This window comes from Papio anubis, chromosome 14, assembly GCF_008728515.1.
Source record: "Papio anubis isolate 15944 chromosome 14, Panubis1.0, whole genome shotgun sequence".
Taxonomy (NCBI): Eukaryota; Metazoa; Chordata; class Mammalia; order Primates; family Cercopithecidae; genus Papio; species Papio anubis.
In genome coordinates, this window is record NC_044989.1 from 22,151,461 (window position 1) to 22,274,222 (window position 122,762).

Sequence of the window (122,762 nt, forward strand, 5' to 3'; positions counted from 1 at the left end):
ACTTTACATCTTATTTAGGAAAGGATTCCCACATTTTCTTTTTCTAAAAATATACTATAGATTATTTAAGTCAGGAATCAAGGGTATGATGCTGTCCTTGGTGCAAGAAGTTAAGAACCCATGCATCACCTCAGACCTCTCCACTGAATTTAGAGTTCTCTACAAGAAATTTGGGAAATATCCTATTATTTTTCCAGTTTGGTCTGATTTCCTCATAGAAATCATGGCTAAAATCTCCTTATGTTTTATACCCACTGAACTCCAAGGAGGCTACAAGGATAGCCTAGAATCTGAAAGGTAGCCTTTGCATTTTGACACCCCAAAGATTTGTCCATGAGCTGGGGCCATATGGGGATTCTGCAAGGCTCGAATTCTTGTCCCATCACCAAGACTAGTCCTGCAATTCCTGATGCCCATGTGGGAACTGATCCTATTTTCCTGTGGATTTTAGTGAAGGAGAGATGATCAAAGAAACTTGGCAATTGCTAGGACAGATTGAAACAGCTTTGAGCACACCAGAGTGTGTTGCCACTGCTTCTATATTATAATAAAAATGACAATATGTCCTACATTCTACATTGTAATATACACTCTACAGAGGGTATTTGCTGTTGGTGAAAGCTGCATAGATCATTCAACTTCAAACTGTTTATATTACTTCAAACTGACAACTTCATTTTCTGTAGGCATCAAAAAGAAAAAAAAAAAAACCCTTCAACCTCCTGATAAAAATGCAATTTTTACTTATAGGATCATTCATACCACCTCTGAAAAGATAGCCAAATGTGATATTAGTCACAAGACGTATCTTTTCCTATATTTCAAGTTATTGTTTCTGAATTCTGTGGCTCCATCTCTCCTTATTACAGGTGGAAGTCATAAACTGAAATGTGTTGTGCGTTCTGGTGGTGGTCACCAGATTGGCAGCGGTAGTCATTAAGAAGTCAAAAATCATCATGTAATATTCAAAGAAGCAACAATTTGATCATTGGCAAGTGGAAGTAAATTGTACGGTAAAGGGAGAAATAAGTGAGGATCTCAAATGTGTAAAGTCACATTTAATGTTAAGGGCATATGTGAATCCTGGTAGAGAGTGCCTGGACATGCAAGGGGAGGGATCATAGCTTGATGGCCACAAGATGTTTCCTGGAACCAGTGCTTCTGTCTTGGGTTTTATTAGGACACTCTGGTACATTATTCATGCAACAGGGAGGCCCTGTGATTTGAGTGCTCACTGTGGGTAGGGCAAGAGGTTGGAGGAGGAGGGTTACAATATGAATATTTTATTGCATTTAAATTATACCTCAAAGGTTATTTTTTAAGAAAAAAATAAATACTGCCAGGTAATAGAGTTTATATCTCACTGCAAACAGGAAGAGTAAATCTGGGGGGTTTGGTTCAAGATAGTGGGCTAGAAGTAGCCAATGTGCTCTGCTCTCATGTGGATGAATGGAGCTGGAGGCCATTTTCCTAAACGAACTAATGCAGGAACAGAAAACCAAATACTGTATATTCTCACTTATAAGCGGGAGCTAAACATTGAGTGCATATGCACACAAAGAAGGTAACAACAGACACCAGGATCTACTTGAGGGTAGAGAGGGGAAGAGGGTGAAGATAAAAAAAAAACTACCTATTGGATACCATAGATATTACCTGGGTGACAAAATAATTTGTACACCAAACTTCCATAACATGCAATTTATCTATATAACAAGCCTGCACATGTACCCCTGAAACTAAAACAAAAATTAAATAATAAATAAAAATAAAGAGTAAAGACTTAAAGTCAAAGATGGAGAAGGGACAGTAGATTAGAACAAAGGAAGAGTGAAATCCCAAGGTGAGGGTTGGTGTGGACAGTTCACTTTTCTGTGTTCTCTGTACCCCAGGTGAGCAGCCCAGCCATGTATAAAGGGACAGGTCCACATAGTCCAGCAGCACCATGAAGTGTACAAACAGTATCATCGAAGAATTTTTCAAACTAAATCAGGTTCACATCCCAGCTATGATGCTTCTTGGTTTTGTAATCATAGACAATTTTATTGTAAGCCTATTGAACCTCAATTTTCTCAATAGTGAAACTGATGCAGGGCAGGCAAGCCCCAAAATTAGGGCTTAGCCCAGGAGGGTTCTTGGCTTCACCTGGGAAAGAATTTAAATGTGAGCCGATGGTATTAGCAACTGTTATTGAAGGGGCAGTGTACAGCAGCAGCAGAACCCACAGGCAGTGTGCCCAGAGTAGCAGCTCAAGGGCAGTACTGTCATATTTATACCCTTTTAATTTCATACAAATTTAGGAAGGAGTTATTCATAAGTTTCTAGGAAAGGACTGGTAGCTTCTTGGTGTTGCCAAGGAAAGGGGCAGTAACTTCCAGATGTTGCCATGGCAATGCTAAATGGTCATGGTGCTGGTGGGCCTATCTTATGAATGCTGCTTTCCCTGCCTCTCCCTTGTTTCACCCAGTCTTCAGTCTGGTCTGCAGTTGAGTCTCACCTACATCAAAATGAGAATTATAACAGTCTAAGTTTGTTGTGAGGCTTATTCTAAGAAACACATGTAAATTACTTATATACTCAGTATCTGTAAGTACTAATTTTATCCTTATACTCAACCTATGGATGGCAGATAGAAGACCAGACTCAGAGGGTCAGAAACCCTGTGGCCAGGGTGAACATACCTAAGAAGCACAGAACTGAATAAGTAACTGCAAGGAGTCTCCGACCCCTGACCACCTTCTTGTTTCCTCAGATCTGCCCTATGATTGTAAGGCAATCAGAAACAAAGACATGATGATATTGGAAAACGGTGGGGTGGATGTGGGGGAGAAACATATCTTCTGTTACCAGTGCCTTAAAGCAGAAAAATGCCAACACATCATAGGACAATTAACGTTAAACTGAACTCAGATGTAAACACAATCAGACAAGGCATTCTGAAAATAACCATGTCTGTTGGGTGCCCAAACCAGGTGGATTCTTAGAACATACTGAGCAATATTTTGGATGTCTTGCTTGCTCTCTTGGGTTCTGCTCCCCAGTGTGCTGTATGTGGCATAAGTTACAAGGCCCAAGGCAGTAGTCTCCATGTTAACCCCTCTTGGGATGCTCTTAGAGTTACAACAAAAGTTCTGTCTTCCTTCCTCTATGTTTTCAGCATTAGTTATAACTGTTTACCTGATATCAGTTTAGTCTTCCTGAAGTAAACAGGAAGTCATTTTTTCTCCAATATATTCAACCATGATCAAAAAACAAGTCACACTTGTAGCTTCAGGTTCAACTAATGTCTTTTTTTTTTTTTTCAGAACATGGCTGCAAAGAAAAAAAAGGATATAATAAACTATAACTAATTTGAAACGTTTATAAATGTTGCTGAGGTTCCAAATACTTAGATTGTGTATCCTCAATTATCAGCAAACCATGGTGACTGTGGCAGACTAAAACAAAGCAATGGGAGAATTTTGTTTTTTGTTTTTGAAACTCAGAGACCCTACTTCTGAGTTTTTCCTGTGGTCCCAGGTACTCAGGATGCTGAGTTTCTTCTTGGATTCTGAAGAAACTTTGTAAATAAGGACACATTTATAAAGGTCCTTAGGAATGAAGCCCCTGGGTGTGATTCAGGAAGAAGCACAGACCAGCCCTGCTGTGAACATTGTCTTGTGGGAGGTTCTGAGCACTCTGTCCTCAGGAATGGTCAAATGCCTCTGCTGGGAGATACGAGGATAGAGTCAGAGACAGAAGAGCTGAAAACACAGGGCATTAAATAGCATTTACAGGTTTATAATCTCATTATAAATGTAATAGGAGAGGATTATAGGAAATTTTACTATAGAAAAATATAACAAAGAAAATAAAAGCCAGAAGTCAACATGGCACCCAACATTAAATATTAATATTCTCATCTGCTTTTTCTAAAAATACATATACATGCTTACATATGTACAGTAGTTTTTAAAGTATGATTATAATGTAAATATTTTGTACACTGCTGTTTCTCACTTCCATATACAATAGAAACTCTTCCAGTCTAGAACATTCAAAGTCAGTAACCGGCCAATTAATTTTAAAAGACTGTAAAGCAGAGTTACTTAAATAAACACTTATTGCTTAAACATTGTGTTTTCACTTAAGATACATAAATGTGCATTCATTAACTATGCTTATGATGCAAGGCCAATGCCTTTTGTATAATTTCTTTCGGTCTTTTGTTTTTGTTTTTGTTTTGAGGCAGGGTCTCACTGTGTCACCCAGGCTGGAGTACAGTGGCGCAGTCATAGCTCACTGCAACATCAAGCTCCTGGACTCAAGCGGTCCTCCCACCTCAGCATCCTGAGTACCTGGGACCACAGGTGCATACCACCAGGCTGGATATTTTCAAAACTTTTTTTTTCTGTAGAGACAGGATCTCTCTCTGTTTCCCATGCTGGTCTCAAGCTCCTGGACTCAAGGGATCCTCCTGCCCTGGCCTCCCAAACTGTTGGGATTACAGGCATAAGCCACCAAGCCCAGCCAGGCCTTTTTGTTGTGCTCAGGTTCTCTGATGAGAGTTCCACAAAGTTTCCTTCCAAAAGCCACATTTATGATACATGGTCTACAATTTCATTTTTTGATGTCTTTAAATGAGAGGGAGATTGCAAAGACTATGAAGAGGTCATCACAGCTCAGAATCCTAGAATTTTACAATCTTTTTCCTTACCTTTTTTGGTTGTCTTACCAGAGTTTGACAGCAATTATTTAGCACCTCAGCTTCCCAGAAAATCTGAAACTTTTTTGCAATTAATGACATATTGATTTCACTGATATTTATCCAGTATCAGTTCACTGAGCCATGCAATTACAGTGACAAGGGCAACCAGCCTCAACATATTTATTGAGTCATAGTAAGGACATTACAAAAAGTGGGAGCAGTATGCACCAGAACAGGGGAGAGGAGCCTGCAGTCCATGAGACAAGAGCCCCGTGGACGCTGCTCAGTAGGTTTACAGATAGAGCGTCCAACTTTTATTCTGGTGAGTTGGTTACATGAGGGCTGGTTTAGGCATAGTCTGCAATTTTCAGCTTCATCATGTTTCAGCATTGAAATTGATGCCAGACACTTGAACTAAATGTAAATGTTAAAGAGGTATTGGAAGAGACAAACCATTCCACACTTATATTAAAATTATCTCTGAGTGGTACAATTTGGTTTTAATGATATTGAAACTTAGTAGTATTCAGGTAGGAGACAGGATTTGACTCCAAAGGTGGGGCTTGGACACTGGACCAGATTGAGGACTAGCTAAACAGGGATGAGGGAGGAGGCAGTTTTCTAATCAGACACAACCATCAGTGTGCCATGTCAATTTATCATTGCCATGGCAACACCCGGGAGTTACCACCCCTTTCCATGACAATGGCCCAATGACCCAAAGGTTACTCACTACCCCTTCCCTAGAAATTTCTGTATAAACTACCCCTTAATCTGCATGTTATTAACAGTGGGTATGAATGTGACTGCTACTTTCTGCTTACGGGGTAGCCCTGCTCTGCCAGAGCAGTCACAAAACTGTAGTAACACTGCCTCTTCAATAAAGCTGTTTTCTTCCATCTCCAGCTCTCCCTTGAATTTTTTCCCGTAAAGTTGGGCTTAGTAGCGATGTTTAACTCACATGCAGGAATGTGTCTTTGTGGCAACAGAAGACTTTGTTTCCCCTTAAATGAAGCCATTTATTAACTCAAGCCAAAAAGCCCATCCTTCAGCTTCTACCACATTTTTGTATTAATAATCAATTTATATGGATGGATTTTGCATAAAAATTCAGCAAGAAATTGATGTCATCTTGGATAAAGTTGAGCTTAAGAGTTTGTTGTTTCTGTAAATGTTCCCTAATATTTCCATTTTTTACTGCCAACATATCTTCTCACAAGAGTCAGCAGTGTTCTAAGTAATTTGCCTGGCCAACGTGCTAACAAGTAATTAACAATGCATTCATTAGTAAGGCAGTTAATGCATCTAATGATCCTTAATCACAAAATGGAATGTTTGCTATGAATGTTTTATTCCACACCCTTTTCCACACATTATTTACTGTCAATTAGTTACTCTGGAGCAGTGATCATTATCTGAGGATAAAAAGGAATTGTACCAAAAAACTAAAAAAACTACATTATTGATAATCCTGCAATTCAATACATATATTTTTAAATTCTGTGTCTGGAACCTTATTCATATGATTCCTTTTCTCACAGTGCATGCTATTTCACCTAGGATATAAATGCCACGTGTTTTAATATGGACAAGCCCAGTTCTTGCATTCATCTATTTAAAACAGAACAGCTCTAGGGCACCTTAGCCTTAGGCTATGCTTCTGCTAACCATTAAAGAAGTCAAACTCTGTGATCGGGCTTCTTTGAAAGACTGCAGAACCTCTGCTTAGCTGGCACAGTTTAAAAATGTGTATGTGGTTAAAAACATATATATATATACACATACACACATATAATAGATATATATACATATAAAGTGCATAGTTATGCATATATGTACATATATGCTTTTAGATAACTTTTAAAATAAACTCCCTTCTTTGCTAGTCATCTTTGTAAATGACTCTACCATCTATAGAAGAACTCACGGAGGTATTCTAAATGCTTTGCTCTTTTATATGCCATATTTAATAAGTCATCATATTAGAATTTTACCTTAGACATGTCTCTGGCATCTCTATCCTGGGCTCCAACCCCAGTACTTTTGCTCTGGAACCACCATTTCTCATGAAGATGTGTTAACATATTCAAGTTCCCTTAAGGAAAACATTTCATTGCAGCCTCACCTCTCTCTTAACAATCTATATTTTTATCATCCCTATTTGATATTCTTTTCTGACTAACATAGGAATTAGAACAGTTGTGATTGGGGATGATGGTGAGAGTAGGGAAACAGCTCCTGAAACAGGAAGTCATGTCTCAAGCCCAGTTCTTCAAGGAAAGCTGATGTGATACGGCCAATGGAGTGCAAAAAGACAGATGGGAAACCAGGTCTATACATGTTCGTCTGTTTTTTAAGAAACTATAAATGAAGCAAGTTCTAGCTTCAGAAGATCCTATCTGGAGAGACTTAAAAGAGACCTCACCTGTCATTCAGTCTAACCATGAAGGCAATTGTACTTTTTTAGGGCTGAGTTGTTTTCCTCATCCTCAAATTTATCTGCTGAAATCTTAACCCCTAGCACTTCAGAATGTGACTATATTTGGAGATAGGTAGTGGCTTTAAAGAGAAGATCGGGTTAAAATGAAGCTATTGTGGTAGGCCGTAATCCAATCTGACTGACATCCTTATAAGAAGAGGAAATTAGGACATACAAAGAGCACACCAAGGAGGCACACTCACAGAAGAGAGACCATGTGAGGATACAGCAAGAAGGCAACCATCTGCAAGCCAAGGAGAGAGGCCAAAGAGGGCATCAAATCTGCCGACCCCTAGATCTCAAACTCCCAGCCTCCAGAACTGTAAGAAAATAAATTTCTGTTGTTTAAGCCTCCCAGTCTACAGTACTTTGTGATGACAGCCCTAGCAAACTAACACATATTTTCCCTTGCTCCTGGGAAGGAATGCTATTCTTTTGTATATTTCAGCACACTCGACGTTTTCAGGCAAAACAATATGGGAAAGAATAATTTTCAAACTGGAAAGCATTTAGGACTGTGTAAATCTCACAGGAAACCATGATAACAAGAGATTTGCAGCAATTAAACTTTAAAAAGCCTCACAAGATCTCCCAAATTGAATGTGCACATTTCAACGAAGCCAAATACTAACAAACATATCCCCTGAAGCAACACCACTAGAATAACACCTTCTCTCCTCCCTTATGATTCTAATTGTTTATTTGATAACCTCTTATCCCAACCATTCCCAATGTGGAATCTGATAGTGGTTGGGTTGAAACTCTAATGTACCATATTGAAGATGTGAATCTAAATGTAAAAAATAAATCCAATAGTTCAAAATGACTTATATCACTGACAAGTTTAACACAAAATTTAGTAAGACAGTATTCAGACAGAAAACATGTTTTTCCCCAAGCCATTTGTTCAAGATACGGAGCTCAACTCTGAATGCTATTTTCCTAAATACTTGACTAACGAATTGATTGTCCTCTGACCTTGTGTCATCGCCCTCATTGTCCTCTCATTCCTGCAACAACAGGTTCAGAGACAGAAATATGTCTTCCTGTGATGCCTATTCTGATCCCTGGCTCTGCATAGTATATAATTCAAGGTTCCCACCAGGCCTTAGTGGGCTGATAAGCCTTCAACAGAATGCACTGCACATCAATCTATAAGATTCATTGCTGACTAAAGCATCAAAGTTGGGCTACTCCTCTGTGGGCCTTTCTGATTTTTCCTTTTCAACTTTGAAATTAATTTTCAATTCCAGATAATATTTGAAGGCATTTAAACTAAAGGATTTTTGACTCCTTATGGCTATAGGTTTGCTTTATTTGAATGGTACTACAGTATATTATTTTTTAAATACATATTTATACCCATAAGTTTAAATGTTTATATGTGGATTAGGTGTCATCTCATTTGCCACCTTTTTCATGGTCCTCACTGCCCTCTGTCCTCTTCAGAAGGTATTTTCGAAATGACTCTCAAGGCATTTGAGTTTATGTGGCCCCTGAGAGAGATTTTGAGATCCTATATCCCCAATTCAATTGGAGGACCCAAAGATAAAAGTATTGTCTGTAAATACACAAATTCCAGTAAGCAAAGCAACTCCAAAATGATAATAAAACCTCAAGGGGCCTAGGGCAAGTGTCTTAGGTTTGCTCTACCACCTGGTCACCAAAAGCTGGGTGGTCTGCTAAACTTTGATTTATATTCTCTCAGTAGCAAACTGACTCCAGTGGGATTTCCACAAAGCCTCTTTCTAAAATGCAAATATGTACTCCACGAAGAGTCATAAATTAATTTATGAGATTGGGGATCTATACCATTTCCCAGGAGGAGGAATCTACATATCACCTTTTTCTAATACAGGTGAGAGAAATGCTGATTGAGAATCGAAGAGACCAGGAATAAAAATTTCATGGGAGGGATGACAGTGAACAAGAAGGTAGGAGTTAGAGTTCTTGAGTGCACAGGCAGGGAACCAGAGATAAATGATCTAATTCTATACTACACTGGCAGTTAAACCGTGTGTGTGGCAGATAAACCAAGCCTATAATCTAAACTTTCCTGTTCTATCTTAGGTTTAGGCACTTATGTCCTTTTAATATATATATATGTGTGTGTGTGTGAGTATATATATGTGTGTATATATGTACATATATTTTGCTGATTGAACGAATATATACATAAATCAATTTAATTTTTATGTCTGGGATTTTCCATATAAATGGATTAATATACCAGAAAATAACACTTGGTAAAATCAGATGCTTTTATTCAGAAAATATGCTCAACATGTTCTCAGCTAGAAAATAGGCAAAAACATTCTGACCTGCTTAGTATAATTGAGAGAATATAAGGGAGCTACTTTGCATTTTACAGACTTAGAGGATTTACAATTTTATTTTTGCCATCTTGGTTTGTGAAAAGCCAACTGAATAACATGCTAGAGACTGATTAATAAGAGAACATGGGACTAATCTCAAGGAGGCATTGGGTGAGATTATAGCACTTAAGCTACTGTATAACTGCAGAGTAACATTTTTAATAATCCTGAACAATACCTGTCTGTGACACCTTAAGATGAGCAAAATCAGCCTCTTTGTAGATCTCATTAAATAGGGAAATGGTGCTGCACATGCCCCAAACTACCAGTGACTAAATATTCAAAGAAGGGATGGAAGGCTATCTCTTCTGGAAGCTTCTGTGCTCCAACCTCATGTGGCAAGCAGATGTGCTGGCCCTGGCTACATGGCCACTGTTAGCTCTTTACTCCCTGAGATGGCACCTGTCCCCTGCCCCTGTGAACCGGGAAGCAGAACTCCAACCTTCTCACTTCCTGAGATGGCATCTATCCCCTGCCCCTGTGAACCAGGAAGTAGAACTCCAACCTTCAACAGTCCTCTCAGGGAATCCAGTCACACCAGTCATATTCTGAGTTCTGTATCAAAGATCCATGAAGTCCTGGGCAGGGCTCTGCTACATGATCTGTACTCTTGCCTCAGTATCAAACACCCAGGCTGTACATGTGCTGAGGGAAGTTTCTCTTTCCATTTCTCACACATTCTTGTTTCTAGCATCTAAATTGCTATCTGGTTCTTCTCTTCTCCAGTCTGGAATTTCCCTGAATTACTGGTTTTCCCCTTTGCTGTATGTGGAGCAGTTCATCTCTGTAAATTTTGACCAGCCCTCACAGGACTGAGTGAAAGTAACACCCTCCAAGTAGCCATCACCACTCTTCTTAGAAGCCTGTTTCATGACTGTTTTTCACTACTTGTGCCCCTCTTATTGGATATCACTGCCATTTCAAAATATTTATCAAAATGTGTTTGCAAATTCTCACAATGCTCTTCCTAAGAGGAACCAAGGTGAATAAACCAAAATATTTTAAAGTATAGGCATCCTACACAATGAGAGTAGATACAGCAACTGAGAGCAAGAAGCAGAGATGACCCCATAATTGAGTGAGATGCTCACATCAACATGCCTTATAGTCCCTGCAGAATTATGCATTTGGTTAAAAAATAGTGCAAGCTCAGGAACCATGGTCCTGGTTGGAACTGGAATACAGCAAACATGCCTATGGACTGGGATAAGAAGTAGAGCTAATATACATATATAAAAGTGAAAAAGAGGCAGGACTCATCCTGAGAACCATCAGCCCAGGACAATCAAAGAATTAAAGAGCCAGCTCTGCTCTAACACCCAGTGCTCCATAGAATGAAGAGGTCTCCATGCATCAAGATTTCCTACGATGTTTACTGTCAAAGCCCAGCTTCACTCTTCACTGCCATGAATGCCAGTCCTCAGCAGCAGAGAACTTCTGTTTGGCTCTTCTAGTTTTCAACTCTTCATAACCAAGCATTAACCACAGTCTCTGAACCATACTAACCAATGTCTTCAAAAGGGCAATTTCATATTCTCCCCATTTACTGATGAGAGCAGAGGAAATGCTACTCAGGGGAAGGAGGGAGATCCTTTAGCATCAGGACTGACTCCCAAAGGCTGCCACACATTTATTCCTGCAACCCCCTCACACAGTCACAGAGCCCTATAGCAATGGTGTTGCCATGGCAACCAAGAGGCAGCCAAGAGGAGAATGGATCTTATCACCCCATAAGTGGTGCTTCAAGTCTTCCATCTCATCACTCTTTCCATATGACAAACTGCGTCATTAAGAGACCCCAGATAGTCATTAATTACTAAGTGTGTCTCCTCTACTCTAAGTTTGGTCATACGAGTATCACCTAGAGGACACAGGAAAAGCAAGTTCCAGATGCATGGTGAAAAAAATAAAAATGAGATTAGGATGCTGGGGAGGATTCCAGGGAGAGAAGACCAAGGAGGGAGAATCCTGGAGGTCATCTTACTCAGTGACCTTATCACAACCCTCTGTGTGAGCATGGAGATGAAAAATCATGCAGTGTAACTTCTGATTGCCCTTTTCAAATTCCCAGAACAAGCACTATGAATCAGCAATGTCCCTTGGAGTGTGGGAGAAAGACTCCCAAGACTGCAGCTTAAGACTGGCCAAGGTCTCAGGAAATCTATTTATGCCCTGGGTCAGCGAAGGCAGGGTTGGAATGAGAAAACTGGGATAGCTAAGTCCTTTGGGGGCAAGTTATTTTAATAAGGAACCCATTTTGTAGAATTTAATAAATTCTAGGTTTTATCACATGCTTTTTTTCCTTTCTATTTTTTCCCTTACTGTTTTCATTAAAAAAAAAAAAAAAAAAAAAAAAAAGGTTTTTTTATTTTTAGAGGACAAATGGAAAAGTCTCTCTTTCCATGACTCAGCCAGAAAAGTTTGAAGGATTATGGTGTTTTACAAGGCCAGATGTGATGCATCAGGGATAGAAAGCTTGGTGAGGTGGGAGCTTGGGGAGGGATGCCTACTGCCTCACTTCCTTTCAGGTTAAGGAAAGAACGTATTTGGCATCCTAAGTGCATGACAAATTTGTATAACTTCACATACATGTAAGTGGTAGGGACAAGAGAAGATGTATAATAGTGAGACATAAAGTCAGCAAGGTAGGCAAAACCTGGTCATAAGCATTTTTATCTAGTTAAATAAAGGATTTAGATTCTGTTTTAAAAGTTGTGCATAGACACTGATCAGATCTAGGTTTGGCTAGATTATCCAGCAAGGCTAGGAAGGCAATTGCAGCTGGGAGTGGTATTCATGAGGTCCTTAAGGGAGAGAAAAAGACATGATGTTCTAGCAAAGAGTTTGCACAAATATGTTGTTGAGAACAGGATGGAATTTTCCCCTTGTAGGTGACAACAGAGCCATTTCTTCACTGTGAAAGATCAAGTTTCAAGTGCACCACAGGGAGAAGGGTGAATGAGACCCATTGGTGGTGGAGTCACAAGAATGAGCTGGTAGGGGCAGAAGAACCACAAATGAGGGAGAAATCTGCTCATTTCCTTCTTTCTTGCCCCAAAGCAAAGCAACAGAATCTGGTCCAAAGGGCTGGTACAGATGGTGGAATAGCACAGCATATGCTCTGCAAGTACTTCCAAGAACCACCTATATCTTGGCACTTAAATACTTCATAACAGAGAAAATGTGCTGATAATTTATATATTCAATATGTGTTCATGTGTGTACATGCCCAACATTCACACACACAGAGCCAATGCTCAGCAAACTCTGCATCACTAAAACTTAGCTTATGGGTCCTGCTTCCATTTCTTATGCTTTTCCTATTCCTAGTATCATCATACTCTCTTCTTTCGTCAGTCTTTAGCCCTGTTCTTGGGATTGTGTTCTTATATCAGTTTCTTACCCCTTCAGTAAACTCCAGGGTTCTTAGGGAGCCCAATTGCTAATCCCCATTATGTATAATAAAAAGCCCTTTCCTCTTCTCAGAATAATTTCATGCATAACTAAGTGTGGGAGGGAGACTCTTTTACTGACCTTGACCTCGTAGTATATAGTACGCTACTTAGTAATTTTAATACTTAGTTTCTGTATACCTAAAGCCAGGCATGGTCATGTGGAGGTACACTGGCATGTACACACTCCACCGATACCAAGATCTGTGAGTTAAAATAGACCGACAGAAATGCCTCCTTGTATTCTTGCTCTGCTTCCGTCTTTAGTGCCCAGTGGCTATGGTAAGTAGGACAGTGGCCGTCATTTCACCACAGCAAAGCAAACAAAGGAAGTGACACTAAGGATACCCTAGATGGGGATTGCCTGTCTTCAAGTCTTAGACTTCTGATTTGGATTACTCTCAGAGCCAGTGTTACTCAATGGACTTGAAAACAAATTCATTCTGTAGTTATTTTCAGGAGGAATCTGTATCCTATCTCCAATATCCATGTGACTCTAAGCAGGTCACCTCTTCTCCCTATAACCTTTTCTACAAAACATCCCCAACGTCATTGTCTGCTACAAATTTACACTTATTGTAATAAAGTAGACTAGGCAGTGAGTTCATAAACCTCTGAGTGTCTCCATCCTTTGTCAGCAAATTCTTGCCAGCACAACTGTATGCATGACAACTCCCAACTCCTCCTCACACACTGATGTATAACACAATACACAGATACCCAGACCTACACATTCCCATTGTCCCCAAGACATCCAGAGCTGTGCCCAGTCCCACACGGATGCATCTGTACACAAAAATGCACACCCTGGGTGCAAACATAGTCTCCACATATATTTATGCAAATGTTTTATAAACAGCAAAACCTTGCTAATTCACAAGCCTCTTTGGCTGGCGGATTACTGGAGTGTGCAGATTAGAATTAAAACAAATGATTACAAAGTCAAGGATAGCCCATTGCCAAACACATTCTGTTCTTTTGCTTAGTGTTGTAGTTTTGCCTTAATTTATGGTAATCCTACCCACGCTGCAAGCTAATGTATGGCTGGTTCATAAATGGAGTGCAATCTACTACTCCATTTTGGCTGGGAAGGAAGAGAAGACCGCCAGGTTTTTAAACAAGTCTTTAAAAAAACAAGAATTACAGTTCTGCCACATATTAATGTGAGAATAGATGAGATTCCTCACTGTTCATATATATGGTGTATGTGGACAAATATACACACTCATAATGAAGTCCCAGTTCTGTGAAAACTCTTAGAACAGATGTTGAGTTTAATTTCTGTCATAATATGTGATAGTTTGGTTTAATAAAAAGGAATTTACAGGCTTCAGTAGCTTCATGTGCAAGGGCTATATCTTTGTGCCAACTGTCATTTATTCCATCATGTCTCTCCCCTTCATTTCACGTTGGATTTCAGACCCATACTGAGTCCTTGACCCTTCTACTCTGTCTTGTGGTTTCTTCTTCCATGACAGGAACTGATGAAACTCTTTAATTGTGTCTATCTGACTATATATTACACACAGAATTCAATACAAACTCAAAGTAGATTTTCACCAGAACCTCACGCCAACCACTCTTTCCTTCAATTTCTAGCCAGCCTTGCTTATACTTCAATCTAGGAACATACCATAAATTTTCTACTTTCTTCAATTTCCTGATTCATCTCCATTGAATTCAAACATACATGAATTTTTCTTAGCCTGAGTTTTTTCCTTGACTAGAAACAGGTCATAATTTATCTTTCCCAGGCATAGAATTTCTGATAAGTAATATGTATTTCTTCCCACTGGAAAAAAATCCCTGTTATACCTGAATCCCACCCATCTTATGGAATAGCATTGTTTAAAAACTTTGGATTGAGATATAATGTATCTACAGCATGGTACACAGATCATAAGTGTTCAGCTATTTGAATTTTCGGGATTGGAATACACTCATCTAAGTAACCCCCTAGCTCAGAAGAAAGAATATTACTAGAACCATTGAAATCCCCCTGCTGGCCTCGCGGTCACTATCTTCTATTCCAGGAGTTGGTAAAAAACTAACCTGTTGTCTATTACCACCAATTCATTTTGTCTTTTTGGGAACTTTATATAAGTGAAATAATGTGATATTTATTTTTTCATGTCTTGTGTCTTTCAGTCAATACTGTATTTGAAAGTCAGCCATATTATTGTATGCAGTTGTAGTTCATTCATTCCCATTGCTGTGTAGCATTCCATTGTATAAATAAACCACATTTTTGCTCCCTGTTGGTGGATAGTAGGGTAATTATTTTTCACAGTATTACTAATAGTTCTGCTATGTACATTGTTATGCAGGTTTTTTTGGTGAATATATATAAATTTTATAGGAAAACATAAGAAATGGAATTGCTAAGTCATAGGATGTACAGTGTATGTATGTTCAACTGGAGTACATACACCCAACAGTATTTTAAAGTCAATGACTCTAAGAATGTAAGCCCTCATCATCACTGTCTGAGTGCCCCAAAGTCCTACATATACACCAACACACAGTGTTTAGGATCATTTTTTTAAAAAAGCAATGTTGATGATAGTGTAGTGGTATAAACACATTATTACATTTTGATTAATTCACATGTCCCTGACTGAGCACAATTTTATACATTTTTTCATCATTTGATGGCTTCTATTGTGAAGTGCCTAAGGATTTAAAATTAAGCACGTTTTCATTTGTTTATTGGCTATTTGGAGATCCTCTTTCAAGGAGTTACTGTTCAAGTTTTTGCATATTTTCCTACAGAATCATCTGCTTTTGTATGTGTGTGATTGGTAGGAGTTCTTTATATTTTCTGAATAGGAGCCCTTGTTGGATAGGCGTATGTGAATAACTTCTCCCAATTGAGGGTTGCCTTTTTTCTCTGTTAGTGGCTTCTTTTGATGATATGAAATGACATGTCAATCATAATACAATTCGTTTATCATTTTAACTTTTATGATTAGTGCTTTTTCTGTCCTATTTAAGAAACTGCTATGGCCTCACTCTAAGGCAGGACATTTTTAAGTTCTTTTATATCCTGTATTTAATTTGATCCTCAGGACATACCTGTGAAGTAGGCAGAAGAGGTATCATTTTGTCCATGTTACAGAAGAAGAACATAGACTCAGAGAGAAGAATGAATAAGACAGTTATCAAAGCAAGTCTCTGACTCCACCTTCTGAATATCCTGGAAACCAAAGTATACTCCAATCTCTTATGATTCCTAAACTAGGGTCACTATTCATGCCAAAAATAAACCTCTCCATGGCATGGCCTGAAAGGATGCTGCTTGGGAAATGTAAAGCCAAGAAGAAGGTCATGGTTATGGGAATTTATAGCAAGTGATTCACATTAAAATATGATGGTATTCCCATCACCTAAACCCGAGGCCTCTTCTCTACAAGAGTAGATGTATAAGTTTTTAAGAAAAAGCCAAAGTCCACTTCTCTTTTAACCATTGAATGAGGCAGAGAGGAGTGAGATCCCTCCTGTTCTCATTACAGCTATTTATTTAATTTTTTTAAATAAGGAGATGAGGTGGTAAAGAGAGAGGGAAATGAGTGAGAGGTACAGAGAGGAGAATGAAATAAGGAAGAGTAGTACAGAAGGAGGGAAAGAGGAGGAAGAGATTAAGAAATGTGAGAGACAGTGAGTCAGAGACAAAGATGAGTAAAAATGGAGACAGCAGAGATGAAATAAGAAAGATTGAGAGAGGAAGGGAAAAGGAAAAGAGAAAAATAATTCTTAAAGAAAACTAAAGAGCAAGAGGCTTGTCATGTATTAGCACTGTGATCTTGACCATACTGTTTTATCTCTTTAGTTTTCACCTCTTTAAAATGGAGATAATAATACATACGCACTGGGGCTGCTGTTGGAATGAAAAAGAGATAATGCAGGTAAATGTATTAGCTCAATCACCCCTCTGTGATGGTGGCTTAAATAAAAAATTTGCTAGACAGAACTACTTTAAAAAGCTTCAAGACTGGCCAAATCATGAAGTCAATGATGGATGGTATGTTTACATCTACAGCCTACCAAATAGAATTCTTCGTTTTGCCATCAACAAAAATTGATTTGATGACTCCTTGTAGATAGAAATCCCTGACTACATCTGGAGGTATCTGGACTCACTCCATGCTTAGCTTTAGGGATGATGAACAACTTTAAATTAAGTGCCAAAGCTCAATAAGCCACTGAGTTTCATTAACATTCTTATTAATGACGAGGTTACATGCTAAGCAGAGAGATAATTACTTTCTTGATGACAAATAGGAAGATGTCATAATCACCAGGTATAAAAAATAATATCCCCAGAAAAAAAGGTATAAAAAGGGACCAAAGTGTAGCAATTTTCCTTCATCAGACTCTTAGAAAAATTTTCAACTAAGTAAGTTTTGGCACGTGCACACACAAACACAAACAAAACATCTTATTATTCTAGGAGAAATGCCTTCTCTTACAAGGTGTTTGAAATAATTCTGGAATTTTGGAAACTTCTTAGAAACGAATAGAGTGGACCCTCTATGGCTTGATCACAATTTCTGTTTCCATAAGACTAACACCTTCTCTCTAGCCCTATTTGATTTTTTCACTTTCCTGGGCTCCCTATGTATTTGTCTTTTCTATAGCTGCTATCTTTCTCCAGAATTGTTTCATTCATTTAATCACTGAAAAATTATGTATTATTTAATAAATAATCCTGAGCACCCTGTTAGGATTAGAAATATAAAGTTGGAGGAGGGATGGAAAGCTATGGCAGATGTCTTTCTTGGTGCTCAGAGCCTAGCTCAGTTGTCCATTCCTGAAACTGATAAAGAGGTAGAAAAGCTTATTCAAAGAGAAAGCAAGGCCCCTTGTTGATATTTTGCAGCTCTACTCCTAATGGGGAATAGGAGGTGTTTTTTAAAAGCAATTTCAGAAGCCTGAGAAACCATATCTTGACCTCCATAAGCATTGTTGCCTGGGGCAACAAAAGTTCTCAGACTCAGTTCTCCTCTATGCTCAGGGAAATAATAATGCCCTATTATTCTGACGTACAGAACAACAAAGAAATGCCTTTGCATTTACTGTTTCTGATGCTTACAAAATCTTCCCTCTCTCCCTGCTAGTTCTATTTTCAGATGATAGAAAGAGGGATTAAAAAAAAAAATAACATATCTTTAAAAGGTCAAGGGACAACCTGAAAAACTGGAAGTCACTTGGAGACATCTAAAGTCTGCTTCTATACATGAAAGTGCATTTAAAAGAGTTTATAAAAGAAATTTTAAAAAATTAGTATATGCAGCTACTAGGAAAACATTCCATACCTTAATATTGATGTAACACTTGAAAAGGGAGACTTTTAGATGTGCTCAGGGAATACACTAGGGAAAGATGAAGAGCTGCATACACTGATCTCTAAAGCCAAACTTAGAGGGGTCATTGGGGTCCTAACCTCAATAATCCAGGCCAGAAAATGTCAGACGGGGTCATCCCAGGAAAAAGTTGTGTTCTATTTGGTGTCTAGGGAGATGCTCTCTGAGGGTGCCTAGGGAGTAGTGTAACTTTAAAGGGGACCCACAGACCTACGGGAATCCTATAAAGGTGAGAAAGGGATGGAGAGCTATGGTGGGTAGCCTTCCCCATCCAAGTTCCCAGAAGGTCCTCTGCCCAGAGAGAAGCCAGATGGAGGGTCTGACTTCACGGCCAGGCTGTCCTTAATCTTGACCATAGCCCTACCCCACACAGTGCTACCTACAGTCCTCTCTCCCAGTGCAGTCCTGGCTCCCTGCTCACCTCTGTGCAGGCAGCACCAGAACATAGTACTGGCTCCATTCTATTCTCCCCAGAAATTCCCCAAATTGACTCTGATTTGCAAAGGTCTGTGAGATTGAGATTGAAGTTACCCTAGAAACATCTCGAAGGTGAGAGAAAAGGAATGAAAAGAACGTGAGTGGAAATTTGGGGAACTTAAGCATAGCATTTGTGTAGGTATTGCTTGTCTATTTGCCTTGTGGTGTTTTGAAAGCACAGTACTCTCATTCTCAAAGCTATCAGGGGCGCATACACACAGCTGCACTCTCTTCTTGTGTATAAACACACAACACACTATTTTTCACACCAGACAAAAGCATCACATTATAAAACTTTTTAACATTGCTTGTGGTAAGTGAGTTTTCTATAACTTAACTCCTTTTTGTATACCTACTGATAATTTATTTTGATGTACCACTGCTTTTTCCTTTTTTAAGCAAAGATTATGCCTCTCAATATGGAATTGTTATCTCTTCTTCTAGTTCCACAATGAAGGACACACCATATTGTCTTAAAGGGGAACTAACATCACTTTATCTAACACATGAAAATAAAGATCAAGTTCACAATAGAGATTAAAGGACTCGGGAAGTTCTTGAAGGGAAGTTCTTCAATGGTTTGCAAAGCCAAGCTTGGAGGCACAGAGGGTGTATTTGTGGCACTCTAAAGCTGCATTCAACTGACCACTACCTTCCAACCCTGGAGTGTGTAATTACTTCCAACTACATCCCTGAAGTAATTACACAGTACCACAACTTTCTTTCTGAGATGTTGACAGTCAAAACAACCTCCCTTTTCTCCACTATAGAGCTTCCGCTTTCCAAAGAAAATTTTCTCTGATAATTAATTCTCATTTCTCCTCTATACCAAAACAGAAACACTACCATCTTGTTTATTAACTTTTCACCAGGAAGAAAGGATGTGAGAATCTTCCTGGAAACATAGGCTGGGGGGTGTCAACAGGTGCAATCTAGAAAGTAAACATAGGTTAATGAAGCACAAATAGTGTTTGCAGCTAAGAATGTCCTTGGGACATTTTAAACCATATCTAAGGATTATGCTTACTGGAAGCTCTACTGGTCTCCTATCCACACAGCTAATATCACATAGGTCATACTGCAGAGTTAATTTCACTTCCGCCAATTAAAGATCCCCAGCCCCAAACTCTAGAACCTCAGCATCATTACATCACACTTGTTTCTTCTCTGGCCCCTAATGTTAGGCCCCATGCTAGCGACCTCTCTGCTTTGATCCATTTTGAGTCCCAGTTGTATAAGTAGATACTTGCCTGGTGACTTTTATCAGAGTCTCTGTGTATAATTCTGAAAGAGGTAGGAGCTCCCTTACCTGGGCCCACTTGCCATGCTAGCCTTTCTTTATCATAGAGTATGATGTATCTTAGTGTGATTTGTCCTTTTATTTGTCCTTCTCTAGTAAAAGTCTGTTTGGGAGTTCCCCAGGTAAGAAATGGTATTTACTCATTTCTATCCTTGGCCCCCAGATTATTTCTCGTATGGATGTAATAGTCTATTATGAATCATTTTATATATTAACTTTTAATTTATTTGACCCTACATAGCCATCAGCTTTTGAACTAATTGACAGAAGAAGTTAGATCTCACTCACTTCAACAGTAATCTTCAACTTTGTGCTCAAAATTAAGCACACTCCTATCTTATTTAGCAAAACAAAATGATAAAAGTACATACTTTAACCCACTTAGAAAATATATATGGCCAGAAATATTTGTGAAAGTTAGAAACTCGTGTGCTACTTTATTCATAACTTTATTTCGTACATATTGAGCCCCTGCTATGTGCCAGACATTGTGCATGTTATTATTTTATCTAATGTACTCACTCCTGAACCTTTCAATAATACAGTGCACTTTTTGAATACAAAATAAAGTTTTATAAGGGAAGAAAACTCCTGGACATTTTAAATACCTGGTTATCAATGGCAAATATATCAATTTAATATCAAAATTGAGGTAGGAAAAACAAACACCATTATGGAATCTCATTTTTCATTCCTTTTGCCACCAATTCCCTTGTGGCCTACTCAGGTATTCCTGACATGAATGGCGTTGGAGTGGTCACAGCTCGTAAGTGAAGCCTCTCCTATCCAGATTTCACTGTCGTTAGAATTTACTCTATTGCCAACAAAGAAATACTGCTGATGGTTGGAGAAAAACAATTGCCATGGTATCCAAGTGTGGGAGAAAGCTTTGTTTGAGCCGGACTCACTTTTCAGAAGAAAGGATAAAAGGCTGCAGAGTTCAAGTGTGCAGGACGTGCCTCGATTCCTGCAAGGTAGGGTGCAGAACTCATGCACCTAGCCTGTTAAGAAGGCTCTCCTAGAACAGCCTCCCAGGAGAGTAGCCCTTTAGTGAAAAAAGACAGCATAATATCTCTGAGTGGCTATCCCATGACATGCCAGGCTCAGAGAAACAGTTTCACAGGTTGCTAGTACAGTCAGGCACCGCCTGTAAACATTGTGGTCAATGATGGACTGCATATACGATGGTAGTACCATAAGATTATAATGGAACTGAAAAATTCTTATCACTTGGTGATGTAGGAGCCATCATGAAGTCATAATACAATGCATCGCTCACATGTTTGTGGTTTTCTGGTGTAAACAAACCTACTGTACTGCTAGTCATATAGAAGCATAGTGTATAGAATTATGTACAGTACATAATACTTGATAATGTTAAGAAATGACCATGTATTTACTCTACTATACTTTTTATGTTATTTTATAGTGTACTGAGTCTATTTTTTTTTTTTTAAATAGCTGTAAAACAGCCTCAGGCAAGTCCTTCGGGAGGTACTCCAGAAGAAGGCGTAATTACCTGAGGAGATGACAGCTCCATGTGTGTATGGCCCCTGAACATTTCAGTGGACAAGATACGGAGGTGGAAGACAGTGATATTGATAATCCTGACCCTGTGTAGGCCTAGGCTAATGTGTGTTGTTTGTGTTTGAGTTTTTAACAAAAAAGTTTAAAAAGTTTAAAAAAATAAACATTTTAAAAATAGAAAAATATCTTACAGAATAAGGACACAAAAATATTTTTGTACAGCTGCACAATGTGTTTGTTTTAAGCTAAATGTTATTACAAAAGAGTCAAATTTTTTTTAAAAAATTAAAATATTATAAAGTTACAGCAAGCTAAAGTTAATTCATTATTGAAAAAAGAAAATAGTTTTTAATAAATGTAATGTGCCTTATGTCTATAATGTTTATAAAGTCTGTGATAGTGTGTAGTGTACAGTAATGTCCTAGGCCTTCATATTCACTCACCACTCACTAATTCTCCCAGAGCAACTTCCACCCTATACAGGCATACCATTTTTTTTAAATCTTTTATACCATATTTATATTGCACCATTTCTATGTTTAGATACACAAATACTTATCATCGTATTATAATTGCCTGTAGTATTTAGTACAGTAACATGCTGTACAGGTTTTTAGCCTAGGAGCAATCGACTGTCCCCTGCATCCTAGGTATGCAGTAGGCTACGGCATCTAAGGCTGTGTAAGTACACTCTACCATGTTCACACAACAATGTAATCGCCTAATGATGCATTTCTCAGAACATATCCCCGTCGTTAAGCAACACATGACTGTATCTCATTGATTGTGTCAAATTAAAGCCGGCTAACCAGAACTGACAGTGATTCATTCAAAATAAAGTGTCAGGAGAAATCAAAGCTTGGGCTTCTTTTTCCTGCCTCTAAGCAATACAGACTTGCCTATCATTTTTAATATATGAGAAATGGATGGAAAAGTAACCTTATCAATAACCAGTGAAAGGATGAAAGATGCCTCTCCTTAAAGTTTAGAAGTCTTCAATACTTCCCCATCCCCACCATCTAAATGGTACAGTTTTAAAACCTGCACCTTTTCTTAGTATAAGGCCCGCCACAGTCCCCACCATCTTCCCCAAATTCAATATAAAGCAAACAAGTCATCTCCCTGGAATGTATCTCCTCTCCATTCTTTATAATTGTCTCTGTTCCACTTAACTTGCAAAGCTGATCTCAACACATACCTTCCTATTGTCACTATGCTGACCACAGTATTCACTGAGAACTCACTTTTCTAAATTGTCTAAGCCACTCTTAAACTACCAGGGCAGCCACTGCCCAACACTAGGTTCTGTAGATATGCTATCCTCTCTAAGAAGATACAAGTCTTTCAAAAGTAGAACCTTCTATTTATTCCCTACGGTTGGCATAATAAAATTCTGAAACCCAGACATCTTAAAACAACATCAATTCATTCCCTCTTCTTCCTGGAAGTTAGAAGACTAAGATCAAGATATCTACAGAGCCAGGCTCTATCTGGAGGGTCTACGGAAGGATCTGTTCCATGCCTTTCTCTTTGGTTTCTGGTATTGCTGGCAATCCTTGGCATTACTTGCTTACAACTGCATAACTCCAATTTCTACCTCCATCTTCACATGGCCAACTTCCCTCTGTGTCTATATCTTTCTAAGCCCTCTCTTTTTTCTTATAAGAACACCAGTCATATTGGATTTAGGGCCCATCCTATCCAGTCTGTCCTCATCTTACCTTAAACAATTACATCTGCAAAGACCCTGTTTCCAAATAGGGTCACTTTCTGAGGTTCTAAATACACAAACATTGGGTGAGGGGTGAACACTATTCAACGCAGTACAGAGCTATACCTCATCCTGCTTTAATGCTGAGTGTCTTCCTTCCACTAGAAGAATTCAAGGACTCAGCTGCAACGATGACAGTATTTGCGGAGCACGCGTTGTATGAGATGATGTGCTGGACTCTGCAGTCGACCCTTTATGTACCAACTCTGACACAGAAGGGCAATGAAAGTACCCTTCCAGAAGCCTTGATTGTGCTAAGAAAAAGCCAATGACTTTGTTGTGGTAATTGCTTTTGACCTGCTCTTCTGGGAGGCCTCTGGTAAGGTACAATGGAGTTCACTTAAGCAAAACTTCAGTGGAAGAGATCAGGAATAATTAAGGCAGGGAGGGTGGGGAGAGGAAGCAATCATGGAGAAGTCTCATCTTCAAGCATGGGAAATGTCAAGCTGGATTCACTCTGTGTAAAGGTCAGCCCTAACATGCCAACCTTTTAAATTTTTATTTGAAGGACTGTGTTTAAAATACCATGCTACAAATTTGCTAAAAAAAAAAAAAAAAAAAAAAAAAAAAAAAACCATTCACTCTGAGAGAACCATGTATATAGCCACAGAAGACAGAGACACTACATTAGGGCACAAAACTAAATAAGAACAATGGAAATTCCCTGAATTTTTAGGGAAGCAAATAAAAGAGCAGAGGAACTTTTTTAAACATCTAGGAGAAAATTTTGGTGAAGGAAAGCAAGCAAACGACAAACGAAACTTCACTTCTCTTGCAGCCAAGAAACTTGTTTTCCTGTTTTAGTTTGCTATTTGCTGGCTTTGTGACATTCAGCAGATAAAGACATTTCACTTTTCTCTACTATGGAGTAACACTTGGCTTACACACTGTAAATGATTGCTTTGTGCAACAAAATGAGTCAAATGTTTTCATGAATTCATTAGTCATTCCACAAATACCTGTGATTGTTTTGATACTTTCAGATAAGTAGTTATGTATTATCTTAATGATTACCAACATTGCAACCAAATGTTGTCTGCCATTTTGAAATAATACAAATCTGTTCTTGAGAAAGGTCCTAAGCCCAAACTGGTTGCCTAGGAGAGGCATTTTACAAAAGGTTATGCAAAATTGAAAACCACCATCAGACATTTAAAAATAAGGTTTTAAAAGGTGACCTAGTCAGTGAACAAACAGACATGCTTATTTAATACCTACTATGTGTAGGTGTTGCCTAGGATTGAAGGAGAAGCAGAGCTGAAAAAAATCAGTATCCCTGAGCCTAAAGAGATCAGAATACAGCCATACACTATTACAAAATGTCAAGGTAATATATAAAGAAAACAGAGGTAAGGAAAAATAAGAACTGGTTTATTTTAGAGTCAAAAGAGATCCCTATGAATATAATACTTTGTTAAGGAAACATTGTAGAGGAAAAAGTGGTAAGCTAGATAGTAAAAGATATCTTGGTGATAATTTTGATTCCATATAATAGAAAAATACTTAAACACTTAGGTGGAGTAGAGGTTGGAAAGTATGAGGATGAGGAAGGAGGGAAACAGAGAAAAAAGGTTTAGTTTTAATCCTAAAGGCATTACCAGTTTAAGCACTTCTCTGTGACTGAGGTTATTATCCACAATATCAGGATGGACCCTCATGTCAGACTGAAGCCAATGGGATTTTAGCAAATTACCCAGACCTAGAAGAAAACTTAATGAGAGATGTTAATATCTTTGTGGTCTGTTCATTCTAAACAGGAAAGAAGATAGGAGGTGAAGACTGAACCCACTTGCCTTTGAGGGAGCAGGACACTTGGAGAGCATTCTCACTCTTTGTGGCCAAATGAATTAATCCATCTATTTCTTATCATCTTCTTAATGGTAAAATATCTGCATGTGTAAAAAATTATTGTTTTATATATTTACACACACACATACACTCAAATGAATGTATGTAGATATATGACTACACTAGTATCTGTGGGAAAAAGAGAAAAAAATCCTTTATGAGAGATGAAGTATAAAAAATCAGAATGGAATTCAGAGTTGCAAAGTGAATGCTTTTTTAGAAGATTGAACAGAAGAAAATGATCAGACTGAAATTAGCTGAATTGGAACAATGCTTTCTAAAAAGTGACCTGTTCTGAGATGGGAAGATCATACCCCTTCAAGAAGAGGCAATCAGCTTTTGTGTGTTATGTCATTGTAAAAGCCACTTCCAGCAGAGAGAAACGCAGCCCAGCACTTGCTTTTGAGAGGAGATGGTAAGACGACAAAACTATGAACTTTAATGGACTATCAGATATTTTTAAATAGCATTTTTCATTTTAAATGTGGATCCAAAACCAATGCTTATAGAATGAGGGCTGAAAGCTTTAGTTCAAACCAGCAAAGCCTTCTCCAGTATCTGCACCGAAAGCTCTCTGACAAGAATACACTTGATTTTCAACCAGTAAGAGACTAGTTATTCCATTTAGGGAAATAACATCCTGATGACCTAAAATTACCCTTGCAGTTTCTGCAGACTGTAGCTTCAGTAATGTGTCTATTCCAGGTGGCACAAAAAAAGAGTTTCGCTACGGCTTTTGGAGAACCCTTCCTGGGGGGTATCAGGCTTTTCCCAGCTTCTTTGCTAAAGGTGACACGAATGTCTATCAACATGGCACTTACCAGCCACCAGGGTTGGTAATTCATTTATTCAGGAACAGTTTGTGAATGTTTACCATGTGCCAGACTCTGTGTTAGATACTGGTTATACAGATTAAAAATATAGTGTCTGCCCTCAACAGCTTACCACCTTTTGGGGAGGAGAGTCAAGTGAACAAACAATTAGAATACAGCAGAGCGATGGCCAGCTAACTGGATTCCTGAAAATGTGTTTGACTTCATCCTACCCTCTCTTTCTTATTCATTTCCTAGCACTGCAGTCTGGCCCAGGCTCCTGCCTGATACTGATCTTCCAGGACTACACAACCTTCCAATCCAAAGGTCAGTTTAACCTGCACCACACCCATTTTCCAACAGTATTTGTCACTTGGCATCACCCACTAATTTTCTCAATTATCTCTTTTCTTGGTCCGCAGGACTGTGCAATACCTTGAATTTTGTCCTTATAATTTTGAAAAAAAGTTCCTTCTAAATTTCCTCTTGTAGAGTCATTTCCATTATTTGGTCCCTAAATGTTAAGACTACATAGAATTTTATTCAGTTCTTTCTATGTATACTTTCTTTATATAATTTCATCTCTTAGCGTCCCAAACAAAACAGAACCTCCAAATCACAACCATATATATTCCATTGTCAGTTTTGTCCATGAGATTTTGGAAATGCCTCCAAGCTTCCATTCAAGATGGTAAACAGAGCTTATATATTTAACTACACCATAGTAAATTTCCACTTATATTCACAGTGTTATGTAAAAACATATACATTTTAGAAAACTGCATCAGTGTTACCAAACAGGGAAGGATGCCATTCACATATTCAATATTGCGAGGGTGTTTTTCCAAGATTTATTATAGGTCTTGGATTACTAGGTTGAAAAATTACTAGCCTATGATTCAATGCCTGGGAAGGCAATCCCCCAGATCTCCAAATCACTCGTGGTAACATTGGAGAAATGGGGAAGACCTAGGCAAACAAGAGAGCACAAATCTCACAATTTGAATGACTTCAGCATGGACATCAGCAAAATTCTTGAGAGTCCCAGGCTTGGACTCCTACTCTGGGGCTCTTTGACAACAGACAGTCTCATGAGGAATGCCAAGTAAAATGGGGACATTTTCCCAACAAGCCACTGACACTGGCCTGGCTACTCTGTTCTATTTCCTGTACTTTTATGTTGCCAGAGAAGGGCACCAGTCCTTGTAAGTGAGGAGCAGGAAGGGAGCTAAAGTTACAGGCATTCATACATTGGGAAGGTTTGATTCTTCTGACATGGGTTTATTTCTCTGTTTGCGGATGTTTGTCACTTGCATTTGTTGTAGCAGCCAAAATTTACCAGGGCCTCAGTTATTGTTTACTGGACAATGCAAATGCTCATGTTGTGAGACTCTTACAGGAAGGCTTCCTCCAAACCAGGCACACGAACAGGGCAGGCTCTGTGTGCCTCTGTCCACTGTCTGCTCCAATTATATTTCTAAAAGATCAAGCTTGACCCCAGTGCCCCACCCCTTCTCCTCCAGCTCCTGCTGCCTGCACTGATGGACCTTACTGCCTGGTTGGCATATCACTTAGTTTACAGCAACTGGAAAGAGGAATATAATGTAACAAACCTTGCTGCTATTTACAAAATAGTTGTTTCTTTGTTTTTACTCCCTGGAGTAGGTTGTAACACTGAAGTTAGCTGGGCTACTGCCTCTTCTCCCCAATTGAAATGACTTTGCCCATGGCTGTGGTTTGAATGTGTGTGCCATGGTTTGAATGTGTGTGCCATCACCCCCAAATTAACATGCTGAAGCCCAGTCAGCAATGCAAGGCTATTAGAAGGTAGGGCCTTTGGGAGGTGATTAGATCATGAGGGTAGAACCTACATAAGTGGGATTATGTCCTTATAAAATAGGCCCAGAGGGTTGCCTTTTCTATGTTATCATATGGGGACACAGTGAGAGGATGCCATCTATAAATCAGAAAGCAGAGTCTCACCAGACCCTGAATTTGCCAATGCCCTGATCATGGACCCTCCAGCCTTCAGAATTGTGAGAAATTTCTGTTGTTTGTAAGATACATAGTCTATGGTACGTTGTGGTAGCAGCCCAAATGGACTAAGACACTCATCGACAAACCCTCTTCGGTAAAGTCCTACTTTAAATAGTGTGCACCCTATGCCATGGTGTATCAGTCAATTATTACCATAATCATTTTGTATGACAAACAATCTCAAGATCTTAATGGATTACAACAGCAACTACTTGTTTTCCTTGCTTCTGTGAATCAGGTATGGCTTTGCTAGGAAAGGATGGGCTTGGCTGCAGGTCACATTTGCATTGTTGCAATCATTTTTTCTTTTGCAGGTAACAGACACCTGAGCCATGTACTCCTCTTGATGGATCACAGGAGCACAAGATGGTAAGGCGAAACACAGAATACATCGCAAAGCCCATCCTTGAAACTGGGACACTGTCCATCAGCTACAACCCTGTGATTAAGTCCATCAAAGGTGAAGTAGATGGAACTCCATATAGACGAAAATAAAGAAGACAGGAAATGGTTGAAGTGGCTGGGATAAAATTCTAACCTTATGAATAATTTCAGGAATATAACAAGTGTCTTTCCAAGTTATGGTTAGCCATGTATGATAGATTTATTTATTTATCCTAATTTTTCCCTCCCTCCAAGCTATGGGATTGTACATTTACCCCCTTTGTAGCATGGCTTCTTAGTTACTGGATCTTGAATTAGTCTAGCCTGCAATTTGATACTGTAAACAGGACATTTTATACTGATTCTTTTCTTATCTATGCTGATGCAAATTTCTCCTAATATATATCTTGGTGTGATACACACACACACATTATTTGACGCCCATATGTCTATGTATATATGTATATGTCTACATATATATTTGTGCAAACATAAATTTGTAAGGGAGGGGAATTAAATGCGTAAGCCTCAAATTGCCATGTTGAACTAGAAGACCTTTGGGTGTAATTTTTCCATGTTGTTTAAGTGTGTTTCTCCCAAAGAGACTGTATATCATCCTGGTATCCTAAGCACATAATATTGTTCCTGGACTAGTCATATATACACACACACACACACACACACACATATGTATATACGTATATACATATATACGTATATACATATATGTGTGTGTGTCATATATATGTGTGTATATATGTGTGTATATACATATATACTCAACACATGTTCAAATTAAATTATTAATCAAATTAATGATTTGGCTACTCTTTCCAAACATTTTATGATGATAAAAACTTAAATCCTGTACTAAAATCTTGCATCTTTTCATCCTATTCATTCTGTGACCCAGTAGCTTAATCCAGCCTTGCTCACCTTGTATATTCTCTAGTTTCATGATGCCTCCTTTGAGGTGGGGTGAAATATGTAGCAAATAACTCAGGGGTAAAGGCACAATTGTCTGTTAACAGAATTTAAGAGATGTGAGTTTTTATCAGAGATGGTACATAACAAAAGTTAGTATCAGTAAACTGTAGTTCTGTCTTTTCTGCTACCATTGGACTTTTTAAACCCCTTCACCTCTCTAACCTCAGATTTCCCAAAACAAAATGAAAACACATTTTTAGAAGCTGCCTTTCCTCCCCACCTTACCTGGCTATATCAAATGAAATGTTTGAGAATGTGCTATGAATAAAAAGTGTTACAAAAATATGATATACAAGTATTAAAAGAGAAATTTAATAAATCCAGAGACTATTGTTTAGAAAGTAATTATGACTTGTGTCTTTCAGGGCAAAGAGAAGAGAACAGAAAGATATGGAGAAGCTATTTATAGTTCACCCCTGCCTAGACGAAATGACTTTAAACACAGTATATGAAACTCCTCAAGATATAAAATGCTCCCCACATTACCTCCCCCACCACCCACGTCCAAGAATCCAGGATGGGGGCAGGTAAAGGGGAAAGAAGATCAGCAGCTTCGGAAGGGGGTCTCTATGGGAGGGCATTTTCAGAGTCTGTCAGCCTCACTCAACCTTCGGGGTTCCGGCTAATGCATTTTGACAGGGAAGAGAGTTGATTCTGAATAAATGAATCCTTTTATGTAGAGAACGTCTGGGGAGCAGTGCAGAGTGAGTAAAACCAACACCCATGACCTCCTCTTGTGGAATTCTGGGCTGATGCTCCATCTGACTCCAGGTAATCGTGGGGCATTTCTTTCAATGCCATCCATATTCCTGGACTGGAAAAAAAAAGTTTCAAAGACTAAACCCCATGCCGAGGAGCTGATTTCTTATAACAATAGTTAACGATGAGTGTTCTTGAAACCCCTTTTTAATCAAAGGACAGGGATTGTCAGTGCAGATATCACTGTATTAAGGCCAAACTGAAAGCCTGGTCAGGGTTTCTATACTGTAGATAAAACCACTAATAAAGGCAGCTCTAAGATATTTCTGTGAAAGATTCAGAAAGAACACTAATTAACCCAGACAGGGAATCTTCCAAAGATGTATTCCTTCTGCTGAAGAATATCCTGTATTGGCATTTTTGTGAATCATTCTTGACATTTTGCCAGTTCTGCTGTCAGCTTTCAAGGGATACAGAAATAGTGAGTAGATTTTTAAAAGCAAAAATCTATAAAACAAAGTCTGATTACAACACTACTGGCTGGCTTAAAAACAAAACACAGAGATGATCATTAAAAAACAAAACTTCTAGCAAAGTCTCCTGTGGTAAAATAGCTTCATCTGGTTGGTCTGAGACCATGTCTGAAAGAGCCAACTTAGATTGAATTATAGTATTCTCTGGATTACAAGTGTAAAAGTGTTTTGGGTTATTGTTTAGTGAACATGTCTGGGTGAGCAGACAGTCATACATATGTACATATATTCATTCAGTGAATATTTATTAAACACCTATTATGTGCCAGACACTGCTCATAAACTCTTACAAGAGCTACTGTTACTACTTTTTATAAAATACTAGTAATTGTTCTAAAAAGAATAATTGCTAAATGTTTATTTTATGCTTCAAGTAACTGAACATTGTTAGACATAAGTAGTATGTACAAGCTCATTATTAAAAAACTAAAATAGAATATCGACTATTAAAGTGGAAGTAAAGTATCTATTCATCAGACCCTGACTTCCATAGCCCCAATAACCACTTTCTGTATAAATATTATTCATGGAGCATGATTTCAAGAGTATTACTCTCAAACATTCTTGCCACCCAGAATTTGCTAATGACATTCAAAAGTGATGTAACACAAGTCACATTTCACACTTGTACTCTTTCTCTTTATTTGCATAGTACATATACTACTCTAGAAAACAGTATTTTTAGCTCCCTCACTTTAGCCCCTAAAATGACTGAGAATAAGAGAAGATCAAAGTCCCTTCCCCTCCCCTCCCCTCCTTCCCTTCCCTTTCCTTTCTTCCTGCCGCTCTCCCTCCATCTTTCTTTCTCATTCTTTCCTTTTTTACTTCTTTCCTTCTTTCTTGTTATTGTTTTTAAATTACATGCATAGGCCAATGTAACACAGACACAAGTTTGAGGGTTGTCAGGAAAATAAGAAAGAGGATATTTTGACTAACAACTCCCGATTGAACCAGAATAGAGGACACAGTGCATTTCTTTGTAACTTGGAAAGTTGGGTTATGGAGAAGCTACTGTGTAAAATACGCATCTAAAATCTTGGCATTAAAGAAGACTCTTGCTCAGCCAATGACATGTGGACTGCCTGGATATCCTCAAATTCTGATTCCACATTTGTTTTTATAAAAGTAAACAAATGAACAAACAACCACCCCATATTCACCTGCTACATGCCACAAAACACGGGCCTGAGAGAATTTATGAGCAAAGGCAGGATTTTTACTTTAAATATGTTTGTATAGCATTTGGGATCCTCAGAGAATGGGGCCTGAGTAAACAAAACACTACTAATAATAATATTTCACAAAGCTCGGTGAGAGCGTGGCTGTGGACCCTGGCCCTTCCCTGGGCATACCTGCCTCTTATCAAACTAGTATCACAGTCTGATGGGGTGTCCCTCTCTTGCGCTTTCCATTCAATAACCCCTGCAAGTGCAGAAGAGAATGGGGATTTTAGGGAAGGGTCAGGATTCTCTGCCCATCTCCATTGCTCCGGCACTCAGCCCTGCGGTCACCTCCTGCAACTAGCATTGTGCAGACCATCGTGGAAGAAAAATGGTCCCTGGGCAGAGTCTGTCAGTAGGAGTTTGGGCCGAGGAAGAGAGACAGTTCTTGTCCAGCATCGTATTTCTTTCTCTACCTTCGTAATAGCCAGAGAATACTGGAAATGACTGGCTGAGTAAATTGCTTTTGGAACAAATGTGCTCCCTCCCACTGGTCTCCTCCTTCTCTTTTTTTGGTTTCTGGCTCTCTCCCCTGCCTCCTCATCTCCTCCTATCCCTCTGTAAGCAGGAAAATCTCTCCTGTCTTTCAGATGAGACAAAGCTGCTGTCAAAGCTCAGGAAAACATATGCATGTACATGTGTAATATGTAATGTTTTCCTAACAATTCAGGATGTCGCCTTCAGCTTTCTTGGTCATGAAGTAGGTGTGGTCTAGGTCAGAAAAGCCATCCATCTTCACATTCATGCAGCCACGCCAGCAGGTAAGGGCCATTTGCAAACATCACTGACCCCATAACACGGTCTGTCTCTTGAGAATTATCCACAAGCATTAGCCTGAAGCCCCTTGGCTGGTAAAAAATGATCCTAAGCAGAGGAGATAGTTCAGATTCCTGACTTGGTGCATTCCACAGAATGAAGTCATTAATGTTGCTGCCACTTCCAGCTTCCCTCTCACTCCAGCCTAGGTTCTCCTCCCTGAAACTTGCTCTGGATTCCTTTGAACAACTTTGTTATCAGCTGCACAGATCCTGTAACCCAACCTTCAGGGAGTGTGTCTGTCTCCAGTAGTGGTTAAAATTACACAAAGACACACCTTTATCAGGAGTTACTGCTGTGAACTTCCCTTATACTAGGGAAATAATACAACTTATAAAGCAGGTGTCTGCCAAATTAATGAGCACAGTCTGCACTGCTTTCTGACACCAACAACAAATTCTCCGGCTCTCTAGACATCAACTAGATATCCTACAATTCAATTCTGTTCTGACAACTATCTACCTAGAGTTAGCATCAGAGCCCGTGAGTTAAGGGCTCAGTCCCACAAGACTGTGCCCACTTTAGACACCAGTCCCAAGTACCAGGCTGTCACCTGAACTTCTGACTGACTGGATATAAATTCGAGGGTTTCCATTATCCCCTTTTAAGTTTTGCTAATTTTCTAGGACAGTTCATGGAACTCTGGAAAATACTTTATTGTTATTGTGAAGGATACATCTTAGGAATAGCCAAATAAAAGAGATACACAATGCAATGTATTGGGGGAGAGCATGTGCAGTACTCCCACGATCACTCTGGGCATGCCACACTCCCAGTACCTCAATGTTTCAGCAACTCAGAAGCTCTCCAAACCCCGCTGTTTAGGGTTTTTATGCAGGTCTCATTGGATAGGCATAATTGATTAAATTATTGATCATTGGTGATTGGCCTCAACCTTTAGACTCTCTCCCCTCCCTGGGGGTCACTACTTGAGGCTGAAAATTCCAGCTTCTAGTCATGCTTTGATCTTCTTGGTGAGCAGTGCCATTCTGAAGCTGTCTGGGGCCCCAAGACACCAGTCACATTGTTAGCATACAAAAGACAGTCCTGGAGATTCCAAGGACTTTAGGAACTGTGTGCCAGGAATCAGGGACAAAGACCCTCATATATTTCTTATTATGCCATGGGAAAAAATATAGTTTACAAAGCGGGGTGTCTGCTAAATTAATCTTAATTAATGAACACAGAGATCTACGATTAGAGGTGTTGCCATGTGTGTCCCCACACTCTCCACCCACATGCACTAATGTCCCTTAGCAAACAGCCTCCTGCGTTAGTTTGCCAAGGGTAATAGCCAAATACTGCATGTTCTCACTTATAAATGGGAGCTAAATGATAAGAACTTATGAACACCAAGAAGGAAATAACAGACACTGGAGTCTGCTTGAAGGGGGAGGGTGGGAGGAGGGAGAGGAGCAGAAAAGGTTAACTATTGGGTACTGGGCTTAATACCCGGGTGATGAAATAATATGTACAACAAACTCCCATGACACATGTTTGCCTATGTAACAAACCTCCACATGTACTCCTAAACTTAAAATAAACATTAAAAAAATAATCTGCATGAATGCAGCCAGGCCTGGCCTTGTCTGGATCTAGGAAAGATTAACTGAGAGGCTGACACCTCTAAAGGTCTGAAAAGAAACACTGACCATCTTTTGCTCTGAGGGCTGCTACCTGTGAAGTATCTACGTAAAAAGACAACCTTACCTAGTAAAACCTCCTCTTTTCTCCCTTCGATAACCTGATTTGTCATCATAACCCATTCTGGGCCATTCTCTGAAACCTTATTTTTTCTGTAACCTGAAGACGGTATATAAGCTTCTGTACCCTGTGGGGGGATGGGGTTCGGTCTTCATTCTGAAGGCTCCTGTATATACACATTAAATAAATTCATATGTCTTTTCTCCAAAAAACAATCAAACAAAAGCCTCACCGGTGAGTTAACTCCATACTCCAGGACCTACCTCATCTGAGACCCAGTCTTCAGGGACCTCTCTCCAGCCCTGTCATCTGATATTGTTGAAATAGATTAAACTTGACTTTCTGAGCTCCTCTTTTGGCTCCTATAGCCTGCAGCTCTGCTTGTATGTGCCTATGTGATTTCTCATTCCAGTCAGATTACAAAGTAACTGAGACACAGATCTTGTGCAAAAATTTTCTGCTGCCATCTCAGCATCTACTTCAGTGTCTTCCCAAGCATCAGTAAATGTTTGCTAATTAATTAATAAAATAGATCTATAAAATCACTATTACTGGGAATAATATTACTGACAAAAATAATATTTAAGTAACATTTATATCTTGCCAGGAACTTTACTAGACATACATTTAATAATTAATTTAATTTATATGAACCAGCTGCGAAAGAGAGTTAACATATTCTCTACACAGGAAAAAACCAAAGTTTAGAGAAAAATGCTAAAGAAACTGACTCGGGGTCATGTATAGAAGAGGAAAAAAAAAATAGATTCCTGCCTCATAATCCCCAGAATGTTGAGCCAAAGTGGAATTTTGAAGGTATCATTAATAAGATTTTTCAATGCTCAGTAGGGAAGATTGATTTTCTCTAACAAAATGGAACTCTCTCTTCACAAACTCATACAGAAAGTTCTCTTTATAAGTGATCAGGATTTGCAATGTGCTTATCCAGGTGCTCCTAGATTTTTAGTAAAAGTCATCTGCATATCACAGAATAACTGAGCAAGGAGGACTATAAAAAATAATCCAGTTCCAAAAATTGTTTACTTTCAGCCTCTAGTTGATATCTTTAAGCTTCTGTAGGCAGAAAATACTTCAGAGCATGAGTGCATGAACATACAAATGGTCTCTGACTTTATTTTTCAACTTATTTTTGACTTTATGATGGTACAAAAGTGATACATATTCAATAGAAACCATACTTTGAATTTTGAATTTTGATCCTTTCCAGGGATGCTAGGCTATGATGGGGTGCTATTCTCCCTCTCTCTCTTTTGCTGTCTCCATGCTGGACACTGGCAGCGAGCCACAGCTCCCAGTCGGTCACACGTTCATGAGGGTAAACAACTGATACAGCCATTCTGTTTTTCATTTTCAGTCCAGTATTCAATAAGATACATGAGATATTCAGCACTTTGTTATAAAACAGGCTTTGTGTTAGATGATTTTGCCCAACTATCGGCCAATGTATTGTTCTGAGCATATTTAAGCTAGGCTGGGCTGAGCTATGATGTTTAGTAGGTTATCTGTATTCAATACATTTTTGACTTAAGATATTTTCACCTTACAATAGGTTTATTGAAATGTAACCCCATCATAAGTCAAGGAGCATCTATGCTTCAAATAGTCCTGGGCAAGAAAGAATTGAACTTTGCTCTACGCCCCCACTATATTCATGCTTGCCAGTATCTTGGCTGTGTCTACTAATTCTCACTCGTAGGCTTTACTTTAGGGTGGTAGTTTTCAAGATGACCCTTTTTGGGGTATTAGTGTCTTCCAATGTTGTACAGATTATGTCTAGTCTTGCCTGTTGACCACAGTCTAGCAACTAGTATCATAACCTAACATACCTCTAGCTTCCAATTTGGCTAGGTTATATATGTCTCAGAATCTTGGAAAGATGTATAATTTGTTTATTTATTTCATAAGAAGTGGGGATTAAATTGGATCTTTAATCCACAAGTCATATATTCTTTCTTCAGTGCCATGGAATACAGTCAGTCTCTTTGTCAGTGGAGAAGATGCTCGTCAATACAAAGCATTGGTGAAAGGAGGAGGTACAGATGTATGAGATGAAGGAATAGTAGCTAATGAATTATTTTATGTTATCAGTTAGCATTTAATAGTCATAATTCACTTAACGAGAATAAACTAAATCCTATACATTTGATATTGGTTTATACCTGGATTTAATTATTCATAGAACCTATAAAAATTGTGACTCCATAATTATGGGGATCTTGACCTGAATAAAAGAGGAGCAAGGACACACACACAAACTGCTAAGGTAGAAGAAAATTGAAGAGATTGGCTGGGTTATAATTATTATCACAAGAACAAAAACAAAGACACAAGAAAATTAACAAAACATAAAAACAAATTCAGAAAACCTTTGGTCTGAGGGCCTCTTATATTAAATCAGCTCAAACTTCCACCACAACCAAGATATAAAGGTGGATGCACTACACTATCTGTATCTTTTGGTACCTGTTGTTTGTTCCTCTGCAAGACTCTTTTAATATTCATATAAAATGGTGGGTGACCAGAGAGCGCAAGGTCACTTCTCCTAAAGATCAGAGGCACACAATGTCCTCAACCTTCTAGCATAAACATGCACCTACTTATCTCCCCCAACTCCAACCACAATTCCACCTGCTTGCCCAAGGTATCAATCATTTAACCAAGTTCAACTGTCTTTAGGTAACAGGTTACAATCTTGTGAGGATGTCAGATTGGGATTATGTGTTTCATAAATGTTTGGTTGAGTTGACCTATAAAATGAATGCTATTTTCTTTGGAGAAAGATTTAATACAATTTTCCTTAATGAATTTAAAACCATTGATGCCTTTTATTTCTTGTTATATCTATTTTTGCTCCTTATATTTGTCTAGAAATTTATTTCCTACATATATGTTCTGAATGTGTTAGCATTTCATTACTTTAACCTGTGTTTATCTGTAGTTATGGCCCATTTTTTATGCCTAATATTGTTTATTTAGGGTTTTCTCTCTAGTTCATAATGAAAATTGAATTGTCTATTTTGTCTTTTCAATGAACACATTTAACCTTTTTTTGTTATTCTCTCCATTATATTTTTGTTTTATTCTTCACTAATTTACTACTGCTATTTTTTTTTTTTTTTTGAGACGGAGACTACTACTATTTTTTAAAATTATCTCCTTCTTAAGTTTGTGCTCACTTTATGTGGTAGGCAGATTTTGAAAATTGGCTTCCAAGGTACTGTTTCCTAATCCCCAGAACTTATGAATATGATAAGATAGCTCTCCTGTGATTATGTTACACTATATGGCATAGTTGAATATAAGATAGGGAGATGATCTGAATAAGTGTAATGTAATCCTGTCAACCCCTTTAAAACCAGAGTTTTCTGCAGGTGGTAGTGGAACAAATCGAGATTGGAAGCATGAGGGAAATTTGGTTTACAATTGTTTAGATTGAAAATGTGGCTAATTGTGTTTATGCGGCTGCGTTATGAGTTCTGGTCATTAGTGTGAGTGACAGTACTGTAACGAACTTCTCATTTCCATGTATTCTTATTGGTAAGAGAGAGTAATAGTTAAGTAACACTAGAAAACATATATCAAGAATGGCAGAGGTTTCCTACCACTTATAAGCCATTTTTTTTCTAGACTACTGTAGAAGGAAGATATAAACTCTTTTTTATATAAACCACTGTATTTTAGGGTCTCTTAATCACAGTACTTTGGCCTGTACCCTAATCATTACAACATAGTTAGAAATTGCCCACTTAATCTTCTGCATTTTAACTCTCTCAATTTTTCTGCTTTCTCTCTCTAATTTTCTGTTTTCTCACCTTCCTGTGCAGCATTCCATTGTCATTTTGTATTGTCAGATCTATCATCCAGTTGGCTAATTCCCTCTTCAGCTACATCTCATTGAATGTTTAATCTGTCTATTGAATTAATCATTTCAATCACTGTGTCTTGCCATTGTAACTAGTTCTTTTGCAAATATATCCCCGTTGATTTTAATAGTATCTGTCATTATACTTTAATAGTCTCCTTTATTTATTTAAAAATATAAAATATACTGATCATCTCTGATCTCATAACTAATCTCTGTAATTTGTTATTTCTGTCATCTCTTGCTCACGACAGATGGCTAATTTTATGTTTTGTTTAATAACTTTGTATTGTGAATACATGTTTTTTGGTGCTCTATCTGTGAGTATTTGTTGACATGAGATCTATGTTTAAAATATGTTATTCCAGAGAGGATAATCATTTGCCTTTGACTAATGCCTGAAGTACTAGCAATTTAGAACCAGTTTAAATTATATTTTTGGTGGGAAGGGGGTTGAGAAGCATAGAAAGTATGAATTATAAGTCTTAGGACTTGAGAGAAGTCTTGTGAGTTGGACTTCTCGTTAGATTTTCTTTTTACAATAATTATTATTTAGACACAGTGCCAACAGGGGTAACAGTTCACACATTTCCCACTGTAGGGCGCATTTATACTTTCTTTAAGTCTTCTGAGAAAGTTGGCTCTCAATCCACCTAGATCCATGTAATTGCTCCAACATTCCATGTGTTAGGTCATCAATAATAAATAAAATTTCCCCAAGCAATATCAATTCTTGCTTTCTCCTGATTTGGGCTTTCTTATATTTCATAAGCTCTAAAACACTTTTTTAACTTCTCTTTTAGTTCAACAATGCATTAAGAAATATACATTCAGGTGTGACTTACTAGAAGAGTGTAAAAGTCTTTCTTTTTGTTCTACAACTATTAACTTTCTTTTCTTTCTTTCTTTCTTTCTTTCTTTCTTTCTTTCTTTCTTTCTTTTTTTTTTTTTTTTTTTTGAGACTGAGTCTCGCTCTGTTACCCAGGCGGGAGTGCAGTGGCACAATCTCGGCTTACTGCAGCCTCCACCTCCTGGGTTCAAGTGATTCTCCTGCCTCATCCTCCCAAGTAGCTGGGATTACAGGAGCACGCCATCACACCTAAGTAATTTTTGTATTTTTAGTAGAGACGGGGTTTCACCACGTTAGCCAGGCTGGTCTTGAACTCCTGACCTAGTGATCTGCCCAACTCAGCCTCCCAAAGTGCTGGGATTACAGGCGTGAGCCGCCATGCCCGGCCTACAACTATTAACTTTCATACTTTCAGATAAGCTTTAATTTTCTTCAGAGCATACATAGTTGTGTTAAATTGTCTTCTCTTTCTTAAAAATTATTTTCTATCTCTCCTCTTTAGAATGCAACTTCCTGAGACAAGAGGCGTGGTAGTCACATTTACTGTTGTATCTCAAGTGCCTATGGCAATGCCTGGCACATAGAAAATGCTCAATAAAAATTCCCTAAATAAATACATTACAAGATATATATACACACACATACATGTATGTATTATATACATGTGCTATAGCAATACATACACGTGTATATGTATAATACCTATACAATTTGCATTTGAACACTTTTTTGTTTATTAAACTGCTGTTCTAACTGGTCATAGAATGCTTCAATTTTATTGTGTGATAAGTAAAATATTAAGGTTAAATATGCACCATAAAAAATTAAGAAACATTGCATTGACTGGTGAAAAGGTAAATGGTAATCCTTTGGACAAAATTGGTTATTAACATGACAGAAACATCAGATAAATACCTACTTTTGCAATACTGAGTTATTGTAATATACATATATAGTCACTAAATGTTAACTGTAATTTCATGTTGTCATTCCAGTTTGCATCCTTAATGCATCATTTCTCTAGTGGGTTTGAAAGGTGCTGTATTAGAGACTGTCATTTGCAAGTTTGAGGCACCTGAAGTTACTGTAGAATGAATGACATGAGCACTGAGCAGACCCTCATAGCCTCTGCCAGCAAGTCTTTACCCTGAGTCAAGGGAGCAGATTAGATAATTGATTGGTTGAGCAAGAATTAATGTATATGTACTTGATGGATGCAAAAACATGTGTTCAAGAATGCAAATTTGAGGATAAACCTTGTTTGCTACAAGAAAAACACTGAGATTGGGGTTTGGAGACTTGAGTTTTAGTACCTATAACTAGGTTTTTTACTTAACACTTCTGGACCTCAGTCAATTTACCTGTAAAATAAATGACTGTTGTAAATTTCCCTTCCAATTCTACAATTCTATTATCAAATATTTCTCACATATATAGGCCTCTCTGAAAATTAAACAAAAATTTTACAATAAATTATTCCTCTTCTGAGAAATTCAGTATAAATTGGGCCTTTGCTGGACTTTTCAACGTCTGAATTATAAGTACTACATGATGCCTGTCTCCAAGTGTTTCCCTAACGTAGTTGATAGTATAACCAAAACTAGAGCTCTACATAGAAAAAGCAAAACTTTATTCTATCACCTGGAGGGAAGAAAAGCTAGGGAGCCCTCTAGGGCACTTAGGGTTATAGCACTGTCTCTAATCCAGCCTGAGGTTCCTGGACTATGAATGATGCTTCCTAGTTGGAGATCAGCACTACTCACCTTCTGCTTTCTAAATCTCTTTGTCTGTTGTGTTTTCACTATCGCTTACCTCTCTGGTTTGATTCTATTCCTTCTCCTCTTTCTTCCTCTTGCCAGTTATGTCCACCTACTGAATGATAGAGAATGACAGCACTACCTTCTTAACATACGACAACCATAGCCCTTCAAACAGTGTAGCAATACATCAGCTCTGACCTGTTTGCTTCTCACAAGCAGAGTACAAATAACTAATATCAGAAAAGAGAGAGCATCAATACTGATACCATAAACACTGAAGAAGATAGTAAGAAATACTATGAACAACCCTATGCCCACACATTTTATTATTAGCTTAAATGAAATTGACTAATTATTTGAAAGACATCAGCTGCCAAAACTCACACAGGCTCTGTCCCCTTAACAATACGGGAAGAGGCAAACACTATATTATCGGCCTCTGTGCACTAGCTGATGGCAACAAGAGTTTGAAGTAGTACAAGTAGTACAATGCCAAGAAACCTAGGGGCACTCTCTTCACAGCTTTTCACTTGTCGTCTATCATGTTGTCTCATGCTGCTTTCACACCTAGAAATTGAGATTCTCTGTGACTACAGCTTTGCAAACATCGGCATTATTTAGCCAATACTTGATCTTCTTCTCATGATCTTTGTCTCATGGACTGTGCTATCTGTACTCTTACCTGTTGATGAAGGCCATGTCATAAGTAGATTGATTGGCCAAGCCCAAAACGCCATTGGTAGTAGCCTCATTCATTAAATAATAAATACTACAATCTCACCACCAAACTCACTAAGCAATGTGTTTCTTGGATTCCTCTTTGGATATCATAATGTCCAACCAGATCAATTTTTGTCTACCTCCTTGTCCTCCTTTCTGAGTTTCCTTTCTATTGGCCCATCATGACAATTTCTAGGTATTGCCTGTATAATGGCATAATGTCTCATATTTTAATCTACAGGCAGAGTAAGAAGCAAAAAGCAGTTTAATGCCTCAGCCATTGGAGGTATGTCATAGGGGTCAAGAAGGGGGCAACACTGGAATCACACCTGGCTTAGATACCTGGTGCTGCCTTATACCCTCTATGTAAACTTAAGCCATCACTCATTCTCTTTGTTTGGTCAAGGCTAACCTGAGGATACAAATATCAAATTCATATGGATTCTGTAAAAAAATTATATATATATATATGTGTGTGTGTGTGTGTGTGTGTGTGTGTGTGTGTATGGAACATATCACAGAAACTGCCTAAATGCTCAACAAATAGAAATTAAAATAAAGCCTGACCTAACATTTGCTTCACAAATAACTACATCATCTGTCCACTAGAAGCATTGTATTTGAATTAATTCTGTTCCTCCCAATATCTTTTTCCTCCTCTCTTCTATATATAGAACTTAAAAGACTCTCAGGAACCATGTGTTGCCCTTTTGTTAAGGAAGGGGTCACAGCTTGTTCAATGTCCCATTTTGTGTTGAGGGCAATTATAATTAGAGCCCTGACCTATACCCCAGGCTAAAGCATCTGGGAGGCTGGTGAGGATGGAGTAGTGCCACTGAGAGCTGGAGCCCTCTTTTCCGTGTACATTAGAAAGCAGGAGTAGATCCCCGCATTCCTGTTCTTTGCTGGCCCTGATGTAAGAGAAAAGTAGGAGGTAGCAGAGAACCAGAGAGGCAAGCACCTTGGTTACGTAATATACACCAAATACAGTTCTAACATTTATGAGCCAATTATATGTTTCTCAAACAGCCTGTGAAGCTTCTCAAAAATATTTTTATCAACATAATCAGGTACTGCAAGAAAAACAGGTAAGCTAGAACCACCACACCTCTGCCTGTAAAATGCTGAAAATTCTAGGGTTTAGTTCAAGGCTAACCTTAGCTAGGAAGCTATTTTGAATTTTAATATGAAATAATGCAAAGAGAAAGGAAGAGGACTTTGGTTAAACAGTTACAATTAATAGGGTGGTGAAGTCTATGGAGAGCTGGCAGGGTGCAAGTGGCTTCCATGGCTAGACATGGACAAATTGCCGAAGGTGGAATGAGTATTCTGTGGCAAACTGCCCTGGGAACCCTAGCCTCTTTGTCTCTATCTGTGTCTGGGATCCATGCTGAGATAATCTTAATTAGAGCTAAAGTATAAAACTGCTTCCTTGATAGATTTCCTCCATGGTCCTCTTCAGAGTAGGTGGAACCAGATATTGTTTTAGGAGGATTGAGGTCATCATTACCATCATCTTGACCAAATGTGTACCCTGACTTTAATGCAGAGAACCACCTAATATCTTCCTCACAGACTAACACGGGGGGAAGTCACATATTGGAATCTGTTAGTTTCCGTATGCAGGCTGAATACTATCTTAGGCCTGAGAACCAATTTTGTCTTGTTGAGAGAACTAATAAGTTTCCTCTCTAGAAGATGGGCAGTCTAGCACCAAGTCAGCCTGGGAGTAGTTTTGGCTCTAGCTTGAAACCCAGTCCCAGGAGAGAACTTTTTACTTTTTATTATTCCTTATGGGTGGGCCAAGGTCTCCTCATCTCTTTCAGTTCCACTTTCAGTAATATGGGTCCATCTGTCCCGGTTCTTCTCTACCCTGAAATTTCCCACCCCTACCATTCTAACTATAGAAACTGCCTTAGCTCTTACCAGTCCTTCTGGGCAATGGTTCCTGAATGCTGCCCTTAATCTTCTATTCATATGCCACAACTTTCCATGTTCTTCCTGCCTGGACTCTCCACCTAACCTTAGATCCCACTCCCATGACACAGTGCGTCATCTACTTGGCTAGCCGCCACCTCCAGCAGGCTGCCTAGCCTGCAGCCTGCAGCCTACCACCTGTCTGGACTGCTGTCTCCAGCTCTCAGCCACCCTCCTTTCACCTTTCACTTATTTTCCCCCTTCTTGTCACTTTCTTTCTTTGTCCTTCTCCTGATCTCTCTTTCCCCTGTCCGAAGCTCCCTATGTCCTATTTGTCTATGGCTCACAAGTCTGTGCAGTCCAATTGGACTCTTCAAGGCAAATAATTCCTCCCTCCACAAAAGTCGAATTATAGATCTTGCTGGGTTATAGTAATAGCAGCAGGGCTAAGTAGGAAGGAGCAATTAGGTACACAAATGAACTAAACTCAGCTCTTAGACTGAGTCTTAGTATTTCATTGGATAATGTGGCAATGAAGAAATTAGTTACAATGAAAGGCAAATTATACCAAAAGACATTAAAGGTGAAAAATTTAAAAACAAAAAAAGGTCCATGTTTCTAGCTTCCAACTCCTCTGCTCATTTCATTTCTTATATACAGTATGCTCTGAACCCATTTATTTTGCAGAATGATTACAAAGCTTCCTACAGCACCATTGTCCACCTCAGCCCTATCTGTGGCACTACACAGAGAGGACTTCCTCACAACAAGAAAATAACACCTTTTACTCTGCAACATACATTTCCCTCCCTTTCATTCAGTATTTGGGATCTACATACTGAGTTCAGGCCCACATACTACATTTTCCTCTTTTTTTTTTTTTCTTAAATGCTCAGCTCATCTCACAAGTAAAAAAAGAATTTTCACTTCTGCCTCCCACATCATAATACAGCACAAAAAGTACTCCCATCCTCCATCTGACGTCTATCTTCTTCAAGAATCTGCACCCATATACTCCACAGAGAGACATAAAAATTTGACTTAGGAATGAGTCATGAATTGTTCCTTAAAGGTTAGATCGAAGGAACTTGTAAAGCCCAGGCTATGAGAGCATGTGTACAGTGTGTGTGTAAGGCAACAAGTGAATGGTTCAGATGCAAAAGTCTAGGAATGGGACCTGGACCCCTCGTTGCCGTTACTTCTGCCTACAGATGAGCATGAGTGACAATCTATAGGGTGTTGTTCTGTATACAACCATATAATTATGTAAGTTTGAGAGAAGGTGGCATGAGATAAACAAAAGTGACAAATGTTAAAGACATTAAAGTCATCTCTTAACCTTATAGTTATTATCAACCACTTACCCTTCTTATTACCCCTTTGAGCACTAGATGCTTAAATATAACCCATGGATTGAAATGTTCATGAACCCACTATTAGAATAGACCACAGGGTCCTTTGTATTTCTACCATTTCTTGTACAAATTTATATCCCCTCTGTAACATAACCATCGGCTTATGTTTTAGTGTTTCTTATTAGGTTGTGAATAATTTGAGGGTAGGGCATATGTTTCGATTACCTATGCAAAACAGATAGCTAGAACAGTGCCTGATACCAGATAGATGCTCAATAAGCAATCATTGAATGACTGAATGGAAGGATGAAAAATGTGGCATTCATTGAACTCATTCTTCATGAATGGAAGATTACATTTGGTCCAGAATGTTTTATTGATCCTGGAAGTTCTCTGTTTTGCAAGGAAAGTGTCAGCAGCAAAGGAAACCATAATTACTGAGGTTGCTAAAAACCTTGGTTCTCCCAAAGAATGCTTTATCTACCACCATTACATTTTCCTGGTAGGTGAGCAAGTTTAAGAGGTTTCCTGGTTCGAATAGGAAAATGGACTTCAAAACCGAAAGGAAGATAGCTCCAGTAATTGCTTTGTCATCCCTGCTGGTTGGTGACTTTGAATGATATAACATTTTAATTTCTTGAACACCTACTCCCTTTAGACACTTGCTAAGCACTTTATATATAAGAACCAATTAAATTTTCTCCTAAGCTCTGCAAAATAAATATAATTATGCCTGTTTTATAAGATGATGAAATTGAGGTACAGAGAGATTTGAATAAGTTGCTCACAATCACACAGCTAGTAAATGATGGACTCAGATTTTTTATTTCATTTTGTTAGAGACAAGTTCTCACTCTGTTATCCAGGCTGTGTAAAGTGGTGTGACTGTGGTTCAGTATACCCTCAAGCTCCTGAACTCAAGCGATCCTTCTGCCTCAGGCTTCTGAGTGTATGGGTCTACAGTCGTCCACCACCACACCAGGATCGTTGTTTTCTATTTTTTGTAGAGATGGGGGTCTCGCTAAGTTTCCCAGGCAGGTCTCGAACTCCTAAACTCAAGTGATGCCCCCATGTCCTCCCAAAGTCCTAGGGTTACAGATGTGAGCCACTGCACCAGGCCTCAGAATTTGTTTTTTTTTTTTTTAATGGCTCACATTTACCAACCTCTTCTCTCAGGGATTAGACAAAAAGTTTTGAATGACTTTCAGTGTAAACAGATGGCCTGCTAATGATCTATGATCTTATTTTAAATGGAAAATATTTTCTTTTGACCTAAAGAATTAAATGCAAAGTATTTGCTGTGATAAAAGTCTTGGAATCCACAATACAAATATTTGTACCTACCAGTCATGACTGAGCATGGGATGACCAATGGGTTACAATCAGAGTTGGGAAGGTGGGTCGTTATGATGTCATCTGGCATGTGATAATATAAATCAGGCCTGCATTCTCATGATTTGAGGATAGCCTGATAGAAATGACAACCATGATGTTAATACTAACATATGTATTACATGGTTTGTTTGTTCTTTCACTTAATATTTTCAGAGCACCTACCTATTACAGGCACTGTGTAAGTTGCTAAGGATACAGACATTAATGTTTTATTCATTCAACCTCCTCAGTGTTTCTTTAATCATTTCTTTGCATCCTACACCCACTGTTTCTAACATGGCCTGGGTCCTTAGTTATTCTTTCCCAGATAAAATTCTCCTGAATCGCCTCTCAACCTCCTCACTGGTCTCTCAACCTCCAGTCTGTGTCCTTTCCAATTTAATTTCTGACTAATGTCAAGAGTTATTGGAGGCTACTCACTGCTCTTTGGGTAATATTCTTAACTCATAACATGACACACAGGTTTCTCTTAAGGGCACCCATATCTCCAAGACCCTCCTGAGCACCTACCTATTACAGGCACTTTGTTAGCTAGTTTGGTTGACTCCCTCTGCTCATATACCCACTCCTCTCTGATACTATGTGAAGCTGGATTTAAACTGTTAGTTAATTGTCAGTTTCCTAACTACCCTATGAACTTTTCAAGAAAAGGGATTTGAATACATACACTTTGTCTCCATAGCACTTCTCACAAAACTGGGACAACTCCCTGTTTATCCAACATCTGCTGGCTAAATAAAGACATGATCTTCACCTTTCGGGATTGTTAATTTAAAATGGTTCCATAAGAGCAATGCAGAGACAGAGATATTTGGCAGCACTGCAGTTGATGATTGTATGACTTTTCACAAGGTATTTTGGATGAGTGATCATTTTAATGATCTTGTTTCAAATGGTCACACTCTACATTCATCAGGACATTCTAGCCTTTTGCACCAAGACTTAGATGTACAAACATGCAGAATTCAAAGCAATTAACCCCTACCCTCATTCTTTAGTCTGTTCTCTTTCCTGCCTTTGTGGCTGTCCCTTACCCCTCCCTTCTTTCTCTTTGTCATCCTTTTTTCTTGTCCTGGATAGGATTACTTGACTATTTGATTATTATGATAGAGTTTTCCAAAGATTCACCATCAGAATGATTTAACTGACATTTAAACATATTATTAAGGAAGTAGGATGTCGCTTGAAGGTCATAGTTTGGATTCAAAGTTTAAAGGTTTTAATACTGTTTAGTAAAGGTATCATAAATGCCATCTCTCCAGAACTAGTATTCCCATAGTCAATGACAATTAGATTTATTCAGGACTTAGATTTATTTAGCTTTGCCATGTAATATTTGTCAAAAAAGATTGCAGTTTCCAGGAAGTTCTTGTTTTGCACACTTGTTTCTTTGGCTAATCTTGGCAGACACCAAGGCCTGTGAGGATAGTCTGTGTGAGGTGCTGCACATCCTCATGCTCCTTCTCAGATAAAGTGGAGGCACACACCAGACCATAGCTTCCCATTTTCTCAGAGGCAAACATCTACATCACAGCTGTGATCTGGGGTTTAAAGTGGGAGAAGTTTGGTGGGGCAAAGTTGATTTATTAGTCTAAACCCAACTAAATATCAGACTAAACTCTATCCATGGAAGGGCCATTTGAATGAATTATCAATCATAAACGGGGTCATGAACTAAAACTTCTCACTAAATTAGGTTTGCTGTATACACAACATATTCCAAAGGCTACTGTCTGTATTATGTCCAACAGGTATCGAGGTATGGATGCTTAAATCAGCTGCAGGAAGCAAGAAAGAAGAAAAAAGGAGAGAGAAAAATTTAAAAAATCAACCTTGGTCCTTCCACCAAGACCCATTAATTTCCATATCATCATCTGCATGAGAGGGAAGATTCCTACATGACCAGGTTACTACAAGGATGTGAATTTTGAATATTAAAATATTATATACAGTTGGAAATAACTGAAATCTATGAGTACTTTTACAATCCATCATATTTACAAAAATAAATCCATCAAGACATCCAATAAATTAGTCTTGATAAGATTTGTAATGAGGCATTAAAGATAAGCTAAATAAACTGTTAGAAACTTAGAAAAATATATTGTAGCATAACATATCTAATCTTAGCTCATATTTTATGCAAATAATTAGACAATAAATATTTAAAATAAACAATAAATTTAAATCTTAAAAAGAAACTAGACAAAGCAAATTTAATATTTTTGATTACCTAGCAGAGTTCAAAGCCATTTTACTCTGAGTAGAAATTACAATAGTTGGAAAGAAAATACTTTTTTTTCCTTGTTACTCAAATCTATTGATTCTGTTTTAATCACGAGTGAAAATTAAAGATTTTAGTATAAATGAAGTCATATTTAGCTTTTTAAAATTCCAGGGCAGTGTGGAGTTTAATATACTCTCTGGTTTCTACAGAAAACTGTTCATTACAGGAGCTAATAGAACAAAAAATAATTATTCCTATTGTTTCACTTGTGCACCCATAGATATCATTTCACATAACAGTCAGAACTGTTGATAAGATTCCTAAATGGATCACGCAGGATCACTTGTGAGCAAATATTCTCATCTCTTCACAAAGGTCAAAGATATTTTCTTTTTGTAACTGGATGGACTTGCATAAGGTAATGAGCTTCATCCAGTGATAGAAAATGGTTGCAATTACAACTTGTGTTAGGGCAGTGTCTGCCCCAAATGTCATGGGTCTATATTGGACACACTGACACTAGATGAGTAAGACTACTCTGAGATGGAATGAGAGCACTCTATATGTTGCTGGAAGAGAACAAAGAGACAGCACAGGGAGTATCACCACAATCCCTCTCCCAGCAAGTCACTACTTTCAGGAAAGTCTCTGTTACTGATGCCTTACCTTCCAAACCCCACTGTATACATGGAAATCCCTTTCCTTTGCCCACACAAAAGGTGACATTAGCTTCGTACTATGTCTCTAGCACAAAGACAATCCCACCAATGACAACAATGACCTAAAATCTTGCTACAACACAGCCCCTGTTCTCTACAGATAAAACTTGGAGTTGTGAGAACTTTAAAACATGTGTGTCCTGTGTGTGTGTTTGAGAATGGCTCAAGCATCTCCTTTCTGTGCATGCCTTCCTGACCCCATGGGCAGCTTCAAACCTCCATCATTCACATTCAAACCCACTGAAAACTTCTAAAGGTTTAGAAGTTATTTTCAGCACCCTGAGGTACAAACCTCTCCAATCAACAAATCTGGACTTACATCTGAGGACAGCAGACATCCTCAGGAGATTTTACAATGTTTTGCTCCTAACTGAGCTGAAGATATAAGAATATAAGAATCTTTTTCAATTTCTTCTCTCTGTGCTTGTATGTATTTTCAATGCAACTTCTTCACTTCCATTGCAGATTATAATGAAAGACAAAATATGTGCTGCAGTTGGGTGAAGAAATTGAAGGAGAGAAACACAGGTGAATCTAGAAATTTGAGAAGACATCTAAGTAGAATACTAATTTTTGCAGGCCTAGTGTTTCTGCTAAATCAGACAAGGTAACATATGCATATGGAAAAGGAAAATGATCTTAAGAACATGAATGGTCTTGTCCTTGGACTAGACATTCAGAGAGGGGCCCTGTGCCAGAGATCGCCAAGCCCACCCCCACGTCTAGTGATTTGCTAGAAGGATTTGTGGGATTCAACCATCATTATACTCACAGCTAAGATGTGTTACAGTGAAAGGATACTGTATTAGTCCATTTTCATGCTGTTGATAAAGACATACCCAAGAGTGGGCAATTTTCAAAAGAAAGAAGTTTATTGGACTTAATGGTTCCATGTGGCTGGAGAAGCCTCACAATCATGGTGGCAGGTGAAAGGCAAAGAGGAGCAAGTCATGTCTTACATGGATGGCAGCAGACAACGAAAAAGCTTGTGCAGGGAAACTCCCATTTTTAATACCATCAGATCTCATGAGACTCATTTACTATCACTTATCACAAGAACAGCACAGGAAAGACCCGCTCCCATAATTCAATCATCTCCCACCAGGTTCCTCCCATGACACTTGGGAATTGTAGAAGTTACAATTCAAGATGAGATTTGGGTGGGGACACAGCCAAACTATATCAGATATGAAGCAAGCACAGCAATGGGAAAAGACACTTGTGCTAAAAGCACTAGCTTCAGTCTATGCCAGTGGAAGTCACACAGGACTTAATTCACCAGCAATGAGCTGTGGCAATACAAAAGAAGTGTTGTCCATCAGGGAAGTACATTAGAGACTCAGTGTCCAAGCTTTATATTGCAGGATGTTCACATAGACACCTTCTGCATAGCACATTTAAAAATGCCAGGTGCACAGAAACAAAGCAGGTATACAGCATGAATAAATTGTTTACACCATTTCTGCACAGTAAGCCACTCTGACCATTCAGGAAATGTTTAATATCAGTGTGAGCAACTCTTTACCAGTCAAGTTCCCAGACACCAGTCAGTCAAAGATGGACCTTGTAAGAAGGCCTTTCTAAGGAGAGGCAGGCTCAGGCCAGCTGCATTCACTCTTTTCTGCTCAGCCCCCTAGCTCCCAAGCTGCTTTTTTCCCATACTTTGTGCAGAGCTTTAAGGAGACCTCATCTCTACATAGTTTACTATTCACATTTCAAAAATATTCACATTTACTATTCAGATATATTCACATTTGGAAAATACATTTCCCATTCTTTATTTAATTGCTTTAAGGAAAGAAGGATTAGGGAATCATGAAAGAGTTGGTGCTTATAACAGAAGTTTCTCTTAAGATAATTTTGGCACTTCTGAGATTTCAGGTATAATTTGAAAGCTTTTGAGACTTTTTGTTTTAACTATGAGAAAATTTACTAAAACTCTCAGTTCAACCTAGAATTCCAGGGGGCCTCAAGGAGTTTTGACAATTTGGACTCAGCTTTCCAGACTTCCTGTTTTATATGGTTTGAGTTCTTCCCATGATAACCTATGGCAGAGCACAGAATACTCCATGTAGCCTTGACTGGGCACCCTTATTTTTTCCATCCACATTTTGGGCTCCGGGAGTCAGAAGACAATGCAGTCAGGGACAAGGCTCTAGCGTCGTCAGCACAATTTCCAGTTTCTTCTCCCAAAGAGGAATTAAACAATTTTGGCCATATTCCTCCCTTCTCACCTGGCATGTATCTGTCTAAACGCCATTTTCTCTTTTTCTAAACTAACAGATTATGGTTAAATACCTTTTTGAGAACTGGTCCCTGATACCTGACTGCAATTTTCCTACTTCCTCTGAATGTCCTGCCTCTTTTCTCCGTGCCTCAAGTAGGATATATAAGACAAGTCACTTCACAGGATCACCATTTTGATATATGCATTCAATTCCTACATAAATGTGAAATTCTGCACAACAGAGCCTCTTCAGATATGCAACAATATGCCCTCTGAGAAAACTACATTATACCTATCACTTAAGTAAGAGAAAGATAAAAACAAAATCAAAATAGGCTTGAGCAGGCAGGCATCAGGAAAGGGTGGGCGGAAACTACACTCTTGTCCACAAATTAGAGCTTGGAGTTGGGAAATAGAGGAATGATGTACAGATTAACATAGCAAGAGATGTCTTTTCTGGGGGAAGCTGGAAATCCAACTTTGTAAGCAAAAATTGACATCAATACTAACAAAATTATTTAAGGAGTCAAGACAGGAAAAATTATGTTTCATTATTTCTCACCCGATCTATGAAATAGTCTTGTTTCATGTCAAAGAAAAAATAGAAAAATATTCATTTCCAAATAAGTTTGATAAATATTGCATAATACATTCCATTCTTTCAGACGAGATATCTGTAAGAATGGAATGTAGTATGCAACATTGTAAGGAATCATCATTTTAAAAGCGTCCAGAAGACCTGTAGTAAAGGTCAAATTTATTTCATTAGAAATGCACCATCTTACTTTTTAAAAAAACTTCTTTACTTTGTTTTTTATTAACAGAGATTTAGGTTCTATGGAACATAGCTTGGGAAACAGTGTTATCCATGCATTCTTAAAATCAGTGTTTTATTATCCTTGGTCTCTATGAAACGTCAATCTATCAGCTGATTTCTGCCCATACAGTTTCATGAGTCTTGCCTCAGACTCATAGTTATTGCCTAATAAGTAGTTGTTTTGTGAGTTAAATAGTGACCTAATATCATCAGTGGAGTTGCATAAAAAAATCAGGCTGTATACTTGGACAATCTGAGTATAAAATGGGAAAAATCCAACCCCAAGAAAGAAAAAAAAATAGATTTATTTCATAATAAAATCTATTCGAGGGCTAGAAAGCCTTATATTGTCAGAACCACTGACATGTGATTAAGTGAGAGAATATTGGGTCTACTTTCTCAGATGCTGCTGGGTCCCAGGTTTTAAAACCAGTCTGACCCAGGATCCTTTCCCCAGCTTTGCGATTCATTTGCTGTGAAACCAAGTGTAAGTTACTTGATTTTACTATCTTTGGTTTTCTGATCTATAAATGAGGGTAGCAGTGCACACCCATCACAGGCATGGGGAGGAAATTAACATAAGTGACTTCAGCCTCTTTTCAAATATGAAATCCTGGTGATCTGTGCTAAAAAGACTAACTCTGCCTTCATGCTCCATTTCCCTTTCTCACTCCCTCAGGGAGACTTATGCTTCTCTCAGGGCACTGGAAAAAAAAAAAAAATCATCACATAGAAAGGTCAGTGTGTGTGGTCAACCAAATGTGATATCCAGCTAGAACTCCAGCTTATTCTGAGTGTTAGGTAGAAACAAGGTCTCTCAGATGGCTGTTCCCTTGTCTGATCTCTCAAATGGCTATTCACTTTTCTACAGATTTCAACTAGGTTTCAAAGTTTGTCTGAAGTGGTGATCATTTCTGTCATCTCAACACCTTTGTGACATGAGTAGAATCAGCATTAGATTCGAACAGATTATTTGTTTTTCAAATAATAAAAAGTGAACCCAAAGGAATTGAAGGAATTGATCAGTAACACAGAGTAGCGTACTAACCTTAGACTTGGCTTCTGAAAAAGAGACACTATGTAATGCACCTCACCCTAAGTTGTCTTACAGTGGCCTCATTCAGGATCGGGGCTTAACCATTAGCACACATGGGTGAGGGGAAGAGAAATCATTGTTCCTCAAGCATCCAAAAATATACCCAATTCTCCATTCTTCATGGCCATGTGGAAGAAAAGTAGGTCCCAAAACCCTAAGCTGTCAAACTCAGAACTAAATGGAAGTCTTCTGAAAGCTTTAGTAGAATCACAGAATCTCATATTTGAAAAGGATCTCAGAGTTTATCTGTGCAGCTTTCAGGCCAGTGCATTCTGTATGGTACCTTGTTGCTTGCTCAGTCTTTGTTCCTGCTCTGTCAACATTTTCTCCATCTCTCTATCAAACACCAGAGTTGTCTCAAAGCTCTGCATGTCTAACCCTCTCTGTAAACAGGGTTGTTTATAAAAGTATGAGTTATATCACTCAGGATAATGAACCCCAGTTCAATCCATGTTGCTGTGAAGGACATTATTTCATTATTTTTTATGGCTTCATAGTATTCCATGGTGAATATAAATGTCACATTTTCTTTATTCAATTAATTGTTGATGGACACTTAGGCTGAGTCTATGACTTTGCTCTTATAAATAGTGCTGTGATAAACATATAAGGACAGGTGTCTTTTTGATGAAAATTTTAATTTTCCTTTGGGTGGGTAGCCAATAGTAGGACTGCTGGGTCAAATGATTTATCTATTTTCAATTCTTTAAGAAATGGGTACACATGGACATGAAGATGGAAGTAATAAACACTGAGGACTCTAAAAGGAGGGAGAGAGGGCAGGGTGTGAGGGTGGAAAAACTACCTATGAGGTACCATATTCACTGTTTGGGAGGTAGGTTCATGAGAAGCCCAAACCTCACCATTCTGCAATACACCCATGAAACAGACCAAAAAAAGCCTAGAATAATTTTTTTTAAGTATGAGTTTTATTTTTCTGTCTCTGTATTCTCAGGAACTAGTCAAAATCTGTTCCAGAAGATGTGTCAACAAATAATTTGACAGTATCTCTTTTCTCCCAAACTAAAGCAATTAAATAGCCTTTTATTCTTTTTCCTACTTTCACCTAATGGTTTCCCTTAGTACAGCTTTTTTTTTTAATCCACAAAGGAAACAAAATGATTTTATAAAGTGCAAAGCAGAATATGTTGAAATCTGTATATTTCTTAGAATATACTAATATAAAATTTAAGCTCGTTACCGTTATCTACAAGTGACATACTTTCCACCTGATATTACGTTTTTTGCTTGGAGTCCTCCCACCTTCCCCCATCACTTGTGATTTTCAAATCAGGGAGGTTGCCTTTTTGCAGATAAAACACACTACCCTTAAGCCAACCAATGGGCCTTACATTTACGGTTCCTTCTGCCTGAAATTCTCTTTCCCTGCATTATGACATAGCTGGATCCTTTCACCATTCTGATCTTTGGTTTAACCCATTTATGCCTAGTGTTCCGCTATTGGAACACTAAGCTTGTGGAAGTTATTTATATCCTACTGCTCAAAGTCATCGCCAAAATCTGATTTTTCACACACAAAAAATTACAACCTCTGGCATAAACGCGTTAATGTTAATTTCCCTAGAGGGGTCTCCCCTGACTACTGTAGCTTACATGACTGTCCACAAATGCCTCATCACACTCTGTTATCTTAGCTTGATTTATTTCAGTGAAGTAAACTTATTTTTGCAATAGTTTACTTGTTTATTGTACATTTCTCACAATCAGAGAAAAACCTGGTAAGAACAGGATCTTGCCTGCCCATTCACCAACCTCTCAATCCAGACCTTAAAAACAACTCTCAGCGTATAGTGAGTAGATGCTCATTTACTCTCTTCTGAAAGAATGACTAAAGGAATGAATAATTCATTCAATGCTCAAATCCCTCTCAAACATACTTATTGATAGCTTAACCAAGGACTATCCTATTTTTCCATAAGTAGAAGCAGTGATAAAGAACTCAGTAGTTTTCCATTTTTTTAACAACCTTTGATACTACACAAGTTTTCCCTCATTTAGTGTATGTTTTCTTTCCAATGTGTTCTTTGTATTGATGAACATCCCCACCCTTTGTAAAGACACAAAGCAAGTCTACTCCCTTTTTCACATCATGGTTCTTTGATTATTGCCTTTTGAATCCCTTGTACAGGATCTTTTATGCAGGCTAAGAATACAAGGCCAATCCTCCATTTTATATTTTGTACTTTTAAATTTCCCTAACTTTTTCCTTATGAGTATAATCATATATGTAATATATATAGACATGTCTCATACATTTTTATCACATCTATAATTTTACTAGTACACAGTGGATAATACGTGTGTGTACATTTGCGTGTGTGTGCATGTGTATATTTGATGTCACCTGTGTTAGTCTGTTGTCACACTGCTGACAAAGACATACCTGAGACTGGGTGATTTATAAAGAAAAAAGAGGTTTAATGGACTTACAGTTTCACATGGCTGGGGAGACCTCCCAATCATGGCAGAAAGTGAAAGGCACATCTTACATGGCAGCAGGCAGGAGAACTTGCACAGGGGAACTCCCCTTTATAAAACCATCAGACCTCTTGAGACTTATTCACTATCACGAGAATAGCACATGAAGACCTGCTCCCATGATTCAATTACCTCCCACTGGGTCTCTCCCATAACACATGGGAATTGCTGGAGCCACAGTTCAAGATGAGAGTTGGGTGAGGACACAGCCATATCATCACCTAATATCACATAAACTTTTATGGCAGATACATCATACCGATAACTTACACTGTTTACAAACCAAAAACAAAACCAAACAAATCCCCAAACTATTTTTATGGAACTACAGCAAGTCATGTGTGGTGACCAGGCTCCAATGCAGGCCCAAGGATCCCTTCTGGCTTCAAGCCATCCTGTAGCTTCCTACTATATTGCATGATGATTGGGTTGGTCTATGTGACATAGAACACAACACATGTGAAAGTTTATCACTTCTGAGGCTAGGTTATAAGTGACATCTGGTATGCTTCCTCTTGGCTTCCTTACTTTGGAAGAAGTCAGCTGCTATGTCATGAGGACATATCATCTTAATGGAAAAGCCCAAACGGTGAGAAACTAAGCCTCTCATCACCAAGAGCCATGTGAATGAGTCATCTGAGCAACAAAATCTTTAGCCCCCGTTAAGCGTTGAATATAACCTTAGAAAGCAGAACTACCAAACTAAACATCTACTGAATCTGTACTCTCAGAAACTGTGTAGAAATATAAATCTTCATATTTTAAGCTGCCAGTTTTAGACTAATTTGTTATACAGTGATGGATAACTAATAAATCATGCCTCCCCCATCTGATATTCATATAGATTTTTCAGATCTAAATTTTTATTTTCATATATTCTTACTAATATCACGTCATTACCTTTGGTTCTTTTCATTCCACTTAGGATTTTTAAAATAAATAATTAAATAATGAACAGATGATGATTTACACAATATCATCCAACAATTTGGAAAGTCTGTTAGCTTTCAAGTTAGTACTGCCACTCAAATTACTGATAAAAATGCTAAAATGGAAAAAGTATTCAACAGCATCCTGCTGGCCTTTAGCAGTCTCTCCAGTTCATAATTTTCTAAGCTCTTTTCAAACATACATTTTACAAGCTAATAATTTATTTTTTTCTTTGTAGCCACACAATGTCTCTACACTTAATCTACAAAGAAATTAAAATACTTGTGTTATGTCTGTTGCATTTTCTTGAATTATAAGCCTTAGCATTAAGTTAAAAAGGAAGAAAAAATACTTCAATTTGGACATGACTGCTGCTTAGCCCATTTTGGTTTCTGGAGGTATTTTTTTTTCTATTCTAGGGGCTCAAAGGTCATTCATTGTCTTCTACAGTTTTAAAATAATGCCATGAGTTGGCATAAAGCTCATATGCTTCTCCTTTTAAATTAATATGAAAAGGGCATTTGCCCCTTTTTAGTCCTGGGTCACCTCCTCAATCCTGCACTGTTCACTAACAATTACTGCTTGCGGTCCTCAGGTCTGTACACATTGGAAATCTCCTTATGCATTTTGGAATGGTCACCTTGCTTACCAAGGTAGTTACATGTCTACGCACACTTATTTAAATATGTTTCATTACATTGAATTAATCTGTATTTTCTTTTAGATCCTACTTACTGGTACACCAATCAACAAAAAACAAACCCACAATGGATAAGAGAATAGATTAACTATTACATATTTTATAAACACTACAAACCCTGGCAAATAACATTTGTGAAATTAGTGAATGAATGAATTAATAAATGAACATGAGTGTGAAGCATCCTTATGTAGAAAATCCAGTTCTGTTCATTAACACTTAAAATTCAAACACATACGTGCATCTGGTTAATACATTCTTTAACACAAGATGAGGGTGGTCATAACTTCTTTATTTTCCTGCACTTTCTTCTGAAATACATTAAAGTTTTCTGCCAAGATTTAAAATCAATAAGCAGAATACTTCTTCAATTACTTACTGTGCATGAAAAAAACAAGGAGACATAAATAGAACACAATTTTGAAAAATATAAACCAGTTTTAAGATATTTCCAGATTTGATATTTTCCATTATTACCTTTAAATAAACTCTATCAAAAAAGGAGTCTTGGCCGGGCGCGGTGGCTCAAGCCTGTAATCCCAGCACTTTGGGAGGCCGAGACGGGCGGATCACGAGGTCAGGAGATCGAGACCATCCTGGCTAACACAGTGAAACCCCGTCTCTACTAAAAAATACAAAAAAATAGCCAGGCGAGGTAGCGGGCGCCTGTAGTCCCAGCTATAGGGAGGCTGAGGCAGGAGAATGCCGCAAAACCCGGGAGGCGGAGCTTGCAGTGAGCTGAGATCCGGCCACTGCACTCCAGCCTGGGCGACAGTGCGAGACTCCCTCTCAAAAAAAAAAAAAAAAAAAAGAGTCTTTTGCCTATCAGCAAAAGAAATTCTGTTATATGCAAGTGATAAGCCAATCTGAGGATATATAAAATAAGTTATTATGCAATAAATATGTCATCCCCAATCAGTGTAGAAGGATAAGAACAATAAAAAGAGCTAGGGTAATAGAAATGGAATTTTAAAAAATATGAATCCTGCTATTAGTCTATTTCTCAGAACACACTCCAGATGCAATAAAGTGCTAAATTCTTTATGTAAATATATAAAGACACCAGTAAATAAATGGGCAATGGACAAGAAGTCGAATTCCTCAAAACAGAAATAGAACACTTCAACAAACACATGGAAAGAAAGACGCTCACCCCCACGAGGAATCAAATAAATAAAAAAGTATAATATTAATACACACTTTTTAATCTAACAAATTAGCAATTATTTAAATTTAATACACAGACAGCAATGCCAGTTGGTGGAAGATGAAAGAGGCAGATTTATATTAACATAAATGAAAGTATAAATTACTTATAAACCCTACTGAGAAGTCATCTGTCAATATCTATTTTAAAAAGGCTTAAATGTATTAATTGCCTTTAACTTACTAATTCCATTTCTTTTTTTTTTTTTTAATTTATTTATTATTATTATACTTTAAGTTGTAGGGTACATGTGCATAACGTGCAGGTTTGTTACATATATATACTTGTGCCATGTTGGTGTGCTGCACCCATCAACTCGTCATTTACATCAGGTATAATCCCAATGCAATCCTCCCCGCCCTCCCCATGATAGGCCCCGTGTGTGATGTTCCCCTTCCTGAGTCCAAGTGATTCATTGTTCAGTTCCCACCTATGAGTGAGAACATGCGGTATTTGGTTTTCTGTTCTTGTGATAGTTTGCTAAGAATGATGAGTTTCCAGCTGCATCCATGTCCCTACAAAGGACTATGAAACTCATCCTTTTTATGGCTGCATAGTATCTTATGGTGTATATGTGCCACATTTTCTTAATCCAATCTGTCACTGATGGACATTTAAGGATTCCGTCTTGCTATTAGGAATAGTGCTGCAATAAACATACACATGGTGCATGTGTCTTTATAGCAGCATAATCTATAACTTTGGGTATATCCCCAAAGTAATGGGATGGTTGGTCATATGGTACATCTAGTTCTAGATCCTTGAGGAATCGCCATACTGTTTTCCATAATGGTTGAACTAGTTTACAATCCCACCAACAGTGTAAAAGTGTTCCTATTTCTCCACATCCCTTCCAGCACCTGTTGTTTCCTTGACTTTTGAATGATCGCCATTCTAACTGGTGCAGATGGTATCTCATTGTGGTTTTGATTTTGCATTTCTCTGATGACCAGTGATGATGAGCATTTTTTCATGTGTCTGTTACGTATGAATGTCTCTTTTGAGAAATGTCTGTTCACATCCTTGCCCACTTTTTGATGGGGTTGCTTGTTTTTTCTTTGTAAATTTGTTTGAGTTCTTTTGTAGGTTCTTGGATATTAGCCCTTTGTCAGATGAGTAGATTGCAAAAATTTTCTCCCATTCTGTGGTTGCCTGTTCACTCTTGATGGTAGTTTCTTTTTGCTGTGCAGAAGCTCTTTAGTTTAATTAGATCCCATTTTGTCAATTTTAGCTTTGCTGCCGTTGCTTTTTGGTGTTTTAGACATGAAGTCTTTGCCCATGCCTATGTCCTGGAATGGTACTACCTAGGTTTTCCTCTAGGATTTTTATGGTATTAGGGTCTTAACATTTAAGTCTCTAATCCATCTTGAATTAATTTTCATATATAAGGAGTAAGAAAGGATCCAGTTTCAGCTTTCTACTTATGGCTAGCCACAATTTTCCTAGCACCATTTATTAAATAGGGAATCCTTTTCCCCATTTTTTGTTTCTCTCTAGGTTTGTCAAAGATCAGATGGCTGTAGATGTGTGGCATTATTTCTGAGGACTCCTGTTCCATTGGTCTATATCTCTGTTTTGGCAAATTCAGTACCATGCTGTTTTGTTGCTGTAGCCTTGTAGTATAGTTTGAAGTCAGGTAGCAAGATGCCTCCAGCTTTGTTCTTTGACTTAGGATTGTCTTGGAGATGCGGCTCTTTTGGTTCCATATGAACTTTAGCAGTTTTTCCAATTCTGTGAAGAAACTCATTGGTAGCTTGATGGGGATGGCATTGAATCTATAAATTACCTTGGGCAGTATGGCCATTTTCACGATATTGATTCTTCCTATCCATGAGCATGGTATGTTCTTCCATTTGTTTGTGTCCCTTTTATTTCACTGAGCAGTGGTTTGTGTTCCTCTGAAGAGGTCCTTTACATCCCTTGTAAGTTGGATTCCTAGGTATTTTATTCTCTTTGAAGCAATTGTGAATGGAAGTTCATTCATGATTTGCTCTCTGTTTGTCTGCCATTGGTGTATAAGAATGCTTTGTGATTTTTGCACATTAATTTTGTATCCTGAGACTTTGCTGAAGTTGCTTATCAGCTTAAGGAGATCAGCCGAGACAATGGGGTTTTCTAAATATACAATCATGTCATCTGCAAACAGGGACGATTTGACTTCTTCTTTTCCCTAACTGAATACCCCTTGATTTCTTTTCTGCCTAATTGCCCCTAGCCAGAACTTCCAACACTATGTTGAATAGGGAGCGGTGAGAGGGCATCCCTGTCTTGTGCCAGTTTTCAGCGGGAATTTTTCCAGTTTTGCCCATTCAAAAGTGATATTGGCTGTGGGTTTGTCATAAATAGCTCTTATTATTTTGAGGTACGTTCCATCAGTACCGAATTTATTGAGCCGCTTTTTAGCATGAAGGGCTGCTGAATTTTGTCAAAGCCTTTTCTGCATCTATTGAGATAATCATGTGGTTCTTGCTTTGGTTCTGTTTATATGCTGGACATGTTTATTGATTTGCTAATGTTGAACCAGCCTTGCATCCCCAGGGATGAAGCCCACTTGGTCATGGTGGATGTTTCTTTTTGATGTGTTGTTGAACTAATTTGCTAGTATTTTATTGAGATTTTTGCACGATGTTCACCGGGATAATGGTCTAAAAATTCTCTTTTTTTTGCTGTGTCTCTGCCAGGCTTTGACAGGCTTTGTCAGATTAGTATTGGCACCAACCTCCTTGTACCTCTGGTAGAATTCAGCTGTGAACCATCTGGTCCTGGACTTTTTGCTGGTAGGCTATTAATTATTGTGCCTCCTCAATTTCAGAGCCTGCTATTGGCTATCTATTCAGGGATTCAACTTCTTCCTGGTTTAGTCTTGGAAGAGTGTAGTGTCCAGAAATTATCCATTTCTTCTAGATTTTCCAGTTTATTTGCATAGAGAGGTGTTTATAGCACTTCTTACGGTAGTTTGTGCATTTCTGTGGGTCGTGGTGATATCCCTATCATTTTTAATTATACGATTTGATTCTTCTCTTTCTTCTTTATTAGTCTTGCTAGCGGTCTGTCAATTTGTTGATCTTTTTCAAAACCAACTCCTGGATTCATTGGATTTTGGAGGGTTTCTTGTGTTCTCTATCTCCTTCAATTCTGCTCTGATCTTAGTTATTTCTTGCCTCTGCTAGCTTTCAATGTGTTTGCTCTTGCTTCTCTTAGTTCTTTTAATTGGCGCATGTTAGAGTGTCAATTTTAGATCTTTCCCTGCTTTCTCTTGTGGGCATTTAGTGCTATAAATTTCCTCCACTGCTTAAATGTGTCCCAGAGATTCTGGTATGTTCTCTATCTTTTGTTCTCATTGGTTTCAAAGAACATCTTTATTTCTGGCCTTCATTTCGGATGTACCCAGTAGTAGTCATTCAGGAGCAGGTTGTTCAGTTTCATGTAGTTGAGCGGTTTTGATTGAGTTTCTTAGTCCTGAGTTCTAGTTTCTGATTGCACTGTGGTCTGAGAGACAGTTTGTTATAATTTCTGTTCTTGTACATTTACTGAGGAGGTTACCCAATTATGGCCTCAATCTTTGGAGTAAGCAACATGTGGTGCTGAGGAAGAATGCATATTCTGTTGATCAGGTGGAGTTCATAGGATAAAATTATTGGGTCTGCTTGCTGCAGAGATGAGTTCACCCTGATATCCTTATTAACTTTCTGTCTCATTGATCTGTCTAATGTTGACAGTGGAGGTTGAAGTTCCCCATTATTATTGTATGGGAGTCTAAGTCTCTTTGTAAGTCTCTAAGGACTTGCTTTATGTGAATCTGGTGCTCCTGTATTGGTGCATATATATTTAGGAGAGTTAGCTCTTCCTGTTGAATTGATCCCTTTACCATTATGTAATGGCTCTCTTTTGTCTTTTGATCTTTGATAATTTAAAGTCTGTTTTATCAGAGACTAGGATTGCAACCCCTGCTTTTTTTGTTCTCCATTTGCTTTGGTAAATCTTCCTCCATCCCTTTATATTTTGAGCCTATGTATGTCTCTCATGCAGGAGATGGGCTCCTGAATACAGCAGACTGATGGGTCTTGACTCTTTATCCAGTTTGCCAGTCTGTGTTCCTTTAATTGGAGCATTTAGTCCATTTTACTTAAGGTTAAGATTGTTATGTGTGAACTTGATCCCAAGCATTAAGGATATTAACTGGTTATTTTGCTCAAGTAGTTGATGCAGTTTCTTCCTAGCCTCATGGTCTTTACATTTTGCATGTTTTTGCAATGCTGGTGCACCGGGTTGTTCCCTTTTCCATGTTTAGTGCTTCCTTCAGGGTCTCTTTGTAAGGCAGGCCTAGTGGTGACAAAATCTCTAAGCATTTGCTATCTGTAAAGGATTTTATTTCTCCTTCACTTATGAAATTCAATGGCTTGATATGAAATTTGGGTTGAAAATTCTTTTCTTTAAGAATGCTGAATTATTGGCCCCACTCTTCTGGCTTGAGAGTTTCTGCCGAGATCTGCTGTTAGTCTGATGGGCTTCCTAGGGTAACCCGACCTTCTCTGGCTGCCCTAAGATTTTTTCCTTCATTTCAACTTTGGTGAATCTGGCACTATGTGTCTTGGAGTTGTTTCTCTCTGAGGAGTATCTTGTGGCTACGCTTCTCTGTATTTCCTGGATTTGGACTGTTGGCCTGCCCTACTAGGTTGGGGAAGTTCTTCCCATTATATCCCCTGAAGAGTGTTTCTTCAACTTGGTTCCATTCTCCCTCAATTTCAGGCACCCCAATCAGACGTGGAGATTTTGGTCTTTTTACATAATCCCATACTTGCAGGCTTTGTTCATTTCTTTTCTTCTTTTCTTTTTTGTTTCTTCTCGGCTTCATTTCATTCATTTGATCCTCAATCGCTGATACTTCTTTCTTCCAGTTGATCGAAGTCAGTTACTGAAGCTTGTGCATTTGTCATGTATTTCTCAGGTCATGGTTTTCATCTCTTTTCTATTTCGCTATGACCTTTCTCTACTAATTAGTCTAGTCACAATTCTTCCACTTTTTTTTTCAAGATTTTAGTTTCTTTTATGCTTATGGTAATGTAATTCTCCTTTAGCCTTTTTGAGAAATTTGATGGACTGGTGCCTTTTCTCATCTCGGCCAGTTACTCTCCGGCCCAGCTTTGATCCATATGATGATACGCTTCCTCGTCGAGATGCTCTATTTTTGAATTTCCAGCTTTTCTGCCGCTTTTTCCCATCTTGTGGTTTTATCCACCTCTGGTCTTTGATGATGGTGATGTACTGATTGTTTTGGTGTAGGTGTCCTTCCTGTTTGATAGTTTTCCCTCTAACAGTCAGGACCCCTCAGCTGTAGGTCTGTTGGAGATTGCTTGAGGTCCACCCCAGACCCTGTTTGCCTGGGTATCAGCAGCAGAGGCTTCAGAAGATAGGAATATTTCTGAACAAAGGAGTGTACCTGTCTGATTCTTGCTTTGAAGCTTCCTCTCAGGGGTGTACTCCACCCTGTGAGGTGTGGGTGTCAGACTGCCCCTAGTGGGGATGTGTCTCCCAGTTAGGCTACTCAGGGGTCAGGGACCCACTTGAGCAGGCAGTCTGTCCCTTCTCAGATCTCAACCTCCTGCTGGGATCCACTGCTCTTCAAAGCTGTCAGACAGAGTCGCTTTACGCTGCAGAGGTTTCTGCTGCTTTTTTGTTGTTGTTGTTGTTGTTGTGGTGTGCTGTGCCTCTGTCCCCAGAGGTGGAGCTCACAGAGACAGGCAGGTTTCTTTGAGCTGCTGTGAGCTCCACCCAGTCTCGGCTTCCCAGCAGCTTTGTTTACCTACTTAAGCTCTCAGCAATGGCGGGCGCCTCCCAGCCTCGCTGCTGCCTTGCCCATAGATCACAGACTGCCAGCAAGCAATGAGGGAGGTCTGTGGGCTTGGGACCCTCCCGCCAGGTGTGGGATATGATCTCCTGGTGTGCCTGTTTGCTTAAAGCGCAGTATTGTGTGAGCACCCTTCATTTTCCAGGTAAGTTGTGTCTCAGTTCTGGCTAGGAAAAAGGGATTCCTTCCTCTCTTGCGCTTCCCAGGTGAGGCGAGCGCCTCGCCTCTGCTTCCCCAGCTCTCGCTGGCTCGGCTGCAGCAGCTGACCAGCACCGCATCGGCCCCGCACTCCCCAGTGAGATGAACCCAGTACCAGTTGAAAATGCAGAAATCACCGGTCGTTCGCACTGGGAGTTGGAGACTGGAGCTGTTCCTATTCGGCCATCTTGCTCTGCCCCCTACTAATTCCATTTCTAAAAATTTCACTAGGCTGGTCACAGTGGCTCACTCCTATTATCCCAACACTTTGGGAGGCTGAGGCAGGCGGATCACCTGAGGTCAGGAGTTCGAAACCAGCCTGGCTAATGTGGTGAAACCCCGTCTCTAGTAAAAATACAAAAATTAGCTGGCATGGTGGTGCACCCTTGTACTCCCTCCTATTTACTCAGGAGGCTGAGGCAGGAGAATCACTTGAACCTGGGAGGCAGAGGTTGCAGTGAACCGAGATTGCATCATTGCCTTCCAGCCTGGGTGACAAGAGCAAAATTCTGTCTCCCCCACCCACCCCCGCCAAAAAAAAATCACTAGAATGATCTCTCCTTTTTTGTGTGGGAATGTCTTAGCAAACATTATATCATCTCCCACAGCCATTTCAAGCTTCATTCTCTTTTTGGAGCTTACTGTCCCAACATGGAAAATACCTTCCTCTACCTTGTTAAAGCTGGTCTGGCCTTTCAGGAGAGGTCTCTGATTATTTAAAAGAAAAACCTGCGTGTTTGTGGAAAGGGAAAGGAGAGGGAGATAGGATACAGTAAGGAACTCACATTTCCATCAGGAGTAAATGAGATGCTCTTTGAAATAGTGAAAGGCCCTTTGGTCTTAAGAGCAATATAATCCTGAATTACAGAAGAGCAAGGTTAGAGCTAACATAGCAGAGAATAAAGGAGATGATAAGAAAGGTAAAGGTGTCTGAATGAGAAAGGCCAAGAAGATGAAATCAGGAGTGAAAAAGATCCAGGTTGAAAATGTTGCTTTCAACTGGAGTGATGAGATAACATTTCAGGAAACAACTGTGAACCAACCTTGGAAAGGCAGGCAAGATTGTAATCAGAGTATTAAGCTGGTGGGAACGAGGTGAGTTCCAGGCCATGCTTTTCTAGATAGTAAATGAAGGGTCTGATTCCAAGCCTCACAAGTTGGAAGGGAAGAGAAAACTCACAGAAACTTCAGAAAAGGTTTACATAGGCATGGAAATGACCTGAAGCAAAACAAAAACAAGAACAACAACAAAAAAAGCCACTGATGGGCTTGCACACACATACACACACCGTCATACACACGGTTATTTCTATGTTGTTTGTTCATCTTTCTGAACCTCAGGTACATACAATTGAACTATTCATATTCGTTAGTCAATAATACACTATAATTGTTGGGAGAAAAGCTGAGTGTTGGGAGAAGCTGAGGCAGGGCTTGCATGTCTGACATAATATAAAAGAGTTTTGGAACATGTCCGGGTTCTAGGGTCTAAAATCCCTTGTGACCTTTGAAATACCAAGCTCTGTGCCAAAGGGTTGGAAGGCTACCCTGACACACCACAATCTAAGCCCAGGGCATAAAATCCCTCGTGGCTTGGATAGAATCCAGGGCTCGTGGCTCTGGCATAGACTTGCTGGCTCCTTGCTCCTTGCTCTCCCAGGATCCATTGTATCTTGAGTTAAAAGAACCTGCTCCCCATTATCTCAAGTAGCATAACAGATGCTAAACCCTCACAGCTGTAAATCATGTGCTTAATGCAACGCGCCCTTTCGACCCCCACATTCTCACCATTTCTTTCTTTGATCACCAATAAATAGTCTAGGCTTCCAGAGTTCCGGGCCTTCACAGCATCCATACGCTAGCGATGGCCCCCTGGTTCCACTTTACTTCTCAAACTGTCTTTTTCTCAATCCTTTGACTCCACCTGACGTCGTCGCCCCCACAACCTGGTGTTGGGTCTGATCACCCCAACAAAAATTATCAGTCCAAGTAAAGTCACTGTTTTCATGTCCCCTCACCAAGCTCATTACGCCATATGCCTCTCTCCAAGTATATGGATTATGTCTTCATGCCTGCCTTCCATATGTTTAGATATAGATATTTCCTTGGAAAATATAAATCTGATATTCCTTAACTTGAAAACTCATCTAAGAGAATTAGTATAAAATATTAATTTTATGTCAGAGAAGGATAAATGAATATTATCTTGTTCTCTATAAATTTCTGTATATTTAAAAAATTAAAATACTAAAATTATATGTAGTAACGTGTGTGGTTTTCAAAATTCACATAAATGGCAATGTGCTGTAATTCTTGTGCTGTTTTCCAGCTTTTTTTCATTAATTTCTATGTTCTTGGGAGCTATGCACACTAGTTTATGTAAATATGTTCCTTGGGATTAAAACATATTCTGGGCCATGCATAGTACACATTTTATATACCAATAATCATGTTTTCAGCCCTTTACTTCAAGTGTCTTGCTATGGATCTAAGATTTTCTGTGAAGTCTTGCTGGGCCCCCAGGTGCACATATTCAATTTCAACAAGCTCTACTAGAATGGCTATACCAGTTTATACTCTTACCAGTAGTGCATGGAAGTTGCCACACTATCTTGTGCCCTTAATGTTTTAAGGTTTTTGACTTTTACCATCTGGAAGTATGCAAAGGGGTGTTTCAATGTTTTAATTACTTTTCTCTGGTTACTGAAAGGTTGAGTGTTGTCTCATGTTTTTATTAGTCATTTGGATGTTCCTCTCTTTGAATTTCCTTTTCATATTATTTGATCAATTTTTCTACTGGAGATTTTACCTTTTTTGGATTATTTAGTGTTGTCCTTTGCCTTTTCTAGATAATAATATCTTCCCAATTTTACACTTTGCAAATGCCACCACTCAGTTTTCATCCTTGTGTTAATTTTCCTCTGCTACCATTTGTTGATCAGGCTTCTTTAATTTTGATGTATATATAATTTGTGTGTGTTTTAGATCTTTTTCATTTTGTTCATACAAAGACTCATTCTACTTTTTTATTAATATCAGCATTTATGTTTCACATTTAGGAATTTAATTTTATTTGCATAAATTGTCACTAATTAACTAATAATTTCATCAACTTCAGAAAAAGAAACAGCCTTAAGGAGATCTCTATGCAAAGCCACAGAAGTTAAATGGCATTTGAAACAATATAAAAGCATAGTATTCTTCTGGAATCATTTTTGAAATGGATCCATGCATTTATTTTTACTCTCAAAAATGAATCATTCGCAATGTGTGAGGTTGGCAGCTTAAGCTAGAGGAGTCTAAGGAAGGGAAAGCTCAAATTCATTAATAAAGTAATAAAAGTAAACTATTAAGTAAAACAATTACTTTTCCAAAGCAGATCAAAATCAAAGATGAATCAAAGGAGAACTGTGGCTCTTTTGTCAAAAACTATAGCAAAGAAAGCAATATTCTAACAACCAAAGAAATTCTGCCATTACGGGTTGACGATTTTTTTAAATTTTTAATATTTTTTTAAAAGAGTAAAGGTGGACAACACTATTAGGAGAATGTGATCCCCAAATTACACTGCCCTTCAGAGCACATTATATCTGAGTCACCAGCAGAGCCAATCTTGAGTATGTTGGGGCAGGTGGGCAACTGTGTCTCAAGAGAGGAAGCTGAGCACATTTCTGACGCTGGGACCCTGGGCAAGTCCGTTCCTTTTCGCCTTAGTTTTCATATCTGAGTATAACTTTAAAATTCAGCCTCATACATAGCAAAGGACAACCCAAAGGCTGAGGAAGTAAAGTTTTATCCCAGAGCAGGCGCTCAAGTGCTTGCTCCATGACTGTGTGAGTGGCACGTGGTCTTCCCGAGGCAGAGGAGCTCGGATGGAGCAGCCTCCTCCATGATATCAGCAGGCCTGGAACAAGCTCCTCTTTACCTGATCAACTCACTCGTGAGTGGAATGAAGTTTTGATGTGAGTCCAATTAATTTTACTTTTTAACTGCAAAGCCTGGCTTCCTTAGCTATGGCCTTGGTGTTTGAATATGCTTTTTCTGTGATAGCTGATTGGCTACTATTGTCAGTATGTCCCAATGAGACTGGTCAGAAGCTAAACCTTGAAATATATGTTCTTCAAATAAACGTGAAAGTATATGTGTGTGATTTACTCAACTAATTTTTAATTAGTTTCAATTAGTTTTAATTGTGGGAATATCTGAATGCCACCATCAAAGGCACTGCAATCTACTTGGGACAAGAAGATGATTAGTTAACAACATGGGAATTGAATGATAGGGCTGGAGAATAACAGGCTCATTAATAAAAGTAATTATATTTTTAATTTCTTCCAATTGGTCAAACAGCAAAGTTGTATATGTCTCTGTAAGGTACTTCCATTGTGTCAGATGCTAAGTTCATGGCAATGTACCTGACAAACACAGCCCTTGTCCACAGTAAGAACAGATACCTGATACAATGATATTAATTAAAAATAAGTTTTTAGATAAGTGAACAAACTACTGAGAAAGAGAAATACAAGATGTTCTTAGGCACATAACGTAGACCCTAAGGTAGTCATGGTTGGAAGTGGAAGGTGGCAGAAATCTATTCCTGGGCATTCAAACAGATAGCTGAGAGACGAGGCAGAGTTAGTTATGAGAAGAGGAGAAAGAAGAGTATTTCTGGCATCAAAAACAGCAATTGTGAAGCCCCAGAGGTCAAAGAAAATGAAATATTGCCACAAAGTTTAACAGATGCTGAACTGCCTGTCCCAAAAGAAAAATCTGATTCACCATTTTTATCCAAGATGACTCCATCATAGGCAGATTTGAATTGACTTTATCCATCCCTCAAGGGTTCAAGTTTTAACATGCAAAACTTTATGTTCAGATCAAATTCATTATTTTTAAACTCTAAAATAGCGTTTCTTATTATTCCTTTTTAAATTCATTTTATAATTTCCCCAACAGAGCCCAATTCTCCTATCTTAGCATAACTCCAGATCAACCACCTAGGATTATTTGATGGAGTTATCTGCATGAAGTAATTACTTTTTTTTTCTTGCAACCATTTCATATTCCAAGATAAGTCTTTAGACTTAAAGGCACGTACTATCTGTTCAGTTTGCAAATTTTCTTGGAAGTTAAAAGAGAAGAGTCAGCAATTTACTTCACTGACTGAAAAAGAAACTTTAAAAAACCATTCCACCTCTGCATCTTTTGGCACTTAGAAAATCTTGATTAATTCTTTAAGATGTCAAAAATGGTAGTTAACTGTATGTCTTTTGTTGAAGATTAGAAATCTTTGTTCAGGGTATTTGAATAATAGTTTTATGATAATGTTCAATTGTGATGAAGACAAGTCACACTGAATCCTTTACTCATAAGCTGAAACCTAGGAAACTGTCCTGCATGTCAAAATAATAGAAAAGTGACTTCTGAAATGATGTTAGAGGTAAGGCATTTTATTTCAAATCTCTCTGATAACAAGTATGAAAGATTGGAATATAATAATTTAGGATATATTTTCTTTTCCTCAGTAATTCGTAAGTGTTTACTACATTGACATTTGAAATTGGACTTGCAGTTGTGTCTTCTTTCACAAAACAGATGTCTTCCTAAAAAATATATAGAAATTACTGAAAAGGAACTCACATTTTATATGTGCTGGGGAAACTTCCAATTAAAAGACATCTTATGAACTCTCCTTGACAAATACAACCAATATTTCTTCTATGCAAATGATTCATATTAATTGGTTTAGTTCATGAATTAATATATTTATATATTGGGCTTTGTTTAATATGTGCTCAACCAGTGTGGAACATAAATCTGACAAACGTTTTACCTTTTGAAACGTTACTTAGACCTTAGGAAAAATATGTCTTTGCTGAAAAAAAGAATTGAAAGGAGAGAAGGAAAAGAGAGTTAGACTGAAGGAAGAGGACAATTAAAAAAAAGAGAAAAATGATTTGTAATATTCTGCTTGTATATTGAGCTTTAAAACAGCCACAGGCTGAGAACAACCTTGTCTGTAATCTCTTGGCATTTTTTAAGATTAAAAAAAAATTTTTTTTTAATTTTTCTTTCAGATGTCTGTATCTTCATGAAGGGCCATGTTTGTTACTAAAAGCCTGATAAATACTTTCAATGGCCATCCTCTGGCTCAAGCCATCTGCACTAGGCCAAGAGGTGGCATATACTGGGTGGGAAAAGAGATGTTTATGAACTTTGAAGTTAGTTGAAACTACTTAAAGTTCAAGCCTTAGGATCAAGGAAAAAAGAAAAGAAAAAAGCCAAGATGAAAACAAACAAGCTCCCATTCAAGGACTCCAAAATCTGCCTTTATGGCCACAGATTGTACAGGTTTCCCAGCATTTTTTTGCCCCCATTTTCTTGACAAAGACCAATTTCTCACTGATAACACTGCACTGATCATCTGCAATCATCACTTTTAATAACCAGCCTGTTATTCTCCAGTCCTATCATTCAATTTCCAAGTTTTTACGTAATCATCTTGTTGTCCCAAGTAGAATACAGTGCCTTTGATGGTGAGATTCAGATATTCCCACAATTTTCAGAGCTGGAATTATGCATCAAGAATATCACTGTGTTTTAAACAAGGCACTAGTTCATTTAATGCTCACAAACCCTGAAAATAGGTATTATTCTTCTTTCCATTTTCAGAGGAAGCAACTAAGATGTTAAGGATTTAAATAACTTGTCCATGCTTTTATAACTTAGAGGCAAAGCATATTTCAAAGGCATGTTTCAAAGCTCTTCATCTTTCCATGATGAAAACATGATGGACAAATAAAAGAGTCAATACTTGAGTAAACGAATGTTTGAATAAAACAACTAACTACTCAATAATTATCAAAATAAAGAATTAAAAACATCTGTGTAATTTCAGGGAATAAAAAAATATTTGTTTAGCTGGAAAAAGTGACCTCTCCTCTCATACTCATTCTTCAAGTCTTTCCAACTCAAATGGGAAAGAATTTATCAGCTTCTATTCTGTGTGCTGAATTTCTCTCTTATTCATGTCTTCCTTCCCTCAACTAACAGCTCTACCTGAAGCTGTCCAAATCTCCCTCCCTTTGTAATGTATTTTCCTAAAGTATCTCCTGTCTAAACTATGCAAGCTTGTGTCCACCCTCTATATCAGATGCCTGTACAGTGCTTTCCATTTAGAAGGGTCTCAATTAATATATGTCAAATAAACAAATAGGCAAAGAGATAACATATTTTTCAGTCTTTCAATAGTGTCATATTTCTTAAGAGTAGCATGCGCTCAAAGACATGGCAAGTCTCACAGATATGAAGTCCTGTGTGTTGTGTGTTCTTTTTCATTTCCCTCTCTGCACCTAGCTCAGAACTAGGTAAATTTAAGACACCTAAGCGCTGGTCATTTCATATGCAACCTCAAAAGACATTGGCAGATAGATAGATTCCATATTCCACTAGATGAAGAAACGCCATCACAAGGTCACTAGCACAGCAGTTAGTTATCACAATCTCCTTTCTGACCCCTTTCCCCTCTTTCTTATATTTCCCAAAAGTATCCTCATGCTTCTGAACCTCTTGCCATACAAAAGGTTGTTCTTGGGAACGACCAACAGTAGTGCCATGAGTGGAGTCATTTGAGTCCTAGGTTCCAGCCTATGGTCTGCATCGAAGCAAGGGTATCTCTTCTCTCTCCTAAAGTGAGGGTTTTTAGAATCTATTAGCAAATACAAGAATATTCTGGGCAGTTGAATGTCCCTTTACTGTAGTTGTAAAACAGAATAACTAACACTCATACACAAGGTTACCTATCTTAATTGAAATCTTAACTGGTGGGCTCCAATATCTACTGTTTCCCAAGCAAGAAATGGTCTCTGATCCGTAATCACATGCACCATTGACACTGTGCATGTCATGGGTCACCAGCTATATTCCCCCACAATTCTTCTTGATTGAATTAACTGAAAAAAACAAAATGTCACCTACAGTTGGCCTAAATTAACCAAGAAAATGTGGCAATACCCTGGTGACAGTGTTTTCATTTGTTTTGTTTTGTTTTCTTCAATGAAACCAAAACCTATTCTGAGCGTCTGACAGCAAGAGTGTACAAGCTTTCAAGGCTCAACAGTAAAACCAAGACACAACGTCTGCAAATACTTATCTCTAATGGGCTTTGAAAGGCTTAATTAACTCCTGCAGGAGTAGTTCTTTGTAATGTTCAGATTGCATATATTCTCAAAGGTCAAAGATTATGAAGATGGAAAGGAATGATTACTTACTATACATGCCTCAATTGGATCAGAAGAACACTTTTAATACTTTAAATCTTAGTGATTGTTTTATTATTAAAATCCTGGAATTAACTGATTACCCTTAGAAGGTTCAATTCAAGGAATACATCGTAAGTGGTCATGTTTGTTTGTTTTGAATATAGCAGTGGATATATTTGCAGGGCAAGGGGTGTGGTGAGGGATTTCTTTTCTGCTCTCTCACCTTGTTTCCATAGATCAGAAACAATTAACAACACATATAACATCTGAGCAGAGATTTCAGCTCTGGTCTTTCTTACTGCAAAAGTGAATTCACAATGTTTGCCAAAGAACCTGTATTGTTAGACTATTTTGAATACTTCCATTGGCATCATTGAGCTTCCTAGTCAGGCTGAAGAACTAGTCTAAAAAGGATTTAAAGTTGTTATTTATTGAGATCCTTTTCATGATTCATTCATTTTTATACAATAAAATAAATATTATTCAAGAAAATCAAATATCTCTTCCTGCCAATCTCTGAGGGGAAAAAAAAGCGTAGGGAAGATTCAATCTTTTTAAAAGTCCCCCAGTTTCTTACAAAACCAAGACCAGTATACAGAGAAGTGTGATATGTGATCAGAGAATACAAAGGGTCATATTGGGGCAAATTAGAAGCATGGGTCAATCACATATTGGTGAGAAAGGCATATGCTGATCAGAGTAATAGACATTTTGGCTAAAAACTAAAGGAAAGAAGAAGCTGACCTGGTAGAGATGGTTGAAATCACTTTAATCAGAAAGAAGTTACGCAAAATCTTTGAAGTGAGAGAGAGCATGGGGCATTTGGGAACTCAGGAAAAGCCACTCTCAGTATGCCTAGAGCCTGTATCAGAAGGAAAAGCAAACAGGGGCCATTCACAAGGAACTTGCATTTTATCTGGAGGCTCGTTGGACTCGTTTAAATATTTCCATTTTAAAAGTAACAATTTAAAATAAAATTGCACTTTATAAACCTGATACTGGCTTTTACAAAAGAGTATATATGCGGGAGAAAGCCCAGGATGTGTAGAAATTGGTTGGGTAAAGTGCTTGAGGAAATAACACCGTGGTCTCATAAAGTATAAGGCAGAGGGAAAAGCAGAGGGAGTAGATTTTAAAGATGTTTAGGATATAGAACTAATTGGATATTTGGTAGACTAGACACAAAGGCAAATGGAGAGACCAAAGATCAATCTAGGTTTCTGGCTTATAGATTATTATAGGTGTTAGAGGTACCATTCACCAGGGCTGGGCACATAGGAAGAGCAGGTAACTGTCCAGGGATCATTTGTTGTTGTTGTTGTGAATGGAAGAATACTGGTATATATCTTCATTTCTCTTTAATTTTTTAAATATGGAGCTAAAATACAAATTTTGCCAAATTCACTTTTCTAGCCTATTAGTTCCTAGGCCCCAAAGCCCTAACTCATCACAGAATCTTTTATAAGGTAGTTCTCTGATCAATAGAGCTCATCAATTAGACCTTGTGGTTTATTACTTATTTTGAAATACAATTAATGTGCAGTATATGAAATCTTTAATAGAGGTTATACGATTCGAACCAAGCTTTTCCTTTTAACAGGGTTAGAATATTTTCAATAATCCAAAAATACTCTCTGTTTAAATAAGAACCTACATATCCATCTTAGCTTAAATTTGCAACAGCTCTTTGATGAAGACACAGAGGGTTCTGATATTTGTGGTTATAGTGGAGAGAACACATCTAACAGGCTTGTGACATGGCCAGGGTGACCCACAAGCAAAGACATTGGCTCTGAATCTCAGTCTTTCCTGTCCTACTCTGGGGCTCATTCCTCTTCCATACGATCTGCAAAGGGCATGCCCAGATGTTGAATTCAGCAAACATGCATCTCATTGACCATTAGAAATCCAGCACTATCACTACCGTCATTATTTTTTTGCCTTGAAAAGTTTGCTGCTCTGACCAGTCTTCTGACAGGTGTAATTCTCCTTATAGTTTAAAGCAAAATACATAAAAAATGCATTTTAAATGCCATCAACGGTGTTTGTAAAAGTGTTTTCCCTCAAATGAACTTTAGAGCCTGGTGCACCAACAAACTGCCCACCACTGGGAATGCGTTCTAATAAAAGCGCATGCATTATGGTTGTGAGAATACTTGAAACAGCATTTGCATCTGCTACAAGACTTACAATGTAATGGATTTCTAACTAATTAGCATGATTTCCCAGACTGAATTATCCCACATGTAGGAGTAGCTGGATATAAAAATAAATTTGATTATAATATGCATAAATTGCTCATTTCTTACAGAATTATGGCTTTTTCTTAAGTGAATGCCCAACTTCCCCAAATTGTCAATGAAAATGTATTTCCAAATGGCTGCTCTTTTTGGGTCTGTGCTGCTTTCCGGGAGTTTGGCTACCCGTGGCAGCTGCTTTGTTGGAACATGACATGCACAGCACATCAGGCAATGAGTGTGACCTACATTCAGGATGTTTATGAGTTCTGCAGAAATTGGGTAATTTCACTCACCGTTTTGTTCTTCTGCTGATGTGAGAGGTCTTGAACATCATTTTGGGCAATAAACCCCTGGATGCTAAGAGAAAAAAAAGCACAGTATTTACAGAAGAATAAGATTAAAAGGTACAAATCCACTATAGCGTATTTCTCCCAGTTCTATGCCAGGTTTTGTTAGAATGGTATAAAATCAACGACAAACACACTCCTCTACTCCTCAGAGCTGCCATAATGACTCATACACAAGACAATTATAGAACAAAACAAGGCAGAATAGAACCAAATGCCAAATGACAGACAACCAGTAGTATATTCTGCAATTCAGAAAATGTATTTGCTATAATTGCAAATGTATAGCACTTAATCTGGGAAAGAAACGAGGTAAGATTTGGATGGCTGGAATGTAGAGGAGACATTCCACATCTGTAACCTAGTATGAAGGTAAGAAAAGCATCATTCTTTCATGTACAAATTCATCCATGCATTACAAGTTGCTATTACATGAGAACTGTAATAATTCTGTTTGTGTGATGTGTCATTATGTTTAATATCCCATATGCAGTTTGTTAATAGGTGTTATACACACAAAGTGTTTCTTTGTCAAATATGTTTGGGAAGCAATGGGTAAACAAAATTAAACACGAATATTTCAAAACTTCTCAGTATTCAGTGTTCTTCATTTTCCTTAAATGAGAAAGAACTTTGTTTTAAATTTCAAACTTAATAGATATTCAAAAAAATTTTAAAAATCATACACTGCTGGACATGGTGGCTTAATCCTATAATCGTAATATTTTGGGAGGCCAAAGCAAGAAGATCACTTGAGTCTAGGAATTTGAGACCAGCCTAGGCAACAGTGAGAGCTCACCTCTACAAAAAAATAGAAAAATTAGCCAGACATGGTGGTGCATTCCTGTAGTCCCAGCTACGTGGGAAGCTGAGGTGGGAGGATCACTTGAGTCTGGGAGGTTGAGGCTGCGGTAAGCCATGATCATGCCATCCCACTCCAGCCTGTGCAACAGAGCAAAACCCTATTTCAAAAATAAAAAATAAAAAACAAAAGAGCAAAGCTTTCACTTAAGCAAAATAACCTATATATGAGAAGAGGGTAGAGAAAGTTTACGCTGTTAATGAAAATTTGATGTCCCATCCCATTAATTCCAAATTACAGTAATGTAACACCAACACTTAGTGACACTTACTTACCTACTTTGCACCAGGCACTGTGATATGGTACATGCTGAACTTGCATTTTGTACAGCTATCACCACAACTTTCTTCTCTTTCTTTTTTTTTTTTTTTTTTTTTGAGACAGAGTCTCACTCTGTCGCCCAGGCTGGAGTGCAGTGGCCAGATCTCAGCTCACTGCAAGCTCCGCCTCCCGGGTTCATGCCACTATCCTGCCTCAGCCTCCCGTGTAGCTGGGACTACAGGCGCCCGCCGCCTCGCCCGGCTAGTTTTTTGTATTTTTTAGTAGAGACGGGGTTTCACCGGGTTAGCCAGGATGGTCTCGATCTCCTGTCCTCGTGATCCGCCCGTCTCGGCCTCCCAAAGTGCTGGGATTACAGGCTTGAGCCACCGCGCCCGGCCTCTTTCTTTTTTTTTTTTAGAGTCAGAGTCTCACTCTGTTGCCCAGGTTGGAGTGCAGTGGTGTGATCTCGGCTCACTGCGACCTCTGCCTTACTGGTTCAAGCAATTCTCCTGCCTCAGCCTCCCAGGTAGCTGGGACTACAGGCACATGCCACCACACCCGGCTAATTTATTTTGTATTTTAGTAGAGACAGGGTTTCACCATGTTGCCCAGGCTGGTCTTGAACTCCTGAGTTCAGGCAATCCGCTGGCCTCAGCCTCCCAAAGTGCTAGGATCACAGGCGTGAGCCACCGCGCCCAGCATCACCACAACTTTCTAGATTAGCTATTGCTATTCCTATTCACAGATGAGAAAACTAAGGCTCAGAGATATTAAGAATTTTGCGAAGGGTTGCACAGTTTGTATTTGGCAATTTGGTAAATAATGTTTTGTATCATTCATTCATTGTTCTGTGTATAAATCACAGGAATGAATATTCTACGAGTAACGATGAACATGATCAAGAAGTTTAATACAAGTGATAGTTGAACACCCGTCCACAGACAAGTTCAATCAATGTTTATAGATAAAGAAGGTAAGGCATTGCTTTTGTCCAATAGGAGACACGTGCAAGGACTAAGGAAGGTTGCTTCTCGTTCACCTTTTCTTAGGGGGTTATGTAAGGATATGATTCAGACAATGAAGAATTGCTCAAAAAAGAGAAAAACTCTGGATCCAAGAATAAGTAGACCCAGCAAGATCAAACAATGAAAAGAGTTCTTGTATTTATTATTACCACTCCAATTCTAAATCTAACTTTGGAATTCTAGACCCAGATTTGAAGTTGGTGGAGAACAGATTCTGCTTATCTCTTCACCTGCTCCAATCTCTTCTTCCCCCAACTATAAATATTTGGTATTTTGTTGGTAGTTATAGAATAAAGTCACCTTCTCTTACTCATCTCATAATATATTGGTTCTCATAAATCCCAACTAACTACTAGAAGCCCTGGTTGAAACTTGAGGTTGGAGCACAAAGTAGGTTCTATAAAAACCTAGGGACCCTATTTATAACATAGTAGGGCTAAAGTTAGTGCTCCATGGGACAGAAGGGAACACAGTTAATCAAATGCTCTTTGTTTTCAGAATACCAGTACCTCTTCTTCCAAATCAGCCCTGGCAAGCATGAATGAATAGTTGGTCCTTTGGCGGGCCTCAACAACAAAGCCTAAAGGGAAATTTGCCTTCAGCCTGGAGTGGGCAGTCACGATCGCTGTGTAATTAGTGGTGACCAGCAGGAAGTTCAATTGTGTTTTTCACATGGTCTGAAGAAGCTGATTTGCCCTCATTCAACTAACCCAATAGGGAGTGTTGGACATAAAAAATCAACTGATTCCCAAATCCCATTTTAATTATTTGTTGTAGGCCCCAGTGGCCAATTTCATCAGAGAGTTTGTTCCATTTGGGTGAGAATGCTTATTCAGAATACCATGGAGACTTATTTCCAGAGATGGCAAAAAATGTGTGTTCCTGAAATGAAACCTTTCCATTATTTGCAGAAAATATAAAGGCACTGCTTCTATTAACTTTCCAGCTATCACTGATTTCATTTAAGCCAAAATATTAGATTTAGTCTATTCACAATACTGTAATCACAGCATAGTTATTGCTTTGAATTGCTGGTATTTCTACCTACTTCATTTTAGTACTTAATTTGTTTCTTTTTTTTAACATGTTATACCTCAGTATTTTAATTATACTCAGCTGAATGTATCTGAATGCTCTCAGCATGCTTCATTATTTATATTAGTGGAAAAGCACATAAAATCAAATTGCATGCTGACATTCTATAATTTGTACTTGCATATCTCTAAAATAGATTTCTATAGATACAGCAACTATTCACAGTGGCTCAAGATATGCTGTGATTTTAAAATTTAACTGAATTTTAATGTACTCCAAAAATAAAATTTATGAGTTTTCACTAGAAAATGTCTTATCTGATTATTCATATTCTACAATTATTAACTGCTCCTATTCTGCATTTGATTGAATTGTAAAAAGGTGAATTTCTTCTCTTCTTACCCCAGGCATTAAGCTGTAATTTCTGCACATTTTCAGTTTTCCATATCTAAATTGGAAATTATGTTAGATCTACTGAAATATCAAGTATAAATAAAATATAAACCTTTTTTTAAATAGAAATGGACATTACCATTTAATTTAGTCAGGAACTGTATGGCCATGTCGCCTTTCTCACTGTAATTTTTTTTGTGTGTGGGTTATGTAGACACCCTTTATCAAAAAGTTGATTTAAACTCTTTCCTTTTTCATTTGAAATTAAGAGGCAGATGCCCCAGAAAGTATTATGAAAGCCTATGCTTTTATTTTTAGTACCTCTTCAGAGGACTCAGCTATGTTCTTGGGTTTGGCAAAATCATCTCTCCATCAGCGTGTCTTAGACTAGGATTCCCCAAATAGATGCTTTGGTTTGGTCTTTAGGCTTATTCTCAACATTTAAAAGGCAGATAAATAGTAGAGAACACTGCCAAAATGTGTTTCTTCTTTGAATAATCAGAGGCACAGATGACATTAGTATAAATTTCCTCCGTGATTAGAGTTTTCTCCACTGTGCCACATGTGATTTTGAGAGAAAGAAGAGAAATGGTCCATGGAGTTGAGGGTGGAAGAGAGAATATAGCAAGCCCTTAAAGAACAAGCAAGTCAATGGAAGGCAGAATGAAAGCTACAAGGACTTTTCAGGTGGAGCCATTTCCTGAAGAAAGAGGAAAGCATATCGTGAATTTAAAAAAAACAACGCATATGTAAGTAAAATATTATAATGGGGCTTGTGACTGGTTAAAATACAAAGCAAGTACGCCTGCGTGATGAGAAATAAGATCTAGCACCTGAGAATAGAGGGACCTTGCACAGGTGAAGATCCTGGCTGCATTTATTTAATTTGACAGGCAATGGGGAGCTCTTAAATATTTGTGTGCAGAGGGCTAGAGGTTGTCCAGGTTGTATAGCAGGAAAATGAATCTGGCAGTGTGTGGGGGATATTGGGTATATTACTGGAGATTGAGTAAACAATTTGGAGGCCATTAGAGCAACCCAGGAAATAGCTGATTCAATTTAAGTCCAATCTGGCAATTTAGTGAGTACCTAAATTGAGAAGGGCACAGTGCTAGACAGTGGGTAGGCACAAGTAATAAGACAGTCTTTGTGGCTCTTTGAAGTCACGGACCTATGATATCCTTAGTAAGTGTTGGGAGAAGAAAGAAAGGAGATCTATCAGAAAGGAGGGAACAAAGAGGGAAGGAAACAGAAAAGGGAGGGCAAAAAGCAGGCAGAAAGGTAAGATGGGACTGAAGAAGGCAAGGAAATGATTTAACCATAGATGGAAAATAGCAAATAAAAAAATCTGTATAACTATCTGCCAATAACTATAAAACTTTAAAGAATTACACAATTTCATAAAAAAATGATTAAAATTAATTCATTTACCAGAGACTATCGGAGTATAGAAATATCTAGTTTCCTCTTCTTTCTGATGACACAGATATATATATGAGCAGAAAGGCTGTGCAATACTTACAGTGTGGTCCGTCTGACCTCCCATCGCAGTTCTCCGTCCTCTTCCGCCTGCTAGCGTAATGGAGTAGATCTCCTGTTTCCTCCTTCCCTTGTTCCCTCTTTTCTGATAGATCTCCCTTCTTTCTTCTCCCAACACTTACTAAGTATATCATACATCTGTGACCTCCAACCTTCTGCACACAAATATTCAAGAGCTCCCCATTGCCTGTCAAATTAAGTAGATGCAGCCAGGATCTTCACCTGTGCAAGGCCTACAGGAGGACTAATCCACAAAATGAAAGGAAGGTGGAAGTGGGAATGCGTGAGTGAAACAAAATCCTTTCATCTCAACATGCTGTATGAGACAGTGGCTTGAATGATGATTACATGATTATTGTATTAAGCCATTTAAATATATTAGCCTACCCTTCCTGAAATGGAAAAACATGTTCAAAAACTATCAAATAGATACTGACTTGATTGATATCATAAGCATGTTCTACCAATCATCTGAGAAAAAGATAATTGCAGATAATAATTAAAGAACCTAGGTTTGGGGAAAATATCCTGACCGATTTTAGATGTTGCAAAAACTTGACAATGTGTGTGTGTGTTTATGAAACAACCTAATTTATTAACATAGATGTATGTAAATGTAACATATGTATAATTTTATACATAAAAGTTCAGAAATTATAATCTATAATTATGCAAAATTTATTCTGAGCAAGAAAGGATGATACAAAGTAAAAAAAAGGTCTAATATATTTTATTACTCTAATTGGTAGACTAAGAACTACAATATTATCTTGCAGAACACTAAAGGGTGTTAGATAAAAATCAAAATTCACTTCTAAACTTTAAAAACTCCTGTAAGTAAAATTAAAACAGAAAGTAATTAACATGAAAATATATATATAACTGATATCAGCAGCAAATATCACAATAGAGGCCTTCATATACATTAAATTCTGTTATAAGGAGTGCTTCCTATCACTATTATTATTCTATAATGTTGTAAATTTTCCAGGGGAGTGGAAAGAAAAATAACACAAGAAAAAATTAAAACCAAATTTCAATAATTTTAAGTAATATGATTGCTGACCTATACAATGTGAGATAATCAACTGAAAAATAGTTGGATTCACTATATGTTATGTGAAGATATTAGTGGCTTAAACAATAATATTAATACACCCTTCAGAAGTTTACTAAGGAACACACACACACACACACACATGGGAAAATGAAGAGTCATACAAAGTTCTTGTTTAAAGATAGACATGGTTTTACCTCTCCCCAACTTAATTTTCTTATTAAGTTAAAATTCATTCAAAATTCTACTTGATTTAATATTGGGAGATAATAAAATGATTAAAAATTTCATCAAGAAGAAAGAGCATGAAGTAATATCCAACATCATTTCTTAAAAGTAAAGTCTGCAGTACACTGAAATTTGTTGCAACATATATTAAAATGCATTGTAGTGTTTTAGTATCGGAAGTAATATGGTAAAGAGCTATTTCAAATAGAAAAAGGTGGGTTTTTCAATGATATCATTGACATAAACAGCTAATTGTTTATAAAAAGAAATAAAATAACATCCCTACCTCACACTTTTCACATGCAAATTTCTAGCTAGACGGCTATATAAATGTAAAAATGAATGAATCAATTAATAAAAATGGACTTATTCATATAAGAATGAGTATTTCTATAATATTTTGCGTGCAGAAAATAAGTAAAATAAGACATAACGGAACAACACTTTTTAATACTTCAAGTTTAAAAAATCATTAAAATGAAATGTAAAAATATTAAATGTATTTACAACACATATCAAGTAGTGATGATGTTAATACATTATTGTGTTATTATAAAGATCTATTGCTGTATGATAAGATAAACAACAAATCAAAAGAACTGAAAAGGTTAAAAAATAGAAACAGACACTTCACAAAAGGCCTATGAACATGTAAAAACTGCACAAGTATAATCATAATGAAGTGAATGCAAATTACAATGAGAATACACTATTTTTCTCTATCAAGCTGGCAGAAACTATAAAAAGAGAACTGCCAGTGTTGTCAAGGGTTGGAGGAAAACAGAAATGCTTCCACAGTGCTGCAGGTGTATAAATTGGCACAACCTTCCTGAGCAGCCATATGCAAAGCATTTTAAAAAGGACTAAGAATGTGCAGACTTCTGATTAGTAATTTTTCACTTCAGGTAACTAGCAGCACAGATATAAGTAATAATTTACAAACACTATCACACAGAGTTTTCTGGCAATGTTTTTTATAATAGCAACAACAGAAAAAGAAAAATCAATTAAATCTTCAAAGGTAACATCATGGTTGGCTAAATGTGCTCATAATATATATTTAGATTTAAAGGTATAATTAACATATATCATAAGGTGGAGCAATCTCAGTGTGTATCACAGACAGAGGGAGATGCATAAATTTTTGCTTCCACACACACATGATTACATGCATTAAACTGGAGTCATAATGGAAGGAAATAATTCCATGATCACTTCTGAGGAGTGGTCTTACAGTTTTTTAAATTTCTTTGGCTTACATCTATTTTATACTTTTTCTAAGATGCACCAAATAGAATTGCATTTAGAAAAACAAATATGTTATTTTAAGACACAAAGAAGCCCGAAAAGATATTATAAGAAAACAGTTATCATATTCTTCTCATATGGTAAAAATCCCTGACTTGGGTAATGGAAATATCAAATTCATTGGTGGTCATGAATCTTCTTCTAACTAGGTCAAATTAGGTTATACTCTATGACAAATCTCTTCCTCTGTGTAAGCCTCAGTTTATTCCTTGGCAAAAGGAGAAGATTCAACTTTATGATTCCTGAAATCCCTTGAGATTTCATGATTACTAAAAGTATGTTGCACACACATGTGATTTATTTGCATTGTTTTAAACTCTCTGATTTTCTCCCTGATATATAAGCTCCTGTGCCCTGATTCTTTGCTGAGGGAAAAATTATACTTTCTCTTTTGTTGTCAAAATAGAAGATCTGGTCAAGTAGGGGGATCTAAAACAAAATAAGTGAGTCCCGTCTCCATTGCTCTGATCAGACAGTGAAGAGAAGAGTCACACAGGGACTGGAGGAATCTTTATGCCTGTGAATGGCTAGTGGAGAAGCTGCTGTGTTACAGGAGGAGAAAAGCAGAGAAGTGTATTGAGCCAGAAGAACTTGGAGCAACAGAAGTTGGGTGACCATATAATTTATCTTAAAAACAGGGACTTCTGGAGAATTTAAGGAGTGTTTACTAAAAATTATTCTGAAACAATAGGTAAAATGAGACTGTCTCAGGAAAAATAGGACTTAAGATGACCCTAAATATAAGTCCTGGAATTTGGGAAAAAAATATTCTTCTCCCTGAATAAAACCTAAGAAGAAAGAAAAGAAGTTACATTTAAGTGATAAAATCTGTTATTGAGGGACATTTGAGAGAGACTTGCTGGCCACTAAGAAGGTGCCACCCTTATACAAACTGTAGATCTGTTAACTTTCCAATGATGTGAGACCTTCCCAGATTCACCTCCATACTCATATGGAGGCCTGCTGGCTGGAGTACAATTTACACTCCTAATAAAATTTTAAAGGACACAATGATTTGTTTATCATACCACCATAATTCCTTGGGTCACTAAACACATTCCTACATTTAACTATACTTGTAGAGTATCCAGCACACGACACTGAGTGACCAACCATTGTCATCTGAGGACAGGATATGAGACTTTCAGTGCTAAAACCAGGATAGTTCCTGGAAAACCGGGATGGTTGGTCACTCTACCAACAGATCAAAACCTCCCTCTGGTAAGGTACTCAGCTGATTTTCTCTCTATTCATTTCCATATTTTGATGTTTTTGTTCTCTAAATTGTGTCTAAATTGTGCAATAAATATTGTTGTGGACTGAATTGTGTCCTCCCAAAATTCATGTGATGAAACCTAATTCCTAGTACCTTGAAATAGGACTGTTTGGAGATAGAGTCTTTACAGAAGGAATTAAGGTGAAATAAAGCTGTTGGGGTAGGCCCTAATCCAATATGAATAGTGGCCGTCTAAGAAGAGGAAGAGACACCAGAGATGCACAAGCACAGAGAAAAGGCCATGTGAAAACCAGAAGAAGACAGCAATATACAATCCAAGGAGAGAGGCTTTCAGAAGAAACCAATCTGGTGATGCCTTGGTCTTGAACTCTTACCCTCCAGAGCTGTGAGGAAATAAATTTCTGTTGCTAAAGTCCCCCCAGCATGAGGCACTTTGTTATGGCCTCCCTAGCAAACTAATACCAAGACACCACAAAAGTCATTTTGTCCTGAACCTCATTGCCTAAAAGACTTGAAAATCTAAATTCTCTGGAGGAATGGTTTCATGGTGGTTGGAAATGTGGCAATCCATCTAGTTTCAACCTAATTTTTTTTCAGTGATTTGTACTCTAGGAATAGCAATCCAGATTTTTCATAAGCCTTCAAATTGCATTTCATTTCTCCTTCATTAAGAAATCTGCATGATTTGCATTCTGTCCATCTGTCCAAGTTCATTTCATCTCTCTGAGGAGTTGACCTGTCTTTCTGCTTAGTACATATAATTGGTTTTGATGTCCATGTTAGATCAAGTTTAATTATCAGGTGGCCAATAGTCCCCATTGGCTTAGTTACTCCAAGTTTACTCATTTAGAATATATTGTTATTTAACAACACATCAGAACTGAAATTATTGTAGTTAGAGTCTGTCATTTAAGCCTTTAAATCATACCCACAGCACATTATAGTTTTGTTCACTAATTACTAAGTATATTATGAAAAAGCAAATTAACATTTTGAAAATAAGCATCCAGCATTACATTCATGAAAGTGGAAAAATACTTTTTTCCCTTCTCATTGGGAAGACTTTAAATTTAATCCTTTTTCTTACTTTAACATTTAAATTTCTTGTTGAAATAGAAGCACAAGTTCTTGGTCTCAGTCGACTAGAGAATCACATAATTCACTGAAGAGCAGTATTAGACCAACTAACTAGTGATCTGGTCTTATGTTAGTTTTAGTCTCTGCTTCAACAACTCTTCTCTGAAGTCTCCTAAGCAGATGGGGTGATCTTATTCCTAATATTACCCACTGTTCTCCTTCCCCTAGTTCACCATTTGTTATAATCTGAGACACTCCTGATTCTTTTTTTTTTTTTTTTTTTTCATGAGACTATTCCCTGAAAGCGTTATGGACATGGACAAATATTCTCTCATCTATCCAATGGTGCATCAGAGGCTCTCATACTTAAATGTAATTCCCCCCCCCCCGAAAAAAAATTAAGAAGAAGAGTGTTGAACATTGTATAAAGTGTTCTTTAAGATAGGATCAAAGATTGAATTCCTTCTCAGGATTGCTGAGACTGTACAGACCTGAAGGATTCTAACTGGTGCCTAGTGTAGCACCTGGCATATAGTAGGCCCTTGATAAATGTGTTTTGAATCAACTAAGCTAATATTTTCAGAAAAAAAAAAAAACACTATAAGAAAACAATCTGGCAAGGAGAACCATCAAGGTTAGATGTTGCGTATATTTTGAACTATTAAAACGGACATGAAGTATGAACAAGAGTCAGATGACATTGAGGAAGAAGCACATTTACCTTCCTAAGAATCCTGCAGGCAGCTACAAGTAAGTAGGTGCATAGCTTCTGAAATCTTGACAGTGCAGGCAAGCAAATTCAAGAGATGCAGTTTCTTTATGATGTCTCCATTTATGGTTTAGCTCTGATGGAAGTTTCCCTCAAAAGATGGCACTGGCAGAATTCATCCCAATTGCCTCAGCCTGCCCCAGGGATGCACCTTTTGAGGCCTGCTTTGCAGACAATTGTGATGGTATGATCATTTTTTCTGGGGCAGGCTTAGTGGTATCATAGTCTTTTGAATTGGAAGCAGTAAGAGTGAAAAAATATAAATACAATTTAACTGTCAATCTCCTTGATCCCTTCAAGACAATATGCTTATTTTATGCAGGAGAACATTCATAATCACATGATATTGTTCTTTAAAATCAAAGGTTACGTTCTCCTTTGCATTTTCAAAAATATTTTACTCCATATTGCCTTAGAATCCTCTAATAGGATTTCCTATACTCTACTTTCAATTTGAGTTTTTAAATTTGTTTTTTTCTGAACTTTTTATATTTACTTATGAGGTAATTTTCATAATGCATCATTTATGCTACACTGAAAGATGGAATCAATGATCTTAAATAGAAATGAAAATGTTTCATGTTTCAAATTTGTTTTGGCTAATATTTTTATGACTATATTATTTTTATTTTTTGGACTTTTTATTTTATGGACCATATTTGTAGCTAATTTTTCCTTAAAATTACTTGCCCATTTGAAAGACTTATTTTATTGGCATATGAGATTTCTCTTTTGCTATCTCCTGAAGCCAGTAGACTTGCTAATGTTTAAATATCTTTATTCTTCTTAGGATGGGTATCAGTTAGGGTTACATTTGGCTGCAAGTAAAACAGTCCCAGAAAACAACAGCTGACACAAGATGTCACTGATTTTTCTCTTAAATAAAAGAAGATAAGAAGTAATCCAGGATGAGCATAGTTGGCAGTATGTACTTAAACTGACTCCAGTGATGCACTAGGCTTTGGCATTTGTCCTGAGATCCAAGATGGACACCAGAGCTCAAGACCACATCCACAGCAGGAGAGACAAAGAGAGAAAGAACAGCCCACCATCTCCCTCTAAGGGGACCTTTAAGTCTCATGTAACATTTTTATGTATATCTTACACAACCTGGTCTCAGGACCACATCTACATTTAAGGAAATTCTGGAAATACAGTTTTTGGTAAACACATAGAAAAATCAACATTACCTTTCATGGAAAATCAGGAGAATAAATGTCAAGAGGAAATCCATGGTTTCTAAACATGGGGATTTAAAGAGATGCCTGTTGTAATTGCAAGGTCATGCTGAATTCCTAGGCTAATGGTAGCCGATGGAATCAGAATCAGTATAACAAAAGTAGGAATATACATGCATAATAAGTATTTGCTGAATGAAAAACACAAATGATGGAATAATGTGTTTCTGATGTAACTTAAATGGATGGCAAATATTTGACTTCACTCTGCTCTGTTTCATGAACTTCCTGCCTATCCCTCAGCCTGTGTTGTTAAATGCCAGGAAGTCTGGTTGAAATTTGACTGGAATAGGGATCAATAGTTGTCAGCCTGGTCATAGGTTGCGCCTACTCACTAAGTGACCTTGAATTATTTACTTTTATTGAGACTGGGTTCCCCCATTTACAAAATAGGCATAAAATACATTTTTATTGATTAACTCATTCATTCAACAGATATTTATTGATTAGTTTTTATGTACTAGCCCTAGTGCTGGACAATAGGAAGGTAACCAAAACACAGTGCATGCTCTCCCAGAGTTTAGCAGAGAAGATAGACTGAAAATAATCTCCAAATTAATGTATTTTTACAAATGATTATAAAGTAAATTCAGGGTGGTATAAAATCTAATGGAAGTCCCTAACTTAATTCACAAGACTTGTGTAAGAGCAATATGCAATGTTCATCATTATGTTGCCTGACAGTTAATGAGTGCTCGATGTGTGTTAGTGCCTTCCCCATCCTCCTTAAGTCAGAGAAGTAAAAACATGCACAGCTAAATAAAGTACAGCATCATTTCTATGGTAGTAAGTTCTGACCATGTTTTACTGCAGTCAATCAGATTCAATGCATGCAGGTGAAAGATTGAGCCTGTTTGGAGAAAGGGGAGTCAAGGAAGATTTGATGTAAGATGTCACATTTAAACCAGATCTGTTAGAATAAAGACAGGCAACAGGCTGGGCACAGTGGTTCACTCCTATCATCTTACTACTTTGGAAGGCCGAGGCAGGAGAATCACTTGAGCCCAGGAGTTTTAGACCAGCCTGGACAACATAGTGAGACCCTGTCTTTACAGAAAAAATTCTTTTAATTAGCCAGACATGGTGGCACACACTTATGGTCTCAGCTGCTCTAAAGGCTGAAGTGAGAGGATTGTTTGAGCTCAGGAGGTCAAGGCTTTAGTGAGTTGTGATCACACTACTGCACTCCAGCCTGGGCAACAGAACGAGACCCTGTCTCAAAAAAAAATTAAAAAAAATAAAAGATAATAATGGATGCTGGTGAGGAGGCAGAGAAAGGGGAGCCCTTATACTCTACTGGTAGGAATGTAAATTAGTACAGCCACTGTGGAAAAATCTAAAAATAAATCTACCATATGATCCAGCAATCTCATTGCTGGGTAGATATCCAAAAAAAAAAAAAAAATTTCAGTACCTCAAAAAAAATTCCTGCACTCCCATGTTTACTGCAGCACTATTCATAATAGCAAAGACATGGAATCAACTTGTGACCATCAACAAATGAATGGATGAAGAAAATGTGGTATCTTTTGGAATATATCACCACGGAATACTACTAAGCCATAATACAATGAAATTTTGTCATTTACAACAATATGGATACAACTTGGGGATATTACATTAAGTGAAATAGGACAGTCACGGAAAGTCAAATAGCACATCTTCTCATTCATATGTGGGAGCTTAAGGATAATTGAACTCGTGGAGTTAGAGAGTAGAGTGATGGCTACCAGTGATTGGGAAGGGAAGTAGGGAGAGTGGATAAAGAGAATATGGTTAATGGGTACAAACATACAATTAGATAGAAGGAATAAGATCTAGTGTGGCAGCACAATAGAGTGACTATGGTTAAAAGTAATTTATTGTATATCTCAAAATAACTGAAAGAGTAGAACTGAAATGTTCCTAACACAAAGAAATGGTAAATGCTTGAAGTGATGAGTATTCCAATTATCCTGAGTTGACGCATTGTTAACTTATATCAAAATATCTCATGCATCCCATAAATAAGTGCAACTACTATGTATCCATGATAATTAAAAGCAAAAAAATTAAAATAGAATAATGAGGATTAAACCAAGAAGGGAAGTAGAGGAATTTTCAAGAGAGGGAATAGACTGAGATATGATGATTCTCAGGTGTCCTGGGCTTCCACACAAATGGGAAGCCCATTCCATTTGCTTTCCTCCAGTTTTCTAAACCTCAGTTTTCTATGCCCCCTTCACTCCTTAATGTGCTTCCTTTTCACCCATTAAGAACTTAAATCCTTCAAATTGTCCTTCCCTGTCCCTTTCAGGAAAAAAAAGATAAATCCATTCACTCTGGGAAGTACATAATATGCCAACTTGAAAACTCTTTGATGGAACAATATAATAAAATGTATAAAATCCAAACAAACAGCCTACCAAAGCCAATGTTATTTTGAAACTAAATGCTAAAAACTTCAAACCAATTATAAGCTAAAAATCAGTGTTTTATTTATATATTCTCTCTTGAAAGCATTGCAAATCTTGTCTTCTTTAAAGCAAAATACAAGCAATATATATCAACTAAATAAAAATTACATAGTTCAATTACAGTTACAGAACCTCATAAATGTTGAAACTATTTCCTAAAATGATTGGACCTAATCTCATGCCACTAAATTAAGTAGTTTTGGAAAATGAGTGTGTGGGTGTGTATTATTTTTTGATAATAATTTACTAAAATTAAGGTTTTTGTCTAGTGGACCAATTTTGTAAGGAAAAAGAAGGATGAAAAGCATACATAAAAATGAGGACATCATCCACCCAGGTATGATACGGTAGCCTAAATAAATAGGTATAAAAGAAAAAGCAATATAAAATCACAGTACCTAAATGAAAGGAGTAAAGTCAAAAAAAATCAGGAATGGGTTTGAAATTGAATGCCATTGGAATTGTGTGGGAAGCCAAACACTATTATTCAAAACAAAATTAAAATTCCAAATCATGTTCTGTCAAGATTAAAGAGTAGGTGAAGCTCTTAATGTTGGAATTTAAGTCATCAACAAAAAGGAGGAGAGATATTTGGAAAGCAATGGGGCTTTGTGCCCCCCAAAATATGTTAACATTGATAAAAATCTTCTTCCCCCATGAGGCTTTGAGGAGTAGCACACTGTAATCCCTAACTGCACCGTTGCTCATATTCTGCTTTGGGTTTTAAAAAGGTGTCCCACAGCATCAGTTGAATGCATGTATGGCGCAGACTATATCAGACACCAGGGAACCTAGGTCATGTAGCCAGGTCATCTAACCTCCTCTTATGTATAGCCCACTGTATCATTCCTAGGACTTGTTCAGCGCTACTTCAAGTGATGCCTAGGATTTTGAATTGGTGCCACTTGGAACAACCAACTTATTAAATGATTTGAGAATGATTTTAATAACTGAATATGCATAGAACATAGAGAAAAGGGAATATCATTATAGCCACGTTGTACAAATTTCACAAAAACATTAGTCCTCTACATTGCATTCTCCAGATGGCATGCAACCACCCAACCCAAGGGCATTTTTCTTCTATACTCATTTTATTATTGAGTTTATTAGTGAATAAAACAGATTATAATGAAATACTGTCACAGGTAAAGGACAAATGGGCATAATTACCATTTTAGGGGATCATTCTCTTCTCTCAGTTATTCCTTGAAGGTCCTCATGGAGATAAGAACAAGTGATTATTTTTAAAAATTAATAATCCTATAGAGAACAAAAAACAGTATCAGTCATGGTGCTATGAAAGCTTAGGTAATGATGGTATGAGAAGAAATAAATTAAAAAGTTTTACTACAACAAGGTGAAGGTAATATCATCTAACTATGGTACATCCTATAATTGTACCTGAATGACAGGTAGCTTAGAGCTGTTTAATATCTATTAACTTATGTATTTGCTCACTTTACTAATTGACATTGTTCATTAATGGGTTTCTACAAAAGTAGGCTTATTTGTTTCTCTTTAACTGTTTCCTTCTATTTTTGCAGGAACCATCTGGGCTGAGTACACTAATTTATTAGGGCAAAAATGATAATGATTTTGATGAAATTAAACAGTCATGTCCTCATTAGGATTCCTTGTTGGTAGGCTTTTGTATACTACCCACTAGTTATTGGATATTTTCTTTAAAAAATATTATCTTGAAATTATATTGTGAGTATGCTGTGATAATGCACAAGGCAGCGTCACAATCTCTTATCTCTTCTTTAAAATGATTTGGGTTTAGGTATCTTATTTTTATCACATTCCAGAAAGACATTGTTTTCTTAATTGGTATGCTAGTACTCTCCTGGCACCATTCCTGCATTCAAAGCCATATTTGTTTTTCGTATCTGAGATTTCTATTTTTATATTCATCAGATTTGGTAACTGATTTCATGTTTTGCTATTATTTGCACATTCTGCTCAGTTTGTTAGGCACCTCTAAACCTTATGTTTTAATCTTATTCTATCTCTCTTATTTTTCCTTTTTATATGACTTCATCTTTTTAAACAAAACAATTGTCACTGAATTTTCTCTGCTAGTATTATCGTTCAAATATTCCTGAATTTTAACTTGCATAAATTTTGAAGTATATCTAGTTAATGAATTATTTATGACCAACTTCTTAGCTAGGATCTTCATTTCGCACTACATTGTCCAACTGTCCCCTGATAAACCTACGGTGAATTTGTCATTAGTACATACTATGTCTGTAGCCTGAGTGACATTCTTAGCAGTGGGCTTGAACTCCCTGCCAACTGAGCTGCGACCTTGGTTAGAATAAGATTTAGGAAAATCTGGCAAAGATAATAAAGGATTTCTAAAATATCAGCAGCCTACTAACATTAAACTGTATTAGTGTCAGCATCACCTGGTGCAAACAAACAAAAACATTACAAAATAACAGAATATAACCAAGGATATCTGTGCAAATTCAAACTTCAAATGAATTTGGAAACAAGAAAACATTTTGCAGCACAAAAGAATAACAATTCAAGAACAATCAGGGCTAAACTTGACTTGAAAAGATTTTTCACACTGTATACAAAAAGAAGAGAGATCCTACGAAATCTATTTTAAAGAAACAAAGGAGCACTTTGGCATTAAACAAGAGAAGGCAATGAATACATCTTTACAAATGAAAAATATGCAAAAGTAAAATTAAAATAATTGTTGAAATTATTAAAATGTACAATAAGAAATGCAGAAAAACAATAGAAAGAATAAAGAAAGGAAAATGACAAACAGGTCATGGAGAAAAGACTGTGGGTGTCTAGCTTGTGAATAATACAAAATCTTAAAGAAACCAGAACAAAAACTAGGGAACTGATCATCATAATTACACGCATTTCTTAAGAGTTCTCAGCCTCGTAAGTTCACAAAGGAATTCAGGAAAAATACAAAGATATTCTCCATTTTTACATTAAATAACATGACTGCTCAAGTAATTTGGATCATGGTTTACTTGCAATTTTATTTTACAGTTTTATGTATAGAGTTCTCACCCATCTCTTATTAAAGCTACTTTTATGTATTTTACATTTTTGTTACTAATGTGAATGAAATACCAGTTTTCTTATTTTTTCTCCTAGCAAATTATTGCTTTGAAGGTATGTATCTTTAAACCTTCTAATATGCTAAATTTATGCTAGACTAATCAATACATTTTAGCTTATTCTTTTATATTAATTTACTATATTGTATTATTTGAATTCTTCTTTGAATATTTATTCTCATTAGTTTTCCCATGTCTTATTCTAACAATTTAAATTTTTAAAATAATTAAATAAGAATAATAAGACTAGAAATGACTTTGTTGTATCTGTTTCCAAAAGGAGTACCTAGGATTTTCACCTACAAGTACAAAATTGATTCCTAATTTAACATAGATCAACTTTGTCACTTTATAGAAGTAATGTATTTTCATTTTATAAATGAATATTTGTTGTCAATAGTGGTTAAATATTACCAAGTGTTATGCCATTGTGACTTTTTTCTTTTTCAAGTTTTTAAATTATTGATCTATTAGTAGATTCAGTATTTCTCTCAATTTACTATCTTGGGTTTGAAATATTTTAGAAATTGAGCACATCACATTCAAAGATTACAGATATTTTTATTTGCTTGTTTGTTATTTTTTTTCATAATTTAATAAAGGAAACTTTATTTGTTTTGGAGAAGATAAGCTAAAGTGAATCTGACAATGAAGGTGAGTAAAGTCACCTTTAGGCATATATTTTGAAAGTTTATTAAATAAATGCAGTATATATTATTAAAAAAAACAAGAAATAAAAGTGCATAACAGCACTTTTATTAAATAGTATCACAGTGAACAAAAAAACAAAATTAGATAATGTAAGATAAACAATAACTAAAGTAATTAGATAGAAATACAATAATGAAATATGATACAACTGTGTGAATAAAATACCTAATTGTTAAATTACCATCAGCCAAAAGTACTTTCCAGGATCTGAGTTAACTATCTCTTTATCTGACAGTCTGCACTCTCCCAACCAGTTAAAGGGATTTTTTTTTTAATTCTAAAAAGTAAAGAAAAAAATTATTCTGTAATTTTGTTATTGTATGTGTGCTGTGTTTGCCTTTGTGTTTGTGTGTGTGTGAGAAAGTGTGTGTGTGTGTGTAAGAGACAGAGAAGGAATCAGAATGCATATGACATTCTGCTTGACTAATGCAACTTCACTCTTAGCAGTTTTTTTTTTTTATTTTCAAAGGTTTTGCAAAAACTGAGATCATAACTTATACTGAAAACATTACTTGCAGTTCGTTAAATGCTCTCTTAGTCTAACTGATCTCCATCTCCAGTTTTATCTTCCCAAGTGGCTATTCTCTTATACTAACTTGATATACTCTGAAATGTTCATATTAGCATTTTGTTTCAAAAGGAAATAAGCATTTATATATATGGAGTAAACCAATCACATCTAATTTTCTATATTATGTGCACTGCTTCTTGCTGTTGGAGGGTGATAGCTACAAGCTGGAAATACTTCCACTCACTAGAGATTACTGTAATAGTAATAATGGGGAGGGGAGGACAGACAAACATCCCAAGATTAAACATAGGCCGTAAGTCCTGATGGTGCTTGAAGGTGGATGAGTGCCCCGAGAACAAGGATTGGCTCTGTAAATGTAGATTTAAATTATACTAGATGTTACAAGATAAATGAGGCCTTGACAACAGTGCAGAGAGGGTGAAAGAAAGAATTCTAAAAGGTAACCCTATTGTATACTTTGTCTTCATTGAAAGAGAGATTTTCCTTTTAAATGTAACTAGTATTTTAAAAGATACTATGGAGTAGACAAGAGTTAAAAAAATAGACCTCAGAAACAAGAACATTAGACAAAGGGGATGATAAACGAAACAATAACTACTAATCCTAAGAGTAGGGAGAAACAGCTGGCTGAGCTGAATTAACCTACTGAAACTTATGGCAAAACCTCTACTCAGTGTTTTCCTGCTGAAGGGAAAATTCCTTGTGGATGAGGTTTTTGTCTTTCTGTTCACCATTACAGTCAAAGCATACACTATAGTCAATGCATTCATTCATCATTCAGTAAATATGTACCCAACATGAATGTTGCTGTGTGCCAGGCACTATTCTAGTCCCACTTTACATCCGTGAATAAAAGAGAAATGTCTGATTTTGGACACTTTACATTTCAGAGCAGTGAGATACACAATAAATACAAGTAAGTAAATTATATAGTGTGTTAAAAGATGGTTGCTGCTATGGAAAAAAAAATTAGATGAGGGTAAGGGAGAATGAGAATGCCAAGAATGAGTGGTACAATTAAAATGGAGTGTTCAAGGAAGATTCCATTGGGAAGGTTATATTTCAGTAGGCTTGAAGGTGATGCAGGAGTAAGCTGTGCGACTATCTGAGGAAAGTGAATTCCAAACAAGATGCTGTCTTTTTAGGATGTAAGTTTTCAAAGTTGAACTTATCCATTGCTAAAATAACTGCTATACTTAAAAAGAAGAATGCTGACCAGGTGCGGTGGCTCGTGTCTGTAATCCCAAGCACTTTGGGAGGCCAAGGTGGGCGGATCATGAGATCAGGAGTTCAAGACCAGCCTGACCCACATGGTAAAACCCCATCTGTACTAAAAATACAAAAAAAAAAAAAAAAAAAATTAGCTGGGTGTGGTGGCACACACCTATAATTTCAGCTACTCTGGAGGCTGAGGCAGGAGAATGGCGGGAACTCAGGAGGCGGAGCTTGCAGTGAGCTGAGATCCGGCCACAGCACTCCAGCCTGGGCAACCGAGCGAGACTCCGTCTCAAAAGAATAAAATAAATAAATAAATAAATAAATAAATAAATAAATAAATAAAAAGAAAGAAAGAAAAATGCTGAGAGTCTGGAAATAAAAGAATTTTTAAGTCTCACTACAAGCCATCTTAAACCCTAACCCTTTCTCTTGGACAAATGAATACACTTTTTCTAAATTCACTTTCTTACTTATATGATAGATTTTTAAATAATATCTATCATTTAGGTGTATGATGCATGAAAATACTCTTCTTACAAGGCTTAGCTCATAGTGCCTATTAAATAAGAGTTATTCATTCATAAAACAAATATTTATAGAATGATGATGATCTTGATTCAAAAATCCTTCTCTTCTGTTCACAGCAAATTGACTTTTTTCCTTTTCAGTAAGAAAATTTTAAATAGTTTTAGAATTACCTAAATTTCTAAAATGGCCATTACATAACTTAAGATTCATTAACTTGTCATGTCTTAAATGTGCTATTTAGGAATTTATCATTAAATATTTAAATTTCCTTTCATTCTCACAGAACTGCTATTCAAAGGTAAAGATACTATTATCCAGTATGAAGTGACCCCATTTATTAATTCATTATTTCAGTCACCTTTAATTTATTCTACCAATATTTGTTGAGTGACCTGTACCTCAAGTGGTCCCTTAGTGGTACCTAACAATCATCTTATAGTCTCTTGTAGTCTCCATTCTCCTGGAAATTATGGCTATCTTCTTCTTATGTGGAAGCTTAGATACCCAAGTGTGATGTCTTCAGTGAACAAAGACTATTATGAGCTGGGCGTGGAAGTCCATAGCATCACTTCTGCCATACTCCATTTCTCAGTCCAAGTTTACCCAGATTTTAGAGAAGGGCAATTATATCTCTTTCATGTTAGTAGAGTATTAAAGAATTTGCAGGCTATGTTTTAAAATTGCCATTGTCTGACCTCTAGCCATACATTATTTCTATTATTTTCACATGGAAAGTATACTCACCCTCTGAGAACTGTAAAACTCCACACATAATGACTCCATCTTATATGGTTTGGCTATGTCCCCACCCAAATTTCATCTTGAATTGTAATCCAAATTGAAATTCCCACATGTTGGAGGAGGGACCTGATGAGAGGTGATTAGATCATGGGGGTGGTCCCTCCATGCTGTTCTCATGACAGTGAGTGAGTTTTCATGAGATCTGATGATTTTATAAGCAGCTTCTTCCCCTTTTGCTCTGAATTTCTTTCTCCTGCCACCATGTTGAAAAGGACATGTTTGCTTCTCCTTCCACCATGATTGTAAGTGAGATCTTCCCAGCCATGCAGAACTATGAGTCAATTAAACATCTTGTTTTTATAAATTACCCAATCTTGGGTATGTCCTTATAGCAGTGCGAGAATGGACTAAGACATTAAATCAGTACCACAGAGAGTAGGGTGCTGCTATAAGGATACCTGAAAATATGGAAGCAACTTTGAAACTGGGTAACAGGCAGAGATTGGAACAGTTTGGAGGGCTTAGAAGAAGACAGGAAAATGTGAGGAAGTTTGGAACTTCCTAGAGACTTGGAGGGCTCAAAAGACAGGAAAATGTGGGAAAGTCTGGAACTTCCTAGAGACTTGTTGAATGGATTTAACCAAAACGCTGATAGTGATATGGACAATGAAGTCCAGGCTGAGGTGGTCTCAGATGGAGATGAGGAACTTATTGGTAACTGGAATAAAGGTGGTTTTTGCTATGCTTTAGCAAAGAAACTGGCAGTATTTTGCCCCTGCCCTAGAGATCTGTGGAACTTTGAACTGGAGAGAGATGATTTAGGGTATCTAGTGGAAGAAGTTTCTAAGCAGCAAAGCATTCAAGAGGAACCAGAGCAGTTTCTGGGGTTCAAGCCTGCTGCAGAAATCTGCACAAGTAACAAGGAGCCCAATGTTAATCAACAAGACAATGGAGAACATGTCTCCAGGGAATGTCAGCCCCTCCCATCACAGGCCTGGAGGCCTATGAGGAAAAATGGTTCCCTGGGCTGGACCCAGGGCACCCCTGCTGTGTGCAGACACAGGACTTGGTGCCCTGTGTCCCAGCTCCTTCAGCTTCAGCCATAGCTAAAAGGGGCCAAAGAACAGCTCAGGCCACGGCTTCAGAGAGTGTAAGCCCCAAGCCTTGGCAATTTTCATGTCGCCACATGAAAATTTCTCCTCTACCAGGAGGTAGAGGTTGCAGTGAACCAAGATCATGCCACTGCACTCCAGCCTGGGCATGATGAGTCTGTAGGTGCACAGAAAACCAGAATTGAGGTTTGGGAACCTCCACCTAGATTTCAGAGGATGTGTGCAAACACCTGGATGTCCAGGCTGAAGTTTGTTACAGGTGTGGAGCCCTCATCTGGATCCTCTGCTAGGGCAGTGCAGAAAGGAAATGTGGGGTTGGAGCCCTCACACAGAGTCCCCATTGGGCCACTGCCTGGTAGAGATGTAAGAAGAGGGCCACCATCCTCCAGACCCCAGAATAGTAGATCCACTGAAAGTTTGCATCATGCAGCTGGAAAAGCCATAGACAGTCAATGCCAGCCCGTGAAAGCAGCTGGAAGGGGAGCTGTACCCTGCAAAGCCACAGGGGCAGAGCTGCCCAAAGCCATGGGAGCCCACCTCTTGTGTCAGTGCGACCTGGATGTGAGACAACATGGAGTCAATGGAAATCATTTTGGAACTTTAAGATTTGACTGCTCTGCTGAATTTCAGACTTTCCTGGGGCCTATAGCCCCTATGTATTGGCCAATTTTTCTCATTTGGAATGGGTTTATTTACCCAATTCCTGTGCCACCATTATATCTAGGAAATAACTAATTTGCTTTTAAATACCAACTCATAAGTGGAAGGGACTTGTCCTGTCTCAGATGAGACTTTGGATTAGGACTTTTGGGTTAATGCTGAAATGAGTTAAGACTTTGGGGGACTGTTGAAAGGGGATGATTGTGTTTTGAAATGTAAGAACATGATATTTTGGAGGGGTCGGGGCAAAATAATATGGTTTGGCTGTGTCCCACCCAAATCTCATTTTGAATTGTAATCTTAATTGTAATACCCATGTGTTGCAGAAGAGACCTTATGGGAGCTAATTAGATCCTGGGGGCAGTCCCCCCATGCTGTTCTCATGATAGGGAATTCTCATGAGACCTAATGGTTTTATAAGGGGCTGTTCCCACTTTAACTCTGCACTTTTTCTTATGCCACTATGTGAAGAAGAATGTGTTTGCTTCTCCTTCTGCCATGATTGTAAGTTTCCTGAGGCTTCCTCAGCCTTGTGGAACTGAGAGTCAATTAATACTCTTTCCTTTATAAATTGCCCAGTCTCAGGTATGTTCTTACAGCAGAGTGAGAATGGGCTAACATACCATCCAAACCTCTGGACTAAGAGATGACCAAACCCCAGCGTCACTTCTAGCAACACAAGGTACTGGGTTCCTAGGGTGACTCTAGCCCATCATTACAATGTCTGCCTGAGAAAGTTCAACCCAGGCATAACTTAAAGTTTATTCCAGATAGAACCTGATAGAAGACCCCTGACCTCCCTTTTTTAGAGCATTTATTTAAAAGGGTTTATATTTGTGGGTCTCTTCTCAGCCTCTTTGATATATATAAATAGCTCCTACAACTCCAGAATGTCTTTCTAAAGAAACTGAAAGCCATTTATTTGGAATGTAATTGTCAAGAAGGATAAGGCCTCTGGCTCCCAGTCTCTGTGGGAGGATGGAATCCTAATTTGCATAGTGAGTACCAGATAGCAGACACAGGTCCTATTTACACTGACCAACCCTTTACAATTTTTACCTGAGCTCCCATTTGCACCTTCTCCATACTTCCTCATTATCCCTTCAAAACACATAGTTAACTTTGCACAAATCAGAATGGAGCTCAGCTCTTTCCTCTACTGTCAGTAGTTACTGAGTAAAATTGTTTAACCACTTTAACAAATATGTGGATGTGTTTATCTTTGACATCCTTCCTTCAAGATCCCAAGTCTCATCCTGTTTCCATATTTACTCTCACTCCAGGATCTTGTCATTTAAATCAGGTCTAAATACAATAATATGCCTTCTGAGGTGTGGCACTTTTAACATCATATCTCTCAATTTAAAGAACTGTGAACTCAAAAGAAAAATTCTTCTCTGTTTCCCACTTAAAATACAATGGTGGGACAAGCCTAGATAATTGCTACAGGCACTCCACGGGATGCACACAGCAGTCACCTGTTCAAAGCAGTTCCGAAGTGCAGCTGGGCACAGGTTGCCTGTTCCATGATTCAGATACAGTCTCACTGTAATGAAGATATGGCTCTAACTCTTGGTTCTATATCTTGAATTTTTGGTTTCACCCTCTGAGAACCCTTGTTTTATCCTCTGGGTCAAGCTATTTTTTCCATAAGAAATGGTCTGTGTTTGCTATTAAGTAGACTTCCCTGCATCCTACCTGCCTGTAAAAAGTTGGAGAGGATGGTGTTTTGAAAGTCCACTTCACGTTTTGTACTGTTGTTGTCTCCTTTGCTTCAAACTGATAAAATGCCATTAAAAACATTGTGGATGTTCTATGTTTCAATGTATGAATCCATCAAATAAAAGACATGTCCCCACCTCTCTTAAAGATCAGCTGTTCTCTTACCTTGGGCTTGCTATGAGATTGCTATGATAACAATGTCTTTAAGATCTCTTAAAAACCTATCATTTAACAGAGAGCTATGCAAGTGATGTCCTTAAGATTCTTAGAAGACTGTTTATTTATCTGAAAGGCTTATGAAGCATCTCCTTAAATTTTTCTGAGGTTTTCACAGACGGTTTTAAAGTTACACCTTTGGCTTCATCTTTATCCTAAGAAGTATTTCTGATAGTATACTGGATTTTATTTTTCTCTAGGATTCTTTCTTACTTTGAAAAAAGTTTTTTGCTGAATGAAAGAGACAGGGAATGAGAAATTTGTTTTGAACCCAGCAAGTCCTGGCTCCTTTATATTTTCTTAAAACTTTGCTTGAAAATACAAATAGCTTTTTCTTTTTTTTTCTCACTCTTCTCTCACCATATCCCCTTATACACAGATAAAAGAAATCAAAGGGTACTTTCAAAATCTGCCTGAAATTTTTCTTAGCCAAATCCATCAGTTAATTAGGTAAATAATATATTTTTTCACATCAGCACATATGACAGTGTTACTAAAATTTCTTCTACTACAGAACAACGGTCATTTTATTTTCCATTCTCTAGTAACAATTTCCTCTCTGTCCTTACAGCCTTAACCATCAGCCTACCTGAGGCCTTCCAGACTATGAATAATCTCTTCAAATCTCTTTTCTTTAATTAACATACTGACTTGCACAACTGACATTTAAGGGCTTTTCAGCTTATACCAGCTGTCCAGTTCTACAGCCAATACCATATGCTTTAAGATTTTTACAAAAGCAGAATCCCACTTGTGGGACAAAAATTCATCTTCTAGTTAGTAATACTCTATAATAATACACTTGGTAGCTTAAACTGATTATTTTGTTATGGTCACAGATTTGGTAGGACAGTGTCTTAGTCAGTTTGGGTTACTATAAAGAGTACCATAGACTCAGTAGCTTAAATGGCAGATATTAATTTCTCATAGCTCTGGAAGCTGGAAAGTCCAAGATCAGGGAACTAGTACATCCAGTGTCTGATGAGGGCCTGATTCCTGGTTTGCAGATGGTGGTCTTCTCACTGCAACTTCACAACTCACAGACAAGAGGGAAAAGGTAAACTCTTGTTTCTCTCTTATAGGGTCACTAATCTGACAAGAAGGCTCCACCCTCATGAAAAATTACTGTCCAAAGGCCCCACTTCCTAATGTTATACATATACATATTCCATATTATTTCAACATATGAGCCTTGGGAGGACAAACATACAGTCAATAACAGACAGGAATTAGTACAGGGCTCAGCAGGAATGGTTGATCTCTGGCCCAAATTGTCTAGGGTGTCAGATAGGAAGACACAATGGTGGGTATGACTTACACCTGCGACTAAAATCATCTGTAGGCTGATTGGTGCCTGGTTTGGGATGAACCGAATAATGAGAATCCCAACCAGTGTGCTTATATGTGGTCTTTACATATTGCTTGGCTTCTTCATAGCACAGCAGCCTCAGGGCTGATGAACTTTTCACAGGGAAGCCTGAAACCCCAAGTGTGACTATTTCAGGAGACAAAGAAGAAGCTGCATTGTCTCTTATGATGAAGGCTTGGAAGTTCCATTGGATCATGTGGGACTATTGGTTGAAACTGCTGCAAACCTATCCAGATTACAGAGGAAGGAAATTAAGTCAAGTCTTAATAGAGGTCACAGGTTGAATGGAAGATATTATTGTAACCATATTTGAAAAATACAATTAGACACACTCATAAAAAAATTAGTCAAGTGTATAGGTACATAATCAATTAACTTATCCATATCAAATGTACATACACACACCGACACACACATACATACCATGCATTTGACATGATGTATGTTGCTCCTGAGATATGAATATGATTCATGTTCACATTATTTGAAAAAGTTTGCAGTTTAGTTTAGATCTTATGTCAATCAGTTGTGGAAAATGTCAACGAAAAATTATAATGATATCATGTAATAATCAATAATTTCAATAGAGTACTTTAAAGTAGCCAAGAATATGAGATTTGTAGTTCTAAGTCTGTTCTGAAGCTATGAAAGCTTAATCAATATATTCAGACTCTTAAAGCTTCAGGGTTTATTCTGAGCAACTTTATTGACATACAATTTATTTAGAATAGGCTGCACCTATTATAGGTTAAAATTCGATAAGTTTTGACAGATATATACAAACACAAACCAGTGACATATACACCCAATGAAACTAATGTTACAACTAAAACATTTCCATCACCACCCAAAATTTCCTTGGGCCCCTTTTCAATTTACCATTTTTTTCCACCCCTGGTTCCATACAACCATTGTTCTACTTCTAATAGCCATAGATGAATTTTCACTTTCTAGAATTTTAATAGAGTTTTACAGTACTTACTTTTTTCATCAGACTTAATTTAATTAGCATGATTTTTTAGTTGAATCAATGTAACTGTGTGTATTCATATTTAATTCCTTTTTATTGCTGAGTAGAGTTCCACTTGATAGATAGAGCTCATTTTGTGTATCCATAAGTGGAACCATTGGGTTGGGGCTACCCTGAGACCCCAGCCTGTTGGAGCCACTGGCATGCAAGTTTAGTACCTGAGAGCCACAGGTGCTGGACTCCAACCCCTGAGAGTTGCAGCAAGGACTGTACCCATGAGGGTGAGGTTACCTGAAGCCTTAGTGGCCCAACCTCCAGCCCAAGTAAAAAATGGAGTCAAATACAATTATTCTCAATCTTTTTGATTGAATGTTTTTTCCCCTATGAGCTTTGGGCTTACTTGCAACTCATTACCCTTTCTTCTTTCCTGTTTCTCCCTTTTGGAGTGGGAATGTCTATCCTATGCCTGTCCCTACATTGTATTTTGGAAACACGTCACTTGTTTTATTTCACAGACTTAGAGTTAGAAGAGAATTTGCCTCCAGATGGGTACCAACTTGAGTTTCACTGACATTCAATTTAGATGGTATTTAGATGAAACTATTGGACTTTATGTGTTTAAGTTGTTATTAGAATGAGTTAAGACTTTTGGGGCTATTGGGATAGAATTAATGCATTTTTTCATGTGAGAAGGACATGAATCTTGGGGAGAGGGGCAGGGATGAAATAGTATGGCCTGAATATATCCCCTAAAATCCATAAGTTGACATTTAATCCCTAGTGCAGTGGTGTTGGGACATGGGGCATCTGGAAAGTGATTAGTTTATAAGAACAGAGCCCTCATAAATGGGATTAGTGGCCTCATAAATGATGCCCTAGAGAGCTTTTTTTTTGGTCTCTTCTGCCATGTGAGGACACTAGGAAGGCACTATCTATCAGGACAAAGCTCTCACAGGCATTGAATCTGTGGTGCCTTGATCTTGGACTTCCCAGCCTCCAGAGATGTGAGCAACAAATTTCTATCACTTGTAAATTACCCAGTCTAAGATCATTTTGTTATAGCAGCCCAAATGAACTAAGGTAGTAAACCTATTGATGGCCATTTGAATTATTTCCAGTTTGGGGCTATTATAAATAAAGATGCTATGAAGATTCATATCAAATTTTTGTGTTGATGTATATTTTCGTATCTTTTGGGTAAATATCTAGCTGTAGAATGGCTAGATTACATGATAGGTATATGTTTAACTTCTAAAAAATCTACTAAACTGTTTTCCAAAGTGCTGATCCTGTTTCTATGTTACTACCAGCTGAATATGGGCATTCTTGTTGTGTAAGATATGGAATATATCTTAGCATTTTTGAGGAAGTCATAAAAATAATATAATCAAATTGCTCACACAGGACTGTGTGCACATAGGTGATCAGTAGCTGGCTGTCCTTTGTTCAGTGAGACTGTAGGTGGTATAATTAACAAGGGATGAAAATTCAAAGACAAGAAAGATGCAAATGGGCTGGGGCAAATCAAAATGTCTTCAGGGGAAGTTGGAAATGGAAGTAATTATTGAATGATAAATAAGATGTGGATTAGTGGAAAGGGGGAGTCAGATATTGCATGAAAGCCTTTCTATTAAACTAATGACTCAAATGAAAATATAGGCAAAGACACATAGCCAAGTCTTAACCATGGTTTCCGTCAGGAAATTGAAAAATAGAAGTGGAAGTACCAATATAGTGATGAAGAAACTTCATTTTCTAATTTTTTTTTTTTTTTTTTTTTGAGGCAGAGTTTCACTTTTGTTGGCCAGGCTGGAGTGTAATAGTGGGATCTCAGCTCACTACAACCTCTGCCTCCCAGGTTCAAGTGATTCTTCTGCTTCAGCCTCCCGAGTAGCTGGGATTACAGGCATGCACCACCACACCCAGCTAATTTTGCATTTTTAGTAGAGATGGGGTTTCTCCATGATGGTCAGGCTGGTCTCAAACTCCCAAATTCAGGTGATCCGCCCACCTCAGCCTCCTAAAGTGCTGGGATTACAGGCGTGACCCACCGCTCCCAGCCGATTTTTAAATTTATTTATGTAGTTTATTCATCCATTTACTTAATGATATTAGTAGAAAATTTGTTGTGCAATCAAGGAGGTACAAGCTAGACAATGTCTCTGCCCTCTTGGAGCTCACATTAAATTCAGAGAGACACAAAATACAGAAAAGCCAAAAATAATACACATTTAAAACATGGCATTAAAGAGAGAAAAAGGAGACTGTGGCTAGAAATAAAGAGTGAAACTGGATTTTACATAGGACAATCATGGAAGGCATTCTGGATGAAGTGACATTTAAGGTGAATCTAAAGGGTAAGAAAGATCCATCATGTGAATAGTATCAGGGGTAAGGCTAAATGCAAATTACATAATATCTGCAAATAATTTTTAAAACTTCAAATAAGAAAAAGTAAGATATATTTTAAATACTGAAAGAATGACTTTCTAGTTATTAGGAGAAAGAGAGAGCAAGATGAATATTGGCGCTAGCTGAGGTTGAAGCTGAAGGTATGAGTCAGATCATTATCTTGTAGGGTACATAAAAGCATTTTGTTTTATTTTAGGTACAGTAGTCAACCACTGCAGAATTTCAGACAGATATAGAATCATATTATTTATTTTTAAAGAAACTAAACATAGATTTCTATAAAAAAAAACAATGGAAGTGGGGAGTAACAATTGAGGTGAGACAACAGTAGACTTGGCCTCAGGTTGGCCCCCCACTGGGACAGAGCTCCCAGAGGAAGGAGCAGACAGCCACCTTTGCTGTTCTGCAGCCTCCACTGGTGACACCTCCATGTGTGGTGGGGACCCTGGGGATTGGGTCTGGAGTGGACTCCCAGCAAACTGCAGCAGTCTTATGGAAGAGAGGTCTGAGGTTTTTATTTTTAAAAGAAAAACAGAAAGCAACAGCAACAACAAAAACACCCCACAAAAACCCCATCCAAAGTTCAGCAACCTCAAAGATTGAAGGTAGATAAGCTTATGAAGATGAGAAACAATCAATGAAAAAATGCTGAAAACTCAAAAGTCAGAGTGCCTCTTCTTCAAATGATTGCAACACTTTTCCAGCAAGGGTACAGAACTGGGCTGAGACTGAGATGGATGAACTGATGGAAGTAAGCTTTAGAGGGGGTGTAATAGCAAACTTCACTGAGTTAAAGGAGTATATTCAAACCCAATGCAAGGAAGCTAAGAACCATTATAAAACAGTACAGGAGCTGTTAACCAGAATAACCAATTTATAGAGAACCATAAATGACCTGATAGACCTGAAAAACACAATATGAGAACTTCACAATGCAACCATAAGTATCAATAGCCAAATAGACCAAGCAGAGGAAAGAGTCTCAGAGCTTGAAGACTATCTTGCTGAAATAAGACAGGCAGACAAGATTAGAGAAAAAAAGAATGAATAGGAATAAACAAAACCTCTGAGAACTATAGGATTATATAAAAAGACTGAACCTATGACTGATTGGGGCATCTGAAAGAGATGGGGAGAATGGAACCAAGTTGGAAAACATACTTCAGGATATCATCCAGAAGAACTTCCTCAACCTAACAAGACAGGCCAACATTCAAATTCAGGAAATCCAGAGAACCCCAGTAAGATACTCCATAGGAAGATCAACCCCTGACCCATAATCATCAGATTCTCCAAGGTCAAAATGAAGGAAAAAATATCAAGGGCAGCCAGAGAGAAAGGCCAGGTTACCTACAAAAGGAAGCCCATCAGACTAACAGCAGCCCTCTCAGTGGAAACCCCACAAGCCAAAAGTGATTGCAGGTCAATATTCAACATTCTTAAAGAATTTTCAAACCAGAATTTTATATCCGGCCAAACCAAGCTTCATAAGCAAAAGAGAAATAAAATCCTCTACAGACAAGCAGATAATGAGTGAATTCGTCACCGCCAGGTCTGCCTTGCAAGAGCTCCTGAAGGAAGCCCTAAATATGAAAAGGAAAAACCATTACCAGTGACTACAAAACACACTGTAGTACACAGACCAATAACACTATGAAGTAACTATGCTAACAGGTTTGCAAAATAACCAGCTAGTATCATGATGACAGGATCAAATTCATATATAACAATATTAATCTTAAATGTAAATGGACTAAATGCCCCAATTAAAAGCCACAGAATGGCAAGCTGGATAGTCAAGACTCAATGTTCTGTATTCAAGAGGCCCATCTCATGTGCAAAGACACACAGGCTCAAAATAAAAGGATGGAGGAAAATTTACCAAGCAAATGGAAAGCAAAATAAAGCAGGTATTGCAATCCTCATTTCTGACAAAATAGACTTTAAACCAACAAAGATTAAAAAAGACAAACAAGGGCATTACATAATGGTAAAAGGTTCAATTCAACAAGAAGAGCTAACTATCCTAAATATATATGCACCAATATGCTCCAATACAGGATCACCCAGATTCATAAAAATGTTCTTAGAGGTCTATAAACAGACTTAGACTCCCACACAATAATAGTGGAAGACTTTAACACCCCAATGTCAATATTAGATCATCGAGATAGAAAATTAACAAAGATATTTAGGACTTGAACTCAGCTCTGCATCAAGTGGACCTAATAGTCATCTACAGAACTCTTCACCAATACAACAGAATATGCTTTCCTCTTGGTGCCACATGGCACTTACTCTAAAACTGATCACATAATTGGAAGCAAAACACTCTCAGCAAACACAAAAGAACTGAAATCATAACAGTCTCTCAGGCCACAACGCAAACAAATTAGAACTGAAGATTAAGAAACTCACTCAAAACCACATGACTACATGGAAATTAAACAACCTGCTCCTGAATAACTCCTGGGTAAATAATGAAAATAAGGCAGAATTCAGGAAGTTCTTTGAAACTGAGAACGAAGAGGCAATGTACCAGAATTTCTGGGCTGCAGTGTAAGCAGTGCTAAGAGGGAAATTTGTAGCACTAAATGCCAACATCTAAAAGCTAGAAAGATCTCAAAGCTACATCCTAACATCATAACTAAAAGAACTAGAGAACCAGGAGCAAACAAACTCCAAAGCTAGCAGAAAACAAGAAATAACTAAGATCAGAGAGGAACTGAAGGAGATAGAGACACAAAAACCCTTCAAAAAATCAACAAATCCAGGAGCTGGTTTTTTGAAAAAATTAATAAAATAGACTGCAAGCTAGACTAATAAAGAAGAAAGGAGAGAAAAATCAAATAGACACAATAAGCAATGATAAAGGGGATATCACCACTGACCCCACAGAAATACAAACAACCATCAGAGAACACAGTACACACCTGTATGCAAATTCACTAGGAAATCTAGACAAAATGGATGAATTTCTGAACACATACATGCTCCCAAGCCTGAACCAGAAAGAATCTGAATCCCTGAATAGACCAATATCCCTGAAATAGAGGCAATAATAAATAGACTACCAACCAAAAAAAAAAAAAAAAGCCCAAAACCAGATAGATTTACAGCTGAATTCTACCAGAGGTACAAAGAGGAGGTGGTATCATTACTTTTTAAGCTATTCCCGACAATTGAAAAGGGGAGACTTCTTCCTAACTCGTTTTATGAGGCCAGCATCACCCTGGTACCAAAACCTGACAGATACACAACAAATGAAGAAAACTTCAGGCCAATATCCCTGATGAACATTAATGCAAAAATCCTCAATAAAATACTGGCATGCTGAATCCAGCAGCACATAAAAAATCTTATCCACCATGATCAAGTTAGCTTCATTCGAAGGATGCAAAGCTGGATCAACATATGCAAATCAATAAACACAATTTATCACATAAACAAAGCTAAAGATGAAAACCACATGATTATCTCAATAGATGCAGAAAAAGCCTTTGATAATATTTAACACCTTTTCATGTTAAAAGCTTTCAATAAACTAGATATTGAAGGAACATACCTCAAAATTATAAGAGCCATTTATAACAAACCCACAGCTAATATCATACTGAATGGGCAAAAGCTGGAAGCATTCCCCTTGAATAGTGGCACAAGACAAAAATGCCTCTCTTACCATTCCTATCCAATGTAGTATTGGAAGTTCTGGCTAGGGAAATAAGGCAAGAGAAAGAAATAAAAGGTATTCAAACAGGAAATCAAGTTGTCTTTGTTTGCAGATGACATGATCCTATATGTAGAAAACCCCATCGTCTCAGCCCAAAAGCTTCTTAAGCTGATAAGCAACTCCATCAAAGACTCAGGATACAAAATCAATGTGAAAAAATCACAAGCATTTCTAAACACCAACAACAGAGAAGGAGAGAGTCAAATCACGAATGAACTCCCATTCACAATTGCTACAGAGAGAATAAAATACCTAGGAATACAGCTAACAAGGAAAATGAAGGACCTCTTCAAGGAGAACTACAAACCACTGCTCAAGGAAATAATAGAGGACACAAACAAATGAAAACACATCCCATGCTTGTGAGTAGGAAGAATCAATATCGTGAAAATGGCCATACTGCCCAAAGTAATTTATAGATTCAATGCTATTCCCATTAAACGACCATTGACATTCTTCACAGAATTAGAAAGAACTATTTTAAAATTCATATGGAGCCAAAAAAGAGCACGTATAAAGATACATGCACACGTATGTTTATTGCAGCACTATTCACAATAGCAAAGACATGGAATCAATGCAAATGCCCATCAATGATATACTGGATAAAGAAAATGTGATACATACGCACCATGGGATACTATGCAGCCATAATAAAGAATGAGATAATCTCCTTTGCAGGGACATGTATGGAGCTGGAAGCCATTATTGTCAGCAAACTAATGCAGGACCAGAAAGCCAAACACCGCATGTTCTTACTTATAAGTGAGAAATGAAAAATATCACAGGGAGAGGAAAAACACACACTGGAGCTTGTCAGAGGTAGTCGGGGGAGAGCATCGTGATAAATAGCTAAGGCATGCTGGCCTTAATACCTAGATGATGGGTTGATAAGTGCAGCAAACCACCATGGCACACATTTAGCTGTGTAACAAACCTGTACATCCTGCACATGTACCTCAGAACTTAAAATAAAAATAAAAGAAAATAGGAGACTGGTTCTATTCCATTCAAGAGATGACCGAGTGTGCAGTTGGGTGCAGAGAAGAAAAGACAAAGACTTGCATCATGTGCTAATATTAAACACCTGGCATTCAAAATACACAGCAGTAAGCAGATTCAAGATATATTTTAAAGGTAATTAATAGGATTTACTGAAGGAATGTGGTTGGGGAGGGAAAAGGAGGGGCCAACCCAGACTCCTAGCCTGATGACTTGAGTATCTGGCTGAAAGTGGGCACTGTTTGTTGAAATGAATAACATGGTAAGAGATATTACCACTGAGAGGTTCAGTAACCAGTGGGTTTATTTATTGTGGATAGGCTGACTTTGAGATGTCTATCACACAACTAGGAGGAAAGAATCTAAAGGTAGTTAAGAGATGATTAATGGGTACAAAAATATAGTTAGATAGAATGAATAAAATCTAGTATTTGATAGCACAACAGAGTAATTATAGTCAACAAAAATTTATTATATATTTAAAAATAACTATAAGAGTAAATTGAAATGTTGGTAACACAAAGAAATGATGGATGCCTGAGGTGATGGATACCGCATTTACTCTGATGTAATAATTATGCATTGTATGCCTGTATCAAAATATCTCATGTACCCATAAAAATTAAAAAATAAATAAATAAATAGAGGGTAGTTAAATATGTGTGTTGAAACCTCAGATTTATAGTCTAAGATGAAGACACAAATTTGAAACTCATCAGCATAAATGGTAAATACATATATGGTAATTATTTAAATGATTTGAGTAGAGGGTATAAAGAGTGAAGATAAGAGCATCCAGAACTGAAATCCAGGACTGAAATCCAAGAAACCTCACACTGGGAGACAGAGCAGGAGGAGCCCACAGAAGCGGCTCATAAGGATGGTGTAGTGAGTTCGCAGGGAAACCAGAAGAGGCTTTTGTCAGAAGAAACAAGAAAAATGCATATTTCAAGAAGAGGCCAAATGCTGAGATGTTGAATAAGATGGACATAGTGAAGAACTTCTTTAATACGGAAGTAATTAGTGAGACCATTTCAGCAGTGATGTGGAGGAAGCCAAAAGTGGATGTGTTGATAGTGCTGGGAATGAAGAACAGGACCCAGAGCCAATATGGCCGTGAAAGGAAATTGAGAGAAATTGAGCAGTAGCTGGACGGGGACTAATATCTAGCAGGAGTTTTGTATTTGCCTTTTATTGGGGGAATGGGGAAATACTAGTGCTCGATTGTGTGCTGCTGGAAGAGATTCAAGAAAGACTGGAAAAAGTTTGTTTATGCAGGAGAAAGAGGGACAACTAAGGAGGCAAAGTCCTTAGGAGGTAGGAGAGCTGGGGGACTGAGCGCTTCTTACTATGAAGAAGCCCCTATTGTTTTAACTGTTTTTCAGTAAGTCTGATCTAGGTTCTTCAAGAGAAATAACCACAACCAAATTACCCTGCAGTCACACAGAAAAAAACAAAACTAAACAATAACGTTAGCATGAGGATTTTTTGTTGTTGTTTATCACGTAGATTCCTCATAGAGATGTCAAGAAAGGACTAAAAATGGCTACAGAAGTGCAAGCATAATACTAAATGTTAAAACAAGGGCATAATAGGGAGAGCTAGTAATGAAAGAAGTGAGTTGGGTTTCGGAGATAATCGTTTCAAAAACTGAGTTAACAGAAGTTCCTGGAAACAAGAATAAAATTTGGGCTAAACTGGGCTGGGTGCTCACGCCTGTAATCCCAGCATTTTGGGAGGCTGAGGTGGGCGGATCACGAGGTCAGGGAATCAAGACCAGCCTGACTAACACAGTGAAACTCCGTCTCTACTAAAAATACAAAAAATTAGCCAGACATGGTGGCACGCATCTGTAGTCCCAGCTACTCGGGAGGTGGAGGCAGGAGAATAGCTTGAACCCGGGAGGTGAAGAAGGTTGCAGTGACTGAGATTGTGCCACTGCACTCCAGCCTGGGAGACAGAGTGAGACTCTGCCAAAAAAAAAAAAAAAAAAAAAAATTGGGGGTTAAAAACTGGCCATTGAAGCAGAAAGCAAATTTAATGTATTCAATAATAAAATACAGTGTCATTAAAAAAGACTTTTTAAAAAATTAGGCAATTTATTATGACAGATTTAAAAAAAATATGTATCAGTGATATTGAAGAACATAGTGGATAGTGTCTTCTATGGAATTTTATAAAATACCCAGAGATAATTTTCAATGGGCCATTTCTCAAACTGATTCTCAGAAAACAAAATTTGAAGACCCAATTTTATAATAACTTAAGTTCCTGAATACATTACTGTGAGGAGCTAACCCTCTCTCATTGCGTTATTGATCAGGAGGCAATCTGGTGATTAAAATTAAAAAGCAGAAAACAATTCCAGGGGAAGAAACATCTTGTCTGCTTCCTTCCCCTGTCCCTTCCTCTTTTATCTCTATGTGTGTTTTAATTGTTGGGGGATAGCTGGACATGGGGAGACAGAGGTAGAGCTCGGCAGTGACCAGGTGGGCAGAGCCTGGTCCAATCTGAGCACTGCAAACACATCCATGTCCCCATGGAAGGGAGTATTCTGGGATGGGACCTATTGGAACTGTGTGGCTTGGAATCCCTAGAATTTAGGGAAAGAGGTTATAATTGTGTTCACTAGGCAATGAGAAAACTATGGAATCGTCTTGAGCATGACGATAATGAGGTGAAAATACTTTAGATGTGTTAGTCTGGTTTACTCTTCACCTTGAGGTGGAAGGAGGAGGAAGTAGAGGCAGTGAGGCTACATAGGCTGCAAGTGCAGTAATCCAGGAGCGTGCAAGAATCAGGACATGGCAGTGGTTTCAGGGATAATAAGGAGGAAAATCTCAGAAGTTAGTTTCATGTACAGAACAAAAAATTCTGTTGATTGAGCAAGTCTGGTAGGTAAATGTAATTCTTTAGGCAAAGGTATGTGTCCTGGGAAAATCTCTTATCACCAAAAGGAAAGCTGGTCCAAGGAAAAGCAGGTTACAAATTCCTGTGGGAAGGTAAGATTGTTTTGCTAGTTTCCTTCCACCTTTGAAGACTTTCTAATGATCTGCTACATTAAAAAAGCTGACCTTTGTGATTAAAAAAAGTTAAATAGTCCTTTCCTCATTCAGTTCTGCCTTTGGTGTCACTCCCTTGAATACCTCAAAGACAATTTAATCTGTTTTGGTTAATTAATTCAGGTTCAAAACACAAGGTGCAGTTGCCGCTACCAATTAGTAAATCAGATAGACCATGAGCTGTAGGTTCTATTCTATGTCCAGGTATATTAAAATGTACAATAATGGATATTTACAGGCACTCATTGGAACACCTAATTGCCAAGGCAGTTTCTGTTGATATAAAAGGCAATTTAAAGCTAAGCTATACCTGGCCTAAATTTAATTAATTTGAGGTCCTAGTTTCCCAAAGAAGGAATCAAACACATTGACTACAAAACATACTTGAACAGATAAAGACACATTTTTTTCTTTCCTTTGAAATGTTAGTGAAATCAAGAAAAGGTAATATTGGTGAACTCAAATAGGTCCCTAGCTATTCAGATGATGGTGATGAAGGCCATGAAGGTGACAACAATCACGGTGATGCTGACGATCATCGTGATAATGGTAGTGGTGTTAATGATGGATTTCAGAGTGATAGACTGTAAGATTTAGGAATCCAGCAATGTTTAACAAATTGTATTGTCAGCAGTGACTCACATTAATGGAGTCATTATCAGAAAATTGCGTATAATTCCTGTTATTGCAAGTCCTCAGGATAATATGGCTGTTCTGCTAGGAGATTTAGAAACTGTGTGCCCTGTGTAATTTTGGAAATTGCTCTGATATTGCTCCTGTGGATACAGAGCTCAGAGCAGGCCCATTACACATGCAGCCACTCAAACCTGGACAGCACCTGTCCACCTCCTCTGGACAGCGCCCTTTGAGAGAGTCACCTGTCTGATTGTCAGCCCAGGCTGGCTCTTGTCCTCTAACAATAAATTCTCTCATTTATTTAGTAGACCCATATCTCTTGCTTGCATTTAATAGTGCAAAAGGAGTAACATGTTCATTTCATTCTAATTATGCTTAGAAAATTGTCCCACTTCAAAATTATAATGTAAAAAATTACCTGCCACCAGGTCTTTAGAAGGAGAACTGGTCAACCCTCACAGGTCACCTGACTTCTTTCAAATGCCAGCACCAGGCTCTCCGGCTCTGCTCATCATACACTGGGCTATGGCTGTCTCTTAAAATCGTGTTTTTTTTTTTTTTTTTTCCTTTTCTTTCTCAGATAGTATCTCCCTTTAGATAAATTCTGGTTGCAATATTTTACTATTTTTAATCTTCCAGGAGGGAAGCAGTAATGTCCTTCTCCCTGTCCTTCACACCGATTTGTCTTTGCTTCTCATTATACAGAGTCTGCTTAAGTCGTGGTGCCTGCTGCCAGTTCTATTAAACTGCAGAGGGAACTGCCAGGTCACAATTTATGCTGCAATATCATAAAATTAACTTTCATGCAGAAATCCTTTTCCCCCTCTTTTATTCATTTTTATGCTTAAGAAATCCTGATGATTCTGTTAGAAGGATTAGTTGTCTTCCTCCTTGGAATTGACAAGTTGGGTAGAATTTTGGTTTTAAGAGTAAAAGAAAATAGAATAAAAGCTCAACTCAAAATTTCTTCCTAATGATTACAAAATTCTTCCTGCTTTGTTGTACTAAACTTAAGGTGAAAAGCCTGCTGTGGAGCTGGGAGGTGGAGGGTGAAAAACTTAAGTGGAAAATAACTGTCTTTTACCCAATCTTGAATTGAAGATCTCCATGCCCAGTGCAAGCCCAGCCTGCTCCTTGCTACTCCTTCGGGACCTAGCAGAAGTCATTCTCTCATTAACTGTGATGGGATGCTGTGCCCCTATTTCCTGTTATGCCTGGAAGAATCCGTGCTGAATGGGATATGTTCCTTTCTTTCAGTCCCCTCTTGTGGCAGCCAGCAGGCTTAAGGCTGAAAATGCAGCTCACGGGGTACAGGTCTTGAACTCTGCATGAACCCCAGGATGTCTCCATGAATACCCAAAATGGCCAAAACCTTTCACAGGGTTTGAAGAGTGAAAAATGGCAGATCCAGGATTTTACTTTTCCTACATGAATCTTTTACTTTGTCCCTTAAAGAATTACACTGAAATCCTCTCCCCCTATTTTCCTTTTCATTTTAATGAAATAAAACATTATCTTCCTGGATACAAGACATAATTTTCCATTCTTGGCATTAAAGGGCTTTCAAGAAAGAAAATCCATTTTTTTTAAATATTGTAGATATCAGTGGAAAGAAAATGATACTTATTCTTAGAACCAACAATCGTATCTCAAACATAGAGTTGCTTTTCTATTGCGAGTTAAAAAAAAAAAAAGTATCATTTAATTTCACAAATTTTTGTATAGGCCATTCTGGAATAGGGAAACCTAATGTAAAATGTCCTCTTTACTGTCAGCATTTATTTCTTTCTAATACAAGAAGGATGTTCTATGTTGAAGGATGACTGTCACAAAACTGATATTGTATTTCCATATTATATCGTTCTATTTATTTTTTTCTCTGAATTTTGTGAGGAGAATATTTACATATAAAAATACTGAATAGAATATTGTTACAGCTGTAAGTGTTTCACATTAAAGGCTGACTTAAGAAACAAACCTTTCATTACCTGAGGTCTAAAAAAGTAGCTGGATGTAATGCAATTACTAACCTGCTTAGATAGTAGTATTCTGTAATGCTGTGAACAAGACACATTAAACATTGACCCTGTAACAATGAAAGACCAGTTCTTTCGGGCACTAATCATATGACTCTTCTCATTAGCATAATACCACATTTAGCCAGTATCTGTTGAGCTTCCATTCCTAGTTTATGTATAAAAGAAAAGAGTGCAAAGTAAACCAACTGTGAAGGGGATAAGTATAATGTCAATAAGCATACGAAATACTGGCACCACCTATCACCTAAGTATATGGCCCCAACTTAAAATAAATATAACGAGTATACATTGTGTAGAGTTCTCAAGTGAAATTGCTTAAAGAAATCTTGTGCCAATCTTACCAATTAGACAAATGTGTCCTTGAGATGGGTTTTGATCTAACAGAGTCTACAAAAAAAAAAAAAATGATTTCCACTGGGTGGCATGACTGAAGCTATTGAAAAACAGATGTAGGTAATATCTCATTAATTTAACTAAGTGTTTCTGAACAGGCTCCAAATCTGGTGTGAATTACAAAGACTCTTGCAGTTTGAAGCCAGAAAACAAATATGTTTTCTGCCAAATGTACTTAAATAGTTAGCAAATTGCCAGCCATTTAAATTATAGATTCCTGCTAAATTTATTCATTCCTTTAATATAATGAAGATAGCATGGGTACCTCAGGATGTACTGCAGAAGCAACGTGAGTCTTTCTCACATGCACCACCACTGTGTTGCAGCCACAGGCTATAACTGTGTTATCTTGGGGCAACCAACTCACTAAATAAAAGCAAGCTGAGCTCATTTTTAATTCTAAATAATAATTGCTCATTGCACACAAAATTTGTCCTTATCTGAGCTCCATATGTATATCTTGGCAATTTAAGAAGATTATGAATTTAAATTTAGAAAATGTATAGGTACATGATGTATGTGTGTGCATGCATGAGTGTGTGTGTATCTTGTAAACATAGTCTTACCTAGTTCTTTGTTCTTCACCCATGCATGCCTTTCCTTTTCTTGCACATAAATCCTTTCCTGTGCTATTTCTGTGGCTTAGAATGGGTGCCTTTTCTCCAACCAAAAATCTCACTAGTTATTGAAGCTTTTCAGAGGTACTAGTTGTTTCATGAAGGTTTTCGGATAGTCCAGGCCCATCACATCATTCCTAATTAAAAACTCCAGCATCTACTGTATGTACCTCTCCTAGACAGCAGACTTCAGTCTGCTTTGTATCAAAGTTAGCTTGTTTTACACATCCATTTTCATAAATACACAGTCCATCCATAGAAGACAAGTTGCAAAATTTACTCTTCTTTGTATTTTCACCAGTGCCAAAAAAATGACTTACATTATGTTTGGTTCAAATGATATGCTTATTAGAATTAAACTATATTAAACTCTGGTTATTTTTCATGTGAATAAAGAACAATTAATAAATCTACTCAAGACTTTTGCATTATCAAGGCTTGCAACATCAGGAATCCATACTCACACAAGGTCTATCTTAATCATAATCATGGATGACAAAGGTTTGTTTCTTCAGGCTAATTGACTGCAGTGAAATGCATGACCTGTGAGCATGCATACATGCTGTCCTGTGTTGGAGACATCTATTTTAAAATTCCTATGTCTTAGTCCATTTTCTACTGCTATAACAGAATACCACAGACTGGATAATTTATTAAAAAAAAAAAAAAAAAAAAGAGAGATTTATTTGGCTTATGATTCTAAATGCTGGAAAGTCCAAGATTGAGGGACCACATCTAGTGAGAACCCTTTCCCTGTGCACAACACAGTAGAAGGGCATCCTGAGGTGAGGAATCACACACTCAAGACAGAGAAAGAAAATTGGCCTGAACTCACCCCAGGATAACTGACTGACTCCCAGGATAATGCCATTTAGTCCATTCATGAAAGCTCTGCCCTTATGATTTATTGTTTCTTAAAGTTCCCACCTCTCAACACCATCACAAGAGCAATTCCATTTTTACATAAGCTTTGGAGGGGACATTCGAACCACAGCATCTTATTTTAAACATTAACTCAGACATTAGAGAGGCCGAGAGCAAGCACAGTCTGAGTTTGCTCATGGACAGCTTTGGTGGGTGTCTGTCTCACAACCTGCTGAGTGGTCTCCAGAATGTAATTTATTCTCTTTGGGCTTTCATTTCTTGGAATTTTTTTTGGGGGGGGTGGGAAGGGAGTCTCACTCTGTCGCCCAGGCTGGAGTGCAGTGGCGTGATCTCGGCTCACTGCAAGCTCCGCCTCCCAGGTTCATGCCATTCTCCTACCTCAGCCTCCCTAGTAGCTGGGACTACAGGCACGTGCCACCACACCCGGCTAATTTTACATATATATATATATATTTTTTTAGTTGAGACAGGGTTTCACCATGGTCTCAATCTCCTGACCTCGTGATCCACCCTCCTCGGCCTCCCAAGGTGCTGGGATTACAGGCGGAGCACCCGGCCCATTTCTTGGAATTTTTTGACACTATTTTGATTAATCATTTCACGCAATCAAAGCAACAAAAAAAAATTCTAAAGTAAATGATGAAATATGTGATTAGTCTCATTTCATCATGTCCTGATTGTGTGATTTTGGGAAAGCCCCTACCCTATTTGGGATGCTCTGAAGTCTGAGACTATTGAATTAACCAGGTCCCTCTGGGTGTCAATACATCTGTTGCTCATCACGGGATAAACTTCTCATGGTCAAACAACTCAAACGAAAGGACTTATTTCCTGGACAGCTAGTCTATTTCATGTTTACTTTCTTGAGAATATATATTTTCCTTCTCACACAAACATATTAATTTGTAAGTTGTTTTTAAAGTGTAGTTCCTAAAGGGCTTTGACCCATTGTGAATGATGACCGACCCTATCAGCATGCTATCCAGAACACACTGAGACACCACGGAAAAGCTGAATTTCTGAAGATGGCTCATGTGGGGGAGACTGCAATGTATCAGCATCACAGACACCGACCACTGATTCTTCCCCATCACCTGTTCTATTAACATCTGCTTTCCGTTTGTTTGCACATTCACATGAATGAATGCCTGTTCTCATCATCCACCATCGCTACTCACTTGTTCATCAAAAGAATGATCCTTCTTTATTCCCGCAGTACTTCCACCTGAGAACAACACGTAAATCCTACATTCCTTTCTCATAAAACGACTAGATTTTTAGAGTAGAAAATCCACCTACCTCCTGCAAAAATCAGAGGACTGGTTTCAAACAGCATAACAATGATTTCATTTCATTAATTAATTCATCAATGCAATAAAACTTGTCATTTTAACTTGTTTCTGAGATTCCAATCAAAGCCTAATTAGCATAAACATTTCAACATGTGTCCTATATTAGCAGCAGGCATCAGGAAATGAAGACTTCCAGCATGGAGGGGTAAGGAGGTGGAAAAGGTCATCCTTGTAGCCAAATGGATATGTTTTTGTTAAAAATGAGCCTCCAAGAAAATGTCACGACTTGATGTATACTAGCAGTAACCCTTTGTATGGGCTTGATGAATCAGCAGATTTTCAAACTTCTCACTCTACCAGCAGGGAAACCTCTGTAGTATTCAGACCCGTCCAAAGATGTTGTGCGCTAATTTATGGAGAGGGAGATTCCTGCCATGAAATGTACTTGGAAACTAGACTAAGGAGCTGGGGTAAGCCTGATAGTCCCAGCTGGAGCATGATAGTAGAAATAGGTGACAGCTGGAGAAGAGAGAATAAGTTCTTGTCTTTGGGGAGCTTTCCCAAGGTCAAGCGGCCAACAAGTTGCAGGACTCAAGTAGGTGTCAGAGGGTCTAGTTCAACTTCTTTGCTCTATCACTACTTCATGCAGGGCAAAGACCCTTAGGGGTACTAACCTCTGCTCACTTGCAGTAAGCTAGATAATTAACAGCTTGCCTCACATGCAATACAGACTTGCAGGAATATTAAATACATTAAATGTCCAAAAAGAACAGAGGATTAGATAATAACACTCACTCAAGGGATGGCGGAGAGGAGGTCCTATATCCATACGTTCTGGTTTTATCAGGACGCAGCCTAGGCTTCCAGACATCATGTTACAAAATGCCAGACAGCCTGATGTTAGCAAGGGAACATGGGAGGTAAAATTCTCCAATGTAAGCAGATGTCCCAGCTCAGCCTCATCAAGGTCAAACTGAAGCAGTGATGGACACAGCTCCCAGCTCTGCCCTGCAATTGTATGGATGGTGTGAGGACCCCTCCCCTTCCTCAACTCTCTGGTTTTCCCATTTTTCTTGTGGCTTTAGATAAGACTGAAAGAAAAATTCTCTCCTCGTTCACCATCTCTCAGCCTGGGCTGTGGCTACCAATTTCACGGTTTTCCCTCAAAGCAATGACAGGTTACCTTAGTTTTATTTCTGAGTTTGATGCCCTCAATTGCTGCCCATTTCATATCTATGTCAATGCAGAATTGTCTATTTTTATTTGAAGTTTTTAGAAACATGGAAGAGAAGCCTCGGCCTTTTCCTTCAAATAACTGCTCCGACAGCTTTATGGATGGCTAGTTAGTTTCCTCCTGACCTCCCTGAGAGGTCCCATCAGCTCTAACCCAGTTTCCTCTAAATTCTATATTCCCGGCTCTGGGACAGCAGCAGACGGTTGTATCTTGTTCCACAATCCATAATTCTCAGCTTCAAAGTTCAGTGCCAAATAAGATCTCACATTGTAGGATAACCTTTTGTACCAGCCCTTCAGCAGCAATTAAATCTGCTCATTCCACGATGCCTGGAGAAAACCTAGGCACGCTGCCTGTTTTCAGGTGCAAAAATGAAGCAAAACAGAACAAAATACAAAAACAAAGACCAGCGACACAAGGATCTGAAGCTTCCTCTTCATTAACTCTTCTAGTCAGCAAAGTCAGGTAACAAAAGGAAGACCCCTAGGTAATAGGTGAGGAGGTGGCTGAGCTGAGGGGGATGTGTCAGGGCCCTTTGGGGGGCTTCTGCTGGAGCAGAATTAAAAGCTAAATCTCAGTCTGTAAGTGAAAGGCCTATAAATCCTTTAGAAACTAAGTAGGCATGACCAGTCAGATAATGCCAACCAGGCAACCTATGTGAGGCCCTGAAGTGACAAGCAACTGGTGTATGAGTATATGGAGCCCCTCACTGGTTTAGAAAAAGACCTTAGTGAGCTCCCAATGAGTGCCCAGGAGGTTACAAACACACCTACCATACATAGAATGCCTACTGTAGGATTTACTTATATGATACCTAATCTGTATCACATCCTGGATCTACTTTTGTTTACAAATGAAGAAGCAGACCGAGAGGATTTAGGAGACTTACCCGGAATTTATGAATCACAGCACTGGTATTTGAGCCTGGCTCTTTTGATATTAAAGCTATGTAATGCTATGGTCTTTCTACTATGCTATGTTTCTGCATCCCACCCAAGCATCCATCCTTTCTGTCTTCATCTGTGTGGGACACCTACCCTCATGGGAGTACACTGCTCAGTGATTTGCCAAACACTTGCAAACAAGTAACTTACTAAAGTTCGCAAAAACTCAGTGAACTAGACATCATGGTCATCCCCGGTTCCCACCATGGCCTACCTGAGTAACCACCACGGAAGGGGATTCCAGGGAAATGAAAGACACAGACTTTGCCGCCAGGAGCTTAGAACCAAGTTGCGGTGACAGAGATGCATGCACAGCACCACCTTAGGACAAAGCTATCAACATATGCGCTAGTTGTTGACTGACTACAAACTCTTTGCTAAGTGCCCACAGAGGGAAAGCAGTTTGGATTAGAGTGTCTACAGAGTGCAGCATGGATGAGGGAATCTGAACTGGGTTCTGAAAGCTGCTCATCCTTTGGAGAGATGGAAGGAAAGTGGTGGGATTTTCAGAATATCTGAAGATCCACAAAGCCAATGTTGCTGAAGTGGAAAAATCATAGTGTTTCCAAGGGACAATGAGAAAATTCTTTTGCCTGAAATAGATGGTTACTGCCTTAGGACTAGGGAAACAGAAAGTGAAAAGGGTAATGATCGGTCAGCACCTAAATCAGAAGTCTCACCACCTTGTTAATTGTCCTGTCTACTAGTCAAAGGAATTCAGCAGGTGTTTCAAGGATATACATATTTATTCATTTCTAATTTTTATACTGGCATTACCATCTGCATAGACGATTATGTAAAATGTATATTTTAGAATATTTTAAAAGGATGAAATACATAAATATAAATTCTAATATTTCTTTCTGCACTGAAACAAATTTTGGAATGTGTATGCTTAATGTTACAGCTAAATTCCCACCTCAGGTCCCTTCTACAGAACTTCCCAGGACCTCCCCAGGCCTTCAGATCTCTGCTCCTGGAAACAATCACCCTTCTCATGCATACTGCCTCCTCCTGTCATTTGAATATCCTTGGATGGGTTTCTTCTCTCAACACAACCAACTTTTATGAGGACAGAGAACTTATTGATGTGAACTGATAAGCTCCCCAGCATAGAGCTAAATGTTATTTAGAAATCTGGGGTTTATTAAAATTTTTTGTATGACTGGGGATCTTTAACCCTGTAGGTGAGAAGCTGAGTGAAACAGTTGCAGAGGGCAGCAATGAATTACTTCATGTGAGAGCACACAGTAAAAGCCTAAGAAGATTTGCAGATAGAAGATACGCCTCTGATGGTAGGAAAGGGAAGCATCTCCCCGGAGAACGTGGGCCCACCGCCATGCTGCCAAGACACCACCACCAGGAAAGTTGAGGAGCCCAGGGTCTGTGGGGAGGTTTTGCACAAAGTCATGAATTCTACAAGGGAGCAAGAAAGAAGCCACACTGACTCAGGAGAAAGCTTCCTTCAGAGACAGACAAGGGATGTT

At 37.9% G+C, this 122,762-nt stretch overlaps 3 long non-coding RNA genes across 3 annotated transcripts; 1 reads left to right on the forward strand and 2 right to left on the reverse strand.

The window, feature by feature from the left end:
- The first annotated feature begins 25,224 nt into the window (after positions 1-25,224).
- On the forward strand, positions 25,225-28,722 carry LOC110741032. The gene is made up of 3 exons (XR_002516552.2): positions 25,225-25,311; positions 26,350-26,418; positions 28,443-28,722. It is a non-coding gene; the product is annotated as an uncharacterized LOC110741032 (long non-coding RNA).
- Positions 28,723-39,500: 10,778 nt separating this feature from the next.
- LOC103876780 lies at positions 39,501-55,906 on the reverse strand. The gene is made up of 3 exons (XR_001893923.3): positions 54,639-55,906; positions 46,301-46,424; positions 39,501-45,950 (listed from the first exon to the last, which is right to left on the reverse strand). It is a non-coding gene; the product is annotated as an uncharacterized LOC103876780 (long non-coding RNA).
- Positions 55,907-67,135: 11,229 nt separating this feature from the next.
- Positions 67,136-96,711, reverse strand: LOC110741033. Its single transcript, XR_002516553.2, has 3 exons — positions 96,638-96,711; positions 91,326-91,415; positions 67,136-75,677 (listed from the first exon to the last, which is right to left on the reverse strand). It is a non-coding gene; the product is annotated as an uncharacterized LOC110741033 (long non-coding RNA).
- Positions 96,712-122,762: the final 26,051 nt, after the last annotated feature.